Raw genomic sequence first — 144,179 nt, forward strand, 5'->3', positions numbered from 1 at the left:
CATCTTAATTATCGTTCTTTACGTAGAATGATAAATTTAGGATTGTTACCAAAACACAATCTAATATAAATAGAAGCAAATGTGAAGTTTGTGTGGAACTAAGTATTCAAGCACTCTTACAAATCTGTGGAAAAATCAAACGTGTTATTTGGTTTGATACATAGTGACTTGTGTGATTTTCTATCTACACCAAGGTCGTGAAAGAAAGAGTTATTATATTCCTTTCATTGATGATTATAGTAAGTTTTGTCATATCTATTTGATTGATACTAAAGATGAGGCTTTGAATATTTTTAAGAAATATAAAGCTAAGGTTGAAAATCAATTAAATAAGAGAATAAAGATTCTTAGGTTTGACCGTGGTGGAGAATACAAGTCAAATGAATTCTCAGATTTTTGTTCTACACATGGAATCATTCATCAAACTATAGCTCCTTATACTCCGAAGAAAAACGGAGTGGCAGAAAGGAAAAATAGAACACTAAAAGAGATGATGAATTCCATTTTAAACAATTCAGGTGCACCACATAATTTATGGGGTGAAGCTATCCTTACGGCAAATTCAATATTGAATAAAATTCATCATAAAAAAGTGATAAAACCCAAGATGAATTCTGGAAGAATAAGACTCCTTCATATAAAAATATGAAGGTGTGGGGTTGCCTTGCAAAGGTTCAAGTACCTTTACCGAAAAGAACTGTTATTGGGCGAAAGACGGTGGATTGTGTATACATTGGTCATACGGAAAACAATGCCGCTTATATATTTTTAGTTCATAAATCTGATTGTGCTGAATTAAAGGTAAATACAATCATTAAATCAAATGAGGCTGAGTTCTTTGAGTATGTTTTTCGTACAAAGAACCTTTAAAAACAAGTACCAAACGGGTACATGAGGATGATGAAGGTGCCTCAAAGGTTCAAGAAGAAGAAAAATGAACCGAGAAGAAGTAAAAGAGGAAGAATTGGTAAAGATTTTGGTACAGATTTTATGACATATTTGAGTGAATATGAACCTCAAACTTATAAGGCTGCTAATGAATCATCAGAAGCACTTTATTGGAAAGAGGCAATTCAAAATGAAGTTGAATACATTTTGAGTAATCATATATGGGAATTGGTTGATTTACCACCTGCTAATAAATTAATTCGACATAAATGGATCTTTACTAAGAAGTTGAGATCAAATGGTACAATTGACAAATATAAAATAAGACTAGTGGCGAAAGGATTTCGTCAAAAGGAAGGTTTTGATTTCTTTGATACATATTCTCCGGTGACTAAAATCACTTCAATCAGATTGCTAATAGCAATTTCAGCCATATATGATCTAGAAATTCATCAAATAGATGTTAAAACAGCATTTCTAAACGGTGAACTAGATGAAGAAATATATATAAAACAACCCAAAGGTTTTATAGTCAAACGACATGAGATAAAAGTTTGTAAGCTTAAGAAATTTTTGTATGGACTTAAGCAAGCACTAAAACAATGACATGACAAGTTTGACAACACAATGAAATTGTTTGGTTTTACGAGATAAATGAGTTCGACAAGTGTGTACATTAAGAAAACCAAAATTAATACAATCATTGTATATGTATATGTGGATGATAATATGTTGATAATAGGAACAAGCAACAAAATTGGTTTTTCTTGTTCCGGAATTAAGGGCTGGGAACTGCATATGTCAAAGTGTGATTGAGGAGAGAGGCTGAATTTGGTGGACGGGTCGGTCATATTTAAGTGACGCCCCTACACACACAAAACTAAAACGGAGTTTTAGAAACTAAATAAAATCACAAGTAATATTATATTAGTACAACAAAATCACATCAAAAATTTAGAAACCTTTTGTTAACTGAAAAGCTCACGACCATAGTTGGAAAAGTTGCCCAAAATAAATATTGCAATTATAAAATAAAAATATATGATTAGAAAGTTTTTTCTTTATGTAAACGGCTTAAAAAGTTTTATATATTCTCTAAATTTTTTTCCACTAAATTTATATTTCCTATTCCATGGCTTCTCCTTGCTTTTGTCGTGGACCGGGTTAGTTAGACATAACCATCGCTATTACATCAGAAAAGCAGGGATACGAGTTTTTAAATCCTTGACCAAAAAGACCAAACACGTCATCAAATTCCACATAAATTTGATATAAAGGACAAAAATGAGATCATTAATGACGTAAGAACAAACAAGGGGACATTCATTATTCAGATGGAGAAGAAAAAATTAAGAGAGTAATGTCAAGAGTCGTTGGAATTGAAGATCGTTACCGATGACTCGGACAAAAAAAAAAAAAAAAAAAAAAAGAGGATGAGCTATAGCACCGATATTAAACCATAGCTTGAAAAAAGATTGATCAATCTTATCCTGTATAGTAACTTTTTTTTTGGTAAAAAAATAACCCTTTATGGTGCCAAGTGAAAAGAGATAATTTGATACCCTCATTGTCATTGCTAAACAGGTTTATACAGCAAACTGGTTGGACTCTCATCCTTCTCTGAACTGGTTTACATCTGTTTTCCGTCATTGGTGTCTCATTAATTGGGCTAGTTCATTCCAAAGAGCTTATGGCATGTATATACTTGATTAGGTAACAAACACAACTAAAAGTAGTTAAATCATTAAATGATGCGATGAACAAATAATCATGAAGTTGTGAACAGTCACTCTCAAAATAAAATGTATCCACTCCTTAATTTATTATTCGTCATTCAATCCTTCTTTATGATTAGGACCTACGAACTCAAAAGGGAACCACTCACTCTCATAAATTTTCAATTAATCCATGTGTAGATGACTTAGAGAAAAGATGGTACAGGAAGAGGTAGAGGTAGATGTGGAGATCAAATCTACGGCTGATAAGTTCCACATGTTCGCCAGGAGATCACAACATGTTTCCAAAGCCACTCGCTACATTCAGGGATGTGATCTGCTCGAAGGCGAGTGGGGCAAAATTGGAAGCATACTCTTGTGGAAATTAACTCCTGGTAATGGAAGTATTATTTTGTACGTCTCAATCTATGCAAGTTAAACCTTAAACTATGGCATAGGTATACTAGACAATTGGATCTACGGATAAATAGAATGATATATTTGATTTGTAAATGCGTTTTGGTGTAGATGGAGAGCCAAGAGTGTCAAAGGATAGGATCGAAGCCATGGATGTTGAGAATAATGTGATCCAGTGGAGGGTGTTAGAGGGACCTCTGAAGAAAGAGTACAAAAGCTTCTTGAAAACGATGAAGGTGAGCCCTAAGAAAGGAGGGCCTGGAAGTGTGGTGAAGTGGAACATGAGGTATGAACGACTTAATGAGAACGTGGCTCACCCTGAGAGCCTCCTTCATTTCTTCGTCGAAGTGATTAAGGATATCGACCAATTCCTCTTGTCTGATGATTAGGGGACTCTTCTGCGGCTTGACTTATGTGTGGGGGAGTTATTATATGCGTAAGGAATGTTCTCTTCTTATGTTTTGTATGTTCTTTCTCGATAATGTGATAATGTTCTTAATAAATCTCTCTCTGTTTAAAAAATAAAAATAATAAAAAGAGGAGAGAAAATAATATAAATCTATTTTTCAAGAGAGACTTATGAGAGATTTTTAAATCACATGGTTTATAATTATTGGTTAAAAATATAGATATTATTTGGTTGAGAGAATTTAGGAGAGTAATTGATGTAGATGTTCATTCCTTCATCTTCTCTAGAATCCTCTTGTTACATAGAGAATTAGTTAGAAAATATTTAATAATTTATTTATAATTGTTTAGGACAAAGAGTTACGATTTCTAAGCTTAATGGAATAATATTCATAGCTACATACATGCATGAACATAAGTTGTTTATATTGTATCAAATCTCCAATATTATATTACACATGTTAAGTGTAACTCCCCGAAAATTCAAAAAAAGAATTCTGAAGATTACTAGGAATAGCATAATGAAATATTAAAATTCCACAATACGTAAAAGTTAAAAATCTCATGAATTTTAAATTTTAAAGGAAAAAAAAATGTAGGAGGATATACGAAGTCTCGCACTACGTCAGAGAAACAAACTCCAAATCTCAGCTACTCTGCTCCTCTTCAACGTGAACGGACAATCATTTGGTGAGACTACGCATACCATACTAAAAAAGTTCACTTACGGATACGAACAAACATATATCTCGAAGTTATTATTCAAAACTAGCTAACATAGAAATTTATAAGAACACATAATATCAGCAGAGCGGAAATATATAAGCATAACATAAATATTACGTATTAGCAATATATGAAATGTACAATATCCCAACATTAGTTGATTCAATCCATATACTAGGAGCAAATATACATAATAAACATGATAACGATCTTAGCAGTCATTGAGGTGATATGGGAATACGACCCATAACAGGGGCGGATCTACGTGGTTCTTAGGTGGGGCACGCGCACATTTGGGATAAGTGTGTGCCCCATGCACCATCTTGTAACGAGTTCGATGTTCTCTTTAGATTTTTTTTTTTGTTGTATTCTTATTTTCCTTTTTCTATGCTCCACATTTCCTTATTAATGTCTACTATATTTTTTATTATTTTTTAAGATTAGTTCCATAGTCTTTTTGTCTTATGTGTTTTCTTTCTTACTTGTAATTAATTTTTAACAAAATTTGAATCTTCCTTTTCTACTATTAACTATATTTACATTTAAATTTTTAAAAAATTGCAAACTCAGTATACAATATTATAGTTTTTTAGTTTATCTAATATATTTAGAGTCTAAATTTGTGTGAAATATAATTGTTATTTTAAATATATCTAATATGCAAGTATATATATATATATATACATTTAGAAATCAAATAAAAATAAAAATTAAATTACTATAAATGGAAAATCATATTTAATATCTTTATTATCTGAATTTAATATCAGAGTGTTGACAAAAAAAAAGATTTAATATTATTAAGTTATTTGTGTCAGATACAAATAATTTTGCTGGATCCACCACTAACCCATAACATGAACCGATCCCAATACAAACAGAATAGGGGACTAAATAATATATCCGCTGGTTCGGTAGCATGGATTGCTAAATAAAGCTAACTAAATACAACTCCTAATAAAATATTATATTTTTTTTATTAACAATCCAATAACGTTTTGTTGATTGGGAAAAATGTTGTTTAAACCATAAACTTTCAAATTAAATAAATTATTGTCATTCAAAACAATAATTTTTTTAAGACCGTTTAAAACCAATTGGTTTCTTTATATTAAATGATACATGTATACAGTAAATTTATATATATATATATATATATATATATATTATTTTTGTTTTTTTTTCTAATTTATGTGGCAGGTAGCATGGAAGAATGATTGATTTGGTTATACTGTATATACAATAAGTGATGTAATATTATATGATTGATTTGGTTATAATATTACTGATTGCACATATGGCAGATAGTACTGTTACAATCTGTATTTGTCTATATATTTGGTGATTGAAACCAAACTTCACAAAGAGTAGAAAAGTTGTCAACAATATTTGGGCATTCGTTACACGTAAAAGGCAATACATATAATGTATCAAGCTATCAGCACGGCGACTCCAGCAATGCCTGTAATATTTCCTTCTTCATGGACGCGACCTGTAATCCTCCCTCTCCGGAGTGTAAAGACCTTCAAGCCTCTCGCATGCCTCAAATTAAAAGGAGAAAAAAGGTAAACATATGTCTCTCTATCTCAAATCATAAGAGCTCAGTGATCTAATATATTTTGGTAGGGTGGTACTATTGCCACTTCCGATGTCTATAGCTAGCTATACTATGTTCGTAATCTAATTGAAATATTCATATGGCAGAATGAGTGGGTTCCACGAAACTGAACATAAAGTTCGTGATTATGAATTGGATCAGTTTGGTGTGGTGAACAATGCCGTTTATGCCAACTACTGCCAACACGGTTAGTCAAAGTCGATCGGTTGCAAATGCTGCTGCTAAGATTATTATAAATCCTCTTTTCGAGTCTAGACGTGTGCTACAATTAAACAATATAACTTTCTTGTCCACTATTTATTTTTTGTTAAACTTGTTTTCATACAAAGGTCGACACGAGTTCTTGGAGAGTATCGGCATCAACTGCGATGAAGTATCCCGTTCTGGTCAAGCCTTGGCAATTTCTGAGTTGTCAATCAAATTCCGTGCACCTTTACGAGTACTTTTGACCCTCTTTTCCTAGCTATATATATATATATAAAAAATAATCGTCACATATTCTAATATCAGTGTTATTATGTATATCTATTTGATTTATTTGAGCAGAGTGGATTCAGATTTGTGGTGAAAACTAGGATATCAGGAGTATCTGTGGCGCGTATCTACTTTGAGCAATTTATCTTAAAACTGCCTGATCAAGAGGTTAATTTTGTTGCTCTTGTTAAGCCTTTGTGTTGTTTTTTTTACTTGTGTTCTAATCTAGATCCTTTTGGTATAGCAGCTTATTTTGGAAGCGCACGGAACGGGTCTGTGGCTCGACAACAACTACCGTCCTGCCCGAGTCCCATCTTATATACGCTCTAATTTCGTTCATTTCCAACGCCAAGAAGTCGCTGTTCACTCCTAATTTTGTTCACATCCAATAAGTACTATCTTGCCTGCATCGATATGTTTTTTTCAAATAACGAAGATCTAGATTCCTACATTCTCTTATTCCAGAGAATAGAGTATTTTATATGGTATTCTGGCAAGTGCCATTCGATTTCTAAAATTTATCTGAAAGTTTTTATAAATTGAGTTATTGACTATTTATTCTTGTATATTATTTTACATATCGTAGAACGTATGTTTCTTTTCATATCATTTGTTATCAGTGTGTATGTATAATTTATCAAATATACACTATTACATATTAATAAGATACTGTATAAATAAAATATACTCGTGGAAAAAAAAGAAACAAAACGTGATTCATCAACTAATTGACCACAATAGATGCAGCCACTGGTCTCCCAATTGCCACTTGTTCAGCGCAGGAGGCCACTGATAAGTCATGGAACTCATGTACCAAACCAAACAATATATGGCCGGCCACATGAGTTTACGTGACATAATAATAAATAGTGTTCGAGTAGGGCCATTTACATTAAATTATCGAAATCAATTCATATTTGGATGGCTGTCGACGAATTTCAAACCATTTGTAAACAGAATTTGAAATTTTGTTTTGTCAACTAATCAATACAATAAAAACAACCTAATTTTCTTTCTCTAATTCACATATCAGCTTTTTCATATTTTTAAAAGTGACACTTCGTAAAAACAATATTCAAATAAAATTAGACCACTAAGATAAATATTATGACACATCAACATTCTTATACTTTGTACTTAACTAAAGAAAGCAATCATAATATTGAAGAAACTGATAGAAATCATAATAACATGTTATTCAATCCTTAAGATATCAATATAATCGTTCTTCTCTTTATATAGAGATTACAGAGGTTTAACCTAGTTCTAGAGTCTTCTACGTAGTGACGAGCTGTCATGTTGACTGACACATGGTTTTGATCATAGTTGCATGATTCGAGTGCTGCAAATCTATTCTTTGTCGTCACTTTCGTACAAGCTGCAAGCTGTGCTAATCCTCTGTTTCTTATCTTGTTCTGCAGGTAGCCGTTGGATTGGATGAGCTTGGGCTTGAGCGTTTGTTCACTAGCCTTCACATTCTTATTGGCCTTCTGATAAGCACATGAGAGGCACGTGTGAGAAGATTGAGAACAATGTAGAGTATAAATAGAGATAGATTAGTATTGTAAACACTATCCTGCGTAATCATTGATGTGTAAAGAGGAATTAGAGCTTATGTGCTCTGTTCTTAGGTGATGAGATTGGAGAACTGTAACTCCAAGATTATCAATTAGGGTGAGAAGAGATAAGAGAGAAGAGTTCGTATGCTCAATCTTATCAAATGGTGCGCTTGTGAACACGGATCGAATCGAACGCTGAAGAAAGTTAAGTTTTCAAGCAATTTGGGGATTTTTAATCACAATGTGTCTTGAAAGATTTCCCATCTTCGATGGTGTTGCTGGTGAATTGCGACCATGGATTTCATGGCTAGAGGATTTCTCTGTTCAGGAGAATTTCACGGCAGATGAGAAGCTGAATCTTGCGCAAAGTCTTCTCGAAGGTGAAGCTCTCTTGTGGTTTCAACGGCGAACACGAGTATGGGGATATTTTGACAGTTGGGGAATGATGGAGTTAGCCTTGGTGTTTCGATTTGGTGACAGAAATGAAAGAATCAGACTCATTCAGGAGCTTAGAGAAGAGAAACAGATTGAAATCTTGGAGCAGAAGAAAGAATCGAAGAAAGAAGTGGATTTGTGTTTGGGGAAGATCTCGTCGCAATCGCAAGACGTAGTGGAGAAATCCAAAGAATCATTGATTCAAGTTGATGAGATCGTAGTGGAGAGGAAATAGATTCAAGAAACATTTGTTTCCAATGAATGTGTATCAATAGCAACTTCTGTTGTAGAAAAAGTTACGATGCACAATGAAGAAGCAATCCTACTCAAAGAATCGTTGGTCTAGAATCAATTTAACCCGCAACATCAGGTATTGATCTCTGACTTGGAACCTAGGCGTAGAGTTCATCAGTTAGAATTTTCTGGAATGGTTTCAGTTTTGGCAAATAGAAAAGTTGGGGAAAAACATGTTGAGAATCCAATCTTTGAAGCTCTTAATGAAGTAGCATGGATCTTTACTGAAGAATCGCCAAAGAGTCAAGAAGTTGATGTGATGTTAAAAAACACGGATTTGAGCTTGATCTTTGATGGAAATGTTGCAGCTCAGTTTAAGATTGTGTATGGTAGTGAGATGGACCCTTATGGCTACAAAGTGTTCGATCAAATGTTTCTTAGAGGGTCTAACTTACTGCAACATATGAAATTTCTTAGAGGGTACAACTTACTGCAACATAAGAAGATGAGCAAGTTTCCTAAGTCATGGATATTCAAGTTCAAGAACAGTTTGGAGGCACAAAATTCAGCACCAGAACAACTATTGTTTCTAGATATAGTTGCAAGAGACGGCTTGCATAGGCAGTGTACTTTCAACTTTGTGTGATAGTCATGAGCTGCAAATGCAAGAACAGAGAAAATGTTCTAAGTTCTGGACATTCAAATATAATAACAAGGCTTTACGAGGAGAGAAGATATTAATGAAGCAGAACCAGTCCAATCACAGAGGAAAAATTAAGTTTGAACATGTTAAGCATGCTTGTTGGCTGATCCAGTGTAGAAAACCTAGTTGCTATTTGTCTATGTTGCTTCAGCGATTCCAATTTGTTGTTATGGATTTCTAAAAATTTTGGAGATTTAGGTTCAAAGGCCAGATTTTGGAGATTTTCATCGTTGTGTTTGAAAGAAAAAAGCTGCAAAAGTTTAGCTTGCAACTATGGATGACCTGCAACTTCACGGCGAAGCTACGGTGTAGAAGATCAATATGTGTTCAGCAGCTCTACTATGGCAGGAGACAGAACAGAGAGCACGGATTGATTGTACTCAAGTTCCGAATCAAACGATATAATGTTGTGTGGTGGTCTCAGATTGGGAAAGTAATTGAACCTGCAACTTCTGCATCTATGTTGTTGGCTCTGCCAATCATCCCAACAACTCCACAACAGCTTATCTACATGAAGTTGGAGCATGATTCTGTCATTCAAAGGGAATTGGAACAGATTCAAAGAGCCATTCAGGTTGTACACTACATTCCTGTTGCTGGTTACAAGTTTGGAGAGCTTAGGATGAATGTTGTATTTTGGTGGACGTTTCCACCGGATCCAGGAATCTATAGGCAGCTACGACTCTCACAAGACCTGCAATGAAACAGTATCACGGTGCAGAGGATCAATGTGTGTGCAACAGCTCCACCATGGCATCAGCGAATGTCTTCTTTGGTTTCCATCTTCACTACTTTGGCTACATCACAGCTTGAGGACAAGCTGTTTTGAAAGGGGGGAGTATTGATAAGCACATGAGAGGCACGTGTGAGGAGCTAAAGAGAAGATTGAGAACAATGTAGAGTATAAATAGAGATAGATTAGTATTGTAAACACTATCCTGCGATCATTGATGTGTAAAGAGGAATTAGAGCTTATGTGCTCTGTTCTTAGGTGATGAGATTGGAGAACTGTAACTCCAAGATTATCAATTAGGGTGAGAAGAGATAAGAGAGAAGAGTTTGTATGTTCAATCTTATCACCTTCGTACATATGTAAGGGCTTTTAACGAAACTATATCGTTTTGGTTGTTAGTCTTGTTGACTGTTGACAAATATAATATAAATCCATAGACCTTAACATTTTTATTTTTATTTGTATGAACCTATCATTCAATGATAACGAGACAATCAGACAAAGGCATTAAAATTTATAGAAATCGATTCATATTTGGACGACAAGGACATTAACAATTACATAGGTTAGTGTTCATAATGTAAGTTTAGATTTCTCTCTTTCTACACTTTATCTCTTTCACAATTGTAATCGTAAGAGATGGGGAATCTCAATTACTTCGATCAAGAACCTGCAACGTGATCTAATGAATTCCACAGAAAATCTCAGCTCCGGTTTGGAGATAAACTGGTTAAAATCTCGTGTGCATGTTCTTTCTTGCTTTCTATTTTGTTCTTTCTTAATCTTTGCAACAGTACAAACGAGTGAACGAAAGAGAGTTGTGAGGTGTATTCATGTAGATATGAGGTGTAGGTCATATAGTTTGCCATTGGAGCTCACGGTTGTGGAAAAGAATCGGCTTGATTTGAATATCCCAAACACGAAGCTATAGAACCGGATCTATTTGTGTAGATATTTTGTGAACAATCATTCAATGTTTTGAAAGTAAAGGAATTAAAAACGCTCTCTATAATTTGATAGCATACAATACCATACCGTAAAAGTTCAGACGTTACAAGCATATTGAAAGCATGAAAGACATTAGTTGCTACAAGGCTGGTCTGTAGGACTTTGAAAGATGCGTTCGCCCGTGAAAGCAGTAATGGATATTGAGTGATGTGGCTGTATTGTAGGACAGTAGGAGGTCTTTTGATTGGAGCGCAAGATATAATCATATATAGAAAGAAGATTTGCACTTATCCTGGGATAGGAAAGTAATCATAATACATATAGTAGGAGGATGACCTATATATTGAGTTACTAGGGAAAACATATTGTTTTCACCATTTGGGAAAACTTTTAGACTTAAGCTAATAAGCTTTTAGGGTTCTTGGGTTTTTAATTAGATTGAATTGGTTAGTAACAAGTCAATTTGACTATGTGTAAAGCTGATTAAACACATCTTGTAAGATTGTTTAAGTGATTCTTAATAAGAGAAAAATTCTTTTCATTACTGCCTACATCTTGTTTTTACACATATATGAGAACTAACCAAGTACACTCACTGTTACAACAACTCCTACTAGACATAATAATACTAACTAGTAGAAAACCGGAAGGATATACTTGTTTGTTACCATTTTCCTATAATATATGAGGTAGGAAAACATGATGTTTTCTTGTAGTATAAGTGAACCTAGCTCGGCAACACCTTACAAAAGAATAGAATTACCAGTGCACCAACTCCATAAGCATAACCAAACTAGTTTCTTCTTCATCCACTTCATAGTTTCAGTATGGTTCGTCTTGAGATCAAAAGAGGCATTAGTAAACAATTCAACGGATTTAGAGATTTATCGCTTAGAAGACAAGGATGTTCGCTCATATAGGGGTTATAGGGTTAAATGATACGCTTGTTGAGCAAGCTCCGCTCCTGCCATTAGCAGAAAAAGAAGAGGCAAACCCAGCGAAGGAAAATTAATGGATTGAAGATAAAGCGACAAAGATATATCAGTGTGAGAAGACAATGACACTATCTTCTTAAACGTAAAAAATAAGGTCTTGAGAGAGATCGATAGATGCAACTTTGCAGCAGAGAGGAATTCGATGTTAAGGCATCTGTATAATGGTGAGAACCTTGCCTAATAGAGTATATCTATGGTTAAGGGTATACACGTTCAAGATGCAAAAATCAAAGTACGTATATACCCACGATCATAGCATTTGGCAGGCTTTTTTTTTAAAGAGATTTTGGGCTTAGGCCCATGTGTACATCCTCTCAGGTCAGGGACCAAAGCATTTTATATGGTCCCTCCCAAACGACCATTCCTCAAATCTGGCGGGCTTTACGAATCTGGAATTATCATATCCTTAGTAATAGACTTATTTTGGGCCTCCCTTCTGCATACAAAATCAAAACCATGCCAGAGTAGACCGTACTACATGCACTTGACTATGAGTGTAGTAATAGCAAATACTCTGAATCGCGAGATCACTAAGAATTTTTTGGAGAGTCAAATGAAATTTATAAAAATATCTTAGCACCAACATGACTAATTTATAGAAGTATTCTTGTAGACCCTTAAACTGAACCTTAAAAGATGTGTTATTAAAATGAAGGCCTACTAGCTGATCTGTTTAAACAGAAACTTGGAAACAAAGAATTTGTTGGCACAAAAAGTAATTTATTCGGAGAGATATCATCAATACAATAAAAGAAAAATGTATTGCTTTTCTTATGTGACACATCAGCTTCAACATTGAAGCTGGTGTTGACACATCAGTTAAAACCAATAGCCAATAAAAATATTTCAATTAATACAACTAAGATTTCTAAACCAATGAAAAAAACTATGTGCCACTAGGCATGTCAATTAGGCCCAAAGCCCGCAGACTGACCCAACCTGGTCCGGTCTTGAAAAACACCAGGCTCGGGTCCAGAAAAATGGTCTTTTGGACCCATCCTGTTCGGACTTTAGAGTTTTTAGGGCTTAACCTGATCGGACCAGCCCGAAAAACCCTTATACAAATATAATTATACTTTTTCGTTAATATTTTTTTTGATTGCAATATTTTTTTATTGATTTATTGTAAATAAAGTTTAAAACTCTAATTTTAGTTTTCATATTTACTTAATAATCTTACTTAATATTTTAAAAATCTTTATCTGTAATATTTTTATATGAATTATATCTATTTTTTATTTGGTTAAAGTATAAAAATTTATTTGATTTTTTTTTTTTTATTTTAGATTAAGTTGGTTTTAGTGAATATAGATGGGTTATTTAAATTTTGATTAATTTGTTTTATATTGCCCCTTTAAACATTGTTTTTAAGACATGTTATAAACTAACTTATAAGTTTGAATTTTTGATCCGTAAGATAAGCCTGAAAAAATCCAAAAAATCATGTAGCCCTAAGCCGGACTTTGAAATATAGGCTTGAAAATATTTCGGGTCGGGCCGAGAAGAGCTCAAATATATGCGGGTTTTGCGGATTTCGGACCGGACCGGGCCGAGCCAGCCCGATTGACACTCCTATGTGCCACATCACGTTGTCTTTCACTTCATCAACCCTTGCCCACATAAAAAAAAACACATACTCTAATTGTTTGTTCTTCTCCTTCACACTATAAGACTGCTCTTGAATTCAGTTAGAGAAAAGAAACAAAAGAATCGTCACAAAGTTTTGCCTTCGATGAAACAAACATAAAGAGAAGAAAACGCACGACTCGTGCGGCACGAGACATGTAAGAAACATAGGTCATTGTTTAAGAGGCAAAGCAATCTTACCAAATTCACCTTTGATTAATTCGAACAAAAATTTCATCAAAATCTACAGATTCTGAAATTAAATTCTCCGGTTATCGAGAATTCTTTGGAAGAAGAATAGGGAAAGAGAGAATGAGAAAGGAGAGAAAGAGATAGATGCATAGTGATGTGAAGAAGAAGGAAGAAGAGAAGAGAGACATAGAGATATCAATTCTTCAGATAAGCCCCTCCCTAACTACATAATTGTCGTCTGATATACAAAAGATTAAAAAATTCACAAAAGAGCAACTTGGGCATGACAAAGTTCATTAATTTCTTTTAGAATCGCAGGTCCAATCGAAGTAAAGATGTCATTTTTATTCAAGCTTTTAGGGTTGCTTCAAGAATAAATATTAGTGTTTTGTGTAAATTGACTCCCCTCTTCTTTGTTGACTTAGATCTTGAATGAAGATGATATTGAGCAAATTGCTACTTTGGACCAGAATATTTTCTTTTTTCAAGGTTTAGTACAATACAGGTTACTTACTACTACTTCCAGAACTCTCTATGTGAAAATTATCATTTTTTATTTCTCTTTGGATCTTAGTAAATTTCAAAAGTTTCATCTTTGGTTTATGTCAGATTTATGAGATAAAGATTGAAGTGCCTAAATCTAAATTACTCTAAGAGATCCTTCAAGAACATTTATAATGTAGACAACAAAGAGTAATGTGTCTTACTGTTCTAGAGGGTTTGTGAGTGAGAAATAAATCAAGAATTAATGGTTTGTAATCCCTAAACTTATTTGGTAATAAAATTTAAAATCTATTCAGAAACTAAATATATAAAATTAAAAACTCAAGTATTATATGATGATGTAAATAATAATAATAAAAAATACTATTAAAATTATCAAAAACTTATGAACTGATTCCAAATAACATACATTAGATTCATATTAAATTATGAATTGAGAAAAACAAAACAGAAAAATATGACAAAAATAAAATAAAATAAAATACGCCCCGGCGTGTACCAACCTAGTTAATAGTTAATGTTTGAATCTTTCAATTTCAACTTAATTAATCATCAGACTAGGTAAAGAAAAAGAAAAAAAAAAAAAAAAACTTTTGCGCCAAAGAGTCAAGTTGCTTAACCAACTCATTCATTAGTTAAAGAGGGTGAGAGAAGGTGAAGTTGTATTAAAAGCTACGACCTCTTCAAAGTCAAAACGTCAGATGAACAAAGCCGCATCAATCATTACGACTAAGCTAAAAATGAAATATTCCAACATGATAATACAATTAATACTTTCAGTCATGATCAAACGTGCTAAGCACTTCACCCAAACATATCATTTTTATGGCATGAAACATGGACTTCTTCCCTACCTTGGAACATGGAGTTCCAAAGATGATTGTGTAGTAACACAGCCACACAAAAAAAAGCCCCTTCACATGAGGACAATGGGAAAGACTCCGGTCCTGCCACTGCATCATGTTATCTTCTTATTTCTGCTTGTTATCCAAGCCACTGGCCAGCAGCAGCCAGGACTCACCAGTCCATATATTGCCCCAAGAACGAATCAAGTACCCGCGGTAATCATTGGAATGTTTATGTTCACACTCTTATTCAGCATGTTGGCTTGTTGCGTTTGCTATAAATACACAAGCACATCTCCTCCTGGAACCAGCTCTGATACCGAAGGAGGTGGTGGAGAAGTAGCATGGACGAGGAGGACAAGCCGTGGACTTGAACCGGATGTGATAAAGTCGTTTCCTTCCTTTCTTTACTCACAAGTTAAAGGGTTAAAGATAGGCAAAGGCGGCGTGGAATGTGCCATCTGCCTGAATGAGTTTGAGGACGAAGAAACGCTGCGTTTGATGCCTCCTTGTAGCCATGCATTTCATGTTGTTTGCATAGATGTCTGGCTCTCTTCTCGGTCTACCTGTCCAGTTTGTCGTGCTAGTCTCCCTCCCAAACCAGGTAGCGATCAAAGCTCTTTAAATCCATGTATACACCCACATGATAATCAAGATATGGATCTTGAAGATGGAAATACGCGAAGAAGTGTATTGGAATCTCCAGATGTACGTTTGTTAGATAGATTGACGTGGAGCAATAACACCGGGGCAAACAGACCCCCTCGGTCGAGGTCAACAGGGTTATCAAACTGGAGAATAACGGAGATTTTGTTCCCAAGATCTCATTCAACCGGACATTCTCTAGTTCCACGTGGAGAGAACCTTGACAGATTCACATTGCAGTTACCGGAAGAGGTACGGAGGCAATTGAGCCGCACGACGTTACCACAAGCTAGGAGTTCAAGGCAAGGCTATAGGAGTGGTAGCGTTGGGAGCGAGAGGAGAGGTTTACCTTATGGACGCCGATATAATCGCCGAAACATTTCTCTTTCTTTCTCTTTCTCTTTTCAAACTGCCTCTCTCCAGTCAACTAAAGGCAGCAAGGAAAAAGAGCGTGGAGAAGGGTCATTTGAACGCCTTAGGCCAGAGATGGTCTAGTATATATTTGTTGATCACTACATCAACTTATCTTATTGACAATGTTAGATTATAGAGAACGTCAGGTGTGTCTTAACCATGAAACAATATATATGTAGGTTTTTATACAAATTGTGTGGAGGTAAACAAGAGCACAAGAGAGCTATATTGTACAGTTTCTATGTGAATCGAAGGATTTAATAGTATATGATTGTGAACTTTGGATTATAATTACGATTGATATAAAAATCCTCTTCTTTATAACAATTCTTCCGAGTTGTCCTATGCTATGTATCAACCTAAATAGAATGCACATGTTCATGTGATACTAGAATGTTAAATACTTGACTCAGATCAACTGATAACCACATAACCAAAAACTCCTAGAGTAATTTTCTGAGATTTTTTTAACTTTCATCAATCATATATTCATATGAAAAATTCATAGGTTCACCCCTATAAATAAAACTCTCTCATTCACCCCTACTAAATTCATCAATCAAAATACAACAAAACGCCATGTCATATCATATTTATAAAAAAAATCAAAATTAAAATAAAAAGACAACAAATTAAGTAAACAAATTCCGTAGAGGTTTTTATTAAGGAAAATATGTCGGTTTAGGTTTATCAAGGAGAATTAGAATTTAAATTTTACAACTAAATAAAATTATATGTCGGTTTGAGCTTACAAAATAGTGGTTAGGATTTAGATTTTATAATTAAACGAAATTATATGTCGGTTTGCGTTGACAAAAGATTGGTTATGGTTTAGATTTTATAACTAAAAGAAATTATATGTCGGTTTGTGTTTACAAAAAAGTGATTAGGGTTTAGATTTTATAATTAAGCAAAATTATATGTTGGTTTGGTTTACAAAAGAGTGGTTAGTGTTTAGATTTTTTTTTTGTTTGAACTAAATAATGTTTAGATTTTATAATCAAACGTAATTATATGTCGGTTTGGGTTTACAAAAGAGTGGTTAGGGTTTAGGGTTTAGATGTTACAATTAAAGAAAATTATATGTTGGTTTGAGTTTATAAAAGAGTGGCTAGGATTTAGATTTTATAAATATTAAAAAAAATTGTATTTCAATTTGTATTTATAAAAAAGTGGTTAGGGTTTAAATTATATAATTAAAAGTGATTGGGGTTATAAAAAAATGACTTTTAGATGTTATAATTAAAAACTACCATATAATAAAGTTTAGAATTAATTATTTTAAAATTAATTGATTTACTGAATTTGAAAAAAAAAAAAAAACTCGGAAATAAACTAAACCGGTAATGTGGCTTTCTTGGTTTATTTTGGGGTTTCAGTTAAACCGGATGCAATTTCAATTGGACCGGATCTATCTTCTTCATCTTCACCATGGTATCTTTACGGCTGAGTTTGTGACGGAGGAGAAACCAGAATCCGATTACTGCGATTTACATTTCTCCCGATGGCTTCCACTCTAATCTCCTCATCCCTCTCTTCCTCTTTCTTCCCAACCCAAAATCTCCGCCGCATTCGAATCCCGGCGATTTCAATTCCCAGAGGTTGCAGTATTCGCACACGCCGTTCAAAAATTGTCTCCAAATCACTCGATCTTCCACTTCTCCCTTTCAGCATGAGCGAGGTTAGCTCCATAAAAAAAAAATCTCAATTTTGAGCTTCCACTTCTTGTGAATAATGTTGTTCGTTTATGCTTTTTTATACACAGGTTCTTGTACCAACGGAGAGTAAAACTTTGCATTTGTATGAAGCAAGGTACTTAGCTCTACTTGAAGAGGTATACACTAGTCTCTGGATGTGACACTATTAGATTTTACATGTATTGGTTAGTGAAAATGTTGGTGTTTTAATTCTGCTACACTAATCTCTGGATATTAGATTGCAATATTAGATTTTACATGTTGGTGTTTGTGTTTTTTGTTTTGATTTGTAGTCAATGAAAAGGAAGAAGAATATGTTTGTTCATTTCATCCTGGATCCTATTTCAATTAGTGAGACTGCAACAGAAGCTTCCTTTGCTGCTCGATACGGCTGCTTGGTACTTATTGAAAACGTAAACATTTGTTTTTTTTTGTTTGTGTCGTTGGTGTTGAATGGAGTCATGAATTTTCTTGAGTTCTGAAGCTCATGACATATATTTGTAGGTTGAGAGATTAGACGTTGGTGCACTTGTTTCTATTAGAGGCGCTGGCCGTGTGAAGATTTCGCGGTTTTTAGGGGTAAATTTCGGATATAAAGTATATGTGTTTGGTTAAAAACATAAACTTTAGATAACAACTAAAATGTGGTATCTTGGCTTCTTGACTTCTGCGAGCTTCTTCTTGTCTTACTTCAGGGGTAAGATTGTGGATATATAGTGTGAGTTTGTAATCTTTGGTTAAACTCTGACTTGAGGTAACGATTTAGATACTTTAGCTTGTCTAGTAGAACTAGACCGCAAGCCACTCTGTTCCTTCTCTTTAGCCAAAACAGTTGATTAACCAGAAATGTTGTTATTCAAGCTTAGCTTATTCAAGTTGATTTCTTTGTTTAGAATATCAGAAGTTGATTTTCTGACAATATGAATTGTTGTCTCAGGCAGATCCTTTCTTGTCCGGAGAGGTCAGACCAATACAAGATCGTGTGAATCATGAGAGCAGAGATGAATTAACCTCAAAAGTCTCCCAGCTGAAGGAAACTATTATGAATCTTAATAGCTTGGAGATCAAACTTAAGGTGAAAAACCTAGCCAAAAAAAATATCTCTCCTTCATTGTGTTATACATGGATACAACTGTATCTGTTGTATCTCTCATCTTCTCCCCTTGGATTGTTCATAGCAATTAGGTATAGAAAGTTGTATCTAAGTTTTATGTACATCTCTTACATTTATATATCTCCCTTGGATTGTTCATAGCAGTTAGGTATAGAAAGTTGTATCTAAGTTTTATGTACATCTCTTACATTTATATATCTCCTGTTGCAATAGGCTCCAGCAGACTCACCGCTACAAACTCGTCTCATCAACTCTCTAAACTGGGCTGAAGATGAGCCGCCTGTTGAGTGTGACGAATCATTCTTACCTTCTCTCCAAGAGCGTCTATCTTTTTCTGCATTTCAACCCATTTCTGGTTATTTCTCACATATTTTCTCTCTCGTGTTTTCTTGTTTCAAGAAGCTTTTCACTTTGAACTATCAAATTTTACATCACAATAACGCCATAAACTTCTCAAATCATCCGTTTTGTCTCGTGTATGCAGGATCGTCAAAGTCGGAACTATCAAGGTTACAACAAGAGAAATTAAAAGCAATGGATATGAAAGATACAGTAGAGAGGTTAGAACTCTCAATGACACTCATAAAAGAGAACATTTCCTCAGTTGCGGCCAAACTCGCCATCCAATCCTTGGATATTCGCTAATAGATAGACCATACAATAAGTCTCTCGTTGTAAATGTGTGTTATTCGTAAAACTTAGTGAATATTATATTACAGCCAAGAAAGTGTATATCTTGTTCGAAACTGTGATTCATAGGTGTAGAGAAGCAATAAGACTAGAGCAAACATTCACTCTTCCTTTGTTCATGATAGGCCAAAACATCTCACTCAGTCTAACCATAAGGTTCCTTTTTAGGGGTGTTGGTACTTTCCAGTCCCACAAATAAAGAATGTTAGACTTTATTGCTTCTCTCGCAAATCCATTTGCCTCCGAAACTTCTTTGCAAGACCTCAATTTCTCCTATAGATTCTTCAGCTCTAGGTTGTAGTCTTCAAAATCAGACCGTGGCATGATGCCACCATTTCTAAGAACCAAAACAACCACTTGGGAGCGAATCTTATTATCTTTTCCGCCTGTAAATTTCAATATTAATTGAGTACCGAAGAGTAGTAATAAAGAACGTATGTCATCAGATAGTAGGAACATTGCTTCAGCCACATAGAGTGAGAGCTCAATTCCGAGTCGAAAAACCTCCTTCTGTTTCTTCTTCTCCTTAGTCCTGCACAAATTGACATTTTCAATTTTTGTAACATGATCAGTAAGAAAACAAAAGGGAAAAAATGAAAGATCATGCACTGACCCTAAAATGTAAGGAGAATGAATACCTAGACTGTGGTAATCTCTTGTTCTTACGGAGAACACGGTCGTGAGTCGTCATTGACATAGATTCCATCTTTATTTTTGTTAAAAATATCTAAATATCAAACTATTTTTTTTCAAAAATATTAATTAAAATTATAAATTTCTGAAAATATTTAAAAATACTTAATCAAAGGAAAAAAATAGTGTTTTTACTCAAACATTTTTTTGTAAAACAGAAGAGTATTATTTTTTAACTAGGGCAATTGACAAAAATAGCACCATTTTCAGTTTTTCTTCAACAATTAGTACGTGTTTTCAAATGTTCCAAAACTAGCACAAATGTATATGTGAAAATATACTAGTTTGACACAAATTTGGTAATTAATTGCTAGATTAACACTACATCCTATCCAATAACTAGAATGACACAATTTTTAGGTAAAAAAACTAAAAACCCAGATTTTTTGTTCTTAACTTTTTTTTAAGAAAACGAAAATACAATATAGTATTTAATTTTTTGATTTAAAAATATGATTAATGAAAAATATAAAATGATTAAAAAATAGACAAAAAACACAGATTTTTTTTTTTTTTTTGTTTTTCAAAAAACGAAAGTACCTTATAGCATTTAATATTTTGATTTAAAAATATGATTAATGAAAAATATAAAATGATTAAAAAATATGATGTTTATTTTTTTGATATAATTTTTAAAAATAAAGTATGATTTAAAATATAATGTATAAAAATAATATTCAAAAAAATGTTTATAAAAATATTATGTATAAAAATATGATTTAAAAATATGAAGTTTAAGATATATAGTTTAAATAAGTTTTATTTTAAATATAATGAATGAAATTATAACTAAAAAATAATGTATATAAGAAGTATTAAAATAAGATTTATGAGAATATAATATAATATATAAAAATATAATTTTAAAATATGAGGTTAATTTTTTAAATATGATTTAGGAAAATTAAAATGTATAAAATATGCTTTAAATATATGAGTTTGAAAATATGATTTATAAAAAATATAACTAATAAAAATATGACTGAAAAAATATAACTTAAAACAAATATGTTGTCACTATATTTACATTTTACATCTAATAAATTTGTTATCAAACACCAGATTTTTTGAAGCAAATAAAAAAACTGTCATAGCGTAAAAAAACCTGCCATAACATATGGTATTCCCATAGGTCATTTTAGCAATTTTTTAAAAATGTTATAAATCTGTTATCAAACGACAGTTTTTTGGTAAAATTAAAAAATCTGTTAAATTAAAACAAATCTGTTATCACTAGAGGTCAATCTAGTAATTATTTTTCTGTAAAAAAATCTGTCATATTACGACAAACTTTTAATCAAGAAAATAAATCTCAAATAACTGTGGAAAATACATCTGCCAAACATTTTACAAATCTGTCATCTATTGTGAAAATATGTGATGTCTTTATAAATAAGTCTGTCATGAAAAATAAATCTGTCATCAATTATAAATTTGTCATAAGTGTAGCTAAAAAAATCTGTCATACAAAATAAATCTGTCATACAAAAATAAATCGGTTGTGCCAAAACAAATCTGTCATACACAAATAAATCTGTCACAACTAGTCCAACAGACTTTTGAAAATATTTAGATTTTCTTAAAAAAAATTATGTGAGGGTAAATTTGACTTTATTTTTTTCCTCATAAAGCAAAAAGGGTATTTTAGGCAAAAAATAACTCATCTAACCCTCACATTTTATGAGTTAATTTAGTAATTAAACTCTTAATTTGGGTCAATCTAGTTTTTCTCCCAATTTATATTTATTAACAAAATATTAATAAAATTAAAACAATGTTGAAATCGTAACATTGCAACCACCATGTGTTCTCTCTCACTCATCCATCTCTCTGATTCCAAACCTAATTACCGATGAACCCAATCGTATCTGAATCAAAGGTGATTCATGAAGTCGAAGTCAATGAAATAATTGCAACACTGCAGAGGAGCCCAAGCATCGATAATATTCAACTCCGGTGGATTTAATTCCGGTAAAAGTTACATAATCAACATGAGAGAAGAGGAGGAAGTTGGGTTTTCCGGTGCTAGATCTTTTCTCTCCTCTTGTCTGTTTCATTCTTCTATTTATCACCCTCAATTGCCACACTCTTCTACAGTTTTATTTGATGTGAGTCTTGGTTTTAAAGATTTCTCTAGTGGTAGTTCTAATGTTAGTGACGGTGAAATTTAATCTGAAGAGGATAATGATGTTATTGATGAAATTGGGTCATTTGTGTTGAATCGAGTACTAATCCCAAAGAAGTAGGTAACGATCTGATCAGAGAGGTTTTAGAACGGTTTTGACATGCCAGGAAACCTACAATTAGGTTCTTTTGTTGGGCTGCAGAGAAACCATAGTTTGCTCTTGATTCAAGAACCTGCAATTTTTATTTTGTATTTTTGTTAGGCTGCAGAGAAACTCCATAATGAGTATTGTTGCAAAGACTAGACAGTTCGATGGTTTTGGTTCTTTAAGAGATGGGTATGTTTATAAGGTCTATTGAATTTGGATACAGTTCTGTGAAGTTTTTAAGCTACAGTTTTCATCTTATGAAAATTTAGGAAAGATTCCTCGAAATTCAGGAAAGGTTCCTTAAACTTCAAGATGACCTTCGTAAAAAGTTTGGATTTAAGGATGAACATAAGGATGGATAATCAGACTCTGTAATGATGTGGTCTTTAAGACTATGTTTTGTTAGTTAATCTTTAGCTTCTCTTGGATTATTTGTGAATCTTAATTTGTATCAGATTCCTTTTAAGTTTCTCAAACATCTACTGCTTTGATACATTATCTAGACCCAACAAGAATAAGTAAACTAAATAGTTTGAGTTCGTTATATATTAAGTGTTTGTTTGCATATTCTGTTTTAATTGTTCTAAGTTGACAAGGTGTGCTAGTTTTGCTTTGCTAATTAAGACACATTAAAATATTTAGGAATTGTGTCTATTTTTTGTTACAGAATGCAAGAGTTCTCTACTGCTTATGGTTTTGTGGAGATAAACAAGAGCTTAGTCGAGATGGTAAAGTATATTGCAAACAATACCTTTAGTGAGGCTTTCCTTCATCCAAAATCACGTCTAAAATGCAGCACCAAATGTTCTTAATCAACAACAACATTTTTGAGAAGTCTCGTGAAAAAAGCTTGCATACAAGTCCTGTGAAAAAAGACTTGGAAGATTCAATAGCCATGGTGAAATCAATGAAAAAGTGTGGGGATTCGATTCAAATCTCTCTCTCAGATTTTGATCTCTTTATTGTGTGATCATTAATTTTCGAGTATCTTCTGAAAATTTAGTTGTTTTGGAATTGAAATTGTGTTGCAGGTGAGCTTGACGGCATTTGTTTTCTTATTCTCCGAGTTCGCTCAGAACAATCAAACCCAAGTTGACAATATAGCTGAACTTGAGATAATGTGAGCTGATTGGTTTAGTTAGAATGATAACATTTTCTTAGTCTGAATCATTCACATCGCATCTCCCAACATTATGTTTTCTTATTGATAATGATGGCCCTCAGACTAGAAATCATTCACATCCCATATCCCATCACAATCACATTTGAAGATTGAGGAAGTATAGTTGAGAATCCATGAAGACTTTTCTGAAACTTATTCCCTGATTTCAATTTTTATTGTAGGGAATGGGGTTGAAGATTTCTCTTAGCTATGTCATGCTACAGATGATACAAGATGCAAGTATGTTTTGGATATCTTATACTTCATTTGGTGAGAAAGGAACGACAGGCGACATGGCAACCAACCCTCGCAGGAGGAGAAACTGATTAAGCTAATAGACAAAAACGTACGAAACAGGCTGAGTACTATCGACAACGAAGAGGACACCACCATTCAGATTTGGTTTGCGACAAGATCATACTGAACCCATAGCACAATATTTTTAGCAATGTAGTAAGAAAACAGTTTTAAGAAACATCTTTGTTTTTGCATTGTAAAAGGTTTATTTTTCTTTTCAATATAATTTAACATTAAATTCAAAAAAAAAAATGTTTTGGATATCTGCAGATGAGACTTTGTTCCTTTATCCAATTTTACTATATATGCTGTTTAGACATACATGATGCTTGTGAAACCTTTCAAATTTTTTTGGTACTTGCATGATATGTAACATTCTCACATATTTATGTTAGCACTTTGCTTTAACTGTGACTGAGCTTCATGAAAGATTGTATGAAATTCGGAAAAGATTGTATGAAATTCAGGAAGGATTCTAAGAACTTTAGGAAGGATTTCCTTGAACTTCAGAATGACTTTCATAAAAAAGTTTAGATTCCCAAACATCAGAATGTGCAAAAAAATGAAATCATTACCCATCACTAATGGAATAATCTACTAATATTTTACACATTGATCCAAAATACACCAAAAATATATATTTAGAAACACATATATTTAAATTTTTGAAGGATTCAATAATATTTAGGAATGACTTTTTGAAATTCAGGATGGTCTTCATAAAGATAGTAGTTAAAAAAGATTACATGTTTAAAGTGTTCTTGCTTAAATTCAGGATGGTTTAAACATGTTGTGTGCTCTGCAATGGAACATCTTGTTCTTCATCAACTCTTTTTTGGAACAACATACTCAACTTCCTTACACCGTTTTTTTCTTCTTTGCTGAAATCAGTATGTAAAAAAATCACATTACAATTAAACACATCAAAGATATCACACACTTCTCCAACACAAGACACAAGATAATTCTATCTTGTAAAGAAACATTTCAAAGACATCACAAATATAACACTAAAATACTTCAATCCGTTTAGGAAGGTTTTCCTAATATTTATGAAGGCATTCTTGAAATTTAGGAAGGCCTTCCATAATGACGAACACAAACTTCCACTCAAGTGCCCATTTTCTCATCTTCATCATCAACTCTCTGCTTTGTTCTTGAAATATTTGTTATCATGTATATCATCAATCACTTGAGTTATAGCTGAAAACCTTATTCAACAACATCATCAGTCCATGAATTCAATTTTTGTTTTAACATTACTTCAAGAGATATCTTATATATCACATTTAAACTAATTCTGCAACACTACCAGATTGATTAACCTTAAAACTTCAAGAAACAATTCAAAAACTCATAGCAAGCGAGATACTTTACCAAATTCAACCACTCCTAAACAACTTACACTTCTTCTCAAAAGAATCATAATTCATGAGAATACTTAAAACTCTCCCACATAATCTTACTATTTCTATCATCTTGTAGCATAAGATTCCCATAATCCAAGTAGCTGAATGACGCTCCTTTCTTCCACCTCTCACCACCATATCCATCGTTGTTCCTCTTCCTTTTCGACGATCTCTCTCTTTGTCCTGATGACAAGAATCTTCCACCAACTCCAGCAAATCTGTAAACCATATTCTTAATATGTAATTTCTCGATTTGCTTGGTCTCTTATCATCGTCTTTTTCGTATTTATCCTTTTTTTCATCATCTTTGTTGACTTGGCAGTGATTATTCAAATTCAGAGATAGTCATGTGAGAGGAGAGCTGAGATTGGAGTAGGGTTCAAATCCAACTCTTCATTTTTGATTATCGAAAGGCGGCCAGATCGAGATAGATCCCATACTCTGTTTCTTAGAACAGAATCGTTTACGTATTTTCTCGGTCTTGTGCCTACACATAATAGCTGACCAGTCAACGTTGGAGCCTAGAACGAGATGCAATGACGGCGACGTTTCTCCTGGAAGTGGCTGAAGATGGGCTAGATCTCAGATGTGGTGATTCACGTTGGACATCCTAGTTGTACCTACTAGCCAGTTGCACCCTAGTTGTACCCTAGTTGTACTTGTTGCACCCTAGTTGTACCCCGCATAGTGGGATTCGAACCCTGGGCGTGCGCGCTTGCGCATGGAGCTCGCAACCGCTGAGCTATTGTGTTTTTCGTTGAACACTTACTGATTTAATTATATTTAACCTTTAACAACCTCCATTAAGGGTAATATTGTCTTTTTAACATTGAGGGGATTTGAGATATTGTTTTGATGGAAAGGGGTATATGAGATTTTGGTCCCTTTTGGAAGAAAAACCTAAAATGGTACTAGTCTAGGGTATTTCTCTTTTAACTATGTGTGAAATAGAAGGACATCCTATATTATGAAACAAAAAAACTTTTCTAAATTAAAAAATCATATCTTATGAAATGGAGGAAGTATATTATATTAGATCAAAAATTTGTAAATTATTATTACCATAATTTACAAATCATACACATGGTTAACAAAATAAAAAAAAAATTAAACCAGAGAAAAATATAATAGACAATGCAATCATCTAATGAGCAAACCAAATTTGATGATGAAAAAAATGGCATTTTCAAAAAAATATTTTTTATGTCACTTTTCAAAAATACACATTTTTGTTGTCTATTTTCAAAAATATCACGTTTGAATATACAAAATAAATAAGTTCTAAAACCTAAACCCAAAGTACTAAATTCTATCCCTTAAAACGGATCAATGTCCCAAATGCCATATTTGAAGAAATAGAAAGCTAGAATGCTATATAATGTTTATTTATTTGATTTATTTAAATCATAATGTTTGGAAAAGACCAAAGACCCTTTAACCTAACACTCATTTATTGCTTTTTCTTTGAGTCTGCTCTCTTGCCGACAGATCTGAGAAAACAAAAAAAAATGATTTTTTTTTAATGTTCTTAGATTTCTCTTCTTATCGTCATGTGTGTGCTGCCATAGCCAAAGCTTATATTGGTTCTCTATTTGTTACAACGGAGATGATGATTTGCGGAGAAGGAGAAAATGGAGAGGCACGACAGAGATGGTGTAAAACGAGTTTGTGGTGAAGAGGCAAGATCTGGGGAGTAAATAGACGACGGTGGAGGAAGTTATGCATCGAAAGTCGATGATGGAGGAAGTAGTGAGAAGGAGTAAAGGAAGGTTGATGATGAAAAATCGGCAACAGCGGTGCTAGGGTTTAGAATTATTAATTGGTTTGGTAACAGTTGTGCCCGCCGTACATATCATTTGTACTAGTTGTATTTTTACATATTAGTTGTACCAGTTGTCCTATCCTATATCAGTTGTACTTATTATAATATTATATCTCAATTGTACCATTTGTATTAGTTGTCTTATTGTACCGGTTGTCCATTTTTTTCCCAATTGTTCTAGTTGTATTTCGTCTTTAGTTTCATTAAGGTTATTTTGGAAATATCACAATTTTTATGGTATTCAGATTAAAATCTGGCATGCCAGTTTTATTTTTGTCAGTTTGTGGCATTTTAGCCTTGCGCCCTAATACGAACTCCCTAGGATGAAACTCTGATGGAGGCTGATGACAGGTAAGTGGCGACGTGAATTGATGGTGATGATGCACAGGTGGATTGCGAGTGACGGCAGGTGATGTTCGAGAGAGAAAAGCAATGATTTGATGGTGAGAAGTGTTAGATGGTGATATGGATTCGAAAATAAAGTGAAGAGTTTCTTAATCACAAAGTGTTTAGAAACTCGGAATCATGAACGCATTCACGAGTTCAGATTGAGAGAAGAAAGATTCAACAATACTTGTTACATAAAACTTCTTCGTTACCCAACAAGGAGGAGTCACTTTTGGGTTTTATAATTAACCCTAAGGCTCGCACTCCAAACAACATGAAGTTCAAAATAAAACAACAAGGCGTGTAAAGGAAATAAAAAAACAACGAACCATCTAGGTGATCTGTAGTAGTACAGAAGTCACTTGTATTACTACAGAAGTCATGGTGACTTGTACATTATCCCCTATTGGTAATGACTTCTAGATAACTCGACGTAGTGATCCATTTGCCTCATTAGAAACCATACCGAGAAAACCCACTGGGACAAAACTCAGCTATGGGAAAAAGAGTACAAACTTCACACCTAAGTTATCTAGTTATCATTACCGGGTGAAGTCTTCGGGGTGGATATGTTGAAGACTTGGATCCTTGGTAGATTGAATGACCCGTCAGCTATGAGTGCATGAGCTTCCTTGGACATCTCCTTAGCTCTTGAACGAGTGATCCTTCCCACGATCTCCGGTTTCTCTGCAGCTTCTGTCTCCTTGCTGGCCACGATCATATCATCCTCCCCCTCTTCAAAAGGATTTGTCCTCAAATCGGGATCTGCATAATAAGGAAGCAAGTCAGAAACATTAAATGTTGAAGATATATTATACTAACCTTGAAGATCAATCTTGTAGGCATTGTCGTTGATCTTCTTGATGACTTCAAATGGACCATCAGCTCGTGGTAGAAGCTTGCTTTTCCTCTCTTCTGGGAACCTATCCTTGCGTAGATGAATCCACACCAAGTCTCCTTCTTCGAAAACGATCTCCTTTCTGCCCTTGTTCGCATGTTTCTCGTACTGCTTGGTTCTTTTCTCTTTGTTCTCCTTAGCTTTAGCATGTATCCTCCTGACCTGTTCAGCCTTTTCTTTGCCATCAAAGTTACACTTCACACTTAAAGGTGAAGGAATCAAGTCTAGAGGTGATTGTGGATTAAAACCATAAACAATTTCAAAAGGAGAGAATAGAGTAGCAGAATGCTTAGCGTGATTATATGCGAACTCTACGTGTGGTAAACATTCTTCCCATGACTTGAGATTGTTTTTCACTAAGGTCCTGAGGAGTGTAGATAGCGTCCTGTTCACCACTCCGGTTTGCCCATCTGTTTGCGGATGACATGTGGTTGAGAATGATAGCTTGGTTCCGAGTTTAGCCCATAGCGTTCTCCAGAAGTGTCCTAGAAACTTAGTATCCGGTCTGAAACAATTACTTGAGGTATTCCATGTAGACGTACTACTTCCCTGAAAAACAAGTTAGCTACAATAACAGCATCATACGTCTTGTGACTGGCAATGAAGTGAGCCATTTTGCTAAACCTGTCAACCACAACGAAAATAGAATCTCTACCATTTCTGGTTCGAGGTAAGCCAAGAACAAAATCCATAGAAATATGAGTCCAAGGTTGAGAAGGGATAGGGAGAGGAGTGTACAAGCCGTTGGGCTGTACTTTACCCTTGGCCATTTTGCAGATATGGCACCTAGAACAGACTTTCTCAACGTCTTTCTTCATTTGAGGCCAATAGAAGTGTTCTTGCAGTCCAAGTAGAGTCTTTGACACTCCGAAATGTCCAGCTAGTCCACCTCCGTGAGCTTCTCTAATCAACAGTTCCCTTATGGATCCTCTTGGTATGCACAATCGATCCTTATAAAATAGATATCCATCCTGCCTATAGTAGTTTTCAAAAGCAAACTTATGGCATTTGCCATAGCTCTCAGAAAAATCGATGTCAGTCTCATAAAGTTCTACTATTTTATCAAAACCTTCAAGCTTAGAAGACAGGTAGAAACGAGAGTGTACCTCCTGGATAATGCATCTGCGACTACATTATCCTTACCTTTCTTGTATTTAACCGTGTAGGGATATGTCTCTATGAACTCCATCCATCTGGCATGTCTCTTGTTGAGCTTCTGTTGTCCTTTGAGATGCTTCAAGGACTCATGATCAGTATGAATAACGAACTCCTTTGGCAACAGGTAATACTGCCACGTTTGAAGAGCCTGAACCAAGGCGTACAGCTCCTTGTCATATGTAGGATAGTTTAGCGTCGATCCTCCTAGCTTCTCACTGAAGTAAGCTACTGGCTTCCTATCCTGCATCAAAACAGCACCTATACCCACTCCGGAGGCATCACATTCAATCTCAAAAGTTTTCATAAAATCAGGAAGTAAGAGAATAGGGGCAGTGATAAGCTTCTCTTTTAAGGCTGAAAACGCCTTCTCTTGTGCTTCCTCCCATCTGAACCCTACATCCTTCTTGATAACTTCTGTAAGTGGCGCTGCAATAGTACTGAAGTCTTGGACAAATCGCCTGTAGAATCCTGCTAGTCCATGAAAGCTCCTGACTTCTGCCACATTTTTGGGTGTTGGCCACTCCTTAATAGCCTTGAACTTCTCATCGTCCACTCTAACTCCTTCTGCACTGACAACAAAGCCTAGAAAGACAACCTCAGTAGTACAGAACGAACATTTAGAAAAATTAGCAAAGAGGGATTGAGAACGAAGAACATTTAGAACTTGGCGGATGTGTTCTAAGTGTTCTTCTAGACCTTTGCTGTAGATGAGGATGTCGTCGAAGTACACAACCACGAAGACGCCAATGAAAGGTCTGAGAGCATGATTCATTAAACGCATGAAGGTGCTAGGAGCATTGGTGAGACCAAACGGCATGACTAGCCATTCGTAGAGCCCTTGCTTGGTCTTGAAAGCTGTTTTCCATTCATCTCCTTCCTTCATTCTGATCTGATGATACCCACTCTTCAAATCGATCTTTGAGAAGACTGTTGACCCACATAGCTCGTCCAGCATGTCATCTAATCTCGGGATCGGATGTCTGTACTTCACTGTGATATTGTTAATAGTTCTGTAGTCAACACAGATCCTCCATGAACCATCTTTCTTTGGTACGAGCAAGACTGGTACTGCGCATGGACTGAGGCTCTCTCTGATGTGTCCCTTGTTCTTCAACTCTTCTACTTGCTTCTGCAGCTCTTTAGTCTCTACATGATTGGTTCTGTAAGCTGGTCTGTTCGGTAGAGCTGAACCTGGTACCAAATCGATCTGATGCTCTATCCCATGTATTGGAGGCAAGCCTGGAGGTATCTCTTCTGGAAATACATCCTTGTACTCCTCTATAATCTCTATCATCTCGCGTGGAAGCTCTCCTGCTGGCTTGGTACTAGCGAGTGTCTCTTTGTAGACAAACATGAATGTGGTCATCTCTGGGTCAAATAGCTTATTGAACTTGCTGTGATTGATGTACAGGCTGTGAGACACTTTCTCTGTATCCTTGTGGTTCATGTGAAGCTGATCCTTGTAGATCTCGCTGGGTGTAAGTGGTAGAAGAGTGACCTTGCGTCCTTTGAACTCAAATGACTGCCTGTTGGTGTAGCCATCATGAAACACTCTTCTGTCAAACTGCCATGGTCTTCCCAAAAGAATATGACTGGACTTCATCGGAATCACATCACAAAGCAGCTCATCTTCATACTTCCCAATTGTGAGTTTCACTACCACTTGCTGCGAAACTGTTAAAGCTCCTTTGTTATTCAACCATTGTAGTTGATAAGGTCTTGGATGTGAAGTGGTCTTGAGATTAAGCTTCTGTACCATATCTTCACTAGCAGCATTAGTACAACTACCACCATCAACGATCAAGGTGCATACCTTGTCTTGAACCATACACCGGGTGTGGAAGAGATTCTCACGTTGCCCTCGATCATCTGGATGAGTCTGAACACTTAAAGCTCTGCGTGCTACTAACATCTCTTCCATGAATGCTGGTTCACCTTCTTCACCTAAATCAGACTCTGGTTCACTCTCTGAACTGTCTACAGGCACAATCTCTCCTCATTCTTGAAGAAGAAACATCTTCTTGTTAGGACAGTCTCTGGAATATGCCCCATCCCTTGGCATTTGAAACACCTGATATGACTTGTAGAGGTGCTACTCTTGGGCTTGAAATCGATCTTAACTTCCTCTTTGACTGTGGCTGTCGCGGGTTTGCTGTCCTTGGTGAAGGCGGGTTTACTGAGCTCTCTTGGCTTGGGAATGTTAGGCGTAAACGTTGACCTCACTCCCTTTCTCTTGATCTATGATTCAATTAGCTCTGCCTTATGTACCATTTCTTGCACATCTTCATAGTTCTGCAGCTCTATCTTGTCTTGAATCTCTCTATTCAAACCTCCAAGAAACCTAGACATAACCATGTCTTCACTTTCTCTCAGATCAGCCCTGATCATAAGCGTTTCCAGCTCTTGATAGTAGTCTCTTACAGACTTAGTGCCTTGAGTGAGATGCCTCTGCTTGTTAAGAATATCTCTCTGGTAGTGTGTAGGCACAAACTTCTTTCTCATCTGCATGACTAACTGTTCCCATGTAGTGATAGCAGGCTCTCTCTGTCGATGTCTAGTGAGTCCTAACTGCTCCCACCACATCAAAGCATAGCCATTGAATTCAGATATGGCTATCTTCACCTTGTTCAACTCATAGGTACCTTGAACTTGAAAGTTCGACTCCATCTTCCTTTCCCAGTCTAGATAAGTCTCTGGATCATTGGTACCATGGAACGAAGGATACTGAATCTTGAGATGATTCAGCTGCTGCCTCAAAGGATCATAATCCCTACCGTGATCTCTGTTTCTGTTTCTCCTCATTGTCTCTTGGCTATAATCTGAGGCTTCCTCTTCTTCTGAATACTCTCTATCTGTATCAAAGTATATTCGATGCCCAGCTACTTGTTCAGCTCGTCGTGGGGGTGTAGGATCTCTACCAGTTCTTCGATGCTCTCTTTATGTGCTTTGAGTGTTTCTTCTCTGATTGAAACAAGTCTCTCTTCCCCCAGTAGGTGACTTAGTTGTTCTGATCCGTGTATGTTTGGAAGAAGCTCCCACGTGTGCCTTTCCTTTAGCTAAGCGGAGAGCCTCATTAGGACTAGGCGGTTCTGAAGAACTCTGATCTGAAGCGCTAGTTGCTTGAGCTATATCTTTGATCTGCTTCTCAAACTTGTTACTGAGCTGCTCCATCTGTTGCTGGAACAAAGTAGACATTGTCTTGTTTGCTTCTGTTATTTGCTTAGCCATGGCTTGGTTCAAAGCTTCCATAGCTTCTGGAGAAAGCTCCATTGTACCTGCAAAATAAAGAAGAAAACTCGAAGTAAAACGTTCCTTGAGTGAAAGAACAAAATAAACTCTAAGACTCGTAATCTAGACACAAACGAACAACAAAAAACAAATCCTAGAACTAAAGAAGACTCACAACGAAAGCTAAAACAGCAGAGACTAACACAACAAATAATTAAACAAATGAACAAAATCAAAACAACACAAAACGAGATTAGGGTTTAGAATCACTCAGCCTTTGGCACAAACCTGGCTCTGATACCACATAATACGAACTCCCTAGGATGAAACTCTGATGGAGGCTGATGACAGGTAAGTGGCGACGTGAATTGATGGTGATGATGCACAGGTGGATTGCAAGTGACGGCAGGTGATGTTCGAGAGAGAAAAGCAATGATTCGATGGTGAGAAGTGTTAGATGGTGATATGGATTCGAAAATAAAGTGAAGAGTTTCTTAATCACAAAGTGTTTAGAAACTCGGAATCATGAACGCATTCACGAGTTCGGATTGAGAGAAGAAAGATTCAACAATACTTGTTACATAAAACTTCTTCGCTACCCAACAAGGAGGCGTCACTTTTGGGTTTTATAATTAACCCTAAGGCTCGACACTCCAAACAACAGGAAGTTCAAAATAAAACAACAAGGCGTGTAAAGGAAATAAGAAAACAACGAAGCATCTAGGTGATCTGTAGTAGTACAGAAGTCACTTGTATTAGTACAAAAGTCATGGTGACTTGTACATTATCCCCTATTGGTAATGACTTCTTGATAACTCGACGTAGTGATCCATTTGCCTCATTAAAAACCATACCGAGAAAACCCATTGGGACAAAACTCAGCTATGGGAAAAAGAGTACAAACTTCACACCTAAGTTATCTAGTTATCATTACCGGGTGAAGTCTTCAGGGTAGATATGTTGAAGACTTGGATCCTCGGTAGATTGAATGACCCGTCAGCTATGAGTGCATGAGCTTCCTTGGCCATCTCCTTAGCTCTTGAACGAGTGATCCTTCCCACGATCTCCGGTTTCTTTGCAGCTTCTGTCTCCTTGCTGGCCATGATCATATCACGCCCCCTTAAAACTGGGTGTGAGGCTAGAATGCCATAAAGTGAAAAAAAAATAATTTGGCATGCCATTTTTAGTCTGTATGCCATTGAAAATGCGATTTCTCCGAAATACCCTCAATGAATAGTACAACTAATACAACTAAATGATAATAGAACAACTAGTACAAATGGTTTACCCCATCTACTTTCTCTTGTTTTCGAGCTCTTGTTTTTGTTGTCCTTCTGTTTAATCCTTTTCACTCTTTGAAACTCTCTTAAACCCTACCAAATCTCATGAGGCTAACAAAGGCAAAACTATTGGTCTTCAAATGGAGCAATAGATGGCTGGTACTCTTCGGCTCCCACCATCTACAAGTACTCCCCCTGGATCTGGTATTAGAAGAAGCACTGATCTATTAATCTGGGATTTCGAATTTCCAAGAGGTGTCCTCACACCAGGTTGCATTGATGGCTGGAGCTTCCACTCTTGGACCGTCAAACGCGCCTTGCCTGGTAGAGACGTCGATGGCACACGGCGTTTCTCTCCTCTTGGCTTTGACTTCTCAAACCGGAGAATCCAAGCTCATCGTGTTATTTCCCTACGCCTCAAACTGTGATCAAAGCCCTCAACCGCAATCTTTCCTGTCTTCGGAGATGCTTGAGCCACCGCAAAACCCTTCAGCAGCTCCGTCCGGCAGCCGCATTCAGATCTCGCTCCTACCAACCAAGGTGAACCTAAGTCTCCTTTTGGTGGGCTCAGCTAATTTCGGCCCATTAAGGATTTCAAAACCCAATTACAAAAGATGTATCCCAAGGCTTTCTAAGCTTATCTCAAGGTCATAACTGAACTCATCTCTCCCCAATTCTAGCAAAGCTTTGTGTAGCTTGATGAAACTAGGTGTCCGAAGTCAATCGGAATGTCAAACACCATCGATGCTAGGCTGGTACCAGAGCTTCTTGAGAACCCTTTGTTAGGAGTCACCTAGAGAGATTACCTATGCCATCGGAAGCTTGAAGGTCTTCGGCATTATGATCCCATCTCCTAGGAGCGGTGGTTACCGAAGCCTCCTTCATCACATGCTTCTGTCTTCCCTAATCATCAAAGCCAATAAGTTGCAATCTAGCAACCGCAGGAAGATATCTCACATGCCTAATCGTTTGAATAGTAACGACATTATGACCATGACTCTAAGGAGTGGTGGTTACCGATACTCATTCAATCCTATGCCTCCATACCCCACGATTATTGAACCCAATCTTGTCCTATCTATCAACCTCAGGGAACCATTCAGCTCAACGTTTGCCTTAACTCTGAACCTATGTAAACCCAAGTATCTTCTGCTAGTTAAACTGCTAAAGCCATATTTTAGCCAATGGTGTGATCAATATTACGCACCTTGTGGAATCCATTGGGGAAGTAATTCATCATTGTTGCTATGGCGTCACTTTAACTCTACGAGCATCCTGGTAGTAGCCTCCTTTGTGATGTTGTTTCATGAACCCTTCTGCTTGAAGTTCTATGTCAATCTGATCCCGAATCCAAGCTATCTGACCGTGGACTAGGACTTTGGCTTGTCCAAGGTTAGTCTTCAACCTGTGATAGCACTAGCAATCACTCTCAAGCGCCAAAGCTCTCTCAACCCTATTCACAACCTTGTCAAATATGTACCTTAGAGATTCGTAGCCTCTGGACCGCATGCACCATCCAACTATACCGTAGTCCATTGCGTCTTGCTACCTCTCGTACCATCCTTATGTCCGTGTATGCTGACCATATTGGACCACCCTTTTTTGTTACTTAGTCACACAGCCAGCCATCCCCAAAGTGACCAAGAGACAATAAAAGATGGGCTGGAATACTTGATTCCGTCCAGCCGCAGAAAGACTGCTTCGTCAATCCCTTGTGACAAGTCCCGTACCACCCATCGGGCATGGTACTGCATTACTCTCGTACCATCCATCGTGGACTGCCGTACCAACCATCGCATCACCATTCGTGTTATCCTCGTACCGCGACTTTCCTCGATACCGTCTCTTATACTCGTCCGATATCATCTCCGATACTCGTCCGATACTGTACCTTATACTCGTCCTTCCTCAATCACGATCGACCCCTTCTCGACCAGTTAGTCGATTGTTCTCTCGGAACCCTTCGGTAACTCTCTAGGGATCCTTCTTCTTCCATGACTTCTTCGTGAAACTCTTCGCGGCACTCCTTTAGCGTGCATCCGCACATAATAAACCCTAGGAAACCTTACTCTCTTCTTTTGCGGCGCTAATAGCCCATTAACCGGTCCGATCAACTCTTTCCTTTTTCCACGTCACTTAGCCGATAATTTCCTTTAATCAGTAATGCGCGACATTTCCTTTTCTGTCCGTAGCCACTCGAGCCAATTCTCGCAGAATAACCATTGGGTCGATAGTCCGCGCATGGACCATCACGTCACTGACCATCTATACTTACTCTCTCGGCAATATTTCCAATATCTTCACCATTTCGATTTAGTCGTCCCGATTCTTCCGGATACGTCCGGATTCTTCTGGATACGTCCGGATCCTTCCGGACACGTCCCGATCCTTCCTGATCCCAACCTTTACTGTTGGACCCATCGTCCTTGTTGGACGTTCCGATCGTCTTTCTCGGATGTACTGGTTGTCCCTATCGGACATACCGATCGTCCTTCTCGGGTATATCGATCATCCCTGTCGGACGTACCGTGACACGTACCATTATACGTACCGTGTCATGTACCGCGTGTACCATGATACGTACCATGGGAGCGGGGTGTTACAACTGCCCTTGTAGGGAATGTTCTTCCCTTTGCTTGTATGAACTCTTACTCGGTTGACTATTAATGAAATGCAAGTGGTTTGACAAAAAAAAAAAACAGGACTATTAATACAAATGTTACAACTTTGATATAATATGACCAACGGTACAACTGAGATATAATAGGACAACTGGGTACAACCGAGTGATAAATAGGACAATTGGTACAATAAAGATATAATAGGACAACTGGTACAAAATGGTACAAATGTTGCAGATGCAACTTTTACAATTCTAAACCCTAGCACCGCCAGGCTCACTAATTCGTTTCTTTTTGCTTCATTCAATGTTGTAATTGCCGATTGTTCGTTGTCAACCTTCCACTACTCCTCCATCGTCAACCTTCACTACTCCTTTTCACTGCATCCTCCGTTGTCAACCTTCACTACTCCTTTTCACCGCTTCCTCGTCTTCTATTTAGAAACTACATCCCCTTAACAGATCCGTCGCAAAATCCAACAAGCCGTTTTTCACTGGATCTGAAGCCAACACAGATCCATCAACGACTAGGATCTAATCACCTTTCTTCACTCATTCGTTTGATTTCACGTTTATCTCTCTCGATTTCGTCATTTTCTTCTTTGTTCTAGATCTGATTTTGTTTCATTTGGTTGAAACTGAAAATAACGTATTTAAAGTCATTAGATTAGATTGAATGAATAGAGTAAGAAGTTTTAGTATTTTCTGTATTTTTTTTTATTTAAAATAAATTAAAAACAAAACGTTGGCATACTAGCTCTTTCTTTTACAAATTATGGTTTTATGGACATTGATTCCCTAAAACTGTACACTAAATGTAAAATAGAATATCCAAACCTAAAATTTAAAAAAAAAAAAATAAACTTAACATATTGTAATTATGTAAAATATGATAAAAATAAAAATATTCCGAAAAAGTATTTTTGAAAAAGAATACCTAAAAACAACATTTCTAACAAATTTTCCAAAAAAAACTCATTTGAACTCAAAAAGCTTTACGTACGTAGTTATAAATATATACAATAAACATGTATTGAAAAACTCAAAAATATCATCAATATTTCAAATATTGCAATTACATTGTTTAACAAAACTTTAAACGGAATACTTGCTAAAAACTTTCACAACTCACGGAGGGTCGTGGCCCGCATTGGGCACAACATCTAGTAAATTATATAAGCCATGATGGCTGCCAACATTAACTGCAAGGGAAAATGAACTATTTAGTTAAATATTTGTAAAATAATACTACATAAAACTAAAAAGTTATTAAAACAAAAAAAAAACCCTTACAATCAAGATTATCAGAATATAGTTGCTTATATTTATCCCGTCCTCCGATATCTTCAACGACCCTTCTATAGTAGCTGAAGTTGACTGCATCACTTAAGAAAAATTAGCACTATTTTTGAAGAAAATATTTGTCAAAATAAATTAAAAATAACTTTGTTTTGACCTTCTTCGTCAAGGCTTGACCTTCTTCCGCTTGATATACGGGCTGGTATTGACCGTATTGTTTTTCTTGATAAAATGCTTGACGTTCTAGTACTTGTGCGTGATACATTCCTCTGCTTGGTGAACTTGATCTTGTCCTGCTTGATGCACTGTTTGACCTGCTTCTACTTGGTGAGCGGCTTGACCTTCTCCTGCTTGATGAACGGCTTGACCTCCTTCGGCTTGATGAACGGTGTGAGATTCTTATGCTTGATGCACTGTTTGACCTACTTCTACTTGGTGAACGACTTGGCCTTCTTCTGCTTGATGAACGGTGTGAGATTCTTATGCTTGATGAATGACTTCTGCTTAATGAACGGTTTGAGATTCTTATGCGTGATGAACGACTTCTGCTAGATGAACCACTTGACCTTCTTCTGCTTGATGAACGGATTGATATCCTTAGGTTTGATGTACTACTTGGCATTCTTCTGCTGGATGCACGACCTCTACTTATTGAACGGCTTCTACTTGATGAACGGTTTGACATCTTTATCTGCTTTTGTGAAAGGCTTTTGTGAAATGCTTAGTACTACAATTGATTGTAAACCCTTTTGAAAAACTGACGAAGCAGATTGATATTATATTTTTCAATGCAAACCGAAGTGCAATATTTATATATTTATATGCGCGTTGTTAGACTTCACTCGTTTTAGTTTGACCGTGTAATCAAAAGATATTCGAAAAGAAAAATATATAAGTGATAAAAATCTTTTGTTTCTAATTTTTTCAACTGCGTATATTCAAAGATGAGTAATACACAATGGAAACATATTGAGAGTTGAAAGTTGAAAGATCGAGGTCAAACTATCTCCTTCGATGACAGCCACACACACAAATGCAGATAATATGCTATTTCTAGCGATATTAAAATAGATGGCTATCAAAAATCCAAGGGCAACTTGAATCGGTGCGGTGCTGGATAGTGGATACTTTGGGGAACCGACATATGCTTGACTCTACTGATCATTGACTTAACAAGAAAATATTGAGGGTGAGTAATGTTCGATTAATCATTAACAGGATAAGAATATATACTTAATCCGTGATATGGGATAAGAAAATGTAAATGGGATTGTTAAAAACAAGTTTAAAATGTTTAGATTTTAGAATTTATAGATTACAATGTCCGAAAATAAAATCAATCCCAATTTCAATTACAACACAATGTAAAAGAACTATGGCATCCAAAACAATTTCAATTCTTAAAACCCCCTATAAAGTTATAAACTACTTGAAAAGTGAAACTAGTGTCAAATTCACATTCACTCCATCCTGAAAATATCAGAGAACTCCCTCAGCTTTCTAAAAAAATAATTTTCTAGATTCTTTCTTGTTTTTTTTTTTTTTTTCAAAGTAGAGTTTCTTAACTTTTTAATGTATTTTTAATAATTAAAAACAAAAACTGTGAATTGCAAATTGTAAATTGTAAATGATAAATCATCACAAAGCTTTGTCACTAACAGATTGCATTCTGATGCCAAGTTAAATATATCTTTCGCCTTTGGTTGGACAATTTTGATGAAGCAGGATTTTCATTGAGGAGCAGTAGCATCCGCAAGAGTTTCAAAGATCGGCGATATGACAATATGTAGAGACATTTTTAAGGTATATATGCCAATACCAGTATTGGTTGTGTACAATTTTTTTAAAAATTATATATGAAAGTTTCTTACCCACATTATTTTTCTTTCTGCCTCAGCTTAATTAGTTTGCATGTTCCGTCTGCGTGTCAAGCTTTGCAATTTGATTTTTAATGGTTACCAAGTACCAACCTTAATTTCTTGAGAGCTGCCCAAACTTGAAGTCCCTTTTCTTGGTGATGATCGGCTAAACTCTTTAGTATCCCAAGAGGTACTACCAAAAATGTGAACTTGTAGTCCTTTGATTGGTAAAGACTAGAGAGAACATGGTGAGGTTTTGTGATTTTGGATAAAAGACAAAGTGACTCTCAATGGAAAACGTAAAGGAATCTGATATACACTTTAAACAATACTCAATGATGCTTCCTAATGTAGAGCTTCAACGCCTTTCAAGTCTCTTTATGCTATACAACCTTAATTTCTTCTACTCATAGACTCTGTCTTTATATAGAATCTGCCAATCTATGAAATCTGATTCATATGTGTAAAGAAGTAAGAAGACGAGAGCAAGCATCACGACTTTCTTCGTTCAAAAGAGGCCTAAACAGCTCAATAACTATAGCCTTATTAGGGCTTATCATATCCTGTGTCGTTTCAAAGAGAGACTTCCAAATGTGAAAAATGTTAGACTCTATAGCTTCTCTCGCAAATCCATTCGCCTCTGATACATCCTTGATGGACCTAAAATTTTCCTCTAGCTTTGTAAGCTCTTGGTTGTAGTGTTTTAAACCAGACGGTTTCACGAAGGCACCAGCTTCAAGAACCGAAACAATGCGAGTCAAAACTCTGATTCCAATAGAAAAATAGTAGGAAGACGTTTTGAACTGTTCCCATTGAATTGATTTGCCACCATCTTGATGGACTCCATTCTTTGGTTTGATGTATGTTTCAAAAACATATTGTATAACATGAAACACTCTTCCTAGAACGGGTCCGTCAAATTTTCTTTTTTCCAGCATACTTGAATAGCCAAAAACAGAAGACTAACATAGAACGTATGTCATCAGATAATAAAAACATTGCTTCAGCCACAAAGAGAGAGAGCTCAACTCCGAGTCGTACAGCCTCCTCTTTCTGCTTCTCCTTAGTCCTGCACAAATTGACCTTTTCACTTTTTGTAAGATCAAACCAAAAGGGAATAATAAAAGATCACTGAGTCTGACCTTAAAGTGTATGGGGAATATCTAGACTGTGGTAATCTCTTGTTATGACGGAGAACACGAACATGGTCAGTCATCGACATTGAAGCCATTTGTTTCGAGATGATCAAGATGTCAGATGAACTCATGATCGAGGAAAGCTCCAGATGTAAATTTTGTTGGCTTTTCAGTAAATAAGGCAACAATTTAGATGAAAAAAAAAATCAAAACGCAAACTATCTAAATTTCTCAACGCAGTTAGTTCAATGAATCGGGCGACAGAGAAAAGAACCCTGGATCATCACTCTAGCCTTAAATCGAATCCAAATTTCCAAAAAATAATATTATACAAAAAGAAGGAACCACGCGCTTACCTCATCGGTGTAGTGTGTAGGTAGGAGGACTAGGAGCTAATAATTTTTTAAAAATCCTTTCCAATTCTAAAGTTAATATACAATAAAGCTTATCGATTGTTTTTCCCATTTTTTTACGATTAAAAGATGTAGCACAGGAAGCGATAGTTTTCACTCACCGGAAAAAAGGAAGCGATAGTATTGGGATATAGGGAATCAGAGATCAACCCAGATCGACGGTGGAGATGACAAACCTAAGAATATATGTAAATTATGAAGATTGAGAAAAATCTAGAAGATATAATTTAAAAATATTTGCAATTATCTAAATATATTATTTACATTTACATTATCTTAGTTTAGGAAATCTCTTGTGTATATAAGAGAATATAAGTTGTAACATTATGATCATGAGAGTCTAATATTAATTTTTCCTTTAACACATTGTGTGTCTTTACTCTCATCAATTCTTTCATGGTATCAGAGCAATCGATCCTGTAGATCTCTATTCCTATGGGTTAGAATTTTCTTTGCTTCCGCTTCTATGATGTTCTATCTATTTTCCATCGTTTCTTCTTGGAAAAAAATAGATTTCTGTTATGAATTATAACTAGAATACACTTATATGTGTTTGTAATACTTTGTAAAGAGAACAAGAAATGAGAGAGAGAGAGAAGCAGCCACAAGAGAGAGATTGGGAACACTTTCTTCTTTGATCAAAGACAACTTCTATATCTTACTCTTCTTACAACAACTCTTTATTTATAGTAAGAAACAAAAGACATGAGTCACACACTTATACACTTGGTAATGACAAGTGTTGAGTTAGTGTAATACTACATGAACAATTGTCATGACATGTGTCTTGTGATTGATTAATCACAATTATATTTCATAATATTTCCCCTTGATTATCCATCACCATTGACGAGTTACGTACTACCTCATTAAAAACCTTGTCACGGAAAAACCCATTGGGATAAAAACCATGACAAGGGAAAAAGAGTATAGTAATGTAATCTCCCCTTCGAAAAGATATGTATAATCTTTCTTCATAAATCTCGTAGATGACGCATTCCGATACTGTGAATATGCTTTCCGAATGTGGTAGTCGGAAGCGCCTTTGTAAATAGATATGTTGCATTGTCACTTGAGCGGATATGTTGAATATCAACTTCCTTCTTTCGCTCGAGTTCTTGAGTGTAGGAGAAAAATCTTGGAGGTATATGCTTTATTTTGTCGCTTTTGATGTAACCTTATTTGATTTGGGCGACACAAGCAACATTGTCTTCAAATAATGTTATTGGCTCTTTGATGATGACTATTCCACTCGATTCTTGTATATGGTTAGTCATTGATCTGAGCCATACATATTCCCTCGATGCTTCATGAAAAACAATTACTTCTGCATGATTTGAGGAAGTGGCGACCAAAGTCTGTTTCTGTGAGCGTCATGAGATTGCAGTTCCTCCAATTGTGAAAACATATCCAGTTTGGGATCGGGATTTATGTGGATCTGATAAATATCCTGCATCTGCAAAACCAACAAGACCAACCGAAGAGTTTCTAGGATAGAATAATCCCAAGTCAATCGTACCTTGAAGATAACGGAGAATATGTTTTATCCCATTCCAATGCCTGCGGGTATGGGATGAGTTGTATCTTGCAAGTAGATTCGTAGCGAATGCAATATCTGGTCTAGTGCAATTTGCAAGATACATGAGTCCACCGATAGCACTCATATAAGGTACTTCGGGACCAAGTATTTTCTCGTTATTTTCACAAGGTCTGAATGGATCACTATCGACATTCAGAGATCTATTGACCATTTGAGTACTCAAAGGAGTCGCTTTGTCCATATTAAAGCGCTTTAAATTCTTTTTCGTATAATTTGATTGATGCACAAATATTCCATCTTGGAAATGTTCTATTTGGAGCCTAGTCTTTCCAAGATCTTTCATTTCGAACTCTTCTTTCATATGAGTTCTTGCATCATCAATCTCCTTTTGAGTTCCAATTATATTAAGATCATCAACATATACATCAATGATCACAAATCCCGATGGAGATTTCTTTATAAAGACGCATGGGAATATTTCATTTTTAACATACCCTTTCTTTAATAGATATTCGCTTAAGCGATTATACCACATGCGCCCGGATTGTTTTAACCCGTAAAGTGATCGCTGTAATTTGATCGCACAAATTTCATTAGACTTAAGTCTAATGCCTCAGGAATCTTAAATCCTTTTGAGATTTTCATGTATATATCATTATCCAATGATCCATATAAATATGTTGTCAATATATCCATAGGTTACATTTCTAAATTCTTAGAAGCTGCTAGACTCATTAAGTACCTGGATGTAATTGCATCCATGACTGGAGAATATGTTTCTTCATAATCAACCCCAAGTCTTTGAGAAAAACCTTGTGCAACAAGTCGGGCGTTATATCGTGTTATTTCATCTTTCTCATTTCTCTTTCGCACAAATACCCACTTGCAATCAACAGGTTTTACATCTTTAGATGCAGTGACAAGAGGTCCAAAGACATTTCTTTTATTGAGGGAGAGCAACTCAAGTTGCATAGCCTTTTTCCATTTCTCCCAATCAGGCCTTTGTTGGCATTCTGATACGGACCTTGGATCTGGATCATCTTTTTCATGATCGATCTCTTTAGATATAGAAAAAGAGAATATTCCATTATCATCATCGATTTCATCTCTATACCATAATGTACCATTTTGGCATAGTTAATAGAAATCTCATATTTTTCTGTATCATCCTGAGGATTTTTCTCTTTATTTGGTTCTTCTTGAACTTCTTGAACCTTTTCATCTCCCATTTTCTTTTTCTTTCGGGGATTTTTATCTTTAGAGCCCATTGGCCTCCCTCTTTTCAATTGAACCTTAGGTTCATTAGATTTGCTTCCATCGAGTTCCTCTCTAGGAATTTCAACTCTTGATGGTGCATTTGCAGCGGGGATATATGACTTTGTCACCCTTTTTGTATCTATGAACGCATCTGGTAATTGATTTGCTAAACTTTGTAAATGTACAATTTTCTGAACTTCCATTTCACGCTGATTTGTGGGGGGATCAAGATATATCAAAGATGGTGTATACCATGTAATATCTTTTGGTACTTGTTTAATTTCTCCCCCTAACGCTGGAAATTCATCTTCATTAAAATGGCAATCGGCAAAACGTGCCGTAAACATATCACCAGTTTGGGGTTCAAGATATCGAATTATACTCGGTGATGCATAACCGACATATATACCCAATCTTCTTTGTGGCCCCATATGATCAAGGAGGCAGAGCCTACCATAATGATCAAGAATGTAGATCTAAATGATCAAGGAGGCAGAGCCTACCATTATGACCAAGAATGTATATATAGTCTTTTACTCTATATATAATACACATAGTAATATGCATGTAAAATAATTAAATTCAAACAACTATAACAAAACTTAATTCTTACCTCAAACTTGTAACGGATCGAGAGTCGTTCGTGCTGATAACGTGTTATGAATTATAACTAGAATACACTTATATGTGTTTGTAATATTTTGTAAAGAGAACAAGAAATGAGAGAGAGAGAGAAGCAGCCACTAGAGAGAGAGATTGGGAACACTTTCTTTGATCAAAGACAACTTATATATCTTACTCGTCTTACAACAACTCCTTATTTATAGTGACAAACAAAAGACATGAGTCACACACTTATACACTTGGTAATGACAAGTGTTGAGTTAGTGTAATACTACATGTCACAATTATATTTCATAATAATTTCTAATTTCTTTGACTTATTGTTGCTTGCTTCTTATGCAAGTTTCACTCTTTTTGATTTTATTCCTCCTTTTTTTGTTATGAAACCGAGCATACTGGATTGGTTGTTTCTTTGGATTTAAAGAAAAAAAAAAAAAAAAAAAAAAAACGTGAGTCGTTTCTTATCTCTTATCTCTATGAACACGTACGATGGTGATCGGCCAGTTGGCCAAGTGAAAAAAAAAATAATGAAGACGTATGTGATGGTGGTGTTAATAGTGTTTCATGAGATTTGAACATGAACCGGTTTGGTTCATCCATGGTGTTGAAGATTGATGGTGACAATATTTTACCAAGTTTATCCTAATTGTGGGTTTATTGCTTAATCGAGCACAACCTAAAGAATTGACTCTACGGCTGAGTATAAATGCCACGAAGATGACTCTACGGCCGAGTATAAACGCCGTTGATGACCCTACGACCAGGTATAAACGCCGTTGATGACTCTACGACCGAGTATAAACGCCGTTGATGACCCTACGGTCGGGTATAAACGTCGATGACTTAACGGCTGGGTTTTGTAGCCGCTTTGACCCTACGACCGGGTATAAACGTCGATGATGACCCGACAGCCGGGTATAAAGCCGTTATTTTGAAGATTTGTCCAACCTCACCTGTGTTACCACGTATGAGTTTTCCGGGGGTATTGGGATATGGGGAACCAGAGATCGACCGAGATCGACGGTAGAGATGACAAACCCAAGAATATGTAAATTATGAAGATTGAGAAGAATCTAGAAGATATAGTTTAGGAATATTTGCAATTATCTAAATATATTATTTAAATTTATATTATCTTAGTTTAGGAAATCTCTTGTGTATATAAGAGAATATAAGTTGTAACATTATGATCATGAGAGTCTAATATTAATTCTTCCTTTAACACATTGTGTGTCTTTACTCTCATCAATTCTTTCAGATAGGAAAGTGTTATATTTGTATTAATTTTCTAATTTTAGAGTATCTTTGTTGCAAAATTTGCAATATAAATTTTCTGTATTTTAATATATGTAATTAATAAACTTGTTATACAATTAGAGAAAAATGTAGAAAATACTCCATTGTATTTCTGACCACATAACCGCGTTGGAAATTTTGGATGAACGATCGATGAGCAAGATCAAGTTATGTATGAAAGCAGGGAACTGAGAGAAGTGAAGACAAGAAGGAACATCTTTCTAAAGATATTTACTCTCAGACTGTATTTAATACAAAATTCTTTTAACAACTTACGAAGCCATTGTATCTCATGCAGAGTGACAAACATTGCGCGATACTCAGCTTCAGTGGAAGAATGAAAAATAGTTTTTTGTTTCTTAGTTTTCCAAGCGATTGGAGAGTCACCAAGAAGCACAACGAACATACTACGGGAACTGTAACGCCCCGACCACCACCTCTTTGTGGGCCCCATATCCAATCCCAGTCCATGGGCCCACCTTCTTTAATGGACCTCACGTCCTTTCACTAGACCCGTGAGGCAATCCATATCTGACGCCCGGTTTGCTATGTCCGGGAGATTTTAAAAACTTGTTATCGTCCCTACAAATCACCACATGATTTTTCCCTGTGTTTTGTCCTCACCCACACAGTTCCGACAATCACTTCCCGGAAGGTCACCCATCCTAAGACTACTCCACCTAAAGCACGCTTAACTGTGGAGTTATATCAGGACCCTTGACCGAAATGATAAGTGCACTTTGGTGACATAGGTGGTCAAATCAACTCTTTTAAACATCTCCGCAAGTCTCTGAAACCGGGATGTCACAATTCACCCCCACTAAAAGATCGCAACGTCCTCGTTGCACACCAAGACCTTCACCCCCTACGGTGTGAGCCCACACGACTCCACACTCGTTTGGTTTCGGCTCTGATACCACTTGTAACACCCCAACCGCCACCTCTTAGTGGGACCATGCCCAATCCCAGTCCATGGTCCCACCTTCTTTAATGGGCCTCATGTCCTCTCATTAGGCCCGTGAGCCCATCCATATCTGAAGGACGGTTTACCACGTCCGGAAGGTTTTAAAGACTTGTTACCGTCCCTACAAATCACCACATGATATTTCCATGTGTTTTGTCCTCACTCACACAGTTCCGACATTCACTTCCCGGAAGGTCACCCATCCTAAGACTACTCCAGCACAAGCACGCTTAACTGTGGAGTTCTCTCAGGATCCTTGACCAAAAAGATAAGTGCACTTTGGTTACATAGGTGGCCAAATCAACTCTTTTAAACCTCTTTACAAGTCTCTGAAACAGGGATGTCACATGAACGACAAGTGATAGGACAGGAAGACCAATCCGAGTCGCAATACATTGTGCGAGACAAATCAGTGTCAGCTTTAGGTACGTGTTCAAAACATGTAAAACAGCATCCCAATGAGCTTCGCGTGGTTGTTGCATAAATTGGGACAACACATGGATGGAATAACTTAATCCGAACAAGTATGAAGAAGATACAAGAGATGATGTGAGCACCGGATCGGACATCCGACCAGGAACACTCGCACAAGACCCGGACACCATTGGAACACTCGGATCACCCGCAGGACAACTCCGGACCAGCATGCCTAGGATAACTCCCGGTGCAACCACTCGCTCGAAGAGCTCGGCCAGAACATCCAAGCATAAGATTAACCACTTCGTCCAAGCTTTCGTCCAAGAAGACCAAGAGAGCGACTCGGACAAGGCAACCATCGGCGAGACCGTCCGTACAGCCTTCGTCCTTAACCAAGGATGAGGGCGCCAAGACGTCAGGATCATGACTCGTACTCTTTTCCCTTACTTCGGGTTTTTCCCATGAGGTTTACCGGAGAAGGTTTTAACGAGGCGACGAGTCCTGACGCACAACGCCGCGTTTTGAAGTCAGTGACGCGGTTCCCGCGTTCAGCCTAAGGACGTGGCCTATTTTGTCTTTTTCTTTAAGCTTTGCGTTTTGAACCTTTTCTAGATCCTTCCCTTGTGAACGTTGGAATAGTGTGACGTGTTCACCGTCTGTGGAGACGCGTCAAGGGCTACGTGTGCGGTCCATTATGAGTCCGCGTGCCCTAGTTCCCTTTAAACCCTTACGCTATTTAAAGCGTCCAACGCCACGAGCTTAGGTTCTTCAGACTTGAATAAAATATAACTTTTCCCAAAGAGAGATTCTTTGTGTTCTTGTCTCCCCTCTCTTTCTCGCATCTTAGTCCGGGACTGGGCTTGAAAGAAACCCTAGAAAGACCGATCCGGGATCGATCTCTCTAGACGGCGTACGACGCTTTCCACCGCTCGTGTACACCGCCGTTCGAACCATATCGTCTCTATCGCACCGCGGTCAAAACCGATCGTTAGTTGTGTTTCCCTTTCGCCCCCATCTCTTCCCAGTCAACCGAGGTCGAGTTTCTTACTCGGTTCGCTAGCCATCGTTCGTCTCCGTCCGTCCGTCCGTAGCGTCCGTCCGTCCGTGCGACTCGGCAGACGACCGCGTCCGGCGTTCACATCAGCTGGTATCAGAGCTCTAAAAGCTCCTGACTCAAAGGTTGTGTCTTTCTAACCCAGAAACTCCTTCCTTTTGTTTAAAATTTCGATCTTTAGCCTTTGTCTTAGTCTAGATCGCTTATTCTTGTTTCCGCTTGCTGAGTTAGTCTTTAGTTTTTTTTTTTTTTTTTTTTTTTTTTTGGTGTTTGTGTTGTGTTATTAGACGTGTGCTTAGGTTGTTTCGTGTTCTTCCTGTTCTTCTTTTTGTTCGTCGTTGTTCTTGTCTAGGACTCCTTAGATCCATAAAGTAGCGCGTTTGCTTTTGGGTTTGTGTTGTGGTCCCAAAAGTTTTGCTTTTTGTGCGTGAGTTTGCTTTTAGGCGCGTGTAGGTTTCTTTTGGTTTAGTCATAGGTTGTCGTTAGCTCTGCTGTCTTCAATCATTGACTGTCCCAAATAAATATCTCATCCGTCAGTTTTAGACGCATTATACTCACGAATATTCGTTTTGGTTTGGACGAGGTACGTGACTCATTCGGCCAGCGCATCGCGTACGGACGAAGTCCACGTCACCGTTCGAGAATCAGCTCCCGACCGTGATATCTACCGTTCTTGACCCGAAGTCTGTCCGAGATATCAACCGTCCGAGTTTTTTTTCAATCCCTCGGCTCCAAGTACCGTATCTCCTTCAATCCGTACGACCACCATCCGTACCACGGACGCTATGGCTGCACAACAACAACCGGAGATTCCATTACCCCCGCCGGAGATCGGTGCCACCTTAACGGCCCTTCGTAACGGCATAGAACGTCTGGCCGAACGATTAGCCCGACTTGAACTTGCCAATCCTCCGAGAGAAGATCCGCCGCCCGTGCGACGACGTAGGCAAGAACCAGAACCGAGTGACCAGTCCGACGACGAGTATGAACCGCGTCCAAGACAACGATACCGACGCGATGATCGGTACGAACCAGGGCACAAGTTGTCACCTCCGACCTTTGCCGGCAAGTCCGACCCCGAAGCATACCTCGATTGGGAAAGCCGGATGGACCACATCTACTCGTGCTACAACTATCCGGAGTTACGCAAAGTTTCTTACGCCGTGGCCCAACTCACCGACCACGCACTCACATGGTGGGATCGTCTGGTCGCTGATGAGCGTCGCAATCATGACCGACCGATCACCACTTGGGAAGTCATGAAAACCGTCATGAGACGTCGTTATGTTCCACCACTTTACCATCGCGAGCTCCAAAAGAGATTTAGGAGACTCACGCAAGGTTCGCGATCCGTGGAGGAATATTACGAGGAGTTCGAGCACCTAAGCAACCGACTCCAAGTAGAAGACTCCGAGGAGTCTCTCATGGCTCAGTTCCTTGATGGATTACAGGACCGGATTGCGCGTAAGGTCGAACGCCAACCATACCAGGGGTTCGAAGAGCTGCTGCACTTAGCAGTGCAAATCGAAGCCCAAGTCAAGAAGAAGATCGCCACCACGAGCCGGACCAGAGCCCAAGGTGTTCCCAACTGGTCGCCAAGCGCATCACCTTCCAACCGGCCACAAGAGAAGTCCCAAACGGCCGTCGTCGACTCGCGATTCAAGTCAAGAGAAACCACCAAGGATAGCCGACAAGATCCTCGCAAGACAACCAGCAACGCGCGCAGTCGGGACATCGTCTGTTTCAAATGCCAAGGCCGAGGCCATTATGCCCGCGACTGTCCGAATGCCCGCACCATGATCATTACCGAGTCCGGAGAACTCGAGTCCGAAGGAGAAAGGTCCGAGGCAAATGACCAAGACAATGCGGACTTGGAGGAAGCCATAGCTGAGCCCGAAGTTGGAGAGCTGTTGATGATCCGAAGAATCCTCAATGCCAGCCAAGAGCCGGACGACTCCAACCAACGAGACAACATCTTCCACACGCGATGCACGGTAAGCGGGAAGGTGTGTGGCTTGATCATTGATGGAGGCTCCTGCACGAATGTAGCGAGCTCCTACATGGTCAAGAAACTTTCCTTGCCCACCACATGCCATCCCAAGCCCTATAAGCTTAAGTGGTTAGACGATAAGACCGTGATACGCGTAAAGGACCAAGTCCTCGTCCCATTTAGTGTCGGACCGTACAAGGACCAAGTCCTATGTGATGTAGTACCGATGCAAGCTAGTCACCTCTTACTGGGGAGACCATGGCAGTTTGATAAGGGAACGTCACATTGCGGACGCACCAACCAGTATACGTTTGTACACGATAACAAACGTATCAGTTTAAAGCCTTTAACACCGACGCAAGTCCGCGAAATGCAATCCAAGTTGTCTAAGGATTCGGACTCTAAAATGAACTTCCTGATCCAGTCAAGTGACGTTAGAAAGTCCCTTAAGGACTCCAACCAAGTGTTATTGATGGTTTTTAGAGATTTGTTGGTTGAAGGAACAGGAGACTTGGGGGATACACTCCCGGACGAAATCAAGAACGTGCTTAAGCGATACTCGGACGTGTTCCCAGATGACTTGCCCGAAGGTCTACCACCTCTTCGAGGAATCGAGCATCAGATCGACTTGATTCCTGGAGCCCAGCTACCAAACCGTCCCGCATACCGAGTAAACCCGGAGGAAGCTAAGGAACTGGAGCGGCAAGTATCCGAGCTCATGTCGCAAGGATATGTCCGAGAGAGTCTTAGCCCCTGTGCCGTCCCTGTCCTACTTGTTCCGAAGAAAGACGGATCTTGGCGCATGTGCGTCGATTGCCGGGCTGTAAACAACATCACGATCAAGTACCGGCATCCGATTCCGCGTCTTGACGACATGTTAGACGAGCTCAGCGGATCAACCATCTTCTCTAAGATCGACCTCAAAAGTGGATACCATCAAGTGAGGATGAAAGAAGGAGATGAATGGAAGACCGCATTCAAAACCAAGCAAGGTTTGTACGAATGGTTGGTTATGCCATTCGGTCTATCTAATGCACCTTCGACCTTTATGCGTCTAATGAACCATGTGCTTAGAGCTTTTATCAACAAGTTCGTTGTGGTCTATTTCGATGATATCCTCATTTATAGCTCTTGCCTATCTGACCATGTCGAGCATTTGGAACTTGTTTTAAGCACTCTCCGCGAAGAGCAATTGTACGCTAACTTGAAAAAGTGCGTCTTTGCTGCTAATGAACTTGTCTTCTTAGGTTTTGTTGTTAGTGAACAGGGGCTTAAGGTGGACGGCGAGAAGGTCCGAGCCATAGAAGAATGGCCAACACCTACCAGCGTTTCCCAAGTCCGATCGTTCCACGGGCTGGCCAGTTTCTACCGACGGTTCGTGAGAGACTTTAGCACGGTCGCCGCACCCCTTACCGCGGTGATCAAGAAGAATCAGGAGTTCAAGTGGGGAGCCGAACAAGAACGATCCTTCCTGGAACTCAAGAAGCGACTCACTCAAGCTCCTCTCCTTGTCTTACCCGACTTCAACAAGACCTTCGAGGTGGAATGCGACGCATCGGGCGTCGGCATTGGAGCCGTTCTCACGCAAGGCGGCAAACCGGTGGCCTATTTCAGCGAAAAGCTCAGCGGGGCCACTCTTAATTATCCCACTTATGACAAAGAGCTGTACGCGTTGGTCCGAGCCATGGAGACTTGGCGGCACTACTTGTTAGCTCGGGAGTGCGTAATCCACACGGACCACGAGACTTTGAAGCATTTGCGCGGCCAAACGAATCTCAAGAAGAGGCATGCGAAATGGCTGGAGTTCATCGAATCCTTTCCATACGTCATCAAGTATAAGAAAGGAAAGGAGAACGTTGTCGCCGATGCCCTATCCCGAAGACACGCCTTAATCACCACCATGGACGCCAAAGTTTTGGGGTTCGAGAGCATCAAGGATGCGTACGCGGAAGACGCTGAGTTTGGGGAATGTTTCAAAAATTTCGGTAAAGGCAACTATGCGGAGTTCTATGTATATGAGGGCTACTTATTCAGAGGTCGGCGCCTTTGCATCCCAGCCGGCTCTATACGCGACCTATTAATCCGAGAAGCGCATAGTGGAGGTCTGACCGGACATTTTGGCGTGGCTAAAACTTTAACCATGCTTCAAGAACACTTCTTCTGGCCAAGGATGCGGAGCATGGTCGAGAAGCATTGCGGCCAGTGTGTGGTGTGTCGAGCCTCAAAGTCAACCACTCATCCCCACGGACTCTACACACCGCTACCAGTCTCGACAGGTCCTTGGGTCGACTTGTCCATGGACTTTGTCCTCGGACTACCGCCTATACATCGGAATGACACTATTTTTGTGGTGGTCGATCGTTTTTCCAAGATGGCGCACTTCATCCCATGCCAGAAGAGCAACGACGCAGTGCGCTTAGCCAATCTATTCTTTAGCCATGTAATCCGTCTTCATGGCCTCCCGCGGACGATCATCTCGGACCGGGAACCGAGATTCCTTGGTCACTTCTGGCGTACCTTGTGGAAAAAGCTGGGCACGAAGTTACTCTATTCCACTGCCGCGCATCCTCAGACCGACGGACAGACCGAAGTCGTCAACCGGACACTTGGCGCATTACTCCGAACGGCTATCGCAAGCAACAAAGGAACCTGGTTAGAATGCATTCCTCTCATCGAGTTTGCCTACAACCAAGCGGTTCACTCGGCCACCAAGAAATCACCATTCGAAGTCGCCTACGGATTTAAGCCTTTAACACCGATGGACTTGCTACCATTGCCACCGGACGAGACCGATTGTCAAGATGGAGCCACTAAGGCCGAAATGGTTAAACGTTTGCACGAAGAGGTCCGAGCCAACATCGAGAGGAAAAACGAGCAATACGCACGCCTTGCCAACAAGGGCCGAAAGCCAATGCTCTTTCAACCTGGCGATTGGGTCTGGCTGCACCTACGGCCGGAGCGTTTCACGCAAAAACGGAAAGACAAACTAAGCCCCCGAGGCGACGGACCATTCCGGATCGTCGAGAAGATCAACGACAATGCCTACCGCCTCGAGCTGCCCGGTAAGTACAATACGTCCACATCGTTTAACGTTGCTGATCTTGTTCCGTTTGATGCAGGTGATGACGAAGATGTTTTGGGGACAAAACCTTCGCAAGGGGGAGGGAATGATGTGAGCACCGGATCGGACATCCGACCAGGAACACTCGCACAAGACCCGGACACCATTGGAACACTCGGATCACCCGCAGGACAACTCCGGACCAGCATGCCTAGGATAACTCCCGGTGCAACCACTCGCTCGAAGAGCTCGGCCAGAACATCCAAGCATAAGATTAACCACTTCGTCCAAGCTTTCGTCCAAGAAGACCAAGAGAGCGACTCGGACAAGGCAACCATCGGCGAGACCGTCCGTACAGCCTTCGTCCTTAACCAAGGATGAGGGCGCCAAGACGTCAGGATCATGACTCGTACTCTTTTCCCTTACTTCGGGTTTTTCCCATGAGGTTTACCGGAGAAGGTTTTAACGAGGCGACGAGTCCTGACGCACAACGCCGCGTTTTGAAGTCAGTGACGCGGTTCCCGCGTTCAGCCTAAGGACGTGGCCTATTTTGTCTTTTTCTTTAAGCTTTGCGTTTTGAACCTTTTCTAGATCCTTCCCTTGTGAACGTTGGAATAGTGTGACGTGTTCACCGTCTGTGGAGACGCGTCAAGGGCTACGTGTGCGGTCCATTATGAGTCCGCGTGCCCTAGTTCCCTTTAAACCCTTACGCTATTTAAAGCGTCCAACGCCACGAGCTTAGGTTCTTCAGACTTGAATAAAATATAACTTTTCCCAAAGAGAGATTCTTTGTGTTCTTGTCTCCCCTCTCTTTCTCGCATCTTAGTCCGGGACTGGGCTTGAAAGAAACCCTAGAAAGACCGATCCGGGATCGATCTCTCTAGACGGCGTACGACGCTTTCCACCGCTCGTGTACACCGCCGTTCGAACCATATCGTCTCTATCGCACCGCGGTCAAAACCGATCGTTAGTTGTGTTTCCCTTTCGCCCCCATCTCTTCCCAGTCAACCGAGGTCGAGTTTCTTACTCGGTTCGCTAGCCATCGTTCGTCTCCGTCCGTCCGTCCGTAGCGTCCGTCCGTCCGTGCGACTCGGCAGACGACCGCGTCCGGCGTTCACATCAAGAGACGTCCAACCAAACGACAATACAAAATAGGATCAGTCAATAACGGACCATCATCATCCACGAGATGGTGATTCTGCTCAAGTGGAGTAACAGATGGACGAGAACCAAGGTTGCCAGTATCGACAATAATATATAAGGCATACTTGCGCTGGGACAAAAATATTCCCTCTGACCCTCGAGAAACCTCAATACCGAAGAAATATTTCAATTTCCCCAAATTTTTCATAGAGAAATATTACTCTAAGTAGTCTTTGAACTTTTGCATCATATAGCTACATTCCAACAAATAAGAAGATGATCAACATAGTTCACACTACAAGAAATCGAGGTATTGATAGCATTATAATATAGCGTTTAATGGTCTTTTGCTATGGTTGACATACTTTTTATAGTGTTTGTCGAAAAAGAGACGCTGTGTTTGATTGATGCGAAAAACCTAATTCATTCTCCCTCTCACTTTCGTTTACTCTCCCTCCATTGTTTCACTTATCAAGCTTTTTAATTTCTCACTGTTTCTGTCCATCTACGGATACTCATCTAAACTCTTAATCCAGATTCATAACTATATGTGTCATCTTCCTCTTCTCCACCAAAAATAATGAACCCCCAGATCTGTTTTAGATCTCGTCACCGCTCAATCTCTATCGCCGGAGTAACCGAATAAGATGTGACCACAGAGTTCTTTCGTTGATTCTCTGAAGTTTGCAAGGGATCTACTTCGTCGGCGTTGCCACCATCCCGTCTCCTAGAACTGTCGTCGTTTCCTCATCTTAGCGTTTGAGTCTGTTGAGATTTTGTTTTAGGGTTCACCAATTTGTGTTTTTTATTCATAACTCTTATGATTTTGTTAATTCTTCATGCATTGGATTATATTAATTGAGTCGCAACGATGCTAATCTTTGAAGGAATTGATGTTCTCATAGATGAAAGTGAGTGATAATTGGGAACGAAGAATAAGATCTTTTTGTCGAAGCATTGGATCTGTAACGGCGACTGCTGAAGGAAGAAACGATATGGTGAGGAATGAGACAACATATCGTGAAGTCAGATTCAAGGTTAGGGTTTAATCTTTATACTAGTTTGGGTGTCGTTATCAAGCGGAAGTCTTGTGCTTGCTTTTGATTCTCTAAGAAGCTTTTCCGTTTGTTTCAGGCTTTAGCTTAATATTTTTGTTTCAATTTAGCTTAAATGGAAAGCTCGATTCTTTGAACTTTTGCTACAGTTTAGTTTTAAAATTGATTCAGATCTTAAAATTTACTCCAAATTATCTTAATTCAAGCTCTAATCTATTAGATCTTCTCTTTTATTTTCGTTTTGTCCTCTCTCCTTTTTTCTGCAGATCTTGACTGTTTCATATATTAAAAAATCAAGGTATGAGATGGGTTGAAGATGCGGACAACGAGACTGGGTGGGTGTTGAAGATAGGAGAAGAAAATAGAAGCGATGATGACTTAGTGGTTTCTTTTGCAATTTTAAGTTTTAATTTCTTTTTGTTCTACATTGAGTAATAATATTTAGATAACATTGTCTTTGTAAATTTTTATAAATAATATTATTGACTATTTTTTGCTTTATAAACTTGATTACAAATATCTAAAATTTAAAATTTAAATTTTAAATTCAGATTCAGATCTCATATCTGAATAATTGAATATACAATTGCAGATAAAAATTGCTATTATATAGTTTTTAATTATAGACAAATAAACACTATTATATGATAGCATAACATAAAACCGTTATTTTAAGTGTCTGATCTATGATGACGGGCGCAAATATAGCGTTAGTCAAAACGCTATGGTTTCGTTAGATAGCGTTATTCAGATGCTATTAATACCCAATATTCTTGTAGTGTCAACACGCGAATGTCGATATTTACACGAGTGTAAGAAAAAAGTGAATAATCATCGTACGCTTGTTTAAAACCAAATCAAAGTAATGCATCAGAGAACATCTTAAACCAACACTGAGGGGCTTGTTTCAGCCCATACAACGATTTTCTACAGACTTTACCGGGATGATAATGACGGAAACCTTGTGGTTGCTTCATATAGACCTCTTTCTCAAGATCACCATGGAGGAAAGTATTATTAACATCAATTTGAAAAACCTCCCACTTATGAGAAGCGACAAGCCGAAGGAGAGTACGCACAATGGTCATTTTAACAATCGGGGCAAAAGTTCATTATAGTCTTCCCCTGCTATTTGTTTATTTTCGTAGACAACCAGTCGAGCGTTGTAACGCTCTAGAGAACCATCAGCACGGTATTAGTTTTATACACCCATTGAGAATATCAGAATCAATAGCAACCTTACCAGGCGGAAGATCACAAACATCCCATGTTTTCTTGAATTCAAGAGCATCCACCTCTGTAGACATAGCATCGTTCCACGCCTTATTGCAAACCACCTCTTTGAAACTTTTGGGTTTAGAAATGGCAGTGATGGTAGCTAAAAACGCACGGTGACCTGCTGAAAACAGAGTATTGGAGATGTAATCAGTTAAGGGATACTAAGATGTACCTTGGACCGAAGACGATGACTGAGAAACAGAGGAAGAGAGAGCATGATGGGTAGGAAGATCAGACGTAGTGTTATACAACACATAATCTTTGAGCCGTACATTTTGTCGAACTGTTCTTTTGCCTTGGCGAGGTGATGTGACGTCTGCAAGAATTGGAGAAGAAGAAAAAATAGACGGTGGTTTATTTATCGAACTCGGCATTGCAGGTACAGAAGCAGGAATGGTAGGAAGCGACGTGGAGTCCGTCGTAGAGAAAGCAGGAGGACCTGCAGAAGCCCCCTGCTCATTGATGACTGAGTGCTTGGCTCCTGTGGCAAAATAGAGGATATGTGAGTACCATCAGGCACAATCGAAGAAGAAAACTTGATATTCCCCCTGTTAGAGACAACCATAGGCATACACAAGTCATAATCAAGCAGTACATGAACAACAACAGACAATGAAGGAGACACTTCAGTAAGTTATTCGGAAAATGGAAAGACGTCTTCGTGAAACACAACATCACAAGAGATCAGAAACTTGTTATTTTCCATATCAAATACTTTCCACCCTTTTTGGCCAAATGGATAGCTAACAGACACACAAAAACGGCTACGGGTTCCAAACTTGTCCTTGTCACGAAACAAACTGTATACATAGAAAGACGACCCAAAACCCCGCAACTGATCATAATCAGGCTTAGTTCCATGAAGAACCTCGTACGGAGAACGGTTGTTATGCAGAGACGTTAGAGTACAATTAATTAAATACGTAGCAGTTAAGACAGCTTCTCCCCAAAACTTGATAGGAAGACTGGCTTGGAATAACAATGCACGAGCAACATTAAGTATGTGGCGATGCTTCCGCTCCACATGTCCATTTTGTTGTGGTGTCCCAACACCCGCAGTTTGATGAATAATCCCATGTTGCCGAAAGTAGGATGAAAGACACAAAAATTATGTTCCATTATCACTACGAACCATTTTAACTGTCTTGCCAAACTGTTTTTCGGTGTAAGAAAGAATGTTTGTGAGGACAGTACGTACTTTAGATTTTCCAAGTAGCAGATACATCCATACTGATCTTGAGAAATCATCAACAATTGTCAAAAAAAAAATTGCACCGCAAGAAAAAGGCACTTGATACGGTCCCCACACATCACAATTGATTAAAGAAAAATAATCAGAAGCTTTATTGATACTATCAGGATAAACTTCTCTAGTTTTCGTAGATCAAAAGCACACGCCACAAGAGGAAGAGCTATTAGAAGAACTGGAAACAGAAACCATAGGTAAAACCAAAAGAAGTGAATAACTTGGATGGCCCAACCGTTGATGCCACAAAGCTTGATCAGAAGAGACACTAACTGTATGAATCTTTGCGGTTGCAACGTCCACAAGATAGTAAACCCCATCACGCTCTTCACCTTTTCCAATCAAAGTCCTTGAAAAACAGACTTGTAAAACACAAATTGTATCAGTAAAGGTGGCCATGCACTTAGTTTGCTTCACAATTTTAGAGACAGAGATCAAAGTGCAGTTCAATGTTGGGACGTAAAGAACACTAGTCAATGAAATTTTCTGTGAAAGAGGAAACACTCCCTTACTCAAAGCCATTGCTTTGCTACCATCCACAAAACCCACCGATCAAGGTGAAACAGGAACAACTTTAGTCAAGAGGGAAAGTGATATGATCGTGGCCAGCAAGGAGACAGAAGCCGCAGAGAAACCGGAGATCGTGGGAAGGATCACTCGTTCAAGAGCTAAGGAGATGGCCAAGGAAGCTCATGCACTCATAGCTGACGAGTCATTCAATCCACCGAGGATCTAAGTCTTCAACAAATCCACCCTGAAGACTTCACCCGGTAATGATAACTAGATAACTTAGGTGTGAAGTTTGTACTCTTTTTCCCATAGCTGAGTTTTGTCCCAATGGGTTTTCTCGATATGGTTTTTAATGAGGGAAATGGATCACTACGTCGAGTTATCTAGAAGTCATTACCAATAGGGAATAATGACTTCTGTACTAATACAAGTGACTTCTGTACTACTACAGATCACCTAGACGCTTCGTTGTTTTCTTATTTCCTTTACACGCCTTGTTGTTTTATTTTGAACTTCCTGCTGTTTGGAGTGTCGAGCCTTAGGGTTGATTATAAAACCCAAAAGCGACGCCTCCTTGTTTGGTAGCGAAGAAGTTTTATGTAACAAGTATTGTTGAATCTTTGTTCTCTCAATCCGAACTCGTGAATGCGTTCATGATTTCGAGTTTCTAAACACTTTGTGATTAAGAAACTCTTCACTTTATTTTTGAATCCATATAACCATCTAACACTTTTCACCATCGAATCCTTGCTTTTCTCTCTTGAACATCACCTGCCGTCACTCGCAATCCACTTGTGCATAATCACCATCAATTCACGTCGCCACTTACCTGTCATCAGCCTCCATCAGAGTTTCATCCTAGGGAGTTCGTATTATGTGGTATCAGAGCCAACTCTGTGCCAAAGGCTGAGCGATTCTAAACCCTAATCTCGTTTTGTGTTGTTTTGATTTTGTTCATTTGTTTAATTCTTTGTTGTGTTAGTCTCTGATGTTTTAGCTTTCGTTGTGAGTCTTGTTTAGTTTTAGGATTTGTTTTTTGTTGTTCGTTTGTGTCTAGATTACGAGTCTTAGAGTTTATTTTGTTCTTTCACTCAAGGAACGTTTTACTTCGAGTTTTCTTCTTTATTTTGCAGGTACAATGGAGCTTTCTCCAGAAGCTATGGAAGCTTTGAACCAAGCCATGGCTAAGCAAATAACATAAGCAAACAAGACAATGTCTACTCAGTTCCAGTAACAGATGGAGCAGCTCAGTAACAAGTTTGAGAAGCAGATCAAAGATATAGCTCAAGCAACTAGCGCTTCAGATCAGAGTTCTTCAGAACCGCCTAGTCCTAATGAGGCTCTCCGCTTAGCTAAAGGAAAGGCACACGTGGGAGCTTCTTCCAAACATACACGGATCAGAACAGATAAGTCACCCACTGGGGGAAGAGAGACTTGTTTCATTCAGAGAAGGAACACTCAAAGCACAAAAAGAGAGCATCGACGAACTGGTAGAGATCCTACACGCCCACGACGAGCTGAACAAGTAGCTGGGCAACGAATATACTTTGATACAGATAGAGAGTATTCAGAAGAAGAGGAAGCCTCAGATCATAGCCAAGAGACAATGAGGAGAAACAGAAACAGAGGTCACGGCAGGGATTATGATCCTTTGAGGCAGCAGCTGAATCATCTCAAGATTCAGTATCCTTCGTTCCATGGTACCAATGATCCCGAGACTTATCTAGACTGGGAAAGGAAGATGGAGTCGAACTTTCAAGTTCAAGGTACCTATGAGTTGAACAAGGTGAAGATAGCCATATCTGAATTCAATGGCTATGCTTTGTTGTGGTGGGAGCAGTTGGGACTCACTAGACATCGACAGAGAGAGCCTGCTATCACTACATGGGAACAGTTAGTCACGTAGATGAGAAAGAAGTTTGTGCCTACACACTACCAGAGAGAGATTCTTAACAAGCTGAGGCGTCTCACTCAAGGCACTAAGTCTGTAAGAGACTACTATCAGGAGCTGGAAACGCTTATGATCAGGGCTGATCTGAGAGAAAGTGAAGACATGGTTATGTCTAGGTTTCTTGGAGGTTTGAACAGAGAGATTCAAGACAAGATAGAGCTGCAGAACTATGAAGATGTGCAAGAAATGGTACATAAGGCAGGGCTAATTGAATCACAGATCAAGAGAAAGGGAGTGAGGTCAACGTTTACGCCTAACATTCCCAAGCCAAGAGAGTTCAGTAAACCCGCCTTCACCAAGGACAGCAAACCCGCGACAGCCACAATCAAAGAGGAAGTTAAGATCGATTTCAAGCCCAAGAGTAGCACCTCTACAAGTCATATCAGGTGTTTCAAATGCCAAGGGATGGGGCATTATTCCAGAGACTGTTCAGAGAGTGAACCAGAGTCTGATTTAGGTGAAGAAGGTGAACCAGCAGTCATGGGAGAGATGTTAGTAGCACCCAGAGCTTTAAGTGTTCAGACTCATCCAGATGATCGAGGGCAGCGTGAGAATCTCTTCCACACCCGGTGTATGGTTCAAGACAAGGTCTGCACCTTGATCGTTGATGGTGGTAGTTGTAATAATGCTGCTAGTGAAGAGATGGTACAAAAGCTTAATCTCAAGACCACTTCACATCCAAGACCTTATCAGCTACAGTGGTTGAATAACAAAGGAGCTTTAACAGTTTCGCAGCAAGTGGTAGTGAAACTCACAATTGGGAAGTATGAAGATGAGCTGCTTTGTGATGTGATTCCGATGAAGTCCAGTCATATTCTTTTGGGAAGACCATGGCAGTTTGACAGAAGAGTGTTTCATGATGGCTACACCAACATGCAGTCATTTGAGTTAAAAGGACGCAAGGTCACTCTTCTACCACTTACACCCAGCGAGATCTACAAGGATCAGCTTCATATGAACCGCAAGCATACAGAGAAAGTGTCTCACAGCCTGTACATCAATCACAGCGAGTTTAATAAGCTATTTGACCCAGAGATGACCACATTCATGTTTGTCTACAAAGAGACACTTGCTAGTACCAAGCTAGCAGAAGAGCTTCCACACGAGATGATAGAGATTATAGAGGAGTACAAGGATGTATTTCCAGAAGAGATACCTCCAGGCTTGCCTCCAATACGTGGGATAGAGCATCAGATCGATATGGTACCAGGTTCAGCTCTACCGAACAGACCAGCTTACAGAACCAATCCTATAGAGACTAAAGAGCTGCAGAAACAAGTAGAAGAGTTGATGAACAAGGGACACATCAGAGAGAGTCTCAGTCCATGTGCAGTACCAGTCCTGCTCGTACCAAAGAAAGATGGTTCATGGAGGATGTGTGTTGACTACAGAGCTATTAACAATATCACAGTGAAGTACAGACATGCGATCCCGAGATTAGATGACATGCTGGACGAGCTATGTGGGTCAACAGTCTTCTCAAAGATCGATTTGAAGAGTGGGTATCATCAGATCAGAATGAAGGAAGGAGATGAATGGAAAACAGCTTTCAAGACCAAGCAAGGGCTCTACGAATGGCTAGTCATGCCGTTTGGTCTCACCAATGCTCCTAGCACCTTCATGCGTTTAATGAATCATGCTCTCAGACCTTTCATTGGCGTCTTCGTGGTTGTGTACTTCGACGACATCCTCATCTACAGCAAAGGTCTAGAAGAACACTTAGAACACATCCGCCAAGTTCTAAATGTTCTTCGTTCTCAATCCCTCTTTGCTAATTTTTCTAAATGTTCGTTCTGTACTACTGAGGTTGTCTTTCTAGGCGTTGTTGTCAGTGCAGAAGGAGTTAGAGTGGATGATGAGAAGGTCAAGGCTATTAAGGAGTGGCCAACACCCAAAAACGTGGCAGAAGTCAGGAGCTTTCATGGACTAGCAGGATTCTACAGGCGATTTGTCGAAGACTTCAGTACTATTGCATCGCCACTTACAGAAGTTATCAAGAAGGATGTAGGATTCAGATGGGAGGAAGCACAAGAGAAGGCGTTTTCAGCCTTAAAAGAGAAGCTTATCACTGCCCCTATTCTCTTACTTCCTGATTTTATGAAAACTTTTGAGATTGAATGTGATGCCTCCGGAGTGGGTATAGGTGTTGTTTTGATGCAGGATAGGAAGCCAGTAGCTTACTTCAGTGAGAAGCTAGGAGGATCGACGCTAAACTATCCTACATATGACAAGGAGCTGTACGCCTTGGTTCGGGCTCTTCAAACGTGGCAGCATTACCTGTGGCCAAAGGAGTTCGTTATTCATAATGATCATGAGTCCTTGAAGCAACTCAAAGGACAACAGAAGCTCAACAAGAGACATGCCAGATGGATGGAGTTCATAGTGACTTTTCCCTAGACGGTTAAATACAAGAAAGGTAAGGATAATGTAGTCACAGATGCATTATCCAGGAGGTACACTCTCGTTTCTACCTTGTCCTCTAAGCTTGAAGGTTTTGATAAAATAGTAGAACTTTATGAGACTGACATCGATTTTGCTGAGAGCTATGGCAAATGCCATAAGTTTGCTTTTGAAAACTACTATAGGCAGGATGGATATCTATTTTATAAGGATCGATTGTGCATACCAAGAGGATCCATAAGGGAACTGTTGATTAGAGAAGCTCACGGAGGTGGACTAGCTTGACATTTCGGAGTGTCAAAGACTCTACTTGGACTGCAAGAACACTTCTATTGGCCTCAAATGAAGAAAGACGTTGAGAAAGTCTAATCTAGGTGCCATATCTGCAAAATGGCCAAGGGTAAAGTACAGCCCAACGGCTTGTACACTCCTCTCCCTATCCCTTCTCAACCTTGGACTCATATTTCTATGGATTTTTTTTTTGGCTTACCTCGAACCAGAAATGGTAGAGATTCGATTTTCGTTGTGGTTGACAGGTTTAGCAAAATGGCTCACTTCATTGCCAGTCACAAGACGGATGATGTTGTTATTGTAGCTAACTTGTTTTTCAGGGAAGTAGTACGTTTGCATGGAATACCTCAAGTAATCGTTTCAGACCGAGATACTAAGTTTCTAGGACACTTCTGGAGAACGCTATGGGCTAAACTCGGAACCAAGCTATCATTCTCAACCACATGTCATCCGCAAACAGATGGGCAAACCGAAGTGGTGAACAGGACGCTATCTACACTCCTCAGGACCTTAGTGAAAAGCAATCTCAAGTCATGGGAAGAATGTTTACCACACGTAGAGTTCGCATATAATCACGCTAAGCATTCTGCTACTCTATTCTCTCCTTCTGAAATTGTTTATGGTTTTAATCCACAATCACCTCTAGACTTGATTCCTTTACCTTTAAGTGTGAAGTGTAGCTTTGATGGCAAAGAAAAGGCTGAACAGGTCAGGAGGATACATGCTAAAGCTAAGGAGAACATAGAGAAAAGAACCAAGCAGTACGAGAAACATGCGAACAAGGGCAGAAAGGAGATCGTTTTCGAAGAAGGAGACTTGGTGTGGATTCATCTACGCAAGGATAGGTTCCCAGAAGAGAGGAAAAGCAAGCTTCTACCACGAGCTGATGGTCCATTTGAAGTCATCAAGAAGATCAACGAAAACGCCTACCAGATTGATCTTCAAGGTAAGTATAATATATCTTCAACATTCAATGTTTCTGACTTGCTTCCTTATTATGCAGATCCCGATTTGAGGACAAATCCTTTTGAAGAGGGGGAGGATGATATGATCGTGGCCAGCAAGGAGACAGAAGCTGTAGAGAAACCGGAGATCGTGGAAAGGATCACTCGTTCAAGAGCTAAGGAGATGGCCAAGGAAGCTCATGCACTCATAGCTGACGGGTCATTCAATCCACCGAGGATCCAAGTCTTCAACATATCCACCCTGAAGACTTCACCCGGTAATGATAACTAGATAACTTAGGTGTGAAGTTTGTACTCTTTTTCCCATAGCTGAGTTTTGTCCCAATGGGTTTTCTCGGTATGGTTTTTAATGAGGCAAATGGATCACTACGTCGAGTTATCTAGAAGTCATTACCAATGGGGAATAATGACTTCTGTACTAATACAAGTGACTTCTGTACTACTACAGATCACCTAGACGCTTCGTTGTTTTCTTATTTCCTTTACACGCCTTGTTGTTTTATTTTGAACTTCCTGTTGTTTGAAGTGTCGAGCCTTAGGGTTGGTTATAAAACCCAAAACTGACGCCTCCTTGTTTGGTAGCGAAGAAGTTTTATGTAACAAGTATTGTTGAATCTTTCTTCTCTCAATCCGAACTCGTGAATGCGTTCATGATTCCGAGTTTCTAAACACTTTGTGATTAAGAAACTCTTCACTTTATTTTCGAATCCATATAACCATCTAACACTTTTCACCATCGAATCCTTGCTTTTCCCTCTTGAACATCACCTGCCGTCACTCGCAATCCACTTGTGCATCATCACCATCAATTCACGTCGCCACTTACCTGTCATCAGCCTCCATCAGAGTTTCATCCTAGGGAGTTCATATTAGAAAGACTCCATGTATCAAGGATAACATCGCCAAATTGTGTCTTACCAGATAACTTGTGAGAACTATTAGTAGTTGTTTTCTCTTGAAGTAGTTGAGAAAGGGCTCGGTGCTGTTTTTGTGTAAATTCTGGAAACGCAGAGGGATTGGAAGAATGATTGGAACTTGTGGCATGTGTCGTAGCTATATATCTTCTGCCACGACAAGAACCAGCTCCTCGACCACCGCGACCACGCCCACCAGAGCCACGACCAACACCATTACGATCTTTGCATCAGTCAGGAAAATCTACAATAGACTTCCAATCCTTCTTTTCATGACCCATCCGACCACAATGCGAGCATAGCACATGACGAGACTTGACAATGGAGGATTCAACATGACTCATAGATTGATTGTCAGAGGCTATGGATGGAGAAACCAAGTTGAGATGTGCGACAAAACCCACAGCCTCCTGTTGTTGTTCTTGACTCCGTGAAGAAGCAAGTCTCTGTTCTTCTCGTATTACTTTGGAGTAGGCGACACCGAGAGACGGAAATGGATCCATGTTAACAAGACTTGTACAGATCCCAACGTACCGTGAATCGTCGAGTCCCATGACAAATTGATGAAACTTCTCATCATCTCTTTCTTTGACCAGTGTAGTCATAATCGAAACATGAGGACATATTTCACTTGCTAGATAATTCTTCAACTCATCCTATAGATTACACAACTTGCCATAGTAGCCAATCACCGCATGTCCTTCCTTTCGGCATGAAGCAAGTTGAGCTTTGATCTGATGAACACGGACATTGTTACTCACTAAAAAACGTTGTCGCAGCTCATCCCATAGTTGGTATTCAATGGAGATAAAGGTCACGGTTGATTTAATCTTTTTCTCAATCGAGGCTCGAATCCAACCCACAATCATTGAATTCACCGTCTTCCAATTTTCAAAATTAGGATTATCGCTTGAAGGTTTCGTGCTAGACCCATCAACGAAACTAGTTTTCCTTTTGGCTTGCAGAGCATTCAACGTCTCTTCAAACCACTCGTAATTTTCTCCATTCAACATATAACAGCGGAGATCACGGTATCTGGGTTGTCGGAGCTGGACAAAGTGTATGGTGACACCATCGTTGAAAACGGCGCTGAGACAAGAGCTCCAGATGAACTAGACTTATGTTCTTCGACGATAGACATAAGTATCTTGTCACGCAAGATAAGTCGAAACTATCGACACTTTATAAAAACGAAAAGTTTTAAAGAAAATTTTGGCTTTGATACCATATAGAATTAGATATCAAACTGATTTTCTTTATTGATTAACCATAACTAGGTATTTATACACACAAGACTCAACACAAGATAAGATCTAGATGCTAATAAATTGAGTCCTTCACCTTATTCTACTAGGACGTTAAACACCATACAAATAAGTCCTAATGACATGTCATTATCCGCAATATCAGCTAAATATATATATGGGTCTAGCTATCACGAAACCTTCAAGCCTGGAATACGTATGTTGATATAAATTTAGACTTACTGGTTGAAATTAATGGTCCAACGACAAGCTATAACAACTAATTATCGGTTTCTCGAGGATCGTATCAGTAGAAATTTCTTGTACCATTATGCACCGGAGAATTGGTAAATGGAGGAAAAACAATATCTTGGATAGCTTATTTACTCCAAAGCTTTATATAACGGTTTTTTTTTGTTTCATATGAAAATTTTCCAAGAGACGAGACAAAACAGTGGTGGTAACTTGGCACCTATGGGGTAAATCCTAGTGAAAAGGACAATTTGTTTAACAAAACAACTACTTTTGACAAATTATGTTATTTTTTTAGTTTGTTACAAAGTCGAGGCCAAATCATTTTTTTTAGACTAAGATTCAACAGGTAAAGTGATTTCAATGGAGAAAAATATTTTGTTTGAAAAAAAAAAAGGAAAAAAATATTTTGTCTGACAAAAAAAAATTGGAGAAAAAAATTAAAATAAAACCTTCTATGCAAGTTTTAGAAGCTCTTTTGACATATATAAGCTAGCTGTCTTAATAATCGCATACCTCTTATTCTTTTTTTTTTTTTACAATTTACAAACAAATACAAGCAAGCATAGAATATATATACCAATACACAACTGAATCCACTGACTGGAAAAACCTTGATTTAGTCCAATCTAATAGCTAACTGTCTCGATCTTCATCTTCGTTGTAGTTGAATGGTAATGGAACTGATTTGAATGCTCTGAACTTTCCAACGTTGTTCAAATGCTCATTCTCTAACCTATATATGTTCATAACCCAACAAAGCAAGAAAAATAAAAATAAAAATGATTTTTGACGAGCAATTAGTTATAGTTGGTTAAGAAGTTACCTGAAGAAATTCCAGATACCGCGTCGTATGATCTCAAGAATGGCGATAAGAGCAATCATTGTTTCTCTATGTAAGAACGAGATATTGAAATCAAGCACAGTCTGCAACCAGGCCAACCTCAACACAATGTTTACGACCTATATAAGAAGACATCAACAAAATTATAAAGATCATTTTTTTTTTTTTGGTTTTAAATTAAAAGATAATTCTAAATCAGGGTTTATACTGTTCTATCAATTTTCTTAGTTCTCACCATTGCAACATAGTAGACGGATTTGTGAGGAACAAGAAGCTTCTCTCTCAGCCAAGATTTAGATGGTCTATGAAGCAATCCCCAGTCATAAACAATGTCCCAATATGTGCCGTAAAATGTTGCCAACGCCGAGAAAACAAAGGTAGCTATTCTCCAGGCATTTCCTCTATTAAGGCTATAAGCTGTTTTTAAGCACACAGCGACAATGGTCAATAAATACTTGAGAGCATTGAAGCCTTGGCTTGAATCTTTCCCTTCAATTAATCTTCGAACACATTGAAGGAAACGTAACCAGTAAGGAATTACAGCAACGATAAAGTAGAATGTGCTGTATACATCACTTGATTTGCAAGTGTTTTGCCTCTGCTTGAAGTCTCCCCAACCATAGTAACATATGTAAAACTCCAGACTCCTCAGTGCTTGAACCTGAAAAAGATGGTTCAAAAACGAGTTGAAACATTTTGAAAACTTAATCATGAAAGTTAGAAGAATGATATGAGAACACACAGACCTGGCTTGTTAATTGGTCTGCTAAGAAAAAGTCTGGAAGATTAACCTGCAATTTTGATGTGAACATACATATTGAGAAATTTATGGATGTTTTCACTTAGCAAAGCAGAGGATGTGCTTGAGTAAAATACCTTGTAGAGCGGCGCAGCAATGCATCGGAATAGAACCATGAGGAAGAAGAAGCGGCTTGACCGATAAAATATGTTGAAGGGACATACAGAAATAGCTATCACCAGCTGAAATACATTGCACAGAAATGTGTTACAACATTAATAACAGAATGATATTGTTGGGATAATCTTGAAGCACAAGCAAGTCTAAAATAATTTAGGAAGTTATGAGAAATAAGGAAATTGTCTTCCTAGAGAAATCAGGAAATTGAGTTGAGAAGTTCCTTATATAAAGAGTTGTCAAGTTGTGACATCCTATTATGGAGAATTGAGAGAAGAGAGAACTTTAGGTTTTTGAGTTATTTTTCCTGAAGTAATAAGAGAGTTCTTATTGAGATTGTGTGAAATTCTTTCTTTTGAATTCTCGATTTGGTATCAGAGTGTTACTATATCCTAGGGAGCGATGTCCGAGAATGCAATTGTTGCAGCTAAACCAAAAGAAGGTGCATGAATTTACGTCCATCCAATGCCCTATGCTAAACTCTACTAACTATACCGTATGGGCGTTGAAGATGAAGATTGCTTTAAAGGTTCATAAGGAGTGGGAAGCGATTGAGCCTAGAACTGAAGAAGTAGTTGAAGAAAAAAAAATAATATGGTTATAGCTCTGCTGTTTCAGTCAATATCGGAAGCTCTTGTTCTGCAGATTGGTGATCTAGATACGGCTAAGAAGGTATGGGACACCATCAATTCAAGACATGTAGGAGCAGAACGAGTCAAAGAAGCATGTCTACAAACACTTATGGCCGACTTTGAGCGGCTTAAGATGAAAGATACAAAGAAAATTGATAGGTTTGTGTAACACCCGCGTCCCGCGATCCTAAAGGGGGGCAATTTGTTTTAAGGAAAATGATAGCTAGATGAGCTTAAGTAGCTAATCTACTAACTCAACTAGCTCGAATATGAGCTAAACGAGCTCAACAAGCTCAATGAACTAGCTAGCTTATTGAACTAATCCAGCTAGATGAGCTAGCCGACAACTCAACTTAACTCGGTGAACTAATCCAGTGCCGACCCAGCTGGGTGGTCCGGTCAGCTAACACTCGAGCTGGAGGAGTGTGGTAGCTCGGTAGCACGAGCGGTTACCATCGGAAGGGTGCAACTCTTCAAAGAGACGCAACCCATCGAAAAGGGTCGAGGAATGGGCGTGTCCTTTCATGGAGCACACCCATTGGGCTCCTATATAAGGGATGGATGCCCAACCCATTCAACAAACCATCATCCATCCATCGCCCATCTATGCCTTAGAAGAAAAGGGGGTGCGGCTCGGCGATTACATTGATACTCGTCCGAACGGATGTGCATGCTACCTCTCTATCGAAGGTACGATGAGACGAGCAACGGTTTGACAATAGGGTCAAACCAATCGAAGGATTACTGACGATTCGACCATGGAGTCGAAATGATCGCAGGATGATCGACGGTTTGATCGTAGCGTCAAACTGATCGAAAGGTCAGCGATGATCAGCTCTAATGGTCGGATCGATCGGGGGTTGATCGATGATTCGATCGCCAGTATGATCGGGTGATCAAATGATCGACGATACGAGCGGTAGGTTAGATTGATCGGTCGGGTGGTCGACAGATCGTTCGAAAGTATCGGTCTGGCCAATGGTTGATCGGCGATTCGATTATGGGTTCGGATCGTTCGATCGGACCTAGCTCTGATACCAAGACCGGTAAGTCGACGGAGTTTAATGGTATGATAAATGGGTCAACTAAAGGTACCTTTGGTGTCAAGCTTCGGAAACACGAGTGGTTCGAGAAGTCGATAGTGCAACCGATTATCGTGCACCGAAGTGACTATAAGTCCCCATCTCTAATGTGTGCAAAGCCTATGGGGTTTGGTTGGTTGTATGGCTAAGGGATGGGTCAAGGGTAAAGATTATATTACACTGCGTAGTAAGGTTTACAAAGAAAAGCCACGAGCCAAAGCTAAGTAAACGTGTTAAATTGATGGATGTTCAACCGGGAATGGGGCCGAACAAAAGCCGTTATCGCGGACCCCGAGACGTCCGGGTCGGAGTCTTTCAGTTTGCAGGAAAGATGTCAGAGATAGCATCAAAATCCGCTTATCTCTGTGTATCTATGGAGGAATCCAAGATGGTTAAAAAATTTCTTAACTATCTTCCTCACAAAAAATTTCATCCATATAGTGGCTTTCTTAGAACATGTTTTAGACCTTAATACCATTTAAAGAGATTATAGGACAATTTAAAACCTACGAAAAGATATTCACTGATGTAGGTGAAGCGCATGAAGATCAATCTAAACTCATGTATGAAAATATGGAGACATAAAACAGTCATGAGTGTACATGCGACTATGGAAACAGAGGCCGAGGAGATCGTTCATATAGAGGGAGAGGAAGAGGACGAAATAAAGGACCAAGGGATGCATCTCAGATTACTTGCTTCAGGTGTGACAAACAACGTCACTTCGCTTTTGATTGTCCTGATCGCTTACTAAAGCTACAAGAAGCTCAAGTGTTGGTTGCTGCTGATACGCAAGATGCTGATGTACTTATCATGCATGAGTTTGTTTTTCTCAACAAAAAACGATGCATCCCAAGTAAGTTTGAAACAAACATGGGAGAAGAGAACATATGGTACCTTGACAATGGTGCTAGTAATCACATGAAAGGTGATAGAAGATATTTTAAAAAGATTGATGAATTCGTCACTGGGAATGTAAGGTTTGGATATGACTCACGTGTTGATATAAAAGGGAAATGGCCAATCTCGCTTATTAACATGAATGGTGAATTGCGAGTCATGACATATGTTTACTATATCTCAGACCTAAAAAGTAACATCATAAGTTTGGGTCAAGCAACAGAAGTAGGCTACGACATCAGGTTGAATGGAGGATACCTCACAATGCGAGATGCTCAAGGGAAACTACTTGCAAAAGCTCCAAAGTCAAAAAACAGACTTTACAAAGTTTGTATGAATTATCACAATAATGCCTACTTGAATTCGTCATCTATCAGCGAATCTAGTCGTTTGCATGCACGGTTTGGACACAGAAATTTTGAAACCATCAAGTCTATGAAACAAAGAGAACGTGTCCAAGGACACCCACAAGTAGCGTTTGAAAAGGAGATTTGCAGTTCATGTCTTCTTGGGAAACAGATGAGACAAACGTTTCCGCAAGCCACCTCATACAGAGCATCCTCATTTCTTGAACTAGTACATGGAGATCTCTGTGGGCCTATAACACCGACTACAACTGCTGCAAAATCAGTACATTTTTGTTCTCATTGACGATAATTCACGCTATATGTGGGTAATTTGTTTAAAGAAAAGAGTTCTGCTTTAGAAAAGTTCAAGATCTTCAAGAACCGTGTGGAAAAGGAATCCGGGGCACAAATTAAGACTCTTAGAACGGATAGAGGTGGTGAGTTTGTCTCGCAAGAATTCAAAGAATACTGTGAAAAACTCGGGATCAAGAGACATCTTACTACACCATATACGACACAGGAGAATGGTGTTGTAGAACGAAGAAACAAAACGATGATAGAGATGACAAGGAGTATTCTAAAGCACATGAGAGTGCCAAATCATCTTTGGGGGGAAGCAGTAAGACACTCAACTTATCTGATAAATAGAATAGCTACAAGGGCTCTAACAGATAAGACTCCATACGAGGTTTACAAGAAGCAGAAATCGCATATTGATCATTTTCGAATCTTTGGCTGAATTAGTTATGCAAAAGTTGATCAACACCTACTAAAGAAACTAGATGATCAATCGAAGATGTTAGTTCACTTGGGGATAAAACCAGGCTCTAAGGCATACAGATTGTTTGACCCACATACAAGAAGAGTCATTGTAAGTCGTGATGTGATCTTTGATGAAAGTAATGGCTGGAACTGGAGGAAAAATCTTTCAGAGCAAGATGGTGATGGAAGATTTAATATCACTCTTGGTGAGTTTGGGAACCACGGTATCGTGTTTGAGAAAGAAGTAGTTGGTAACAATCCGAAGTTTGGTGAAAACATTAACAATGATAATGAAGTGCTCGAAGAAGAAACAGGAAACAATAGCAACAAACCAGAAACTGCAGAACAAGACGAAGAAAATGAGGTCATGGAGAATAATCCGCTGGTTCTAAGAAGGAGCCAGAGACAGAGCAATACACCGAAGCACCTTGGGGACTATGTCTTGCTCGCTGAAAAAGAAGGAGAGACACTTCTGTTGTGTCTAAATAATGAACCAAGAAGCTTTAATGAAGCAAAAGGATCGAGCAACTGGCTTAATGCATGTAAAGATGAGATTAAGTCAATCGAAACACTTAACACTTGGGATTTAGTTGACTTGCTTATTGGAATAACGCCAATTGGACTCAAATGAGTCTTTAAGCTGAAGCGAAACTCAGATGGTAGCAGCAACAAATATAAAGCTTGTCTTGTTGCAAAGGGGTATATGCAGCAATATGGAATTGACTTTGAGGAAGTTTTTGCTCTTGTTGCACGAGTTGAGACCATAAGACTTCTCATAAATATTGCAGCATAAAATGGGTGGTAGATTCATCATTTTAGATGTAAGAACAGCATTCCTCCATGGAGAACTCAAAGAGACAGTCTATGTCACTCAACCTGAGGGATTTGAGAAGGAAGGAAGTGAAGAAAAGGTTTATAAGTTGAATAAAGCGTTGTATGGTTTGAGACAAGATCCAAGGGCTTGGAACAACAAGCTAAACCAGATTCTCGAGGAACTGCAGTTCAAAAAGTTTTCAAAGGAGCTGACTGTTTATCGAAAGATATAGAAAGACCAAACTCTTGTTATTGCAGTTTATGCTGATTATTTATGTGTCACAGGAACAGACAAGTCAATTACAAATTTAAGGAGGAGATGGCTACTAAATTTGAAATGAGCGATCTTGGTAAGTTAACTTACTATCTCGAAAAAGTAATTCAACATGAAAATGGAATTGTGTTAAGTCAAAGGAGATATGCTCAGAACATCTTGGAAGAAACAAGAATGGCAGACTGCAACCATGAATATATACCAATGGAGTTTGGACTCCAATTGTCAAAAGCAGAACATGAGAGAGAGATCGACGCTACAGACTTTAGGAAGAAGATTGATTGTCTTCATTACTTAATCCACACAATGCCTGGCTTGTCATACTGTGTAGGAGTTTTGAGCAGATATATGCACAGTCCTAGAGAATCACATGGTGCCGCATTGAGGTATCTTAAGGGAACAACATCTCTTGGTTTAACTTTTGAAAGAAGTTCGAAGATACCAAGGCTAGTTGGGTATAGTGACAACAATCTTTATCATTGATCCCGATGATGGTAGAAGCACTACAGGTCATATTTTCTACTTAGGAAATAGTCCTATTTCTTGGTGCTTACAAAAACAGGATGTAGTGGCCTTATCCTCGTGTGAAGCCGAGTTTATGGCTGGAACCGAAGCAACTAAACAAGCTATTTGGTTGCGGGACTTACTTAGTGAGATCACGGGAGTTTAGGCCAAGAAGGTTGTCATTCATATCGATAATAAATTTGCAATAGCTCTCACAAGAAATGCTGTTTTCATTGCAAGAGCAAGCATATACAAAGAAGATTCAATTTCATCAGAGAATGTGTTGAGAATGAAGAAATTGAAGTTGAGCATGTTTCTGGATTTGAGCAAAAGGCGGATATTCTTACTAAGGCGTTGGGAAAGATGAGATTCAAGAAGATGAGGGAGTTCATGCGAGTTCAAGACTTAGAGAAGAAAAGTTTCAAAGCTTAAGGAGGAGAATGTTGGGATAAGCTTGAAGCACAAGCAAATCTAATGTAGTTTAGTAAGTTATGAGAAATAAGGAAATTGTCTTTCTAGAGAAACTAGGAAATTGAGTTGAGAAGTTCATTTGTCAAGTTGTGACATCCTATTATCGAGAATTGAGAGAATAGAGAACTTTAGGTTTTTGAGTTATTTTTCCTAAAGTAATAAGAGAGTTTTTATTGAGATTGTGTGAAATTCTTTCTTTTGAATTCTAGAGATATGAGATTACGAGATTCTTGTGGTTATTATGATTTAAACGAAAAAAAAAAGAAAAAAAAGCAAAACTTACAGCGACAACAAAAAGGGGAACAAGTTCAGTGTAGGTCTTGTAGTCATTAGTATTAGGATCCATCTCCATGTCAAGGTTTACTAGAACAGCGCAGAGAGCAAGCGTGCCGAGGCCAAAGCTTAGAAGCAAGACATGTCTGTAACCAAGCTCTGTTCCTTCTTTGAATTCAAATATAAACGGGTAATTCACTCGATATTGCTTCCAAAAGTATATGTTTGCTGCATACATGATCATGTGCAGAACCACAAATGCAAATAAACTGAAAAAAAAAAAATATACAGTTTAAGAAACATTCTTGTCAGTAAGAAACCAGTGGTTCAATTTGAGAGCAATCTATACATGTTTTGGTTTGAACCTGTATAGAGGGAACATTGTTTCCATGTAGATTTTTTGTCCCTCTGTACCCATTATATTACGAGCATGAACGAACATGCCAAGAGCAGTCAGTAGAGAGACTGTGCAACCGACGAAAAAGCCTGAGAAAAAGAATAACATAGTGTAAGGATTTTGACTAATTCATCATGGACTACTGTTTAAATACTCTCGATTTCACTAGGGATATATATTTTTAGTTACCAGTGGAAAACGTTATTCGATGTCTTTCTTTCGTCACTTTTGGTCTTAAGAGATTCATTCCTTTGCTTCGATTTGAACTTGCGAAATGCTCGACGAAAATAGTCTCAACTCTCAACATAAGCTTGTTGATCTGTTTAAGGGTCATCAAGGGTTCGATTTTAAGTTTGTAGTTATATTGAAACTAAATAATAAGTTGTTTTGTAGAGATATTGTGTTAACCTCATCAGAGCTGGTGAGGTAGGACTTATCTACCATCTCCATGTGTAGTTTTGCTGCATTTCTTGAACCAATCTGATTGAGAATAAATAGCAAAAAACATATTAATAAGTCTCAAAAAACCTTTTTTTTTTCTTAATTCAAGTATGTTACCTTATCATACTTCTTCATGATCTTGGAAATCGCTAAAGTGTTCAAGAAGCTGAATTAATCAAGAACAGAGCATAGGTTAAACCAAACAATCTTTTAAAAGTTGTTTTTGTATCCTAAGAAACAACAACATACAGTACCTGTAATTCTTGAGATGTCGAAGCTTGCGATAAAAGTCGATAAAGACATCCTTGAGCCTTTCCTCTATTTTCTTGAGATTCTCTCTTGTGAATTTGAGCTCTTCCTGGTTAGAGAGCTTGAGGACGTTTCTAATTGTGGACAGAGGAGTTTCCTGATTTTTGTTTAATCTGATGTGGTCCAGAACACTTAACGCCTCTGGTACACGCTCTTTCGTTGAATCTCCACCGTTGGATCCATTTTCCTCTATTTTGATTCCCATCTCTTCAGCTAATGTCTTCCCTTCAAAGTCAAACACACACAAAGACAAAAATTATTCAAACAGTGTGTCCTTTCAGACTAAACCAGTAACAAGACAATTTCTGAAAACTCACTGTGTTTCTTCGAATCCAAGGCATTGATATCAACTGATACGGTTTCAGAGCAGCTCAAAAGAGAAGAAGGTTGATCGAGTTTGATTCTGAAAGCAATCAGAGCATCCATCTGTCTGTTCAAAACCACTGCCTCCTTCACCAACTCGTCCACTTTATAGCGGTAAAAATGGTTTACTTTATCAAACTCGAGATCTAGGGTTTTGAAGAACACAAGCTCTGACTCTCTCCCTGCTTCCGCAACTTTCAAGATGGTAGTCTCGTATTTCTCAAACCCGTCATCCCCAGTCGTTGCATGAACCAAAATGTCGTGGTTTTCGATATCCCGAGACGAGGAGGCGCGGCTGTACCGCTTTGTCAGGCCACTGAAGTTGCGGCGACCAGATAGCTTGTGTTTCAAGTCACCTTGTCTCTCTGATCTTTTCTTCGAAGTTTGGATTTCTCGAAGAATGGTTTTGAGACAAGCATAATCAATGTAAGCTTGTTGCCATTCTGGAACCATCTGTGCGACATACTCTTTCCCAAACTTCATCTTTGGTTTCTTCTTTAAATTCTCTGTAGAGTTCAAGAATCCAGATCAAATTTGAAGCCCACTTTAATTTCTCTCAATTGGCCAATCATGAAAAACTCGGAGTCTACATATAACGCGTTACTTATCTATACAGCATATATATAGACTTAGTTTGATATCAGAAAAATCAAAAGAGTTGAATTGAAATTGAAAAAGACATTTGGTCTGGTTGGCTCTTGGCTGGACAACTTGTTTTGTTTTTGATTCTTCTTCCTTTTTTTTTTTTTTTATTTGATAAACTGAATGGACAGATTGTTTTTCACTAAAGAAGATATTTGTTCGGAGTGACGACGAAAATGAATAATTGCTTGATAACGCCTACACGAAAAGTATTCCCTCTAAATTAATTAGAGAGTGGGTTGTTTTCAAAAGTAACTATAGAGTGGTTGGCCGGGCCTTGTAATATTTAAACCATGTAAGCACAATTTATCAAAACAGTAGGTACTCGGTAGTTACACTATTATGTGGGACGTTCAGACATTATGTTCGGTCTATTCTTTTCCGATTCTTTTATTTCTAATCTTTACGATCCATACAGACACGATAAGAAATTGGTTCGGTTTCAGTTCGGGTATCATTCAGTTCGGATAGTTAATTCAAGAACCGACTAGGAAACAAAATATTTGGATTTTCGGTTATGGTTGAAAAAGAACCAAAGAATTTAAGGCATTTTTGAGGTATTTTAAGTATTTTTATATATTTATTGGTTATTTTGGTTTCGGTCCATTCGTTTCCAATTTGGTTAGAGTATTAGCCATGTTCTTTTTGTTAATCATCGCGATCACATTAGCGACACAAATATAAATGGGAAAAAAAAGGAGAGCTGAAAGTTAGATGAGTAGAGAGTCGCTGCGACATATCTAAAGTTAAAGAAAAGAGAGAATCATCGAAATAGTCATTGCGACAGACCTGAATGAGAGGAAAAAGGGAAACGAAGGAGAATCAAAGGCCTTTTCTGGATCGCTCAGGTGTTTCTTCTCTGGACAGGACCGTTTTCTACTATTCTCATAACTTTCATATATTTGATTTTAAAATAACTAATCTTTTTAGATAAATAATCAAATTTTAAAATTATTTTGGATACCGAGACCAGTTCAGTTTTCTTTTCTTAGTATCTAGAGTTTAAGATCCAAATAATTATGTTAATTTTGCTTCGGTTCGAGTCCTTTTCTCCAGTTTGGGATATTTTGTTCAGAGCTAATGTGGATGACCACTCACTAATCATGGTGATCAATTCACTGGATAATATATGGATATCCATGGTATTTATTGAAACGATACATTATTGATGTGGTCCATTCCGTTGTTCACGGTCGTGTACGTTGTTTGACGATACATCATTTACAATAGCAAATTGTTCACGGTCGTGTACGTTGTTAATCATTTATATGTCACCTATAATTTTACCACGGATTCGAAGTTTCAAACACCGAAAAACATATCCTAAGTTGGGCAAAATTATCACTTTAAATTTTAAGTGTTAGAAGTTAATCATTTGGCTATAAGTCCTTTTAATATTTAATGTAGATTTTTTAAAACAAAAACGAAATAGAAAAGAAAGTTCCACGCACCATGCGTCGGTGTAGATATACATAATGGATCCAACAACTTTATCATACCAAATAAGACTAACTACACATTACTTGAGGAAAAAAAATAGGCTACGTTTCTGAAATTGGGTTTACATATGATATATAATACATTTTAGTCTGTTAAATTATCAACTTAAACTTTAATTCGTCGAGAAACCAAAAAGACATCTTTTTTTGTCACTTTGAATTTTCTGTATCCACTTAGTTGGAGATATAATTTTTTTTATCCTACCAAATAATAAAATTATTTTTTTTTTTTCCTTTTCATTTTATATCTACTAGATATCGAGTCCCGGCAATATCGCGGGAAACTCATTTTAGTAAAATATTTATTATAAAAATTCTTTAATTAAATTTATTTATTAAACTATTGAATTCTTAAACTATTTGATAAAAATTTCAAAAACATACAATTTTTTTAAAAAAATTCTTTATATTTTATTTGAAAAATATACTTTAAAAAATAATCTTACCTTCACATATGATTAAATAAATAATTATCAATGCTACACAGTACACACATCAAATTAAACGAATTTTTACGATTAACTGCCATGAGATTACATTGCAGTTGTGTTATTTTGTTCGCTTTTATTCATAACCTTTCGTTCGCATCTTTTCAATGTAACATTTTATCTGTGTCTCTTCATAGTAACTTTTCGTAAAATATTTTTTAATTTCTGAAAAAATGAAGAAATGCAATCTACAGTCGTGTCTTCTTTTCTTAACCTTACAGTCATATTTTTGTATATTTTATGAACCATTACAACTTGTTCTCTTGTTGTCAAATATGATATGTAAATGATTATATTTTTAGATTTCTTTCTTTTTGTTTTGTTTTAAATGATCAAATTATGAATACATTGTATAAGAAACTATAAATTTCTTAAATAATCATATAATAAAGTACAAATATTAAAAATATTAATTGAGGACCATTCTTAATATGACATAATGCTTTGTTTAAATTCATTTAAATTATTTTTTTTTTATTTTTTTAGCATAACTCAAACATATTTCTATTTCCAAAATCAATTTTTACTTCATGAAAAATGAATATTACTATTACTATTCAGTCAATCAGTAAGAAAATTACCAATCCTCTCAAATTTGAATATAACTAAACAAAAAATTATCACATATTTTATTTACTTGAATCAAAACTCAGTTATATATTCATATAAAAAAGAATATATCTATTTTCATAAAGGCAGTATTGTAAATGAATATATAATACACACAACTATCGTTTTATAGATGAAACATATTTCTATATAAAACAACCTATAGTCATTAAACATTTTGGCAATTATAATAGATTAATCCAATATTGAATGTATGTACTACTTATTTTTCTCCGCCTATGATGCTGGTTAATTATCCCGAGTCACACATAAATAAAAAATGTAATAAATATTAGAGGGGAACAATAATAGTTAAAACTTATAACAATATTATTTAGGTGTATGATGTAGCATCACAATCTGCGCATCTAAGGAAGATGGTCGGCCAAGGACGATCGGGTTCATTGCTCTCACACACTCCTCTTTTTTTTGGGCAGTCAAAATCCAAAACCTTTTCAATCTTTTAAAATATTTCATATTCAGTATATTTTGTAAAAGACAGAACTCTATATTCAACAGACGCAACTTTTGAGAGAGACGCAACTGTAAAAAATTTCTGTCAAAAATATAAAATTCTCTTATAACTAATACAAATATAAAGAAAATTTGAATACAATGACGAGAAGTTATTTATATATAGATTTCTACAGATGTGAACATTTGAATAGACACAACTGTTTGTAAAAGACGCAACTCTATATTCAACAGACGCAACTTTTTAGAGAGACGTAACTGTAAAACATTTCTGTCAAAAATATAAAATAAAGAAAATTTGAATACAATGATGAGAAGTCACTTATATATAAATTTATAAAGATGTGAACATTTGAATTGACACAACTCTTTGTAAGAGACGCAACTCTACATTTAACAGACACAATTTTTTAGAGAGATGCAACCGTTGAAATTTTCTGTCAAAAAAATATATATACATATTTTACGAAAAGGTACGACGAAAAATCGTAATTGTTGTTGGCATTTATTCAGATTGTTATTATTATATAGATTCTTGAGTGTTTTAAAAAATCAGTGTATTCTTTGAAAGAAGTTTTCTCAAAGGACTCAATCATATGAAACTTAAATACAACATTAAAATACTCAGTATCACATTATTAATCTACTATACTAATCTAATAGTATTAAAATATATATAATGTATATACAAATCTATTTTAATACTATTAATTGAATACAAAAAATTTGTCCTACTTTTCTGGTCTGGATATATCAACCCGAAAATTTGAACCAAACTTCTCTGGGTACTCACTTCTCTGCCACGGGACATTAACCACAGGTCCACAATTAGTTAATTAGCGTACAGAAAACCTGAAAATATAGATCCAATAGTTTAATTCATCTTGTTAATTAAGCGCACTCTAAATGGTCTTCATAAGATATACTTATTTTAGAAGGGAAAATTAAAATAGAATTGAATAAGCCAAAATTGTATATATCTTAGTTACAGCTAGAGAACAGAACCGATGATGACTACGATATATGTTGATTTTTGAATGGATTCCCTTTTGGTGGCTTTGTACGGCATCGTGCATGGCTGACTACGTACGCGTCAAATATTTTTTCGTTATGTCTTGTTAAATCGAAGCTTCTTAGCACTATCGTCTGTGCTAATTTCTTTTTGTCAAAGTCGTCTACGCTAATTACTACACAAAATTGAATAAGCCGTACATTGTTTTCATTGGTGAATGATTTAGTTAACGTTTATTTTGCCCTCCAAAAGAAGGCTTTATGATTGAACGTTTTTCTTTTTCTTTTTGTGGGCATATATATATATTTACATGTTCAAATATTAGATTTAAAATAGAAATATTAAAACCGTAAAAAAAGAAATTCCTATTATATGATAAATTTAAAGGAACTGTTCAGAGTTTGACACCTCTGTATGTCATATATATTAGTTAATTTCTTTTATTTTCTTAAATTTAAGCCAATTAAATACTTTATTAACTCTCTATTACTGATAACTTTTTGTGATATATGACGTATTTATTGCATATATAAGTCAACTATTAAATTAATTTATTTTCCATTTTATAAAAAGTATGCATAAACATTAAATCAGTGGAATTTTAAATTTTAAAGAAAGCACAGACATTGAATATCATGCTATATGAAATTCCGTTTGTTGACCAAAAAAAAAAAAATTCAGTTCATACTATTATGCATTATGTATAGATATATGAAATCCAAACAAACTTCCCAATTAAACTTAGACTAGATTAAGACCCGTGCTATTAAGATCCGTTCTAGAGTACGGGTTGAACATCATTTTATTTATATTATAATTTTTATGTAAATTATATAAAACATTATGCAATACAATCATAGGAAAAATCACGTTTTAAACTTTCAAAATGTAACTGGGTAGCAGTTTAAACCTCGAGAGAATTTCACTAACACTATAAACCTTTAAAATGATTTTACTAACACTTTGAACCTTTAAAATGATTTTACTAACACTTTAAACCTTAAAACTAACTTTCATTTTTGTACCGCCATAAAAAATAATGGAATAATAATATCCGTCAACGCGCTAAAGCGCGCTCTCGGATCGTTATCCGAAGCAACATACCACTCCCACACTCTGGCCACAAATTCCATCGAATTATCTGTATCACATGAGTTGGGCCCAAACGGCATTAAGCAAAACAAGTCTGATGCTATCGAGTATCTCCCGGCTAGATCTCTACCTCAACACGTCCCACAAAAATTTCCCATTTTAGAAACTTTCTAATTATGGAAACCTTCTTTTTATGGAAACTTTCTATTTTTGGCAACTTCCCATTTATAAAACCCTCGAACGATTTCCTTTTTCACGAGATCCACAAATCCCAAAACCCAAAGAGCTCCAATTTTTATTAAAACCTCAAATGCAATAATCGTTTACAACTCCAAACAAAAACACATAAACGAATGAAAGAAACCAAAAGCTAAAACTAAACATCGGGATGGGCACCCGGTTCTTGCCTCGGCTGCACCACAACCTCCATCATCTGCCTCCACTTAGGACAGAAAGACCTGATATGCCCCTCCTCCCCCACAATGATAACACAAACAACGGTACTCCTGGGAGTCACCTTTCTTGGGATAGCTTGCCAACCTGTGATCCGTGCTCCCGCACCCATAGCATCCCTGTCCACCTTGGTTTGCCACCGTCGTCTCTTCCCGCTTCCTCTTACGCCTTTGCTACGACTTGCTATCCTTGCTTGGAATGCTCAGCTCCAATGTCTCCTCTGTCTGAACCCCTAGACTGACCACCACTAACTGTGACCTCAAGTTATCCTCTATCCCGGCTGCAGTCTCCACCAAATCCGCTCTCAGCATAGCTCCTCACCCTGCACCAAGTCCTCAGGTCATCCTGTAGAACTAACAAGAACCTTTGTACATGAGCCGACTCTAGCTCCAAAGCCCGACCTTCATACGCCACAAGCCGACTGAACTCTGCATCCAGCTCCCGCACCGTACGGTTCCCCTCAGTCAACCCCAAGAACCGAGCCTCCATGCGATCAAGAGTCTCCTGTGGAAAATACTTGGAGTTAAACTCCCTCACAAAATCCATCCAAGTCATCTCCCGCTGCACCCTCCTTGCTGTCACCGACCTCCACCACACACGAGCATCTCCTGTCAGGTAATGCACTGCCAAATCCACCCTATACTGGTCGGGATACCGAAGCGACTGGAAAATATCCACCATCTGATCCCTCCACTCATCCGCCACACTCGGATCCGTGCCTCCCGAGAAAGAACTCGTAGCCACATGTCGTAGCTGCACCATCATCTAAAAATATTGTGCATCCACTACCCCGGTCCCCGGCTGCACAACTGCTTGCATGCCAACCGCAGGCTGCACCGCTGGAACCTGCCCACCAACACCTGGCGGCACCACTGGAATCTGCCCACCAACCCCTGGCGACACTGCTGCTGGAAGCCGCGCCAAAACATGAGCTAGCAAGTCCATCAGAACATCCTCCCTACCTAGATCACCCTCCGCTAGAACCCTCACTCCCGGGGCAACAGCCCATCCGCCCTGTCGCCACCCAACTCAGCCTGGTCTACAGACACACTAGGATGAACCTGTGACTCTGCCACCTCCTCACTGGCCATGCTCTGGGTCACACTCTTACTGGCCTCGGGAACCTCACCCCATCCACGACCACGCCCAGGACCGAGACCACGACCACGACCACGCCCGCGACCAGCAGCTCCCTCACCTCTAACCATCTATATTACCAAGAACAGAAGTTGAAGCAAACAAAACGACTCTAACTACACAAGGAACAACTCACCGTAGAATCTCATTGAAGGCTCGAAGAGGATGATACTAGGACTCCATACCACAAACAAATTGACTAACTACTCATAATCAATTTCCATTCACATCATCATGCATAACCGAACAGGAAAGTAATTCAACCAATTAAATTCCTAAACCGCTCTAAACCATCCACTTAACTATCCTAGAACTGTAAGGGCTCTCATACCAAAATGAAACAACCCGACCCGTTTTTTTTATTTATAATAAATACAGAATATAATTAAGTATCCCATACTACTTAATTAAACCAACCAAACCACAATACCTCATTAAACCAGCAGCAATCATTATAAACAGCGGAAACATACTAACAAACCAAAACCATCATATCATCATTACAATCACATTCCTAACCATTCTATCCAACAACCTAACATAACTCTAACCAAGGTTCCAACATAAACAATATAACAAAGTCCAACAACACACAATTGAGACCCTAGATCATCCTCCTCCTCTTCGCCATGATTCCACGTAACATACCTGCACACCACAAACAACAATTAAGATGCGTAAGTATCACAAATACTTAGTGAGACAATCCTCCCATCTACTGGGTTATACACACAAGCAACTGAGATTCCAATGTTTAACAAACAACAAACAAACACAACAAACCAGGAAACCACGTAACAGACGAGTTGGTGTCGACCGACACTAGAGTGGTGTCGATCGACACTGGCCCAAACATGGTGTCGACCGACACCCACCTGGTATCCAGGAAGTCACTCACACTCCCCCCGCTCTCAGGTCGCAACCTTCGAGTCATACCGGTTCACTGCCAGGCCATAGCCTACAACTACGGTATCCAGGGAGTCTCACACGCACCATCTGCTCTCAGGTCACAACCTTCGAGTCATACCGGCTCACTACCAAGCCACAACCTACAGCTACGGTATCCAAGGAGTCACTCACACCCACTCCCCCCGCTCTCGGGTCGCAACCCTCGAGACATACCAGCTCACTGCTGGGCCGCGGCCCACAGCTATGGTATCTAGGGAGTCTCAAAATCCTGCTCTTGGGTCGTCACCCTAAAGCGCGCTCTTGGATCGTCATCCGAAGCATCATACCACTCCCACTCTCTGGCCACAAAGTCCATCGATCTATCGGTATCACATGAGTTGGGTCCACACGGCCTTGAGCAAAACAAGTCTGATGTCATCGAGTATCTCCCGGCTAGATCTCTACCTCAACACTTCCCACAAAAATTTCCCTCTCTAGAAACTTTCTAATTATGGAAACCTTCCTTTAATGGAAACTTTCTATTTATGGCAACTTCCCATTTATAAAACCCTCCAACGATTTCCTTTTCCACGACATCCACAAATCCCAAAACCAAAGAGCTCCAATTTTTATTAAAACCTCAAATGCAATAATTGTTTACAACTCCAAACGAAAATACATAAACAAAAGAAAGAAACCAAAAGCTAAAACTAAACGCTGGGATGGGCACCCGGTCCTTGCTTCGTCTGCGCCACAACCTCCATCATCTGCCTCCACTTAAGACAGAAAGTCCTGATATCCCCCTTATCCCCACAATGATAACACAAACGACGGTAATCCTCGGAGTCACCTTTCTTGGGACAGCTTGCCAACCTGTGATCCGTGCACCCGCACCCATAGCATCCCTGTCTACCTTGGTTTGCTACCGTCTTCTCTGCCCGCTTCCTCTTACGCCTTTGCTCCGACTTGCTATCCTTGCTTGGAATGCTCGGCTCCAATGTCTCCTCTGTCTTAACCGCTGGACTGACAGCTTTTCATGAGGGAAGGTTGTTAAAGGGTGGGGACCAGGGTTCAAGGAACGTCTGGCGCACCAATAACCTACTGGTGGATTTGGATGTGAGTTTTTTTCCACGGTGAGGAGTTAGGATCGATGCCCTGAAGGGCCAGCTTGGGGTCCATGGGGGCGGCTAGCGGGGGGCTAGTGGGGTCCACGGGACGAGTTATTACACTATATTATATAAAATTATAAAATTCAACAAAAAATATGAAATTGAATTTAAATATTCAAATTTCGACCCGTTACTCAATAAATTTTTAAATTCAATAGATATTATTTTTAAAGAATAATATTACTAAAGCTTGAATATTTTATAGATTGAACAAATATTTGTTTTTAAAATTTTATCTCATGGTATATCAGGAAATAAAACTATTTTTTAATTATAATAAATTATATGATAATTTATTTGTTTCACAAAATAAACTCATATAAAAATGAGAGGTGAAATATAATGATAATTAACAAATTAATAATGTATGTTAAGTTAGATATCAAAAGATTTTATTTGATGAATAATTAAAAAAAAAGAAATTTTATGGTAAGTTAGATGATATCAAATGATTCTTTAGAATATTCTCTTTAAGATTTTCAGAAACAACGTGCTCTATGTTATAAACCACTTAAGGATGGACTCCATAACCAGGCCCATATACGGTCACGGTCCATGAAGCTCATCGGCTAGAAGCAAAGGCCCATCGGCCATGAGTATTAGACTAAGTCCGTTACGGGCTTAGGCCTTTGTATTTACTATATATATGTAACCTCATTCGATTATCAATAATAAGAACAAGCTGAGTAAAACCCTAAAAACCCTAATCGCCGCCGTTCATCCTTCTTCTTCCACCAAAACCCTAAACCGCCGTCTCCCTCCTATTTGCTCGAAACTAATTCCTGTTCACGAGCAAATCTGTGCTCGTGATCAAGTTCCATCCGAAACCAGTTTGAGGTTGGTTCGTGGTTCACGGTTCCGAGGTGAGTGCAGTACGTGAGCGGTACGTGGGTCGGGACGTGAGCGGTACAAGGAGCGGTTCGAGATCTGTTCGTGGGAAAGCAGTTTGCGGTTCTATTCGAGGTTTGTGAGAAATATCTGAGGTCTTTAGCTCCCATATCAAAACCGGTCAGACCCCTTTGGTGTTAAGGTAAAATCAAAATCTTGTGGGACCATATAATCGAACCTGGTCTTAAAGATTATTGAACCCTAAACATGCAAGTACACAACTAACAATGTTTAAGATCTCTTAATCCTATAAAACTCTAAAACCGGTCCTTTAGGATTGTTAGACTGTTTGTGAAATTACACCAAACTTTGTCAAGCTCAAAATCCGGTTGTTTGATTGTTTATTGTTGCTTGATTGTTTGCTGCATAAGAACCCTAGAACTAAACTGTTAAAATCGAGTTCCATAAGTGAAATATTAATCTGATTGTTCTAGGATATTTAAAATATGAAACTGCATGCATCCTTGAAATTGAAACGAATTTGCATAGGGTATTATTAATCGAATTTGGCATAGAATTTTCCTGTAAATTTCGGCTGCATAAGAACCCTAAAATCCTAAATTAAAATCGGAATCTAGAGAAATTCTAGTTCCCTAAAATTTGTCTAAATCCTAATTAGAAAAGGAAAAGTTAATAAAAGGAAAATTTCTAAATTATATTAAGAAAAGGAAATTCTATCTAAGTAAAAAGGAAATTGTTGCATGCTAGTTTCTATCTAGTTTTGTTTTCCATGCTTACCAAAAACCGAAAAAAAAAATTATAAGGCAAGACATGGTTCGGTCTTAAATACCGCATGACCTGAGTTTAATTTGATGGCATGGTTCGGTCTTAAATACCGCGTGACCTATTGATTGATTGCATGGTTCGGTCTCAAACACCGCATGCTAATGATCGGTTCTGTTTTATGCAGATGGCAAGGCTTAACAACCTAGACTATGCTGCCTTGAATGCTTCTGGAGACAACTATCTGCAATAGGCATTGGACACTAAGATCATGCTGAAGTCAAAGGACTTATTTGAGTGCATTGAGGAAGGTTTTGAACCATCCGATACGCAAAATTACAAGGCCATTATGCATATGCGCCATCACCTTGCTGAGAGTCTCAAGAATCAGTATCTCACCATACAGAATCCTCTTGACCTTTGGACAGAGCTTAAACGCAGATACGGACACCAACAAACGGTGCTATTACCAAAGGCTCAATTCGATTGGAAACACCTAAGGATCCAGGACTACAAATCCGTGGATGAGTATAACTCAGAGCTTTTTAGGATTGTCTCACTCCTTAGGTTGTGTGGTACTGAGGTGACAGAGAAAGAGTTGCTAGAGAAGACATTGTGTACTTTTAGCACTCACAACATACTACTTCAGCAACAGTACCGTGAAAAAGGTTTTAAAACCTATGGGGCCCTAATCTCGTGTTTGCTACTAGCTGAGCAGAACAATGAGCTGTTTTTGATGAATAGTGCTATGAGACCTCCTGGTACAGCCCCATTACCAGAAACACACAAGGTAGATGTGGCAAAGCAAAATTCTAATGAGCCTAAAGAGCCCAAGGAGACCAACTATGTCCACAGAGAAAGACACTATGGCCGTGGCCGTGGTGGTAGAGGACGTGGTGGTCGTGGACAGTACCAAGCTAGCCGCTTTGATGGTTATGGCCATGGAGGCCGTGGCCGTGGTGGTAGGGGCCGTGGGTCCTTTAAACCACAAAACAAGGCTAAATCGGTTTGTCACCGATGTGGTATGTCTAACCATTGGGCCAAGAATTGCAAAACACCTAAGCATCTTATTGATGCATATCAAGAAGTCTTGAAGAAGAACCCAGAAACCAACTATGTGCATCTCGATGGTGAAGATGACTTCGACCATGAGAATGATGACTCACTAGCCTATGAGACTTCCGATTGTTTTAAAGAAGATAACTAATTTTATGTTATGGCCTTGGTTTAAATTCTAAGCTTTTATGCTTTATTTTGGTTTATGTATTGGATAATTATTTTGGTTTAAATTCAATGATTTTATTTCAATATTTATTTGCTTGTTTTATTAAAATTTAAAACAAAATTATTGTCATTATAGAAATGGCCGAGGATATGAGTGTACTAGTGGTGGACAGTGGATCCAGCCACACAATATTAAAGGATAAAAGATATTTTATAAACCTCATAATGAAAAGTGCCAATGTTAGTACAATTGCGGGTATAGCAAGCTTAATAGAAGGGTACGACCAAGCTCATATATTATTACCTAATGGCACACATATTGAACTAAGTGATGCCTTGTACCCACCCAGCTCTAAGAGAAGCTTATTGAGCTTTAAAGACATTCGGTTGAAAGGTTATCATATTGAAACAAAGGGTGAAGGTAGCAAAGAATTTCTATACATTTACTGAAATTGTAAATGGACATAAGAAGGTCCTAGAGACTATACATGCACTAGCCACTGGTTTATACCATGCTAAGATTAACATGATAGAAGCTAACTTGGCAAATCACAAAATGTTCAACGAACAGTTCACTCTATGGCATGACCGGCTTGGTCATCCGGGTACGAACATGATGCGTAAACTGATTAATAGTTCAAATGGGCACACCCTTAAAGAGAGAAAATTTATCCCTAAAAATCTCACGTGTTTAGCATGTGCACAAGGGAAACTTATTATACGGCCATCACCAGCCAAAGTCAATAAAGAGACTTTAAACTTTCTGGAAAGGATACAAGGTGATATATGTGGACCAATACACCCACCTTGTGGGACGTTTAGATATTTTATGGTTATGATCGATGCATCAACCAGATGGTCACACATTTGCTTGTTATCCACAAGGAACCTAGCATTTGCTAGGATGTTAGCTCAAATTATAAGACTAAGAGCACATTTTCCAGATTTTCCACTTAAGACTATACGTCTAGACAATGCTGGTGAATTTACATCCCAAGCGTTTAATGATTACTGTATGTCCATGGGGGTGAGTGTGGAACATCCTGTGGCACATGTCCATACACAAAACGGATTAGCTGAATCCTTCATTAAACAAATACAATTAATTGCTCGACCATTGCTAATGAGATCAAAGCTTCCTGTGTCGGCTTGGGGACACGCAGTTTTACATGCAGCAGAACTTATACGCATCAGGCCATCTAGTGAACACAAATATTCACCATCCCAATTATTAACGGGTCATGAGCCAGACATATCCCATCTCAAAACATTTGGTTGTGCCGTTTATGTACCTATTGCTCCACCACAGAGAACTAAGATGGGACCTCAAAGGAGGATGGGAATATATGTTGGATATGAGTCTCCCACCATTATAAAGTATCTTGAGCCAACCACATGAGATTTATTTAAGGCCAAATACGCGGACTGTCAATTTACAGAATCCGAATTCCCTATGTTGGGTGGAGAGACTAGCAAGCTGGTTAAAGAATTAACATGGAATCAAACATCCTTGAATTGGCAAGAACCTCGGACTCTAGCCTGTGATGCAGAGGTCCAGAAAATTATACATTTGCAAAAGCTAGCTATACAATTGCCAGATTCCTTTGCTGACCCAAAGAGAGTAACAAAATCGTACATACCAGCTTGTAATGCACCAGTGCGTATTGATGTTTAGAAGGAACACAATAATCAAGTTGCTACAGAGTCTAAGCCACGTTTAAAACGAGGTAGACTATTAGGTTCCAAAGATAGGAACCCTCGGAAGTCTAAAGGTGCAAAACAGACCGAGGTTAAGGGAATTACAGAAAATACAGACATAGTCGCGGCAAAGCCTAAGGTACCAAATGAGGTTTGGGACGCTGAACCTCAAGGTCCTGAAGGTATTGATAATAATGAGATCTCAATAAATTATATCATGTCTGGAATTCAATGGAACCGTAAGGATGTCGACATCGATGAAATATTTGCATACAAGGTATTTGCATACAAGGTAGCACTTGAGATAAATGAGGATCATGAACCCACGTCTATATCAGAGTGCACTCAAAGTAAAGATTGGCTAAAGTGGAAAGAAGCCATTGATGTGGAGTTAAACTCTTTAAAGAAGAGAAGTGTGTTTGGTCCGATCTTAAGGACAACACCTGAAATAAAGCCAGTTGGACATAAGTGGGTCTTTGTAAGGAAGAGAAATGAGAAAAATGAAATCGTGAGATATAAAGCACGGCTTGTAGCACAAGGATTCTCTCAAAGACCAGGAATAAACTATGAGGAGACATACTCCCATGTGATGGATGCAACAACATTTAGGTACTTAATAAGTCTGGCTATAAGAGAAAAACTGGATTTGCGGTTAATGGATGTTGTAACCGCATACTGATATGGTCCACTGGATAATGAAATATATATGAGATTACTAGAGGGTTTTGAGCTCAAAGATAAGAGTGGTTCTCGAGAACAGTACTGCATTAGGCTGAACAAATCCCTTTATGGACTGAAACAGAGTGGTCGAATGTGGTATAACCGATTAAGTGAATATTTAGCTAAAGAAGGCTATAAGAATGACCCAATCAGTCCATGTATATTTATAAAGAAGTTTGCAAACAAAGGGTTTGTAATTATAGCAGTTTATGTGGATGATTTAAACATCCTTGGGACCTCTGGGGAAATCGCCCAAACAATCGAATATCTAAAGAAAGAATTCGAGATGAAAGACCTAGGCAAGACAAAATTCTGTTTGGGATTACAGCTTGAGTACATTGGTAATGGAATCCTTGTGCATCAAAAGGCATAAACAGAAAAGGTACTCAAGAGGTTTCATGTGGACCAAGCTCACCCATTGACCAGCCCAATGGTTGTTAGAAGCTTAGACTTGGACAAAGATCCATTCGGTCCAAAGAAGACCGATGAAGAAGTTCTCAGACCTGAAGTGTCATACCTCAGTGCTATAGGAGCGTTAATATTCTTGGCTAGCCACATTAGACCGGACATATGTTTTGCCGTGAACCTCCTAGCAAGATTTAGTTCTTGTCCAACCCAAAGGCACTGGAATGGAATTAAGCATTTACATCGTTACCTACAAGGGACAACAGATTTGGGTTTATATTATACTAACCATAACAAAGAAGGTTTAGTTGGTTTTGCTGATGCAGGTTACTTATCGGATCCGCACAACTCTAGGTCTCAAACCGGCTATGTGTTTACGCATGGTGGTACGACGATCTCGTGGCGTTCTATGAAGCAAAGAATTGTGGCCACTTCGTCTAACCATGCGGAAATCCTAGCAATTCATGAAGCCGGACGAGAAAGTGTATGGTTGAGGTCGATGACTCAGCACATTAGGGCGAATTGCGGTATGATCGAAGACAAAGAGCCAACCGTAATCTATGAAGACAATACGGCCTGCATCGCACAGCTCAAGGAAGGTTACATCAAGGGAGATCGGACGAAGCACATCCTACCAAAATTCTTCTTCACACATGAACTACAAAAGGTCGGAGAAGTTCGAGTGGTGCAAGTGCAATCATGCGACAACTCAGCCGATCTCTTCACTAAGGCATTACCGACAACAACGTTCAAGAAGCTCACACACCATATTGGAATGCGGAGGCTTAAAGACTTAGGGTGATGCTTGGAACAGGGTGAGCAATGCATGTTGTACTCTTTTTCCTTCACCGTGGTTTTGTCCCATTGGGTTTTCCTGGTAAGGTTTTAATGAGGCAGCAACCCCCTAACGTATTGCATCGATCCCTCAGCATCGGCATGGTTATGTCATCCAAGGGGGAGTGTTATAAACCACTTAAGGATGGACTCCATAACCAGGCCCATATACGGTCACGGTCCATGAAGCTCATCGACTAGAAGCAAAGGCCCATCGGCCATGAGTATTAGACTAAGTCGGTTATGGGCTTAGGCCTTTGTATTTACTATATATATGTAACCTCATTCGATTATCAATAATAAGAACAAGAGATTCTATACTTTGAATTCTCTAGTTTACAACACTCTAGTAATTAAATTTTCCGAAAATAAATGAAAGTTGCATCTACTATTTAACTTGTAACCAATTAATCTATAATCTATTTGTAACCAGCTTATTAAAATTATATAGTCTACAAAATAATAATGTTGTATATTTCCATTTTATTATAAAAGGATAAATTAAACAAAAATTTAAGAAATATACACGGTGACAGCCAAAACTGATAGTGTTAGAATTATCTAAAAAAAAAGAAATAAAAAGATGTAAGCTTATGGTCTCTCGAGAGATCAAATTCATGAAACTTGGGTTTGAAAGGTTTTACTAAATCTGAGATTCAAGGTCGATATCATGGCCTAAAGCCCAACAAGTAAGGATTTTATATATTAAAATATTATTTTAAATTTTAACCCGCAATATACCGCGTGTATATAATTTTTATTATTATTTATATTTTATATTGTATTTGTTTGTTAAATATTGGATGTTTTCCAAATAAAGGAATAACTAAATTTCCTGACTGTTTGTGCGACTAAATGTTTATATTATTTTTTTAATCCAAAATATAGATCATGACCATTTGTTTGTTATATTTAGTTTATTTTGTTTATTGTTTAAGATTTTATTTTGATTTTTAATTATTATAACAGAAAAAATAAGGGATCTAAATACATAGTAAGTCTTTTATACGCTATGTCACATTTTTCCTAATGATTTAATTATTTTACACAATCTTAGTTAAATCAACTTAATTTTTATATGTCAAATATTCTAATATTAAAACTGTTGACTATGATACCTTGGTTTCAGAGACTTGCTGAGAGATTTAAAAGAATTGATTTGACCATCTATGTCACCAAAGTGCACTTATCTTTTCGGTCAAGGGTCCTCAGAGAACTCCAGAGTGAAGCGTGCTTGAGCTGGAGTAGTCTCAGGATGGGTGACCTTCCGGGAAGTGATTGTCGACACTGTGCGAGTGAGGACAAAACACATGGAAAGATCATGTGGTGATTTGTAGGGATGGTAACAAGTCTTTAAAGCCTCCCGGACGTACCAAACCGGCCGTCAGATATGGATGGGCTCACGGCCCTAGTAAGAGGACGTGAGGTCCATTAAGAAAGGTGGGCCCATGGACTGGGATTGGACATGAGGCCCACTAAGAGGTGGCGGTCGGGACGTTACAAGTGGTATCACTGCCGAACCCAGACGAGTGTGGAGTCGAGTGGGCTCACACAGTCAGGGGATGACGGTCTTGGTGCGCAAAGAGGACGTTGCGATCGGTTAGAGAAGGTGAATTGTGACTTCCCGGTTTCAGAGAATTGATTAGGCCACCTATGTCACCAAATTGCACTTATCTTTTCGCTAAAGGGTCCTGAGAGAACTCCAGAGTTAAGCGTGCTTGAGCTGGAGTAGTCTCAGGATGAGTGACCTTCCGGGAAGTGATTGTCGAAACTGTGCGAGTGAGGACAAAACACATGGAAAGATCATGTGGTGATTTGTAGGGATGGTAACAAGTCTTTAAAGCCTCCTGGACGTACCAAACCGGCCGTCAGATATGGATGGGCTCACGGGCCTAGTGAGAGGACGTGAGGTCCATTAAGAAAGGTGGGCCCATGGACTGGGATTGGACATGAGGCCCACTAAGAGGTGGCGGTCGGGACGTTACAAGAGGTATCACAGCCTAACCCAGACGAGTGTGGACTCGAGTGAGCTCACACAGTCAGGGGATGACGGTCTTGGTGCGCAAAGAGGACGTTGCGATCGGTTAGAGAAGGTGAATTGGGACTTCCCGGTTTCAGAGACTTGCGGAGAGGTTTGAAAGAATTGATTAGGCCACCTATGTCACCAAATTGCACTTATCTTTTCGCTAAAGGGTCCTGAGAGAACTCCAGAGTTAAGCGTGCTTGAGCTGGAGTAGTCTCAGGATGAGTGACCTTCCGGGAAGTGATTGTCGGAACAGTGCGAGTAAGGACAAAACACATGAAAAGATCATGTGTTGATTTGTGGGGACGGTAACAAGTCTTTAAAGCCTCCCGGACGTAGCAAACCGGCCGCCAGATATGCATGGGCTCGCGGTCCTAGTTAGAAGATGTGAGGCCCATTAAGTAAGGTGGGCCCATGGACAGAGATTGGACATGGGGTCCACTAAGATGTGGCGGTCGGGACGTTACATTGACAAATAGTAAAATGAGGATTTAACCTTTGTTAGCACAAATATAATGATATTTTAATAATTCCAAAATGTCCTCTTTATAACTCATCTACTATATAACCATATTATATAGTAATTTAAAAAAATTTAATTTTACATATTTGTAATATTTTAAAATTTCATTAAGTTTATATATATTAATTATAATATTAAATAAATATGAATCGAAGTTCTTCTTACGTTGAATCAAAGTTCACAGGTTTTGGAAAACAAAATAGGAATCAAATTGTTGTTTTCTTTTTTTTTTGCAAAGTTATAGAATATATTCAATACATAATAGAAAGTGTGGTTAAATATATCATATCTTCTATTTCCATATTAATTCTGCTATATTTACTGTAGTTGGAATGGTATATAAAATATTTAGGAAACAAAATCTAAAATAATGATATTTTTGGAAATTTTTTAGGGATTAATTTTATAAATAAATTTTTAAATAAGTACAAATAATAGGGTAAAATCCAAAATATATTTCAAAAATATATATAGATAAGTATGAGGGTATTAAAAACAATAAACTCCTACTTTACAGTGGTTGTTCCCTAGTTTACAAATATATTTTTGCTTCAGCGGTCTATTAGTGTTGGGCATGCTCTGTCGAGACCTCATACAGAACCTACCAAGCAAATAATAGTCAGGTGGCTTCTGCTTCATGGTCACCATTGGGCCTCTTTTGATACTCTTGGTCTTGGGCCAAACTCTCTCGTGTGAGTGATGCATGTGACTATAATGGATGGATTCTACAAACCTTCGATTCGCAACTAAATATGCACACTTTCTTTATAACCACTACTCTACCATCTAGGTCCAAAGGTAAAGACATATACTGTTGAGGTCATATAAGCTTTGAGCCTTTGACCATTTTCAAGAAGGCTTAACCTGAGAATCATTAAGGTCTCGTGAATATAAAGTGGCATGGTCCAATGATATTTGGTTTGAAGGGGGCAACCCTAAGATTTGCTTCATGGGGATTAAATGTCCCAACAAAATGCAGCATTTACTCACAAAGTGATGAAACTTGGGAGCACCTAATCCTTTCTTAGCTTTTAAGGAATTTTATATATGTGGCATTATGTGCAACTATGGCTGGGGATTTTTCTCACCATGTACCTTCTTTTTTTTTTTTACTAAAGCAGTAAATATCATATTAAATGAAAGAGAATCGGGTTTACCAATTTGTTACCGAGCTAATTGGTTCCTTGGCTAAAAAGAGAAAAAAACAAGGAAGCAAAGGGATGACATCTGAGGGACATAAAACAAGTAAGCAGAAGCCTTTTACATAATCCAAAGGGACATGAGGTTTCTGAAATTATTCCTTTGTTTTTGGGTAGTGATAGAGTTGATAATCTCCCGTTCAATCTGCTTGAATATTGCCTGCGAGGAGATGTACCTTCATTACTTGGAGGTCTCTAATCGCCTGAACCGCTCTCAAAACCGCCATCCTACGAGAGTCATTGCTCAAACATATATATACCACATTTGGAGTGAAAGGAACAATTTCATTTTCACTAGTATATATATTTATGTTTGAGCAACGACAGCTCAAAGGAAGCTAGTGAAAAGAACAATTTCATCTTGAAAAAATAACTTGAGCACACGATTTTATAATTTAGGAGCTAGTATGTTAATTACAGAGGAATCAAATGACCTACCCAAAATCTTGTGGCTTTCGCTTTTTGTTGTGGAGAGTAAAAACCAAATTCTTTTATAATAATAGAAGGACGATACTCGGGTTAATAGGATGAACCAATTCATTCACCTCTCTTATTTAAGTCAATCAAATAATGTCATGTCATATTAAATTAAATAAATAAAATATATATTAATAGATATTTTAAAAATTCAATAACAAAAAATTGAAAAAAAATAATTTAAGTAAATCCAAATCGAGCCATTATTTTGTTTAGTTATACAATCTAAATCATAGTTTTCCTTTATAAACCTAAACCAAAATATAACTTCTTTTACTTGTAAAATCAAAATTTTAATTCTTATTTTTCAATCTAAACCGACATATAATAATATTTTTTAATTATAAAATTTAAATCTTAAGTTTAGTTGTCATCCAAACCGGCATATAATTTTGTATAATTTTAAAATATAAATCCTATCTATAAATTCAAACCGACATATAACATTGAAATCAAAACTTAATAATAAGCTATTAGTTTTTTAAATAAATAATGTTAAAATTTTAAGATTTTCCTTTTATTATGTGGTATCTTATCATATAAAGTTGAGAATTTGTTATAAATACCTTTTTTGAGATACCAATTTTCTAAAATACCATTTATTTGAATATTTTAATTGTACCCTCTTTTACACAATTACAATATGTTAAATTAATTCTTAATTTTTTTCCATGAAAGGGTATTTTTGAAAAGTGACATATAAAAAAGGCATATAATTTTGTATAAATTTAAAATATAAATCCTATTTATAAATCCAAACCGACATATAACATTGAAATCAAAACTTAATAGTAAGTTATTAGTTTTTTAAATAAATAATATTAAAATTTTAATATTTTCCTTTTATTATGTGGTATCTTATCATATAAAGTTGAAATTTTTTTATAAATACCTTTTTTGAGATACCCGTTTTCAAAAATACCATTTATTTGAATATTTTAATTTTACCCTCTTTTACACAATTACAATATGTTAAATTAATTCTTAATTTCCATGAAAGGGTATTTCTGAAAAGTGACATAGAAAAAAGGCATATAATTTTGTATAATTTTAAAATATAAATCCTATTTATAAATCCAAACCGACATATAACATTGAAATCAAAACTTAGTAGTAAGTTATTAGTTTTTTAAATAAATAATATTAAAATTTGAATATTTTCCTTTTATTATGTGGTATCTTATCATATAAAGTTGAGAATTTGTTATAAATACCTTTTTTGAGATACCAATTTTCAAAAATACCATTTATTTGAATATTTTAATTTTACCCTCTTTTACACAATTACAATATGTTAAATTAATTCTTAAATTTTTTCCATGAAAGGGTATTTTTGAAAAGTGACATAGATGTATTTTTGAAAATCCCCAAAAAAGTTTGGTTTTCAAATTTTGTAACTCACAAGTAGAAAACCAAAAGTTTGTTTTAACAAGTTTTTGAAAAGTATAACGATAACTATGAGAAAATAACTATATTCTACAAGTTTTTAAAAAGATAACTCTAATACGTATAAAGACAACAAAATTCATTTAAATAAATTATTTAAAGTGAAAGGGTTATTACAAAAAAATCATAAAATTAAAAACTCTTAAAACGTTAAAATTTAAATCTAATATGTATATATGAAAATTAATGTTTTATATTTTAAATATATAGTTATAAAAAATATAAATTTAAACATTTTTAAAATATAAAAACATAATTATATTATGTATATAAGAAGTTTGTTTTTCAATAATTTAATTTTAACATATAAAAAGTTTATTTTATTCTTTTCCTATATTACTTTTCAAAAATACCTTTTCATGTTCTCCATTTTCAAAAATATTCTTTTCTATGTATAAAATGATTAAATTCTAAGCCCTAACATCAAATACAAGACCCTACTCCCTCAAAACTATACCCTAAATATAAAATATAGCATCCTTGTTTTTTTTCCTTATGAGGTTGTATTATTCTTATGATGATGTTTGATATTATAAAGTACAACTACACAAAAATTGTATAAACGATCCCATATTTTCAACATTTTTATTATGAGACCAAGCTAATCTATATATGCGTGTTTACGTAACTCAACGCATCTGTTAACGTATTATGCATATATATATTTTTAACTTTTTTACATGAAGTAAATTATTACTTAGGACAACGATATATATAAAAATATCTTAGCCAATGTTGCTTTTCTAAAAAATTTAGTGGTTTTCCTTTTTTTTAACAATTATTTTTTGTTAATTTTCAAATATTATAGTTCTTATTATGATATAGACTAAAATGCATATATTGTGTTTGATATAAGTTTGTAATTATTTAAGATAAAGTATGTAAAAATTAGAATATGTTTATTATGATATAAATAGTTAAATTGTATTAAAAATAGATATAGTGAATTTCAAATTCGTTTTTTTAATTCATTAAAATATATAGACAATCACTCATATTTAAATTATTATCAATTTATTTATTGTTTTTACCCGCTTATTAATGCGACCCTTCTCTAGTAATCAAAAAGAAACCTATTGATACTGATAACATTAGAAAGCACTCCAAATCCAAATCGCAATGGGTTATAAACTTATAATAACTTATAAATATTTCCTTTTCCTTAGAATTTATTTCCTTTTCCTTTCCTATATAATATACCTTTAAACCGTCTGAAGAAAAAGTTTCATTATTACTTGTCTACAAATTTAGATTTGATATCATTCAAAAGGTTTCACACTAAAGGTTAAAGTTACGATCTAGGGTTCTTCAATTCTCTCAATTTTTCTGTTTTTGTTTTTAGGTTCTTCTGTCACTGCATCCTAAAGCCCTCCACGATGAATTCTTCAGACATATCGATCCTCTCGAAACAGATGGAATCGTTATCAGTGACTCACCGCGTTGTCCGTAACAACAAGAGATTGCCTCAATCTAGGTATTCTCCTTACACTAAAGAGACTAATCTTACCAGTTATGAGAAGCAGAAAGAAGAGGCTGTGCGACTTGGAGTTGACCTCTCGCTCTCTGTGGCTGAAGCAATGTTCTTGTTATCTGATGACATGCGTTCTATGTTACTGTTTTGTCTTTGGCTATTGAAGTATGCAGGGAACAAAGACATTAACGCTCCTGTGGTAGGAAGGTTGTTTTGTGTCATCCTATATGTGTTTGAAACATATATCAAACCTAAGAATGGAGTCTATCAGGAGGACGGTGGCAAATCAAACCAATGGGGACTGATCGTAAAGACTCGCCAGAATTTTACGTTTGGAATCAGGGAATTGGATCGGTTTGTTTTGATAATCAGAAAGTACAGAGAAAGCTCTCTTGGTGTAGTAGTGAAACCATCTGATTTTGAACATTACAACCAAGAGCTGAAGAAGCTAGAGGAGACGTTGAGGTCTTCCAAAGATATTTCAGCAGAGGCGAATGGGTTTGCGAGAGAAGCCATAAAGTCTAACATTCTTTATTTGTGGAAGTCTCTATTTGAAACATCACAGCCAAAGGTGATAAACCCTAGGACTAGAATTCTTGAGATGTTTAGGCCTCTCTTTAAACAACCAAGGGAAGATGATTGCTCTAGTCTTATTGCTTCTTTACACATATGAATCAGAGTCATCAGGTGATTTAATAGGCTATAAAAATCTGTTAGTCGTGCTCTTCTTTTCATATGAAATCTGTGTTTTTTACATATGCTGTCAGTGTTAGATCTATACATCTTTTTCTTCCTTTCTCTGGGGTTTTTTTTTTCTTTTTCTCGTGCTCATCTTTTCTCTGTTATAAACTCCACAACACGAAAGATCATATGCAAAGACAGGAATGTAAAACACATTTTGTACCCACTACCCAATTTCACTCAACTCTTCATTGATAATCATATATAGTAATTCTCATCCACTCCATCATCTCTGAAGAGTGTCATGTTGTTTTAATTATTTTCTCAAGAAAATTCAATATTTTTGGGTATACCTATATAAAGCATTCTTGACATGTTGAAGAGACGTACACATATGTGAATGCTGATCAAAAACACTGAAAGTGAAGAGAGTAATCTGTAGTTTTTTTGGTGAAGATTACATGTTGGCTCTATATAAAGCAATCTTGATATCTTGAAGAGCCTTCTGCAACAAGTTGAACAAATATTGTGTCAGGGGACATCAGAGACACGTGAACCAACAGATTCAAGTGATATTGATAGGGACAATTTTAGAAAGTATGTCTAACGGCAGAAAATTTAATCTCATTTTGTATCACTCTTGGGTCACATAAATCAAATAAGCATTCCCCTAATTGGTGGGATAGTCCCTGATAATTTGCAAGTGTATTGCAACAATGCAGAAGGAGAACATATATAAGTTAAGATCACAGTTTAATAAAGCGTTTTAAGATCTCAACTTTAGCAAAGGATCTTTGGAATCTCGGGTAGAAATAAAATTTGTTGTGCCAAAATAAGAATCAACCCTTATCCAGGCTCTATCCATTTTGCAGCAACACTGAGATAAGTGATAATGTATCTTTAACACTAATTAATTAGCTGATATTGAACCCTCGTCGTTGCAGAGGACCAAGATCTTTGTGGTGTATGTACAGTCTAAAATTGCTATGAGAAAACTGAAACATGAACATCGATTTCTTTTTCTTTTCCTGCTCAAAAAACTTTCGCATTCTCTTCTCCACTTAGTTCCAAATCCTCGAAAAAATCATCGGGGAGGGGATTATTTACAAATTCATTCACTAAATCTTATGCTGCCACTTATTCAAACTCTCCTTCATTGATCACTTCAAACTCTTCTAACACGAATTCGTAGCTCGTGTCAACGGAGTAGGATAGATCGAGAGACTCCCACAAGAACTCAACACGCTTCTTGGATCGTGACGATGATAAAGAAGAATAGGAGTAACTCCGTGCCTCGTGTCAATGAAGTACGATAGATCGAGTCATGGAACAATGTAGTTCTTGGATCACCGTGTCCATTAGAAATATTGACAAATGAATACATGTATATATCAAGAAATGGCGTCATCATAAACAAACGGGTCGAACGAAATTGGGTCGGTTCAGACTCGATAGTAATTTAGTTACTAATAATAGGCTTTAGGCCCACTAACTCGATATCTATAAACAAACTACGAGATTTATTAACTGGTTAGATATTTCTATATAATAAAATGAAAGTACACAACATTTTTTTATCGACTATATAATTTTTATTAGTTGATTATAAAATAGCTTATAGATTAAATTAAACATAGGTTCGTTAAAAAAAAGGGAAAAAAATAATTGGTCATTTTATGGGCTATATACTACAATTAATAGTATTCCAAAGAATCCTCTTAAAATTTTTATTATTTTATGTATTGTTATACCATATATACTATTAGCCGTAAAAATGAATAAAATCTTAACAATTAATCACACTTAATCGTAATTTCTGAAATCTTATTATACAGTTAAAAATAAAATCTTACCTAACATCCTTCCAAGCTTTTAATATAAATCATTCAGAACTGAAAGAATTCACATGAAAGAATTCCAAGAAATATGAGCACGGGCAGAAATTTCAAGAAATATGATTTCTCAGATTAAATTAAAGTTTGGAATAATGTTGTTTGGTATACTTTCTCGGTCAAGATGATTTTGACAAACATATGTTACATATTTAGTCCTAAAATTAATATGCGGTATACTTTGGATTAAGTCATAGAATTAACAATCAAAATACAATATATAATTTTAAACACTAAACAAATCAAATAAAAAAACAAAAAATAACTTTTTTTTATTACACAACTTAACTCGCAGTATGCCGCGGGTAAACTTCTAAATCTACTAGAATATATCTTACAAAATAGTTGTTATTTTCATAAGTTATATTCATCATATAATTTCATGACATAGTGTTCCGTCCAAAAAAACTTTTAAAATAAATAAAATAATCACAAATATGATGTTTTGAATTAAAATTACAAAATAAACAAACGAAATTTTAATCTGTGATCTAGCACGGGTCATATTCTAGTTCTATACATTTATTACGCTGAATTAAAATAACGTTTACCTTCATTTGTAACTTCGGGTTTTTGGATGCAATTCAGGTCATTTGGTAGATATATTTTGGATAGTTTTAAAGTTATGTCCTGTTTTTTTTTTTTTTTTTTTTTTGACAATAGTTATGTCCTGATTCAATTGATAAATTTTAGTTTGGTATGGTTAATTCGGTTCGATTCGGCTTGTATACATTGATGATTAATATATATATATATATATATATATATAAAAAATCGATACAAATTATGAACACGAATAGTTGGGGTCAAACTCACAAGATAAAACACTTCAAGTTAGGACGGAGTGTTAGTTTAGTCAAAAAAAAATTATTTCAACTTAGGTTTACAAAAAACAAAAAAAAATTGAGGCCGACTCACATACCAAATTAACGAACCAAAAACAAACTGAATTAGCATGGTCTAGGGCCTCTAGGCTTCACGTACAATAATTACCGAGAAACATAACAGTAAGTTATGGAAGTTGATATTACTAATTTCTATACTAAATAGCACACGACACATAAGCTTAGCTGCACAAAAGAACGTAAAACCTAAAAAGAATAAAAACAACGTAAAACCTACCCACATGGTCTGAACTCTAAAGACTTGCAGATTCTACAACAAAATCCTTTATCATTACTTAAATTGCTTGGGGTCCTCTCGATCACATATCAATCCGACATATTCTTATTTTTATATATGTACACCGTACGTACGTACGTGTAGGAAGTATGAATCACACTTTTTTTTTTTTTTTTTTTTTGTTCTTTTTAGGAACCGCACTCTTACTACATGCCTTTAAGCTGATAGTGCCTACTTTGAACCATACATTTTGAAATAACTAGATTATTGCTCTAAAAAAATGAATGGTATATACTTTGTATTTAAACAAAACAAAAGATGAGATCCAACACACAAAATAGCCTAAGAACGAGATGGTTAACTAATCTATAAATAAAAGTTAGGACTATCAGTATAAATTTCTATGAGATTTTAAATTTTAATAAGTGAATATAAAAAACTGATCATGAATTTTATTTTGAGCTCAGGCAAAATACATATACTTACTATCTTATGAGTTATGACCCGTGCTACCACACAACTTGATATTCATTTAAGATTTAAAATTGCACAGATATGTTTAAAAAGTAACTAATGTTATTATATCTTGTTCTTGTTAAATATTTATTTTAGTTAAATTTATTTCTGTATATTTTTGGATCTTATTAAATCCTTCATAATATAATGCTTGATAAGTTTTTTTTGTTTTGTATTCAACTATAATTTTTTTTTTTAAAAGTAGTTATAATTATGAGCCGTACAATACCATTATTAATGTGTCATAAAGTTATAATTATGTAATATGTTTTAAAGAGGAAATAAGTTATATTACTCTGTGGATTAATTAAGTTGATTATACAATTACAAATAATGATTACAATTATTTGGAATACAATTGCAAATATGTGAAATAAATAATAAAATTTAATAATCAAATTGGAGGCCATGCTAATGATATCCCTCTTGGATCAAATACATCTTCTAAAACACACTTATTGGCAGATCATGCTACGAATGACTTCACAGAGTCCCCAAGGTATCTAATTTGTGTCATAGGCTTCCACAGAAATGTATCTCCTCCATGTACCACATCGACAAAGACTTTGACTGCATTTGGTCCAAGAGGAATATCATTAACCAACGCTTTTGGTTCATTACACTGCCAACGGCCTTCAGCCACCACTCCATCATTTCTACCAAACCAGTCCAGCAGTTTGCAATTGTTCAAACAATCTGTTGTTGGGCTCTATCAAATGCAGAAAATAATAAACTCAGAAACCAGCAACATATGAGAATAAGAAGTATGGTTTTGAATAAGAAACTTTTACCCTAAGTGGAATCTCTTCAGCATAAAATCTCATGTGGTCTATAAGAACACATTTACTTTCAGGCCATGCAATCATTTCACCAATAGCTTGCTCAACATTAAACATCCCTACTGAAGGTCTCCAAAGAAAGGCTTTTGTGTTTATTTCTTTCTCAACCAAAACTTTAACAGAAAGAGGGCCCAAGGGGATGTCATTGATGAAGTCCTCCAAATCTGATGATAAAAGAAGTCCCTCAGCCACATTTTCATCAGTACCAGACCAGTCAACCAACACACAATGACAACATGCTTGCATGCTAACACTCAACCATAATTTTATTGAAAAACGTGAGAATTGGTATGAACACAAATAACTAATCTCAATTTAGCTTACTCTTGCTTTTGTAAGAGCTGAGTTTTCACCAACTTTAGGTTCTTGCATGTCACATAAAAAACAAAGTAAGAATGTCAAAATGTTTCTTCGTCTCGAAAGGCAGTTTCCAAAGAGCGACGTAGATCATTGATATGAGCAAGGGAAAAGGAGGCATCAATATGTGCATCACCAATCTCTTATATTAATTCCTTTATGCGGACAGCTGATTTAGTACCATGGATCCTTTTCCAGACAGATATATCTCTTCTACAGTGCTTTATTCTCTCATATAAAGAAAGGTGTTGTGTGTCTATACCGTTCCAGCTTTGTTCTACCACACTTTTGATATCAGGGACTGTACACAATCGTGTATCAAGCTGAAAAGGTTTAATACCTGTCTCTGTTGTTCTTCTAATCTTGATGATGGCTGGACGATGATCAGATTCTACCATTTCAAGGTAGACGACTTCATAGGCTGGATAAGTAGCTTTCCATTGGTCATTAGCCATTGCTCGATCGAGCCAACACTACCTTGTATGCTTGCGTCTCTTTCCCGCCCAATTCATGTTATTTCCTTGGAAAGGAAGGTCAGAGACTTTGCACATGTTCACCATGTTCCTAAAATCTGTTAAGCTCCAATTTTCTCTTACTCTTCCACCTCTTTCTCATTCTTATATAAGATTTCATTGAAGTCGCCACACATCAACCATGGACCATTTCCATTTACTGCAATTCGTTGTAAGCGTGCCCAAAGAATATGTCTTAGTTTACGAATTGGGTGACCATAAACACAGGAGAAGTAAAAAGAAACTTCTTTACTATTGATTTTGCAGCCGATGATTCTCTCATCAACATCATAAAAACATACAGAAACAGTTTTTTCCAAAATAAAGCTAGACCACCCCCAATACCCAACAGAGATACACACTTAATATAATCATAATCTAACTGAGCAACAACATCACATATGACATCATCGGGATTCTTCGTTTCAACTAGAAAGAGTATGTCTGGGGAATAAGTTGCCTTAATCCCATTTAGGAGTCAAACTACCAGGGACCCTTTCAAGCGGCGGTAGTTCCAAAAGGTTGTATTCATGACGGCTCCGGTGGCTTATGGCCCACCATAACTTCACTGTTGGTATTTGGGTTGGTCAGAGTTCCTCTCCCTGTTCCTCTTGGTGCTTGCTCAGGTCTGTCTGTCGGAACCAGAAACCAATTACGGACCTCCAAGACTTCAAACTGTCAGATAATACACTTCGCATAGCATTTTTGCGTATCCTCCTTTTCGAAAGTCTGTCTCATATCACTATAGACCATAGGGAATTCAGCATGCCCTGTAGAGGTCGATGCCTCTGTTTCCCTCTTTTTGGATGCATTTGGGATACTTTCATCTTCAGTCTTCGCCGGGTTTATTTGGCGAATGAGTGCTGATGCCTCAGGTTGTTCGATGTCATCGCCTTCTGGATTGTAATCGGGATCATCATCATCCTCCTCTGGTGGCGGCGGTGGAGGGTTATTGCCAGAGGGAATTTCAGATACATCATGGGTTATCATCCCACATACAGTGCAAAAATTTCGAAGTTTTACATAACGAAACTTCAGGATACAATTCCTATCACCATACTGAAATTGACGTTGGAAGTGAAGTGGAGTGTCAATGTTCCACAATAGGGAGACCCAAACATAATCTACCTTTACTGCACTATCACCGCTGAAATCTGTTTCAATGAAGTGACCCAATAATTCGCCGATGTATGTAATCATTCAGAGAGTGAGAAAATGGGCTGGAATGCCTCAAATTTGGACCCAAAACGGAATTGTCTTTAGATCATTATCAGTGTTCGTCGGGTTCCAGATTTGGATCACACACATCCAATCATTAAAGGACCAAGGTCCCCGCCTTACAATCGTCGTCATGGATTCTTTCGTTTGGAATAAGAAATGAATCTTCTTATTCTCCAAGATCTGGCTTGTAACTTCGTCAGCATCGCCCCAAAGCATGGTCAGAGTGGTAAGCAGAGAACGAAGGTTCTGCTTCCAAAGATTGACTGGCTTCACAATCAAACTGAAGCGAGTCTCTTGGATCGCTTCTTCACACAAGTCAACAGCGAGGCTGATTTTTCAGCTTCAATTCCTAGAGCAATCTCTTGCATTTATCGCCGGAGCTTGTCCGCCATAATCAAAATGAACAAAGGAAAAATATTATTTTCACTCTGATCAACCTGATGGATCCAGAGAACTTCGCAGGGTTTATATAGATTTCAGCGGAGGACAGTTACGTTAGGTATAACCGTTTTACCGTTACCTAACCCTGAAAAAACTGCCGATAACCGGCAACAACCGCTCACAAAAGAGAAGGGGTACGACAAGAAGATGAAACGATGGGAAAGGAGAAATCGCCTCCCTCTCAATTTGTCTTAAAATGTTTCTTCAAATATTTATAACTATTTAAGTTAGTGTTTCTTAAATATGGATTGGAGATATAATTGTCAATAAACTATATTTAACATAATTTTCATAAGATTTTGAAAGTAAAATTAAGGGTTGTAATAAAAAATGGTGTTAAATGTTTATTTTGAGAAAAATATAGAAGTTTGCATATTAATAAATGATTTAAATATAATTGAAATATAAATAAATACTTAAAAATTTCAAATTTTATTTTAATAAAATTAGACTTATAATCATATCAACTATACGATGATAATCTTTTTTTGTCATCTGATGTTATTGATACTGCTTGAAATTTTACATTGTGAAATACATAAGCCGGCGGAAGACAGAGATATCCCCGGAGTCTAAGCCCAAAAGAGGGAGTCTAAGCCAGCGAACAAAGAATAAGTCCTAGGAAAAACCTAACAACTAGAAGGAAAGTTAAACCGCAATCGAAAGAGAACGAAACCCACAACTAAGAACAAAGACATACCAACGATAATAACTAAGGCAAACGCTATGTCTAAACAAACAAATCAAACTTCTCTTCTGAAGTTTCTGTGAATGAGCTGTATCAATGCTCCCCACGGCCAACACATCGATCAACAACTGCTTTCTCCTCTCACAATGAGAGACGATCTCTCCAACCCAAAATTCATAACCTGACAAGTAAAGGCCAAATTCAGAACCTCAATACACTTCCAGATGCGGCGAGATTATTGATGCGTCAAGGAGCGCCAAGATAGAAGCCATAAAAAAGCAAACATCCTCCAGATTCGGAAACGCTTAAGACAATGAGCGAAAAAAAACCACTTTAATTAGCTTCAAAATCCAGAATCAAGACTCATCTACAGAGGTTACCATCACCAGTAACTTCCACCTAAGATTAGAAGGATCTAAAGCAGAGAGCTAAGCATAAACTTCACACAAAAACCTCTTCTTAGAAAGGAGAGGAACTAAATGGGAAACTAATAGGTAGAACCAGGCTAAAGGTGAGCGGGAGTACAAAGGCCAGTGAAGTCTTCCTACAGAACACACATAAGCCAAACCAGCGGCATCACAACAACAAGAAGCACAAGAGCGAGAAAACAAATCTGGATTGTGAACCGGCAAGAAACAATGGTTTGTTTCGGTAGATCTCACATCCGACACCATCCTCCTCGCAAAAGCCACGAACCAAGCAAATCTGTTACGCTCGACCGCTTCCCCGAGACACCCAAAAGCACAAACTGATTGAACTAAAAAGAAAACCCCAATAGAAGGCCAAAAACTTTCCACAACTTAAAGAGAAATCATAGCAAGGGACTAAAGGTAGAAAAACAGATAGACCGGAGCCGGTGCTAGAGGAGCCACCGCACTCCAGTCTCAGATCTGAATAATACTTTGAGCGGTGGCTGGTTTTTTAGGTTTAGTCGAGAGAGAGTTTTTTTTAGGTTTCCCAATAGCGAGCTCTATACGATGATAATCTAAGGGGGTGGGGGTTATTGGATCCTTGATTTTAATGGATTTGAAATCCTTATAAGATTTGGAAATCCACATGGAATCCATGGATGTTAAAGTCAAAGAAAGTGGATTTGAAAATCCTAGAGAATAGAATTCAAAAGTTTTCAAATCCAAAAGTTATAAAAGAAATAGAACTTATAAAAATTATCTCTCATGTAGCATTCTCAAGTGAATCAGTCCGCATGTTTGATGCTATTGTCTCTCTCCACTCATTGGCATATTCTCTTTGTTGTTCTTGGGTTGTAAGTACTTCAGCATTATCATCATCATTAATTTCTTCGACAACTTCTTCTGCACTCTCAATTTCTTCTGGAAAAATATCCGTTCGACAAAACTTTTGCAGAAAATTATGTAAACCAACACATGCAAGTACAATCTTTGTTTGTGTCTTATAAGGAAAAGGAGGTGCATGCTTAAAGATTGCAAATCGAGATTTGAAAATACCAAATATTCTTTCAACCACGTTCCTTAGGGATGCATGACGATGGTTAAATAACTCTTTTGCATTTGCTGGTTGTGAATTTTAACCAGAAAATTCTTGTAGATGATATCTGACACCACGATAAGGAGCTAAAAAGTTTTGACGATTTGGAAATCCACAATCTACTACATAAAACTTTCCTGAAGTACAATAAGAATATACAATCACTTGTCATGTTGAGAAAACATATTTACAATAGGAAGACATGTACATACCTTCTGGAACTGGTAGTCGATTAGTGTTCCTTGTCAAAGCATCATTTAATACTTTTGAGTCATGAGCTGAACCTTCCCATCCACTAAGCACATACATGAATTCAAGATCAAAATTACAAGCAGCCAACACATTTTGCGATATATCACCTTTTCTGTTACGAAAAGAAGGCCTTTTTTTGTTGGTACCATTGCAAGGATATGTGTACCATCAATAGCTCCAACACAATCCTAAATAAAAAAAATATAAAGTTATATTCTATGAAAGATAATGAAAAAAAAAAAGCAAAAACATAATTATATGAAAAATATACCTTAAAATACGGATAAAATCTTGTACTTTCTCTAATTTTTGTAGGCACTGTAATCTCAGGCTTAGCCATTAAACTTGGAGCAATTTGATTTAGTGCCCGTAAAACTTTGTGAAAGTTTACACTTGTTGCAAACGATGACCTATCAAAAGTGTCTTTTGTACGACAATACCTTGAATTTTGGCCAACTATAAGAAGAAAAGTTGCAACCATTTCTTCAACACTAATATATTTTGTATCACATAGATCTGTATGCTCTCGGATATGAACACATAACTTTAGAAAAGTCTCGTGATACATTTGATACAACTGTTTAAAATCCGAAGGCTTTTTCTTTTTCATATTTTCTATATATATTTCACCTTCTCTTGTGATCGCACGTCAAATAGAATATTGCAATCGAGGTCGTTGGCATTTTCTTAAATATAGCATTTGAATTAAAATCAAGAGCACCAAAAATATAATATCACTATCTAACTCGTCATCATGTAATGCATCTTTTTCTCTTTCATCATGGACTTCTTGATACATGTTTGATGTACACCTGTGACAAAAAAAAAAGGTTGAAAGAATAATTAACAGAAAACTAATAAGTTAGAAAAGACGCATTACTTTATGGATGGTGCTCTTTCTTCGTGTAGCTTCCCGAGGAAATCGAGGATATGAACGGTGTCGTAGTGAGAAAGTAACAGTTTGTTCATATAGTTATGGATTTTTTTATTTTATGTACATTTTTATTTTATGTAAGTTTTACATTTTACAAAGGCACATAACTTTTTGTTTAATGTACATTTTACATTTTTCAAAGATACGAATATTCATAGAGAAAGTGTATATTACGATGTAAGTTAAAAAAGTGTAAGATTTCCAAATTTTTAATCAAAGATCCAATGGTGATATATTACAAATTTTTTTGTGAGTCAAGAAATTGTAATATTTCTAATTTTGTAACTAAAAATATTTGTCAAATCACCAATTTTTCATATGAAATATATGGTAAAGAAAAACACTATATATTATTGGATCACCATCGATACTTCTTCATTATTATAAGAAAGAGTTGGAGCACCTACGTCTCGACCATATTGTTCTTAACTTAGTTTGTAAGTGTCTTTGTTAACTTTTTAGTTTTTATATTACTTATTCTTTTAAATTTTTTTGTAGTGCATGCTCACTTACGTCTCGACCGTTAGTTTCTTCATTTTTTTTAATTATCATGTTATTTACTTGCAAGAAAAGATTTACGAGTTATGTGTTTTTTGTGTCACAGGTGTAGCACAAAACTTTAACCCAAAAAAACAATGAGTGAATCACAAGAAGATCGAGAAAAAAATATTTACCTTCCATGGACTCTACAAGAAACAAGAACGTTAATAGAATTACTATTAGACGGTGTTGCTGCGGGTTGGCGTGATTCAAGGGGTGTATTTAGCAAGTTTACAGTGGAAAGAAAAATACTGCCTATTATTAATGAAAAACATGGGGGTGGCAAAATTCATAAACACTACCTAAACAGAATGAAGACCTTGAAGGGAAAATACAATAGTGGTCTTGATCTTCTTCGTTGCAGCTCCGGGTTTGGATGGGATCCAAGCACAAAAAGGTTTACGGCTTCAGCTGAGGTGTGGGCTAATTATGTAAAGGTAAACTATATAAACTTTAGCTTTTCTTATGTTTTTCTAATACAACCTTCAAAAGAATATGGAAGGTTGTATCAATTTTTTAATTATTTGAATTTATTTATGGTGAAAATTTTAAGATAATAAGCAAATAAACTTTGAAATTTGTAACTATGCTAAATTATTTTTATTTTTATTTAGGGGCATCCGAATTTCAAAAAATTCCAAAATGAAACATTTGAAGAAGTTGATGATCTCAAAATCATATTTGAGGACAACGTAGCAACCGGTGGAAATTCTATTGGATTAGGTGATGGTACGGATGCTCAAACAAGTGGAACTGCAGGAACAAAGCAAACAAGTTCTACTGAAGATTTTTCTATGGATGTTGAGGAAGACCATGAAACACCTTTGTCTTTTGTATGCAGCAATGCAAGGGGCTCTCTAGACAAACTACCTTTAAGAAAGAAGCATAGAAGCAATACTAACAATGTAAGTGAACCATCAAGTCAATCTGAAGGTTCAACAGATGTCCATGCTGAGATGAATTCATTGACAACAGTAACTCATAAACTCTTCGATCTAATACAAGAAAGAGAAACAAGACAACAAAGAGAAGCTGAACAAAGAGAGGTCGAGAAGAAAAGAAATAATGTATGGGAAGCTATCAAAGAAGTTCCTAATTTGAAAGAAAACGTTCGTTATGATGCAGTCAAAGTGATTCACCAATTAGGAATGAAAGAAGTCTTTGTTAGCATGTCCACTGATGAGCGTTATGGTTGGATTAAGCGTAACGTGATGGAGTGCTAATTATTGTTAGGGGAACACCCTTTCTGCTTTCTCTTTATAAGTTGAATTATTTTTATTAGGTGCTTCATGATTTTTTGTCTTCTAATATGGTTGGTTTGCTATTACGTATTGTTATGTCCGATATTATAGGTTGAACTATTTCTCATTCTTTATCATGTCCGATATTTACGTATTGTTACTTATTGTTATGTTCGTGCATGAACACCCTTTATGTTTTTTATTATTATCATGTCATTCTTTCTTTCATGATCTTTTGTCTTCTAGTAGGTTTGCTATTACGTTAGTTTTTTTTTTTCCAAATCCACCCTTTATGGAATTTTGATAGGAAATGGAGCATTTGTTAAGCTTTTTTGTCCATCCATAAGCTTTTGTCTTGTATTATTTGTCATCCGGATTAGAGCAGAAAGGGCAAAGGGATTTCAGTTTGAAGGCTTAAGGTTAAGATCTAGGTAATACAAGCATGATTGTTGCTAGAAGGTAAACAACCATGCATATTTCAACTCATAAGCATTTTGAAAAAAGAATTAGCAAAGTATAAACAAACGACTTTTTTACTAATAAGTGATTATTTTAAGATGAATAGCATTCCAACACGTTTGTTCTTCTCATAAAAAATAGAAATATCCCACGCTTTTTTATTAAGATAAAACTTGCATATTAGGACTTTAATTTGTGACTATTTTTTTGTCACAAACAAAAAAGCGACGAATAAACGACTACAGTACATACAGAAGAACAAACGTGTTGGAATCATTAGCTGTTTTCTTGTAGTGATTTTCATGCAAGCCTAACCTGAGAATCCTTAAGGCCTCGTGAATATAAAGTGACATGGTCCAATGATATTTGGTTTGAAGGCGGCAATTTTCATATAGGCATTGTAAAGTTAAAAAAATAATTTGCACACACGATAGTAGGGGTGGACGTTCGGATATCCTTTCGGGTTTTAGATTGGGTATTTTGAGCTTTTGGGTTTAAAAAAATGTGGCCCATTTAAGTATTTTTAGATTTCGAGTCGGATTTGGATAAACACCCATTGGTTAAGTATTTTCGGGTTACACCCAAACTATCAAGCTAAACAAACTGATTGTAATCATCAAATAATCATCAAATATAAAAAAGCCAACTTCATCATACCATATTGAGTTCAATAAAAAAAAGTTGACAAATCCAAACACAAAAACAATAAGTTCATAAACTAATAGTTTTTGATTTCCTAAAACATGAAATGACACCAAATTTAAAGTTACAATCATATAATCTATCTAAATTAATATAAAAAAATTGACACATATGAAAATGAAAACTAATTTACCTAGTAACAGAGATTAGAGAACTTGCAAACTGTTTTACTTTTCTTGTGATGCCGGGGTTGCAAAATCTGAAATTATGAAGAAACACAAATTCTAAACATTAAGTAAAATAGAGGGAAAAAAAATAAAGAACAAAGATACGCACCTTTCTCAAGTTTATCTTCATATTCGAATTCATCAAGTATTTGTGCATTCGTAAGCACTTTTGATTCAATTTTAATATCTTGTTTCATCCATTGTTTTGTACACATCAAAACCACAACAATATAGTGAGTTAGACAACTCCTATATGGGTTTATTATCCTCCCACTAGTGCTAAAAGCGCTCTCAGATGCAACAGAAGACACATGCATAGAAAATAAATCTCTAGCCATCTCTGACAAAATGAGATACTTGCCACTGTTTATTTTCGACCAAGAGACTACATCATACTCCATTCCAAACATCACTTTAGGGTTCTCTACTTCGTCTTTGAGATATGAATCTAACTCCAATCTCTTTTAACAAGGTATTGTATCGATGCTCAATCTTATGCATACGGTAACCAAGATCATTATCAATGCCATCCATTCTATTTGCTTGGAAATCTTGAGTAGACTGAGATAATCGAACATTTTCCTTTTTACCATATCTTTCGCTATACTCTTTGAACATATCCTCTAGAATGGTAATAACTGACTCATACAACCCCTTAGACTGTGTAGAGTCTTCTCCATACAACTCGTCAAAACACATTTTCGCAAACTGCATCTTCTTTCTCGGATCAAAAACAATAACTATTACCAATATTTTGTTGATGTTCTTCAAGCCATCTCAATACTTATCAAATTTCTTAAACATTTTTTGAGCTTTCACCCTTAGATCACTATCATAGTTGGTACAAAGCAATTGAAGCTCTAATGCTATGTTCACTATCTCACCATAACTCTTGTGTGTATTCATAGTTGTAGAAGCTGAGACTACCAATGTGGAATCATAAAAAATGATTAGGAACTTATTTAACCTTTGAACTGCATGTCATTCAGACATTAAAGGAGGTCCAATCCGTTTTCTACCATTTACAAACTCCATGAAATGATCATTGTACAGTTTGTTTTCAAGCTCCATCTTATCAAAAGTTTCCTTGTACTTAACCGCCCTTGACAACATCAAATATGTGGAATTCCATCTAGTTGTTACATCCAATGGCAAAAAACCCCATGTCATCCTACTAGAGTCTACCTTCATATCAAATGCATCTTGCCTTCTGCCTGTTGATATATAATATAATATAGCATTACGGATTGCAGCCACACTATCATCTAATTTATCCAATTTGTCCCTCACAATCAAATTAAAAATATGACCAGCACATCTCATATGTAAATAATTTCCTTTCATCACTAAAGTGTCATCGAATATCAAAGAGAAACTGGATTCAAACATTGACAATGCATTACTATTGGCTGTTGCATTGTCCATAGTGACATAAAATACCTTCTCTATTTCCCAGTCTGCTAGGCATTCAAAAAGGACATTAGCAATGGTATTACCTTTATGATCTGTGACATATTTGAACCCTACGGTCAGCTTCTTTAACTGCCAATGAACATCAATGTAATGTGCTGTTATAACTTATAACCATATAACTTGAACCTAAAAAGAGAAAGAAAGATTAAGCCAAATAACACAATAAACAAGTCTAAAAAAAATGAAACAAGCTACTGATTAAAATAATTATTACCAGTGATCTCACACTTCAAAATATATGTTGTAAGTGAGACCTTTGCTTGTTAGTTAGGAACCATTGTTTCATAGTAGCCTTCCTATCAACATAAATCTGAACAATGTCTCTTGTTTCATAGAAATATCGGTCGATGCATATCTCGGAACTTGTTCTGAACTTCACAGCTTACCCTCAATGTTTGAATATGCTCCAAATCCTCGTATTTAGCTTCATTATACTCACATAGATGTTAAATCTATAAATACTCAAAAAGACTCTACAAACACCAAAAAGACTCTATCAATAAAACTTATATCCAGTATTAATCATGCTTCTAATTATTATAACTCAAAATAATTAATTGTTCGTTGACTCCTCTACTAAAACAAATTCAGAACTGAGGCCGAAAATAAAATAAAGTACAAAAAACACATACACACTCACACACACAAGCAATGATATGTAAGAAACCCACTCCAACACTTTAAAATAAATTTCATGGAGTCGATGATAAATCTATCAAGCAATAAAACATAGACACACACACAAGCATGAATTTAAATATAACTGATACTATACAACAACACTCGTAATAAAGAATTCAAATAGCTTATATTCATATTTTTAGCCTCTGTTTTAAGCTATTTGCTAAAATCGACGAAGAAGAAGGTGTTTACCTGATTTGCCTTGAGATCTCAGATGGTGGAGAGTCGGGGAACGCTGAGAATGATTTTTTTAGGGTTCCCAGTTTGTTAATTTGGTGGATTTTCTAGTTGGTTTAAACATCACATAAATCAGGATATCACAAGTAGAGAATCAAGAGACTCAAGAAATCGGGAATGTTATGAATGATTATGGGTATTTATTTGGGTGTTCGGGTATACCCGGTCGGATTCGGGTACCCGTTTTACGTAATATGAAACCCAATTGGATAGTGTGGATGATTTATACCCGACCCAAATTTTATATAGTTACGTGTATATCTATCCTTATCAAGTTTTTTCTTATATTTTTTGGTTATATTGTGACACCTCGGTTTCAGAGACTTGTGGAGAGGTTTAAAAGAATTGATTTGGCCACCTATGTTACCAAAGTGCAATTATCTTTTCGATCAAGGGTCCTGGGAGAAATCCACAGTTAAGCGTGATTATGCTGGAGTAGTCCTAGGATGGGTGACCTTCTAGGAATTGACTGTCGGAACTTTGCGAGCGAGGACAAAACACATGGAAATATCATGTGCTGATTTGTAGGGACGGTAACAAGTCTATAAAGCCTCCCAGACGTAGCAAACCGGCCGTCGGATATGGATGGGCTCACGGGCCTAGTGAGAGGACGTGAGGCCCATTAAGTAAGGTGGGCCCATGGACTGAGATCGGAAATAGAGCCCACTAAGAAGTGGCGGTCGTGGCGTTACAAGTGGTATCAGAGCCCTTATGGTTCTAGGATGGTCAATGGGATGGTTTAGAGCGGTTAGGGAATTTAATTGGTTAAAGTATTTTTCTTGTTGATTGGATGCATGTTATTGTGTGATGAAATTTTCTACGAGTAGTTAGTCAATTTGTTTGAGGTATGGAGTCCTAGTATCATCCTCTTCAAGCCTTCAATGAGATTCCACAGTAAGTTGTGTGCTTTGTGTACGGTTTTGGAAATTGTGTGCTTAGCTTTCTGTTCTATGTAGTGCAGATGGTTAAGGGTGGAGCTGTTGCTGGTCGTGGACGCGGACGCGGTCGGGGCGTTACAAGTGGTATCAGAGCCGAACGCAGACGAGTGGGCTCACACCGTGGCGGGTGACGATCTTGGTGCACAACAAGGACGTTGCGATCTGTTAGTGGGCGTGAATTGTGACACCCCGGTTTCAGAGACATGCGGAGAGGTTTAAAATAATTGATTTGGCCATCTATGTCACCAAAGTGCACTTATCTTTTCGGTCAAGGGTCCTGGGAGAACTCCACAGTTAAGCGTGCCTATGCTGGAGTAGTCTTAGGATGGGTGACCTTTCGAGAAGTGAATGTCGGAACTGTGCGAGTGAGGACAAAACACATGTGCTGATTTGTAGGGATGGTAACAAGTCTTTAAAGCCTCCCGGACCTAGCAAACCGGCCGTCGGATATGGATGGGTAACGGGCCTAGTGAAAGGACGTGAGGTCCATTAAGGAAGGTGGGCCCATGGACTAGGAGGGGACATGGAGCCCACTAAGAAGTGGCGATCAGGGCATTACAAGTGGTTTCAGAGCCCTTACGGTTCTAGGATGGTTAAGGGGATGGTTTAGAGCGGTTAGAGAATTTAGTTGGTTGAAGTATTTTTCCTGTTGATTGGATGCATGTTGTTGTGTGATGGAATTGTCTATGAGTTTAGTCAATTTGTTTGTGGTGTGGAGTCCTAGTATTATCCTCTTCGAGCCTTCAATGAGATTCCACGTTAAGTTGTGTCCTTTGTGTGCGGTTTTGGAAATTGTGTGCTTAGCTTTCTGTTCAGTGTAGTGTAGATGGTTAAGGGTGGAGCTGTTGTTGGTCGTGGACGCGGACGCGGTCGGGGCTTTACAAATATTCGGATATCTATTGGATTTTGGTTCGGATCGGATATTATCCGATATCCAAAAGTAATGAAAACAAAAACTGATCGGTTATTTCCTCAATATCAGTTCGGTTTTAATCCAATTTTTTCGGATCAGATTTGGTTCGAATTTTATTCCAAGGCCTACAAAAAAAACTACTATTCTCTCTAATTTAATACTACATTCCACCTAGGCATGTCAATTAGGGCTTAAATATATATGTCTAGAAAAAATTGGGCCTTTCGGGCTCAGCCCGTTTGGGCTATAGGGTTTTTCGGGTTTAGCCCGACCGGGCTCGAGCCAGCTCGAAAAGTCCTTTAACAAATATATTTGTACCTTTTTGTTAATATTTTTGTTTGATTGCAATATTTTATTAATAATTTATTGTAAATAAAGTTTTAAACTCTAATTCTAGTTTTCATAGTTACTTAATAATCATCCTTAGTACTTTTAAAATTTTTATCTATGATATTTCATATGAATTATATATTTGTTTATTTGGTTAAAGTATCAAAATTTTATTTAGTTTTAAACTTTATCTATTAAATTAAGTTTGTTGTAGTGAATATAGATGAGTTAATAAATTTTTTATTGATTTGTTTTATGTACACCTTTAAACACTACTTTTTAATGCTTATAAGTTTGAAATTTTTATCGGTAAGATAAGCTCGAAAAAGCCTAAAAAACCTTGTAGCCCTGTAAGGACCGGGCTCGACCTTTAAAATATAGGCCCGGATATATTTCGGGCCGGACCGGGCCAGACTCAATCATATGCGGGTTTTACGGTTTTCGGGCTAGGCTGGACCGGGCCAGCCCGATTGACACCCATAATTCCACCTAATTTCTTTATAAATATTTCCTTTTCCTTTATAAATATTTCCTTTTCTTTATAAATATTTCCACAACTCTTTTTTATTATTACTTGTCAAAAAAGTTTTCCAGAGAACAATACATACAATAGCGAGGAGAGTCAATAGTTTCGTTTCTTTCTACGAATTTAGATTTGATATCATTCAAAAGGTTTCACACTGAAGGTTAAAGTTACGATCTAGGGTTCTTCAATTCTCTCAATATTTCTGTTTTTGTTAAGAGGTTCTTCTGTCACTGCATCCTAAAGCCCTCCGCGATGAATTATTCGGACATATCGATCCTCTCGAAACAGATGGAATCATTATCAATGACTCACCGTGTTGTCCGTAACAACAAGAGATTGCCACAATCTAAGTATTCTCCTTACACTAAAGAGACTAATCTTTCCAATTATGAGAAGCAGAAAAAGGAGGCTGTGCGGCTCGGAGTTGACCTCTCGCTCTCTGTGGCTGAAGTAATGTTCTTGCTATCTGATGACATGCGTTCTATAGAAAAAGATGAATGTTGTATATTACAATGATGAGATTATTACAGTATATATACAATGTGCAGAGTGAGACATTAGGTTAATATTATTTACATCTCTATCCTTTCCTTATATATCTCTTATATGCCTCCTCAAGATGGAGGAGCCTTTGTGACTCCAATCTTGCTTATGATCTCCTGGAACTTCACAGTTGATAGTGGTTTAGTTAGTGGGTCAACGAGCTGATCGTGTGTGGAGATGTGAGTTACTCGAAGTGTACCAGCCTAGACATTGCCGCATATGAAGTGGTAGTCCAATGCAAGGTGCTTCATCTGTGAATGAAAGATGGGATTAGCCGCTAAGTGTGTAGCACCAAGATTGTCGCAGTAGATGACTGGGGTCGCAGGGACCTGAAGTCTGAGTTCCGTGAGAAGAGAGATGATCCAACGAAGTTCAGAAGCAGCATTGGCCACAGTCGGTACTCTGCTTCAGTGGACGAACGTGCAACACCCTTTTGTTTCTTTGATGACCAGGAGATAGGACTACCGCCAAGATATATCAAATAAGCATTTGTAGAAACAAAATCATCAGTATCACCTGTCCAATCTGCATCAGAGTATGCTTTGAGAGCACCTGAAAAAGCATGAACAGAGATCGGTGTATTTGTGCGCAAGAGAATCCCATGAGACTGTGTTCCCACCAAGTAACGAAGGATACGTTTGACAGCACTCCAATGAGCATCAGTGGGACAATGCATATACTGAGAGTTTTGGTGTCGGAGACATTGGCGTCAAAACAGGTTTGGCTGCTAGCATCCGAGTCTTTGTTAGGAGATCAACAATATGCTTTTGTTGACGAAGGTGGAGTCCAGCTGAAGTCATGGTAGGTTCAATGCCAAGGAAATATCGTAACTCACCTAGTTCTTTCAAAGAGAAACAAGCCCCAATGGAGTGAATAATCTGGTCGAGAAGAGACTGATTGTTACCCGTGATCAACATATCATCAACGTAGACAAGAATATAGAAGATGTCACGTCCTTGACGTTTGATGAACAGAGAGGTATCAGCCACAGAATTGACAAAACCGAGTCGAAGTAAGTGGGCTCGTAACTCCTGATACAGGCACGGGGCGCCTGTTTGAGGCCATACAAAGCCTTCTTGAGAGGACAGACATAGGATGGTCGCTCCGGATCAACAAACCCCGGTGGCTGAGCGACATACACTTCATCATGAAGCCGACCCTGCAAGAAAGCATTATTAACATCAATTTGCTTCATGTGCCAGCCCTTGTTAACCGCAACTTGAAGCACCACACGAATGGTAGTAGACTTGACGACCGAACTAAATGTATCTGTGTAATCACGTCCCGGCTGTTGATGAAAACCACGAGCAACAAGCCTTGCTTTATATTTATCAATAGAACCATCTGGGAGATATTTTATAGTAAAGATACATTTGCAACCCACAATATTGTTAGCCATCGACGGAGGAACCAATTCATGTGTACCATTTCGGATTTGAGCATTGATTTCTTCAGACATCGCATGACCTCATTTTGGGTCCTTCAATGCCTCAGCCACAGTCCAGGGAATGGTCGGTTTGGGCAGAGAAAAAGTGTGAGCATAGAGACGATTCGGCTTATGAATATTGTTCTTGGCACGAGTTGTCATGGTGTGATTATTTGGAGCCGGTGGCAGAGGAGACGGCAAAGGTTCAACCGGCGGTGGTGAGATGGACACAGATGGTGTGGGAGATGGACTTGGGTGAGCATCAGTAGATGGGCCTGAATTAGATATTGGGCCAGAATCAGTTACTGGACCTAGACTATGGGAAAGGTGACCAGACAATTGATGCGTTGATGAGGACGACCCCGGCGGAGAGTCCACCTGATTAGATGCCGACGACATAGGATGTTCAGCAGACGATGATTAAGCCGGAACCAGAGATATGGGAGCCGGTGGAGAGTGAGGAGTCGGTGATGGGATCCTCAGTGGAGCAATCACGATCGGCGGAACCGAAATTGATGTGACACTGGCAGAGGTCGATTCGGTATATTCTTCAGGCGGAGAAGATGTCGATAGATTAGCAAACGGGAATGTTGATTCCACAAATCGAACATGACTCGACACATAAATACGACCAGACCGGGGATCCAAACACAGGTACGCACTCTGTGTGAGTGAGTAACCCAGAAAAACACAGGAGATTGAGCGGTTGTCAAGCTTATGCGATGTGTACAGTCGTAGCCATGGAAAACATAAGCAGCCAAACACCTTGAGTTTGAGATAATTGGGGGCCTCACCAAAGAGCCGCTTATACGGGGAGTTGCCATTAAGCACGGGTGTGAGCATACGGTTAATAAGGTATACCACAGTTGAGAATGCATAACTCCAGTACGTCGTGGGCAGGGAAGCTTGACTGAGAAGTGTGAGGCCGGTTTCTACTATATGGCGGTGCTTTCGTTCTGACACTTCGTTGTGTTTCGGGGTATGGGGAGGCGTCGTGAGATGAGCAATACCATGGGATGAGAGGAAAGAATGAAGAGCTATAAACTCTCCACCATTATCTGAATGCCAACTCGGTGGCTAAAACGATTCTCAACAAGAGCAACAAACCGGGTAAAAATCTCTTTCACTTGTGATTTCTGCTTCATCGGATACATCCATACATATCGTGTATAGTGATCAACAAGAACTAAATAATAATTGTACCCTTCAATAGACAAGATTGGCGAAGTCCACACATCACTGTAAATGTAGTGGAGCGGATGAGTAGACACAATCGTGGTTGTTTGAAAGAGAAGCTTATGGCTTTTATTGATGTAGCAATCAGAACAAGACACTGACTTTTGTGAACAAGCAGAAACAGGTAAAGAAAACTGAGAAACTAGCATTTTTAAAACTGATAACGCAGAATGACCCAGTCGCGAGTGCCAACTATGGAGATCAGTCTTTGGAGCTGGAGATGCAAAGAGAGACATCGGTGGAGCAATGTTGACCGGCCATTCGTAAAGCTCATTCTTAGTCCTCCCTTATAGCAACCGGACCCCCGTGTGAAGATCCTTCACCTGGAAGGAAGCGGGAGCAAATTCAACAGTCACACTATTAGCATTACATAACCGGTACATCGATATTAAGTTCTTTGCTATGTTTGGAACATACAAAACGTCTTTTAATGCAATAGGACGATTAGAAGTGGGAAGGAGAGTAGAACCAGTTTGAGCAATCTTAAGTGTGGTGCCATCCGCAACAGTGAGATCTTCACCGCCATTGTAAGGTTGGTGAAGTGCCAAGTTATTCAGATCGGATGTGACATGATGTGTGGCTCCACTATCTAGAAGCCAAGGCGACACATCATAACTGGAGGCCGCAACCATATTAGCACGAGGATGACTCTGTTGAGGAGAGAATCCACCATGTTGCTGAAGTTGGTAGCAGGTACGAGCATTGTGGCCATGGATCCCACAAATCTGACACTTGCCTTGATAGCCACGTGATTGACCTTGATTCAAACCAGAGTGCTGTGGGAGCGACCAGTTTTGGTTACCTTTATAACTTTTACCTCTTGGTTTGTTGTGGTTGCGAGAGCTGTTGTAAGAAGAACGATAATTCACGGCATTGGCAGTCAATGGAAAGGACTGATTAGCAGTGACAACAAGGGACTGAAGCGTGGCTTCATGATATCGCAACTTCTCATACACCTCGGGGAGGGATGGTGTTTTATCACGGCCAGCGATCTGATCTACCACAGGTTTGTATTCCTCTGGTAAACCTTTGAGAATCGGCTCAACTTGATCATCGTGATCCATCTCTTTACCGAGAAGAGCCAACTGATCAAAGCGTGTAGTGAATCCCTGAAAGTATTCTTCAACGGATCGACTCACCTTTTTTAAAGACTTGATCTGTTGCTTGATCTTGCGAACATGACCTCGACTTGGAGCAGCATATGTGTCCGTAAGAGTGGTCCAGATCTCAGCTGTTGTAGTAGCACGGGAAAGGAGGGATTGCACAGAGGTTTTAATGGCACCAAGGAGAGCACTGTAGATCAGTCTATCCTGGCGTTTCCAGAGAGTGTGATCAGGATTGGGACGCTCGACACCATCAGTGACAACGGTGGAAGGAGGAACAGGGACATATCCGTCGATGTATCCTGCAAGACTGTAGCCATCAAGTAGAGCATGAACCTGGCAGCTCCACATGATGAAGTTGGAAGCAGTAAGCTTGGTGACATTAGTCATATTGATACTTAGGAGTGTAGGAGTAGCAGGATTGAGAGGAATAGTTTCACTCGTGGAAGACATGAGGAAGAAGAGTCAAATGACGGCTGGAAAAACAAAATTAGGTATAGATCGATAGCTCTGATACCATATAGAAAAGATGAATGTTGTATATTACAATGATAAGATTATTACAGTATATATACATTGTCTAGAGGGAGACATTAGGTTAATATGATTTACATCTCTATCCTTTCCTTATATATCTCTTATACGTTCAATGTTACTGTTTTGTCTTTGGCTACTGAAGTATCCAGGGAAGAAAGACATTAATTAATGCTCCTGTGGTAGGAAGGTTGTTTTGTGTTATCCTATATGTGTTTAAAACATATATCAAACCTAAGAATGGAGTCTATCAGGAGGATGGTGGCAAATCAAACCAATGGGGACTGGTCGTAAAGACTGGCCAGAATTTTACATTTGGAATCAGGGAATTGGATCGGTTTGTTTTGATTCTCAGAAACAGAGAAAGCTCTCTTGGTGGAGTAGTGAAGTTATCTGATCTTGAACATTACAACCAAGAGCTGAAGAAGCTAGAAGAGACGTTGAGGTCTTCCAAAGATGTTTCAGCAGAGGCAAATGGGTTTGCGAGAGAAACCATAAAGTCTAACATTCTTTATTTGTAGAAATCTCTATTTGAAACATCACAACACAAGGTGATAAACCCTAGAAGTAGAATTCTTGAGATGTTTGGGCCGCTCTTTAACCAACCAAGGGAGGATGATTGCTCTAGTCTTATTGCTTCTTTACACCTATGAATCAGAGTTTCTTAGATTCGATGATTTTTATATCTACGTAGCGATGACTGCTATTTTCAGGTTTTATCCAAACTTATGTTTTTCGTTTAAAAGAAAAAAAAAAAATCATGAGTAGAAGAAGGTGGTAGTATCAGGTAATTTTATAGGCTATAAAACTCTGTTTAAGAAGCATCATTTAGTACGGTGAAGTGTATATCTAAATAGTTACATTGCTTTCAATTTTAGATCTTTACATCTAATTATCTTGTTAAATACTCAACAAAACGTAAGATCTCGTCTATGGAGACATTGTACAAGACAATCGGTAGAGGTATGGATATGATGCACGAATGTTTAGATTCAAGTTTAAATTATGAACTGATTGTGAAAACTGGAGTACAAATTTCCAAGTTTTACAGTTTACAAAATAATCAAAAACATAGCAACACACTAAAAGAATGCAAACACTGGAATAAGTATAGTTATATTGCCATGACTAGTCGTCCTCGTAATCAGAATTAGCATCGCTCTCTCCACTGCTAATTGAAACCTCTTGTCCAATAGTCTTCAAGGGAAAAAGAACAACCTTATTGACTTATTGGTACCACCGGAAAAAAAAAAAAAAACATTCAGTTTTAGGGTACCGAAGTTTTAAAGAACAACCTTATTGACTTATTCGAAACCATGCTTCTCCTCCTCCGAAATCCTCAAGGTACCGAAGAAGATCTGTCTTAGCTCAAAACGACACCGTCGATGACAGCACCCCTCATGTTCCTTTGATTCTTCCTCTTCTTACTCTGATTCCTCCAGATCTGTGGATTTCTTTCACACCAACATTTGAAAACCTTTGTTTGTTTGGAGTTAAAAAATTAACTGTCATTTATTTGTTTTTGTTGGTGTTCTTTGAAAGGGATTTGAGAAACCGAAGTTGATAAGGTTAATGGATCTAGAGAAAGCAGCTATGATGTTCTTCATCTAAAGCGGATATGTCGATCCCCCATGTAAGTGTTTTCTACAACTCTCTACTCTTTCCTCTTCTGTGTTGTTTAATTCTGTTGTTACAAATACAGTATTTTGGGTGCAGGACGTTGCTACTGTTAGGACTACAAGGCCTTAAGTATTGTGGTTACATTGCAGTTATGAAAATAGAGATGGAGAATGAGGAGTTAAGCCCACCTTCTCAACGTTTTGACCCTCCTTGAATAGCACCAAGGTGTTGCTAAATCTCTAAACATTCATCCTTGCCTCTTTAGTCTATTGTCTCGCTTGTGTTCATATTGAAGGCTACAGGAAAAAAGGATTATATGTCACAGTCTAGAAAAATTAGTAGAGCCTTCGATAATATGTAAGTTATGTTTTTGTTTATCGTATGTTTGATCTATCTGTCTATGCGTAATGTTCATATGTTTTCTATTGATGATCTTATTCTTTTCTCATGTTCATATATGTGTTGGATCAGGATTACAACACAGATATCTACTCGACAACCATCTCAATCACCATCACAAGAAACATGGACAACTCCACATGAAACTCTGTTAAAATGCAACTTTGATGCAGGACTACACCCTCCAAGTCTACAATCAACAGGTGGATGGATCATAAGAGATAAACATGGCCAAGCACTCACTTGGGGTTCGGCTCGTTTAGGTTTTGTCCTAACTCCCCTAGAGGCTGAAACAAGAGCTTTATTGGCGGCTATTCAACAATGCTGGATTCGCGGATACACTAATGTTTGCTTCGAAGGAGACTGTCAAACCCTTATTAACATCATCAATGGATTGACTTCTAATGCGGCATTATCTAACCTTATACAAGACAACTTATTTTGGTCTTCAAAATTTAAATCTGTGATGTTCTCATTTACTAAACGTTCCTCTAATCAAGCCGCTCATAGCTTAGCAAAATATGGCTGCATTTCCTCTATTTTTTATTCTAATTTTGTATCTCAGCCCTTGTGGCTAAAGAACAATCTCTGTAATGATTTCAGAAATTAATATAATTCTTTTCGACGAAAAAAAAAATATGTGTTGTTCAACTGTGCTCTTACAAATGTTTTTGGGTGCAGGATGTTGCTACTTTTGGGTCTTTAAGTCCTTAAGTATAATAGAGAAGGAGAATGAGGACTTGAAAGGCTGGTTACACCGGAGTAACTACAAGCTCCATGGTACATGTAAATAATGTAGGTTTGCTTTAGTATCTTCTGACTCTTTAATTTATGATGTGTTCATAAGGTTATTGGAGCAGTAGGTGGTTTTAAAGAAAAGGTGTCAGCCTCCAACAAACACCAGTTAGGCTGACACCTTTTTCGCCCATGATATTGCTGTAGTCGAATCTGCTCCCCATCACCATACTCGATGTGTTGCACTATCTCCAATGTGCCACCCTGGCAGTTGACACTTGAACTCTTCCTGCTTTGTCTGAAGACCTTCAGATATGGCTTGTAAGTCTTACAGACATTCTGTTTCTTCAGACTCATCACCCTAAGAGCATTAATCAAAACCTGGAACAGAACATCCAATCTTCTATCTTATGAATCTACAGATTAAAAAAAAATCATCAAATCGAATCAAACAAACATCTTCTAAAGATATGTACCACTCTAAAGACAAAATCAGGATTTTCCTCATGAAATAACCTCACAACTTCTGCAGCTTGGTTGGCCACTGATCGTAACACTTTCTTTCCAGTCCTTGATAATTCGTCAAGTCAAAGACTTGCAGAAATGTAGAAATTCCACTGATATTGAGATTGTTTTTGCTCTTCTTCAAGAACACAATCTTCTTCAGAAACCGCTTCATCTCTTTTTCATCAGAGAGAATTTTCTTATTCAATTCACCATAGACCTTATTGTAGCACACATGATGACCTTCTCTGTCCCGTCCGTACATGAAAAGGAACTCATCACCCACAAGGTTATCATCCTTGAAGGAATCCCTTCATATATATATATAATTATATACACAGTTACAATTATACATATATAATTTATCTAAAAAATTACAGTTTTGTCACATAAACATGCGATTTGTAATTATAAAGTTCTATATTAGAGCCAAACTATTAATAAATCCTCGTAAAATATACTTTTATACTGTTTATAGCTACATCTCATTTCTCATACCACTGACATTCATTATTCTATATTGCAATTTAGTAACCATTTTAATTTTTTTTTGTCCCATTTTTATTAACAAATATCCAAACCAATATAAAGAAAAACTTCTGGACCATATTGATTCTGGAAAGATACATACAATGGCTGCGTCCTTGGCCTGTCTTTCCTCCTCTGCCAAATTCGGAGCACCATGGTCACCGTTCAACCGCCATGGCATCCACAACCTTCCTCCTCCGCAACTCGTACCTCTCGCGTCCTCTGTACGCTTCAAATTCCTTAAGCATTGATTCTTTAAGCTAAATCATTAAAAGAGATTTAGATTTTATAAGATTTGTCTTCTCAGATGGAAATATATATCACGAGGAGCTTCTTGCGGAGACGAAGGTGTCTCAAGAACATTTCTGCCCTTGAGACCTCTGACGGCGCCGTTAACGTGGAGGTCGACGAGGATGACGATGACGAAGAAGAAGCGTGTGAGCTGGTTAACGGAACAGAAGTGTCAGTCGACGGCGTTGAAGGTTATCTTTTAACGGCAGTAAAGAACAATAACGGAACTGGATTGCTTCTACTCTCTGATGTCTTTGGCTTTCAAGATTCAGCCACACGCGACTTCGCTTACCGTGTTGCTTGCAATGGCTACAAGTATATAACATCTTCTCCATTTACTTACCTCTCTTAAATTCCAAAATTCATTAATTAAATTGCAATTTTGTGTTTTTTTTTTTGTTTCTTTTGGTTGAGATAGTGTTCTTGTCCCGGACTTGTTCCGTGGAGATCCATGGTCGAAAAACCGACCAAAGTCTGAATACGAGGAATGGAGAAGAAAACAAGACCCGGACCGTATCAGAAAAGACACAACTAGCTTCACGAAATGGATGGTTGAGGAATTTGCAGCGGCTGGCATCTCCAAGAAGCTAGGAGTGATGGGGTTCTGTTTCGGCGGTGGGCGTGTAGTTGATGTATTAGCTACGGATGAGAACGATTACTTCAGCACCGGTGTCTCGTTCTACGGTACGAGAATAGACTCCGCGGTGGCCGGAGATGTGAAAGTGCCAGTCTTGTTTGTTTCCGGAGACAGAGACCCGCTTTGTGAAGTGAAGGGTTTGTACGAAATTAAGGAGAAGATTGGTGAAAGGTCAAAGGTTGTTATGTATGAAGGAAGAGGTCACGGCTTTGTCCACCGGCCCGAGACGGCGGAAGATGATCGAGACGCGGAGGAAGCGTTTGCCCTCATGAGGAATTGGTTACATCATCATTTGATTTAAATAACATGATTTTCTCTGCTCTTTTGTACATCCAAGTTACAATTAAACTCGGATTCTAGTATATAAAAAGGTTAATTAATAAGATAACTAATGAAGAAATTTTCTAGAAAACCATAGAAAATGTTAACCTATAATCAAATCGTGAATTCATTCATGTAAACTAAAATGCTATGCTAATATTACATGGTTCTGATCAATGTGAGATTGGTTGGGTTCTTCGACATGAAGGGGATAATTTGAGATGGTACGACGCTAATTAAGGCTTATCCTCGTCTTTACTCATGTTTTGATGTCGTGTTTGGATAACCTTGGAGTTGAAATACTTGTTGAGATCGGGATTCAAAGACCCTCATACAAGCTTTGAAGTCCTCATCATGTCTGGCCGAGATTGCAGTGGTACACTGAGTAAATGTAAATCATTGGGATGACAAGGAGTGTGAAACCATTCTTCAAATTCAATGGAGTTTCACGCAACATTTTTTCATCAATTCATTGCCCAAAAATGACTATAATGAATATTATCAAGTTTAACAGAATTATTGGATAATTTTTTTATTTTTAAAAAAACTATAAAGTGTACGTGTACATTCTGAAATTCGGACTTAGTCAAGATTATTGATATTGCATTGTTTTAGTCTTCACAATTCAGAGGCATTTTTGAGTAGGTTTTGGGTATTTATGACTTCAACATGAGGTTCTTGGGCTCTTCCAAAGTTCCAAGTATGGTCCAAGCTTGGTGGTGATAAAAGTTGTTGGCCTTCATAAAACGTAATGATTTGAAAAATATAAAGTGATATTCACATCAAAACAATGTGAGAATCTACTCTCTTTTTTTCTTTTCGATTCCTTCTAAAAATAGATCAAACCTTTGGATATGACTCATATGAGCAAAGTTCAAAATAAGTAATTTTCTCTAGTCAGTCAAAAGAAAGTGAGGAAATAAAGTCTGGACCACTTCCCATTCTTGTATTACCCCTTGCACCATTTGGTCGAGTTTGGTTCGGTTCGGTCGTTTTGTGGCTGTGGGAACACACCCAACAAAAAAAGGTGGGCCTTGATCTGACCCAGGCCAACATAAGAGAACTCTTATCCTCTTCTCTCTTTGAATTTTGTTCCAGAAAAATAGTAAAAATAACATTAGTGGAAAATTTTACTTTTGACAATAATAATGGAGAGTAAATAACCTGTTCCTTAATTAAATAACTAGGATTATGTTTCGTAATTTTCAGTTTCTTATTTCTTTATGATTTATTTGATAGATTTTTTAACGACGAAATGATGATAATGAAAATTGAAAATTTCAGAGAAACTTTTGAATCAAAGAGCAATGAAAATGATAGAAAATTTTCAATTGATTGTAATTTGAAAGTATATAATAATAAAAAACGGCATTTTGTTTATCTACATTTTTTTTTGATAAACCAAAAATTACGAATCTAAAGAAATTGAAAATTACGAAAGAAGAGGAACCCTAATAATTTGATCGGAATCAAGATCACGATCTTGATCTTGATCTTCTTCGCCACATTCGTAAACAGATCTAACAAGAATCAACTGATCTTCCAAGTATCTCTGAAGCAACCCAGCCTCTTCAGTTTCAATTCCGCCGCCGCAACCGCAACCTTCCTCACATCTCCGGAGCCTCAAATCATCTTCATCGGCGGCGGATTTAGCAAACCAAGGGTGACGACTACGGAGACGACTGAAGATCTCGATGGCGCAGAGTATAGGGATCAAGGCGCAAAGGATTGGGATTAGTAAAGGAGAACAGAGGAGGAAGAAAACGAACCGGCTACGTCGCGTACGAAGCCAAAAGACGTCGGTCAACATTGTGAAGACGGCGGCGCGTGAATAGTCATGGCCCCCGGATAAAACAGAGGAGGAGAAGAGGTCGTGCGCTGTACGAATTGGTAATGAGTGGGATCACAACACAGAAGCTTCTTTGGCACATGACTTTGTTGTTTGTTTCTCAAAAGACTTTTAAAAACATTTATTTTGACTTGTTATATACTTTTTGTCTTTGGCTTTCTCATGTGACTCTCTCTTTAGTCTTTACTTTAGTTACAAAATTTATCACACATCTAATTGTATTATTAACCAAGAAGACTTTGTTGGAAACTCGATTCGTTTTGATGGCAAAAGAGTCCATTTTGGATAAGAAACCAGCAATTACTTGTTTCGATATTTAAAATCCTAAAATTATTACAATTTTCCCTAAACATTATCAAAATTTCTATAGTTATTAAATTGACGTTTACCCACAAATTAGTTAAAAGTTTGGTTAAAGAGGATTTCTATCCAAACTTTTTTGACTTTGGGGAAAAAACTGAAAAATATTTAGGTTGACTCCTTTATAAAAGTAATGTATAAAAGATTCTAAATATTTATGTTTATCTTTCCATTTTCAACTAATCATAATCTTTTATACATTACTTTATTTAAAAAATAAATCAAAATTAAATTAAAAAGCAAAAAAACCTAAGAAAACAAAATTTGTATACTTTTAATTAAGAAAAATTAAATATTGACTTGGTTTAATAAAATTAGAACAAAATTATGTGTCGGTTTGGGTTTACAAATAACGTGATTAAAGTTTAGATTTTAAAATTAACCATTATAATATGTCGATTTGAGTTTACAAACGAAGTGGTTAGGGTTTAGATTTTACAATTAAAATGAAATTATATATCGATTTGGGTTTACAAATGAGGTGGTAATGGTTTAGATTTTACAATTAGAACAAAATTATATGTCGGTTTGGGTTTATAAATGAGATGGTTAGGGTTTAGATTTTACAATTAGAATAAAATTATATGTCGGTTTGGGTTTACAAATGAGATTTTTAGGGTTTAGATTTTACAATTAGAATGAAATTATATATCGGTTTGGGTCTATAAAAGAGCAGTTTAAGTTTTTATTTTTATAATAATGTATATTGATTTTATTTTCTTATTTTATAAGGAGATGAATGAAGAGGTTCACCCTTAGGGGTGAATCCAAGTATTGTTCAAAAAAACTTTGATTCACATATGAATATATGATTATAGCAAAAGAAAAAGAAAAAAAATCTGGAAAAGAAGAAGAATAAGATCATTTAAGAGGAAAATTAAATACAAAAAGTTTTTGGGTGCAGGATGGAGAGTAAATAACCTGCGTGTGTGAATCTCACTTGCGGCGGTTTCTCTCTCAGACTCTTCCTCTTGTGATCACAATCTCGTGCATCGACGGAGGGTCCTCTGTTAGTTCCGATGACGGCGGACCCTTCGGCTCATGTTCTTCATTCGTGACTCATTGCATTTTTCCGGGCGAAGCTATTGGATCAAAATCAAGGGGGCATTGGAGAGGAGAAGAATCTGCTAGACACCGATGGTAAGAGCTCTACTGGAGGTGTAGCTACGGTGAGTGGAAAAAGGAGATTCATAGCAAGAACAAGAGAGGAAGGTAGTTAGATTTGGAGACCGGAGATTCTAGAGGTTTCACGGGATCGGTTTTGATAGGGGAGGTAGTGTCCAATCCGGTGAAGCTAAGCCACCATCGAAGGGCTTTTTATTTACTCCCTACTGCCTTTCGCTCTCACGACCGAGCAAGAATTCTCCTTGACAAAGAAAAGATCGGTTCTCTTCCTCTTTCTCAAAACGGCTCTACGGTGGCAGGATGGAAACGGATCTTGGATCACCATCTCTGTTTGGCTAGCGTCGTCCAGGCTCACGGAAGTCCTGTTCCGGTGAGCATCCGCATATATGTTGGACGACGGCTGCAACATGTGCTACGTTTGCAGATTAAGGTTGCCCGACCGGCTTAATTTGGTTATTTAATCCGGTCGGTTTTGTGTTCCAACGATTTAGTTCGGTTTGATGTATATGATTTGAACCCTTAGGAATTTGTATAGACCTATTATGGAAATAGCCCTTTGTACATATATTTTATGAATTGAATGCCTTTTAACAAACAAAAAAGGACCATTTTGGAGAAAGCTTGATTCGCATATAATTATGGCAAAAACGTTTTGTGTTCATATTATGTTTATTTATTTGGGATGGGAAGTCCATTTTGATTTATGTATTTGGGATGGGAAGTATCATTTCTAGAGTTTGGCTTATCATAAACTTAAAGGATCAACCATCAGTACAACCTACAAGCATATGTAATCTTCTTAACTCTTCTATCTAGTTCAAAATTTTAATGCTTTGTTTGTTGATCTTACTTGTGTGAGTCTCAAATTGTGTGTGATATGATCATGAGACCATCCAAAAAGATCGTTGAGCCATGTTCTACACGAACAAAGTTGAAGATCAATTCTTCCAGGCAAAGAACCATTTACGATACATTCCATTTGCCAAAGGAGGTTAATCTAGTTGTTCACTTGAAGAGTTTTAGGTCCAACTGGTTTAAGAGCTTCCAGAATTATGTATGGCAACCAGGTGTTGTTTCTACTAAGCCAAAAGTGAAGAAATGATACAGCCCATGTTGTTTCTCATCAGCAAAATTGGAACAATGAGTGAAAGAGAGAGAAGTTCATGGATGCACTTATTAGGCTAATTCAAGAGATTATGGGCAAGGAGAGCATAGAAAATTCTATTGGGGATGTTATTTACCAAGTCCAGTCCATTTTGAGCCTAATTCAAGTCCAAGAAAGCCCAAACTAAACATTTTATTTTGTGGTTAAAGAGGGGTGACGAAAATAGAGTTCAAATCACCTTCGGAAGGAAACCTTAGAAAGGCAAACTTCAAGAGTTGGGTCTTCATTCAACTATCTATCTTTATTTTGTTTTAGTCTTAAGAATAATCAATACTTGGCTTTGTTACCAAGTTTCTTATCCCTATATAAACTCATGTAATCTCATTTGAGAATCAATCAATCAATTTTCCTTTTCATTTTATGAGTCTATCTCTTTGTTCTTTGTCTAGAACACTTCCTTGTTTCTTGGTGTGTAATATCCAAGCAACATCCTCCTCTTGATGGACTAGTGTGTCATATCTAGCAGCGATTGGAGTTGGGAATATCAGCAGCCTTCCGCAACTGCTGTGCGACCCCTCAATCCATTAAATCTCCCTTGTTGCACCTTGCACCTTGGCGAGTTTCTATCCTTTGTAATCCGGCTGAGTGATCCTTGAATTTGGGTGTATCAGTGTCACAGTGTCACTCATTCTTTGAAAATCAAGGGCTTGAAGAAGATCCAGGAATATAAGATCAATTACTTGAAAAAGCTTGTATAATGTTTTCGTTTATGTTTTAAGATTCTTAATTCTATGTTTTAGTAAAATAAAACATTATGGTAAAAGAAGAAAAATAATAAATAAGGCTAAAACTATATAAATATTAAACAAATATAAATGTGAGTTTAAAAACATAACCGTCAAAATGAAAATTTAGATTAAAAAAATATTATGGATATTATGGCAAAAAGACTCACTCTAAGATAAAAGTAATATTGAATGAAAAGTCATAATAAATAGAGATAACCTTGTAAATATTTTTGTATGTATAACAAGATAAGATATTTTATGAAAAATTATAGTAAAGAGTAACAAGCATCATAAAATTTATTGATATTTTATGACAACCCGTCCCGTAGATCCCACTAGCCCCTCCCCTCCCCCCCGGCTAGCTGCCCCCATGGACCCCAAGCTGGCCCTGCAGGGCATCGATCTTAACCCCTTACCGTGGAAAGGAACTCACATCCAAATCCACCAGTAGGTTAGGTCAATTGGTGATAAGATATGTCAAATATAACCATTGGAATGAAAAGTTATTAATAAGATATGGTGAAAAAATACAACTTTACAATGAACAGACGCAACTGTATGATTCTTTATGGTAAAAGACACAATTCTACAATGAACAGACACAACCATATGATTTTTTTCAAAATAAATATTACAAATTTAATTCATAAGAAAGTATGACAAAAAATCACAATTGTTTATGATATTTATTTAAATTGTTAATATTATATAGATTATATCTGAGCTGTCTTTTTTCTTCTTTCTTATTTGGCTGGAAATAGTAGTGGAAATTTTAAAACTTAGGACCAAATTCAGATATTCGATGCTACTCTTTCTAATTCCCACTGGTTCTCTATGATTGATACATATATGATTTAAGTAAACATGACTCCTTTTCTCCTTATCATTTGTTTCTTTAACAATATTGAACACGAAAGTAAAATAATTCACCAACCCATTCGTAAAATATTATTCTCTCTCAGGCATTAATATCGAGGAACCAACTTCGAAAACCTCTTCCGATGCCGGTGGAGCTCTTGCTCACCGGCGTCAGGACCTCTTTACCTGCGGCGCCCTCTCGGTTATCGCCTCTCTCGCTTCTTTAAGTTTTTCCCCATTTAATTTTCTTTTTTGGTTACAAATCTCCCCTCTCGCCTCAGATCCCGGCGAGTTTTTTTAGACAAAGACAAAAAGCGCAGGAGGCTTCCGGTGAACCCCCTTCTTCTTTCTCTAATTAATTCAGCCGGCGTAAATGATCCACAAACAGCCAACATGCTTAACTCCAGATCTGGATGTCTGCTTTCCACCGAAAAAGCTTATTTTGAGGCACCGAAGTTAGCAGACGAGCTCCTCTTTGGACCATCTGCTTCTTCCCACCCATTGGAGACGTCGACGACACAAGGTGTCTCCTTCTACAGGCGAAGCTTTAATCCTTCCAATTACGGACTGTTTTTATGGTCTCTCATCCCAGCCAATGACCTTTCTTCCGGTTTGCTTTTGCTGAAGCCCTGTCCACCAGAGATGACCCGTCTCTTGCAAATCTACCCACCATCTCCAGACAATCGCTGCCGCATGCTCTTTCCAGCTAGGTCAACCATTAAGGAAAGAGTTTTTCCTCTGGTGGGCCTTCTATCTGTTGACGGCCCATTAACGGTTCACCAAACCAAGCCCACAACAAAAAATTTCAGGTATGATTATTTTTATCTCTTGTGGACATCAATCTCTAGCCAATGGTGTTGTCAAGATTACGACCTCTATGATTTCCATCTGAGTAGTAATTCATCATTGTTGCGTTGGTGTCACTTGATATCCTTGAAAATCCTCTTAACAGTAAACATTTTGGAGCTCAGGTCTGTTGTTTACTTGTCCGTGTCTTGTCGATTGCAAACTTTTTGTGGAATTCTTGATCACTATTTTCATGGTAGAGAGGATCCACCTGTTTTGTTACGGCTTTACACCTATTTTTTGGTACATGTTAGTAGCTACATTGGTGAAATTTATTGCTCCCAATACCCTGCAACCATCCTCTCGTCCGAAGCCCAGATCTATTGTTTATCTGTTAGTGTCTCACCGACTACATAATCTGTGTGGAATTCTTGGTCACCATTTTCATGGTAGAGAGAATCCACCTATTATGTTACAGTTTTACACCTATTGCTTGCGAATCCTGATTTTAGCTTCAACGGTGAGCCTCACTTCTCCTAAGTTTTTGAAGTCTCATGATGTTTTGGTTCTGATTTCAAATTACCGAGGATGTGATTATGGTCTCAGAGTTTTCTCTACCAACAATCACCTCTCGACAATTCTAGCAAACTACTTCAAGCACCACTTGATCAAGCAAACCACCGTCAACACTTCCAACACCATCCAAGCCTTTTCCCCCTGAATCCCTGCCATGGCAATGCTTCTGCTAGTACTCCTCACTCTGATGTTTATATATTTTGCCCTGTTTTCCCCTAATATATTCACATCTTTTGCATGATTTTCTATCTCATTTGTCCATTATTGCATAGTTTTAGAACTGTTTATGCATTAGAGTAGATTTGCATTGCATTTGCATAGTTTCTTGCATAAACAGGTGATTTTGGATCCTAAAGAGCATGGAAGTGATGCTGAAGCAGATTGGAGCTGTCAAGAGAAGGAAACAAGGGATTTGGAGCTGAAGACTCAAGGTCCGGAAGTCCACTCGACCACCCACTCGACCAAGCACTCGGCCGTGTGCGGAGAAGGACTCGACCGGATGGGAGAAGCAAAAGAAGAAGCCACTCGACCAGCACTCGACCGAGCACCTGGTCGAGTTGACCGAGCCACCCACTTATTTTGTCTTTTAACATTTTTAGGGCTTCTCTTCCCTTTCCTATAAAAGGCTTTGTACTCTGCAGCCACAAAAGGAGAGACTTTTTAGAGTACAATTCTAGACCTAGTATTTACCCTTTTGGGGAATTATTCCTTTTTGCTTTTTATTTTGCTTAGACCTTTTAGCCACTTTTGTTTATTTTCTAAGAAATTTTTGATACTTGTTGGTTTCATAACTTTCAAAGTATTAAGAATTTGAGTTTGATTTCTTCTTCAATATTGTAGATCTTCATCTCATCTTTCTAATCATGCAAGTTTCATTGATTTCTGGGTTTATGACTTTGTTCATCATGTTTTGTGATTGTGAGTAGTGGTTTAGGATCTTAAGGATGGGTTAGGTTGGATGATGGTTGTGGTTGTTTAGATTGGTCAAGTTTGTTTGTTATAGATCTCTTCTAGGCTAGATATGCTCTATGCTAATCTTATATCTGAGAGGGTAAGGTTAGATCTTAAGATTCTTAGCATCACACCAATGTCTAAGTTGTTAGATAAAGCTAGATCTAGAGATTATCATGAAGCATGCTAAGAGATTAGATGTTTTGTTGATTTTTGACAATAATGATCTTGGTTTTAATGCCTGCTTTTATATGATCTTTGCTAGTGAGAGCTAGACTGGGAATATCTTAGCTTGATTGTTATTGCCATGAGAATGGATTAACATGTATTAGAAGATCATTGTCTAGAGATAGCTCATTGTTGATTGAGGTTTGTTGACCAATTTAGATAGCCATAGCTTGAGTCCATCCCATGAATCCATCCTTAAGACCTTTCTTTGTTTATTGATTTCCTTTTTAAGTATTGTTAATTGATTGCTGCTTGCTCTGTTTCAATATTTGCTCTGTTTCTGGCATTCGCTCATCCACTCGACCATCCACTCGATCGAGCATCCGATCGAGTGCTTGCTCGAGCTCATTCCAGAGTTCCTGTTTTATGTTCTGCATCTTTTTGTTTCATTCCCTGTCTCATTCTAGTTGCATTTCCTGTTGCATTCATTTAGTTTTTGTTTAATCCTGTGGCATTACTTAGTTTGTTTACTATAATTTATGTTCATGTTTCATTTCATTATTGCTTTAATCATTCTGTTTACTTTTCATTTAGTATCCTGTTTTAGTAGGTTTACATTCTGCATTTCATAATCATCATTAGGTTGTTAGTGACAAACATCCTTCATATTTGGCTTAACTTAGATGAGTATTCATATCCTGATTGCTTGCATCACACTCATTATGGTTTGACATCCTTTATGCTACAACTACATAAGGGTAATTGAAACACCTTGCATCCATCTCTATATTCATCATCATATCATATCATCCATCATCATCACCCATAGAGACCGAGTTTCATGTAGTAAAAGGCATACATCCCTCGCAGAATCCAGCTGAAATTAAATTTATGATGCCGAAGATCTGGAGGTTAGATGGAATAATCAACAGTCGAATCAATGAAGATGGTACAGTTCAGTTCTTTTTTAGGCAAGCTCATCACCTTAATACTGTTTATGAAGGAGGTCCTTGGACATACAAAGACTGGCTGGTTATAGTAGATAAGTGGACTAGAAGACATTTCCCAGATTATCTTCGAGTCATCAAATTCTGGGTTAAAATTCATAATATACCAGATGACTCCAGAAACAATAGAGCAATCACTGAAATTGGGGAAGTCTTAGGGCCAGTAGAAGAGGTTGTCATCCAAGAACCAAACAATAATCAAGCTGGAGAGGTCATGGTGCGTGTCAAGATAGATGCAAGTAGTAGAATAATCTTCACCCGTTTCTTTCGCTTTGAAGACAGAGAGAACCCATTCTCATACGCTTTACTTTTGATAAGCTCAGAAAATTCTGCTATACTTGCGGTAGCCTCTCTCATATTGCTGAAAACTGTTCATTTCAAGCACAGGAAATGGAAAACAACCTCCTTCCAGACACTGCAGAAGAAGTCATGGGTGATGCAGCTACTTCAAATTTCAACATTGGACCATCTGAGCAAACCCAACAGTTGGAGCATCAAGAAGAGCCCATGGATTTTGCAACGCGGGAAATACCACTGTCATCAATCCCTGTTGCAACAAGTGGCAGAGGCATTGAATGTAAGTCTGCTCCAGTAAGTGAAGACGAAGGAACATCCAACTCAAAAAGAAAAGTAGATGATCTTCTTACAGGAAAAGCTTCAGGGGAGGTGGTAACCCCGAAGCCACCAACCCCACCATGAGAATATTACACTGGAATTGTCAGGGTTTGAGGAACCCCCTAACAATTCCATATATGAAGGATATCAATAGAAAGTATAATGTTTATATCCTGTTCCTCGTAGAGACTAAGAATCAAGATACATATGTACAACAGCTTGGTAAAGACCTCCACTTTTCTCACCATTTTTTTATCTCCCCTAACGGTCTCAGTGGAGGACTAGCTATTTTTTGGCGGAATACGGTAAAGTGTGATTTTCTCTCATCTCCGACACTTTACCATACGGATATATATATCACCGATGGGCCAACTACTTTTTGGTTGACATATGTCTATGGAAATCCTGAGAGAAAACCAAGACAGCTACTTTGGAATGCAATGGAGAACATGGTGAAGAATGACATTTACCAAGGCAAGCCTAGGGTGGTATTAGGTGACTTCAATGAGATTGAAAACAATCTGGAAAAACATGGCGGGCCTGCAAAACCAGAATGGCAGTTTGTCAATTTCAGGAGAATGTTGAGTGCTTTTGGCCTTCATGAAATTAAAACCTATGGGGGTCCATTCACCTGGATAGGCAACAGAAGCACTGGTACTGTTAAATGTTAGCTGGATAGAGTGGTGGCAACAACGGACTGGAAAGAAAAATTCTCGAAAGCCATAGTGAAACTTTTTGAGTGGGTGGGATCAGATCATAAACCAATGATGCTTCAAACGGAGGATAACAAGTGGAAGGGCATCAAGTTATTTCGATATGACAACAGGTGGAAGAATAATCAAGAAGTCCACAGGGTTATTCAAAACACATGGAACCAGGAATGCCAGCAGTTACCACCACATCAATTCAATGAGGCGTTAATGAGAAGTAGGAATAGACTCTCTTGGTGGAAATCAGAGCAAAACCTCAATTCGTCTAAGAAGATCCAGCAATTGCGTTATGCCCTTCAAAAAGCATATGATTCCCATCCCCTAGATTTTAGTTATATTACAGAGCTAAAATTGAAGCTTCAACATGAATACATAATGGAGGAGGAATATTGGTGCACTAAAAGTCGAATACAGTGGATGCAAGCAGGAGATAAAAACACAAGATATTTTCATGAAAAAAAAAGCAAAGAAGAAGCCATAATCGAATCACTTCCATTCAAGATGCAAATGGTAACATCTACCAAACAGACGAAGAGATCAAGAGCTGATTAATTCATACTTCTCTGATATATACTCCTCTTCAGGCACTGAGCACCTTCACACCATTCTTCAACATCTCCAACCAAAGGTCTCTGAGTAGATGAATCAAAAGCTCACTACAATGGTCACAGAGAAAGAAATTTATGAAGCCTTATCAAATATGAATGTAGATAAAGCGCCAAGGCCTTATGGATTGAATGCGGGTTTCTACAAACACCACTGGAATACTATAAAACCAGGTGTGATTAAATTTATTACTCATTTCTTTAACACTGGTTATCTAGATCCACAGTTAAACCACACTCATATCTGCCTTATCCTAAAAGTCGAATCATCCACGCAAGTTAAAGATTTTAGACCGATTAGCTTATGTAATATATCATATAAGCTAATCTCTAAGATCTTGGCAGATAGACTTAAACCCTGGTTGCATACTTTGATATCTGAATTTCAATCTGCCTTTATACTTGGCCGATTAATCACAGATAACATCATTATCGCTCATGAGCTGCTGCATTCACTACGTACCAAAAAAATTAAAACTCCTTTTATGGCACTTAAGCTAGATATAGCTAAAGCTTTCGACAAAGTTGAATGGAATTACCTTGAAGCTATCCTGAAAAAGTTAGGTTTTGCAGATAAATGGTGCAATTGGGTGATGAAGTGTATCACAACAGTATCCTACTCAGTGCTTATTAATGGCTCCCCTTCAAAAAAGATCATACCACAAAGAGGATTGAGACAAGGTGATCCTCTTTCTCCTTACCTATACTTGTTGTGTACAGAAGGGCTATCATCACTTATTTCTACATCTGTTAAAGCAAACCATATACATGGCTTTAGAGCAAGCAGAAACGGACCCGCCATTTCTCATATGCTATTTGCTGATGATTCTCTTCTTTTTTGTAAAGCTGATGAAGAGGAATGTAACAAGCTTTTGGATCTCTTGAAAATTTACGCATCAGCATCAGGCCAACATGTCAACTTTCAGAAGTCGGCTATCCTCTTTGGTAAGAATATCCATCCAAATACTCAACAAAATATTAAGAATCTCACGGGAATTATCAAAGTTGGAGGCTTTGGGAAATATCTAGGATTACCAGAGGCAATTGGAAGAGATAAAAGTAATGTGTTCACCTATATATCTCAGAGACTGCAGAACAAGCTTAATAGCTGGTATTCCAAGTTTCTTTCACCTGGAGGAAAAGAAGTATTGATCAAAGTTGTTGCTACCGCCATACCTACTTATACAATGTCATGTTTTTTGCTACCTAAAAAAATTACTGCTCATCTTTCAGGGCAAATAAGAAAGTTTTGGTGGTCCGGAGTCAAAGATAAATATAAAATTCCTTGGGTTGCCTGGAGTAAGCTGACCAGGCTAAAGCAGTATGGAGGATTGGGTTTTAAAGACCTTCATCAGTTTAATGTTGCTTTGTTGGCAAAACAAGCTTGGAGGATGCTCAAAGAACCACAGTCTCTTCTTAGCAGAGTCCTTCAAGCAAAGTATTTTTCAAAATCTAAATTGATGGAGGCAAATTTGGGGCATCGTCCTAGCCACGCATGGAGAAGCATTCACCAAGGTATACAACTTATCAAGAAAGGTTTGAAGTGGAGAATAGGGGATGGTAATACTGTTAGGATATGGAGTGATCAATGGATTGACAATCCCCCTCGCCCAGCCAGAAGGTCACACCAACACCACCAAAATCTCAACTCTCTCAAAGTGGTAGACCTTATGAAACCAAACACATCACAATGGAGTTCAGAGAGGTTACATGAGTTAATACATCCAGAAGACATCAAATACATTCAAAGGATCAGGTCGAGCATCTCTAAGGTACCTGACACTCCAACTTGGATATTTACAAACAATGGGCACTACAGTGTAGGTCAGGTTACCACCAACTTACAAAAATAAGCTCAGACGTTGATCCACTGGTTAAAAAAGTTTGGAACTCTATAGGGTCTCTTCATACTCCGCCGAAGATCAAACACTTTTGGTGGCGAGCTCTCCATAACGCTCTCCCAGTAGCTGAGACATTATCTCAAAGATGCATCAAGGTTCTAAGAGATTGCAACCTTTGTGGCGAAGCACTTGAATCTATCACTCACCTTCTCTTCCAGTGCAGAGTAGCAAAAGAAATATGGGAACTTTCACCAATTCCGATTAACCCAGGTCAGCTTGATCCTAACTGTTCTCTCATTGAGTACATTCAAAAGTTGCTATCTCTTAAAAATGAAGGCTCTCTGAAAGAATATATTTTTCCGTTCATTGGCTGGAGAATTTGGAAAGCTCGTAATGATCTTCTTTATAATAACAAAAGATGGGCAATCCCAGATATTATAAATAAAGCTCTTATGGATTATAGATTATGGAGGGAGGCTAATAACGGTTTAAGGCTTCATGTAGATGCAACCACGGGGAAAGAAAAGAGTCATGTTTCAACTAATTGTGTTGGGTTAAACCAACCCTCGTCATTTTACTGTTATACAGATGGATCATGGCTTAACAATGAAAGTAAAGCTGGAATTGGATGGACTTTGCATTATGATCACGGCAAATGCATTCTAAAAGGATCTTCATCAATTGCACCCACAAATTCAGCTCTTGAAACCGAAGCTTTTGCACTTAGAGAAGCTCTCCTCCATATCAAGCGTCTTGACTACCATCCAGTAATATTTTGTGGAGACTCAAAGGTTATATATACCTACTTGGAAAAAGCTCAAAAACAAGACTGTCTCTTGGAAGATATAGCAGAAGTACAAGGATATTTAGAGGACATACTTGCTTTGAGTAGTAGCCTCCATCAGTTTAGATACGTTGGTAGAAAGTGCAATGCACTTGCAGATGTATTAGCAAAAGAGGTTAGAATCAAAAACTCTCCTCTGATTATCTCTTGGGTTTGTTAATGCTGTGTAACTGTTGTAAACATACTCTTAATAATATAAGAAATGTTGGCGGACAAAAAAAAAACTTTAAAAGTAAAAACTCACTTTTTTTTTTTGATAACTCACTTTTATCTCATGTTCAAATAATTACACATAATTTAATCATTATACTACAATTTCATATTGAAAGGCGTCTAAATCAAGGGTTTCTTCACCCGCTTTAAGTCAGGGTCGGCTGCCATCAAAATTCTTGTGTACTTTTCAGTGATACCATTTAATATAATTCTATTTTGACATGAGTCGTCTAGTGTGAATTTGTTTGATCTTCGATGCTACTAAATATTTGATATTTCTGTGACTATAATTTTTTTAATTTAGATAATATGTATATTTAACCAAACGTTAACTTTTTTTAGTTATTTGAAGTACAACAACAGCGATATTCGTAGTCATCATAATCGAGCATACATAAACCAGTAGTTTTATCTGTGAACTCAGGCGGTCCACATCGACTCTCACATTTTTCACTAAACTGGCATCGACCTCTATAAACACACTCTTCATGTCCGATTTGTTTTGTATTCAATACTGTTAATTGCCAAAAACAAATCAGTAATAATCATTTACTATATTTTTGGGAGAAATTATGTACTGTTTTATAAAAAAACTGTCTATCACTATGTGGGTGTTATAATGCATATTTATTGGAAATGGGTATAGAGGAAGATTAAAGTAAAAAAAAAAATATTATAAATAACTAAAACTGAGAAAAGAATTTTACAACACAACCAAAAAGTAAACCAATAGAAGAAAAGATATTTACTCTTTGATTGGGAAGTAATTAGCAGAAAATATATGATGAGAAAAATTGCAAGTTGAAACTTCGACAAAGGCATTTAGTTTAATTTCTTTTCTTTAATAATCAAATTATGTTTTTAATTGGGGGTGAAAATATCATGAGAAAATGATATATGTCTATATAAAGAAGTCAAGTCTTTTTGCCACAGAAAAGGAAGTCAAGTTTCTAATATAGAAATTACTTAAGGCGATCAAAGTTTCACACGAAAAAAAAGATATGATCAAACCATACATATAAACAAGTCAAGTCTTTTTACCATAAAAAAAAAAAAAAAAAAAAAGTCAAATTTCTAATATAGAAATTACTTATGTCGATCAAAGTTTCACTGGAAATAAATATTCGGTACAATTAGTAAAAACTTAAAAGGTACAAATTTAAAATTTCCCATAAAAAAAGATATGGTCAAAGTCAAACCTTCATCCACAGTGACACTTAACTTGATTTATTCAAGTAAAATAAAAAACAGAAACATTTCTTTAGAGAAGGGGGGGGGGGGGTGGTAATTTGAGTTATGCAAATATAAAATTTAAATTTCTTTGGAAAGCATAAGTTATTAAAAT

General features: G+C 37.5%; 10 protein-coding genes, 2 long non-coding RNA genes and 7 pseudogenes across 27 annotated transcripts; 10 read left to right on the forward strand and 9 right to left on the reverse strand.

Moving 5' to 3' along the window:
* The first annotated feature begins 2,643 nt into the window (after positions 1 to 2,643).
* Positions 2,644 to 3,578, forward strand: LOC104742034 (MLP-like protein 168). Its single transcript, XM_010462996.3, has 2 exons — positions 2,644 to 2,998; positions 3,132 to 3,578. The coding sequence occupies exons 1-2, from the start codon at positions 2,821 to 2,823 to the stop codon at positions 3,407 to 3,409; spliced, it is 456 nt and encodes a 151-aa protein (XP_010461298.1). The 5' UTR covers positions 2,644 to 2,820; the 3' UTR covers positions 3,410 to 3,578.
* Positions 3,579 to 5,516: 1,938 nt separating this feature from the next.
* Positions 5,517 to 6,787, forward strand: LOC104742035 (acyl-acyl carrier protein thioesterase ATL3, chloroplastic-like). The gene is made up of 5 exons (XM_010462997.3): positions 5,517 to 5,719; positions 5,859 to 5,959; positions 6,102 to 6,211; positions 6,319 to 6,414; positions 6,494 to 6,787. Exons 1-5 carry the CDS (start codon positions 5,580 to 5,582, stop codon positions 6,617 to 6,619), a joined length of 573 nt encoding a protein of 190 aa, XP_010461299.2. The 5' UTR covers positions 5,517 to 5,579; the 3' UTR covers positions 6,620 to 6,787.
* Positions 6,788 to 15,000: 8,213 nt separating this feature from the next.
* LOC104742036 (RING-H2 finger protein ATL34-like) lies at positions 15,001 to 16,406 on the forward strand. The gene has a single exon (XM_010462998.3). It carries the CDS (start codon positions 15,006 to 15,008, stop codon positions 16,158 to 16,160), a length of 1,155 nt encoding a protein of 384 aa, XP_010461300.1. The 5' UTR covers positions 15,001 to 15,005; the 3' UTR covers positions 16,161 to 16,406.
* Positions 16,407 to 17,447: 1,041 nt separating this feature from the next.
* Positions 17,448 to 19,687, forward strand: LOC104742037 (uncharacterized). Of its 11 annotated transcripts, none has more exons than XR_015580130.1 (8): positions 17,448 to 17,760; positions 17,845 to 17,913; positions 18,070 to 18,189; positions 18,281 to 18,355; positions 18,472 to 18,530; positions 18,714 to 18,961; positions 19,104 to 19,245; positions 19,375 to 19,687. XR_015580130.1 is itself a non-coding variant. In XM_010462999.3 (7 exons), exons 1-7 carry the CDS (start codon positions 17,584 to 17,586, stop codon positions 19,533 to 19,535), a joined length of 882 nt encoding a protein of 293 aa, XP_010461301.1. In that variant the 5' UTR covers positions 17,448 to 17,583; the 3' UTR covers positions 19,536 to 19,687. The 11 variants fall into 11 exon arrangements, 2 of the variants coding, with proteins under 2 accessions (XP_010461301.1, XP_010461302.1); XR_015580128.1 differs by having other exon boundaries at positions 18,714 to 18,851; XR_015580131.1 differs by having other exon boundaries at positions 18,718 to 18,961.
* LOC147928369 (uncharacterized) lies at positions 19,644 to 20,286 on the reverse strand (annotated as a pseudogene).
* A 16,608-nt stretch (positions 20,287 to 36,894) lies between these two features.
* On the reverse strand, positions 36,895 to 38,960 carry LOC104742039 (uncharacterized). Its single transcript, XR_015580133.1, has 4 exons — positions 38,264 to 38,960; positions 38,101 to 38,184; positions 37,940 to 38,009; positions 36,895 to 37,445 (listed from the first exon to the last, which is right to left on the reverse strand). It is a non-coding gene; the product is annotated as an uncharacterized LOC104742039 (long non-coding RNA).
* Positions 38,961 to 40,260: 1,300 nt separating this feature from the next.
* On the reverse strand, positions 40,261 to 41,585 carry LOC104742040 (uncharacterized; annotated as a pseudogene). Its single transcript, XR_015580132.1, has 3 exons — positions 41,458 to 41,585; positions 41,108 to 41,266; positions 40,261 to 41,034 (listed from the first exon to the last, which is right to left on the reverse strand). The product of XR_015580132.1 is annotated as an uncharacterized LOC104742040 (transcript).
* A 13,352-nt stretch (positions 41,586 to 54,937) lies between these two features.
* Positions 54,938 to 56,420, forward strand: LOC104742041 (uncharacterized). Of its 4 annotated transcripts, none has more exons than XR_015580683.1 (3): positions 54,938 to 55,170; positions 55,766 to 55,897; positions 56,182 to 56,420. It is a non-coding gene; the product is annotated as an uncharacterized LOC104742041 (long non-coding RNA). The 4 variants fall into 4 exon arrangements; XR_015580684.1 differs by having other exon boundaries at positions 55,004 to 55,170; positions 55,748 to 55,897; XR_015580682.1 differs by lacking the exon at positions 54,938 to 55,170 and adding an exon at positions 55,240 to 55,623.
* A 9,280-nt stretch (positions 56,421 to 65,700) lies between these two features.
* Positions 65,701 to 66,483, reverse strand: LOC147928370 (uncharacterized). The gene is made up of 2 exons (XM_087486109.1): positions 66,232 to 66,483; positions 65,701 to 66,126 (listed from the first exon to the last, which is right to left on the reverse strand). Exons 1-2 carry the CDS (start codon positions 66,481 to 66,483, stop codon positions 65,701 to 65,703), a joined length of 678 nt encoding a protein of 225 aa, XP_087342235.1.
* Positions 66,484 to 67,430: 947 nt separating this feature from the next.
* Positions 67,431 to 77,097, reverse strand: LOC104742042 (phosphate transporter PHO1 homolog 8). Its single transcript, XM_010463004.2, has 12 exons — positions 76,249 to 77,097; positions 75,877 to 76,156; positions 75,740 to 75,788; positions 75,590 to 75,661; positions 75,371 to 75,500; positions 75,150 to 75,270; positions 74,795 to 75,053; positions 68,687 to 68,791; positions 68,557 to 68,601; positions 68,046 to 68,471; positions 67,793 to 67,929; positions 67,431 to 67,702 (listed from the first exon to the last, which is right to left on the reverse strand). Exons 1-12 carry the CDS (start codon positions 76,775 to 76,777, stop codon positions 67,603 to 67,605), a joined length of 2,253 nt encoding a protein of 750 aa, XP_010461306.2. The 5' UTR covers positions 76,778 to 77,097; the 3' UTR covers positions 67,431 to 67,602.
* Positions 77,098 to 99,329: 22,232 nt separating this feature from the next.
* LOC104742044 (uncharacterized) lies at positions 99,330 to 100,061 on the forward strand. Of its 2 annotated transcripts, XM_087482971.1 has the most exons (3): positions 99,330 to 99,584; positions 99,765 to 99,853; positions 99,896 to 100,061. In XM_087482971.1, the coding sequence occupies exons 1-3, from the start codon at positions 99,330 to 99,332 to the stop codon at positions 100,059 to 100,061; spliced, it is 510 nt and encodes a 169-aa protein (XP_087339097.1). The 2 variants fall into 2 exon arrangements, with proteins under 2 accessions (XP_087339097.1, XP_019091523.1); XM_019235978.1 differs by having other exon boundaries at positions 99,330 to 99,595; positions 99,731 to 100,061.
* Positions 100,062 to 105,985: 5,924 nt separating this feature from the next.
* On the reverse strand, positions 105,986 to 106,920 carry LOC147928371 (uncharacterized; annotated as a pseudogene).
* A 1,910-nt stretch (positions 106,921 to 108,830) lies between these two features.
* Positions 108,831 to 109,755, reverse strand: LOC104743795 (uncharacterized; annotated as a pseudogene).
* A 1,445-nt stretch (positions 109,756 to 111,200) lies between these two features.
* Positions 111,201 to 111,765, forward strand: LOC104742045 (uncharacterized protein At2g29880-like; annotated as a pseudogene).
* A 7,079-nt stretch (positions 111,766 to 118,844) lies between these two features.
* On the forward strand, positions 118,845 to 124,051 carry LOC104742046 (uncharacterized; annotated as a pseudogene).
* A 2,960-nt stretch (positions 124,052 to 127,011) lies between these two features.
* On the forward strand, positions 127,012 to 128,524 carry LOC104742048 (uncharacterized). The gene is made up of 3 exons (XM_010463007.3): positions 127,012 to 127,408; positions 127,492 to 127,790; positions 127,894 to 128,524. Exons 1-3 carry the CDS (start codon positions 127,052 to 127,054, stop codon positions 128,411 to 128,413), a joined length of 1,176 nt encoding a protein of 391 aa, XP_010461309.2. The 5' UTR covers positions 127,012 to 127,051; the 3' UTR covers positions 128,414 to 128,524.
* A 1,223-nt stretch (positions 128,525 to 129,747) lies between these two features.
* On the reverse strand, positions 129,748 to 130,443 carry LOC147928372 (uncharacterized). Its single transcript, XM_087485860.1, has one exon. It carries the CDS (start codon positions 130,241 to 130,243, stop codon positions 129,866 to 129,868), a length of 378 nt encoding a protein of 125 aa, XP_087341986.1. The 5' UTR covers positions 130,244 to 130,443; the 3' UTR covers positions 129,748 to 129,865.
* An 8,618-nt stretch (positions 130,444 to 139,061) lies between these two features.
* Positions 139,062 to 139,883, forward strand: LOC147928373 (uncharacterized). The gene is made up of 2 exons (XM_087486110.1): positions 139,062 to 139,275; positions 139,375 to 139,883. Exons 1-2 carry the CDS (start codon positions 139,062 to 139,064, stop codon positions 139,881 to 139,883), a joined length of 723 nt encoding a protein of 240 aa, XP_087342236.1.
* A 3,289-nt stretch (positions 139,884 to 143,172) lies between these two features.
* On the reverse strand, positions 143,173 to 143,656 carry LOC109128710 (defensin-like protein 275 pseudogene; annotated as a pseudogene).
* Between the last annotated feature and the right edge of the window lie 523 nt (positions 143,657 to 144,179).

This window comes from Camelina sativa, chromosome 14, assembly GCF_030686135.1.
Source record: "Camelina sativa cultivar CO46 ecotype springtype chromosome 14, ASM3068613v1".
In the NCBI taxonomy this organism is placed as follows: Eukaryota; Viridiplantae; Streptophyta; class Magnoliopsida; order Brassicales; family Brassicaceae; genus Camelina; species Camelina sativa.

Excerpts from the sequence above, each read along its gene's own strand:
- LOC104742034 (XM_010462996.3), top strand. The coding sequence starts at position 2,821 with ATGGTACAGGAAGAGGTAGAGGTAGATGTGGAGATCAAATCTACGGCT. Across the intron at positions 2,999-3,131 it reads CTTGTGGAAATTAACTCCTG|ATGGAGAGCCAAGAGTGTCA; the intron begins GTAATGGAAGTA and ends GTTTTGGTGTAG.
- LOC104742035 (XM_010462997.3), top strand. The coding sequence starts at position 5,580 with ATGTATCAAGCTATCAGCACGGCGACTCCAGCAATGCCTGTAATATTT. Across the intron at positions 6,212-6,318 it reads AATTCCGTGCACCTTTACGA|AGTGGATTCAGATTTGTGGT; the intron begins GTACTTTTGACC and ends TTATTTGAGCAG. Across the intron at positions 6,415-6,493 it reads TAAAACTGCCTGATCAAGAG|CTTATTTTGGAAGCGCACGG; the intron begins GTTAATTTTGTT and ends TTGGTATAGCAG.
- LOC104742036 (XM_010462998.3), top strand. The coding sequence starts at position 15,006 with ATGAAACATGGACTTCTTCCCTACCTTGGAACATGGAGTTCCAAAGAT.
- LOC104742037 (XM_010462999.3), top strand. The coding sequence starts at position 17,584 with ATGGCTTCCACTCTAATCTCCTCATCCCTCTCTTCCTCTTTCTTCCCA. Across the intron at positions 17,914-18,069 it reads ACTTAGCTCTACTTGAAGAG|TCAATGAAAAGGAAGAAGAA; the intron begins GTATACACTAGT and ends TTTGATTTGTAG. Across the intron at positions 19,246-19,374 it reads TGCATTTCAACCCATTTCTG|GATCGTCAAAGTCGGAACTA; the intron begins GTTATTTCTCAC and ends TCGTGTATGCAG.
- LOC147928370 (XM_087486109.1), bottom strand. The coding sequence starts at position 66,483 with ATGTTGAATGGAGAAAATTACGAGTGGTTTGAAGAGACGTTGAATGCT. Across the intron at positions 66,127-66,231 it reads AGCTGCGACAACGTTTTTTA|GATGAGTTGAAGAATTATCT; the intron begins GTGAGTAACAAT and ends TGTAATCTATAG.
- LOC104742042 (XM_010463004.2), bottom strand. The coding sequence starts at position 76,777 with ATGAAGTTTGGGAAAGAGTATGTCGCACAGATGGTTCCAGAATGGCAA. Across the intron at positions 75,501-75,589 it reads ACCTCACCAGCTCTGATGAG|ATCAACAAGCTTATGTTGAG; the intron begins GTTAACACAATA and ends ACCCTTAAACAG. Across the intron at positions 68,792-74,794 it reads TTCCCCTTTTTGTTGTCGCT|CTGGTGATAGCTATTTCTGT; the intron begins GTAAGTTTTGCT and ends AATGTATTTCAG.
- LOC104742044 (XM_019235978.1), top strand. The coding sequence starts at position 99,330 with ATGGAATCGTTATCAGTGACTCACCGCGTTGTCCGTAACAACAAGAGA. Across the intron at positions 99,596-99,730 it reads AACGCTCCTGTGGTAGGAAG|GGAATTGGATCGGTTTGTTT; the intron begins GTTGTTTTGTGT and ends GTTTGGAATCAG.
- LOC104742048 (XM_010463007.3), top strand. The coding sequence starts at position 127,052 with ATGCGATTTGTAATTATAAAGTTCTATATTAGAGCCAAACTATTAATA. Across the intron at positions 127,409-127,491 it reads TCGTACCTCTCGCGTCCTCT|ATGGAAATATATATCACGAG; the intron begins GTACGCTTCAAA and ends TTGTCTTCTCAG. Across the intron at positions 127,791-127,893 it reads GTTGCTTGCAATGGCTACAA|TGTTCTTGTCCCGGACTTGT; the intron begins GTATATAACATC and ends TGGTTGAGATAG.
- LOC147928372 (XM_087485860.1), bottom strand. The coding sequence starts at position 130,243 with ATGTTGACCGACGTCTTTTGGCTTCGTACGCGACGTAGCCGGTTCGTT.
- LOC147928373 (XM_087486110.1), top strand. The coding sequence starts at position 139,062 with ATGGAGAACATGGTGAAGAATGACATTTACCAAGGCAAGCCTAGGGTG. Across the intron at positions 139,276-139,374 it reads GATAGGCAACAGAAGCACTG|ATCATAAACCAATGATGCTT; the intron begins GTACTGTTAAAT and ends GGGTGGGATCAG.